Source organism: Pyrus communis, chromosome 5 (genome assembly GCF_041283825.1).
Source record: "Pyrus communis isolate YQ-2024b chromosome 5, ASM4128382v1, whole genome shotgun sequence".
NCBI classification, from domain to species: domain Eukaryota; kingdom Viridiplantae; phylum Streptophyta; class Magnoliopsida; order Rosales; family Rosaceae; genus Pyrus; species Pyrus communis.
In genome coordinates this window covers 4,720,969-4,862,452 of record NC_142569.1, presented here as the reverse complement: position 1 = coordinate 4,862,452, position 141,484 = coordinate 4,720,969, and the positions used below count along the sequence as shown (strand labels likewise).

The window sequence follows — 141,484 nt, the reverse complement described above, 5'->3', positions numbered from 1 at the left end:
TAGGGATTGAAATATAGATTTAAGGATCACTCCCCTGGGCGATGTGGGATGTTACAATCCACCCCCCTAGGGGCCCGACATCCTCGTCGGCACATTTCCGGCCAGGGATTGGCTCTGATACCAATTTGTCACATCCCGGCCCGGGGCGGATCACTTCCCGGGCCCGCTCCACCACCGTAGCACGATATTGTCCGCTTTGGGCTTACCATTCCCTCACGGTTTTGTTTTTGGGAACTCACGAGCAACTTCCCAGTGGGTCACCCATCATGGGATTGCTCTAGCCTCCTTCTCGCTTAACTTCGGAGTTCCTACGGAACCCGAAGCCAGTGAGCTCCCAAAAGGCCTCGTGCTAGGTAGGGATTGAAATATAGATTTAAGGATCACTCCCCTGGGCGATGTGAGATGTTACAATAAGTGTGGGTGTTATAGTGGGGTCTACCCTGAGTTTGGCCAACTATCATCTATGTATACATGAGTTACATCTATCAGTTTTTAATTTTAGCTACATATGATGTATATCTCGATATTTTAAAAAGTTTGACAATATTCAATAGATTGTCAACAACATATTAATAGATTTGATCTTAATTATGTAGTTCAAACTCCTCATTCCTTCAAATGAAGAAAAATACACAACATAATTTTAACCGTTCATTTTTATAGTTTTATTTCTTGTTGGAATTTATAATTAGACAAAAAAAAACAGAAATAATAATAAAACTAACAAACGAAAATAAATGGCAATAGAGGTAAAAAGGAAAGAGAAGAGGGGCAAAAGGGAGAGAAAGAGTATATCTATAAAGTGGAGAGAACGGCGGTGTGTGCTGTCCTTTACCGATAAGGCCGGTGATTTGCTCAAATGGGGAAGATGCAAACAACTCTCTCTCTCCTCCTCCATCTCTCTCATCTTCTTCCAGTGTTTAGTTCAACTACTACTTAATCCTCTCAAACCCCAGTTTCCATTTTTCTGTATTGAAACCTCTCCCTCTACTTTTCATCAATTTCTCACATTTTCTCTGGTTATTTTCTTACCCGCCAATCACCACCATCAGCAACCCTAACTCGCTTCCACCTCCCAACCCATCTCCAGTTCTCAGCTCACAAACACATATGCAGCGTCTGTGAGTCTTTTTCTCGCTCAAAATTTCAACTTTCTGCGGATAAAGCTCAAATCTGTTTACTTTTTGTTTCTGGGTTATTCAGTTAATGGTGATTTTCTGAACTTTTCAGGCAGTCTGGATTTGTGTGCGAAGTGTAACTCTTGCATCTTGGGAGGAGTTTAGGTCATCTCATCAGTCTAATCTTGATTTAGCTTAAATTTAGCATCTTTAATTGTAATTAGTGTTAATTAGGTTGTCATTAATATGGGGTTTTGAGTTTGGAGGTGGAGGAGAAATTGGGAAGGATAAAGTTTAGAGATTTTGTTCTGATTGGATGGGTTTTTTGCAGCAAAGGAACTGATCCCATCAAGTTTGAATGCGCAGATCTGAGAGCTTTGGATGCCAAAATCTCAAACTGCTTATGAATCTGCAGACAGAATCACACTGCTCCATTTCTGCTGTCTGTACGTTTGTTTAAGTTGCAACAATCAGTGATACCTTGACACCTGTCTCTACCAAATCAAAACCCACAACACTGTTCAAGGTTTGAAATTTCTCATATTTTATTTGAGCTGCCAATTATCTTTTCTTTTATTTTAATTTTTTTATTGTTTAATGTGTTTTATTGAGCTTAATATACAGGAGAGCACGAATACGTCTCGCATTTTTAGGGCAACAAAAATAAAATTGTTTCAGATTTACTGCTTCTGCTTGAATCTGAAGCAGAAAAGGGATTACATATTAATTCTGCTTTTTTTGGTTTCTAACTTAGGTTATATTCAAAAGCTCATCTTCTTTAAAAACCCTTTTGTTAGGTTTAGGCATTTAGTTTTTATTAGCTTGAGATCTCTGAAAGCTGGGTTTTTTGTGTGTAAATGTGTAGTGTATTTAGGCATCTGATCAACTGCTTTTACTTGCTTCTGTATTGTGATGTATTTTGGGTAAATTTTCTTACTTTTTCTTTACATTTATGGAATTAAAAATGGAAATGAAATATGAAAATTTACTGTTGATTTTTTATTTTTTTTTGGCAGAGCTGATAGACTGTGAAGGGTAAAACTGTGCAGGCTTTGGTTTGCTGCTTTTGAAAGCACACTGCAGGAACTGCAAAAAGCTTTCGAGAGAGAGAGAGTCTCTCGCCTGACTTTGACCGTGATATATCAGCACCGTAAAAAAGGCCTTTTTAGTACTACACAGTCAAAGTACCCTCTCTGAATTATCGTCATCAATGCATAGTACACTGCAACCCCACCTCCTCCTCCAGTCCTCCCCCTCTTTCTCTCTCTAAAACCACTCCCTCCGTCCCCCAAATTCAACCCCTTTCTTTCTCTAGAGAGAGCTAGTGGTGCAGAAGGATAAGAACGAACCAGAGCAAGAGAAAAGAACGTCCCAAAATTGAATGAGTCTTTGTTTGAGAAAGGCATGAAACTACTGCTATGGAGGTGGAGGAGATACAAGCCAGCAACAAGTTCCCAAGAATCGGAAACGGCAGCAGCAGAGATCACAAGCCATCACCCGAAGACGACGACAATCAAGACCCATCATGCCTAGAACTCAAGAGGGACGCCGCCACCACAGCCGCAGCCGATGCGGGCAACCGTCTCCGCGGTTGGCACCACTCCCGCATCATCCGCGTTTCCAGAGCCTCCGGCGGCAAAGATCGGCACAGCAAGGTCTGGACTTCAAAAGGGTTGAGAGACCGGAGGGTCCGGTTGTCTGTAGCCACCGCCATTCAGTTCTACGATCTCCAAGATCGGTTAAATTACGACCAGCCCAGCAAAGCAATTGAGTGGCTGATCAAAGCCGCCGCCGATGCCATCGCTGAGCTCCCTTCTCTGAACAATTCTTCGTTCCCTGACACGCCTAAGCAGCTCAGCGACGAGAAGAGGGCGAGCTGCGAGCGTGGAGGGTTTGATTCGGCAGAGATTGAGTTCGATCAGAACTACAACCAGAATCAGAACCAGACCGGGAACCAAAGTCAGCACCTTTCCTTGTCGAAATCCGCTTGCTCCAGTACTTCCGAGACCAGCAAGGGATCCGGGCTGTCCCTTTCGCGGTCGGAGGTTCGGGTGAACCGGTCCAAGGCCCGGGAGCGGGCAAGAGAAAGAGCCGCCAAGGACAAGGATAAAGAAAGTAAAGAAAGCATTGAGTCAGCTTGCCAGCACAACATAAACAACAACATTTCCCAACAAAATGCTTCTTTCACTGAACTTCTCACCGCGGGCATCGGCACTGCTCACAACAACAACGATTCTCCGACCGCATCTGCTCATCATCATCAGCAGAATCATGGCGGCGGCGGCGGTGAGCCCATTTTGTTCCACAAGGCACCAGCACCAATGGATTACTTCAGTCCCGGGCTTCTTGGGTTGTCCTCGGCCCGGACTCATCAATCGGCCGGATTCTCCAGACAAATCCATTTGGGGATGAACTCTATTCCGCAGACAATGTCGCTTGTCTCCCCGTTCAATGTGTCCGGGGAACATCATCACGGACATCACAGTTCGGAGCTTCAGCACTTCTCGTTTGTTCCCGACCTCATCCCGGTCACGACCTCGACGGAACCGGGCAATGGCGGTGACTACAACCTGAACTTTTCGATCTCTTCTTCCGGCGGCCTTGCTGGTTTCAATAGGGGGACCCTTCAGTCCAATTCTTCCTCTTCACCGTCTCTTATGCCTCATCACCTTCAGAGGTTTTCTCCCATAGACGGATCGACCAATGTACCCTTCTTCATCGGAGCTGCTGCGGCCGCAGCCGCGCCAACCATGGAGAATCACCACCACCACCACCACCATGAGCAGCACCACCAGCAATTCCCAGGTGGATTTGATCGCGGCTTGCAGCAACTCTACGGCGACGGAACCCGGCATTCAGACCACAAGGGCAAAGCAAAGAACTGATTTGTCTCAACGATCAGTCAACCTATCAAAGCTTCTTTCTGGTAAACCTTCACCAATCTGATTTTCTTTTTCTTTTTTTTTTTTCCCTCCAAATATAATATACATTTTATGCTTCTTACTTTTGCATTGGTTGGTTGCTTCTCTATTTCTGTGCTTTTTTTTGCCTCACATATGAGTAGCTAGCCTAGCTAAAAACCTAGCTTATACATATGTGTGTGTATATCTACATATATAATTGTTAATTTCGCACAGAAGTAGGGTTTGCTTGCTTTTCTTGGTAATCATAAACAAGTAAGGCATTGGGCCAAAGGTTTGATGGAGATATATGTTTTTAATTGCAATGTTTTCTGTCTGCTTTTGAATCCTGCATGGATTGGAGTGAATGGGGGGGATCGGCTGGTTGTCTCCTCGTTTGTTCTCTTGTTTTGGTTTCCTTCTCTCTTAGCATATGAGGTCGTCCATGGATGGCTGACAGGTGTTGGCATTCACCTGGCTCAGTCCATGTGGTTTGTCACTCGGAGGAGGCTTTTGCTGTTCTCGTTAGCTTTAGGATTGTTTAATTGTTCTTTTCTGCCCTTCCGTGCTGCGCCACACTGCTCGGCGGACTGTCGGCCTTTACTTGTATATAATTTGCATGGAGTTGTTTTTGCGAATTAATTAGCATGGTGAATAATATTGGAGAGCTAACTTTCAACTTTGTTTGCTTAGCATTTTAGCAATTAGCATGAGCCCTAACTAGCTAACATTTTGGTTAAGGGATCCCAGGCCCGTAGGCGGGCATTTGCATTAATAAATTAAGTTGCTTCGATCTGTTTTCTCTCAAATGTTGAAACATTAGAGTACATGTATATGTGGAAAAAAAAAAAAAAAATCCTATTTGTACAAACGTTGTAGCGGTTTTTGACACTCATTTTATCCGTTTCCAGTCCTATTTTTATGCTTTAATTTTACTGTACTCAATTACTAAAAACAAGGAACCACGAGCTGGTGGCTCAATGGTAAATGGTGGATTACGAGGCTTCCTTATAACTAAAAACTGGAGGTCTCGGGTTCGAAACCCGCTACTAGTGTGGAAGCGAGCCTTGTGGCCGGGGGAGGCTAAAATGCCTTTGTGAGTCTTCCCGACCCCTGGAATAGGTGGATAATTGTGGCTTGCCACTCGTCCCACTTAAAAAAAAAATTACTAAAAACATGGTGGATTGACATGGAGAAGAAATATGATAGAGGTTAAAGGGAAAGGAGCAAAATATTTATAAATTTCAAACTAAAATATGTTTTGAATAGGTTTTTGTTTCGTTTAGTTTTATTAGTTCTCACTCATTTCCTCCTCGACTTTCTTCTCTACTCTCTTTCTTTAGTGATTGCATAAGAGTTAAACATGAATTAATAGTTGGTACGTCTGTTGTAGTTTGTTTCCGGCTCAAAAGTGTATACCTTTTTAGCTGTGAGATTTTATCACACAAGACCTTAGTTTTTAATCTTAGTGGAACATAAACTCTTAATTTATAGGTTGTTGAGATATTTCTCCGATGTGAGACCTCAGTTGCTCATCCCTGGCTTGCATTGAGCTACACCACCACAACTTCAACTTCAATATAGTTGAAGCTCCTCTATTGCCATACATATATTGTTGAGTAAAAATATACTTTTTCTTCTTTTGAAATAAAAATTATTCAATCAAACATTTCCCATAAATCTGTGTTAAAGTGGGTCATTTGGGGATGGGAGACATGGATACAAAATTAACATTCATTCTTGTTTATATATAGTTTTTTGTTTGGTTGATTCCAACTTAAAATCTTTTAAAATACTATTAAGCAAGGGTAGTTGATTATTTTGAAATATTTCTTACTAATATGTTTACTTTCCAAGGGATTCCATATTTGACAAAGAAAGTGCTATTCACACACCCATTTTAACCTCACACATCCTTTTTGACCATTAATCTTCAATTCATTCAATCCGACGGTCGAAAAGTGAGAGGAGTATGTGAGAAGTAAAAATAGGTGCGTGGATGGCGCTATCCATTTGACAAATATGGTGACAGAATCAAATAACTGCCATTAATAACAAAACTAATGCAATAACAAGTAAGCTTCACGTAATCAAATTTGTTTTTTTTCCTCTGTTTTGTTTTGTTTTGTATTGGTTAGTGTTGCAAATTCTTGTTTTAAGATTTTCTCCGTCTCGTTCTACGTTTTGCTGAAACATGTACTGAAACAGAAAAGAATTTCATGAGATGCATGCTTAGTCAAAGGAATATTTTCAAAGTCCTTAGATGTTCTTGTATATATTCCAAGAATTCCTGTTCTGGATAACTTTTTATCTTTGTTAGCAACACATACCACACACCACGCACCTTAAACCTCAAACCACAAAACCACCATTAAACATAAGAACATAAATGACAATAGTATTTCCCAGGAAACAAAACCTCTCACAGTAGCGTCGTCAAAGCCTCGTAAGATGGCCGTTGGAAGAAAGATACGAACGTGTCGTCTTCTTCTTCATCTTTCCTGCATTCCTTGCTTTAATACTTGTACTGATGTTGCTAGTTGAGTAACTACTTAGTCGGATAAAATTAAGCCTCATGGTTTCTAGAATTTCTTAGTCGGATCGAATTATCCTTGTAGTATTTCAAACCCTAGTCCATTTCAGCAGTGATCAATCCTTGGTAGTGTTTCTATTGCTTCATAGTCTGCCTTTAAAAGTGCGGTCGAGATTTGAACTTTGAGTTTATTACAAAGTTGCATTTTCCCTTGAGTTTATTGCAGGCTTTGTCTTATTTCAAAGTTGGATTTTTTAATTCATGCATGGTAATTGCAGTGATAATGTTTAATGCAGGAAACTGAAGCTAAACAAGTAGTGGTGGAAAGCTGTGGGGGGAATAGCATGTAGTTTTCTGCATCGGATGATTGCTAATATTTTTATCCTTCTGAAATTGTTGCTATTTCTGCTTTTAACCATTTTCCAGTTCTATATTTTCGGCTATATATATATATATATATATTTATCCGTCTCTGTGTGCGCAATAGCAATAGCATTGTCTGTGTTGAAGAAGATGTAACTGACAATTCGATTGAAGTTATATATTCTTTTTCTCATTTTCTTGCTCTGCAAGTCATCTTCACTGTATTTGGTTATTGAAACATGCATGCTAAGTTGGCAATCTTCAAATCTTTTATGTTGAGTTAGGCTAGTTAGTTGACTAAGGAAGTGTGCTCGCTTTTTCTCAAGGAAGTGTGCTCGCTTTTTCTCAGGCCAGTCAAATCCTTCTTTCATTTGACTAGTTCAGGCTTTACATTATATGTTTTGGTAATCGTCAAATCTTTAATGTTACGTTAGGCTAGTTAGGTGACTAAGGAAGTGTGCTCGCCTTTTCGCAGGGCAGTCAAATCCTCATCATTTGACTAGTTTAAGCTTTACATTATATGTTATATATATATATATATATATATATATATATATATATATATATATAGACATATATATTTCGTCTTTTAAAAAGAAAATCTTTGCAAGTCAACTACATTGAGGGCTGAAATATTTTATTTTGACCTCTCATTTTCACCCAATTTGTACGCATATGATTTATATGCATATCAAATGTGAAATAATGTAACTTGAAAATTAGAGCAAATAGTGGAATTAAGATTATCTCTAGTTCTCAAACTTCGGCGCTGATAGACTTAGTTGTCTGGACAATTTAAGAGAGATGTATGAGGGAGAGAGAGATGAGGGCGTAGTGTTGTGTGTTTGGGGGGTCTAGTGAGCTAATAGAAGCTGCATGATTTAAATTGAATGGTCTGTAGTGCTCAATTCGTCATCTCCTGAATTTGAGATCAAGGGATGATCTAACTCTAGTAGATATGACATTCATCTTTAAATTTGTTTAGCGATATTACTAGTTTGAAATTGAAACACAAATTTTCCCAATAAAGTTTGATGTTGGAAATCAATTGAGAGCAGGCCCAAAAATCCCTTAAGTCTATTACTTAGTCCCAAAAGTTCCTTAGGTGTACGAAGTAGGCCCAAAAGTAATAAGGCTTAAGCAACAATAAGTAAGTGGACCCTTGTGGGACGGACATACTTTCTTGACTAGCTAGCCTCGCTTACATCTTTTAAGTGAAAAATTATTGTTATTAGTTGATACATCCATATATTGGATTATATTCTAGATAGGGCATTTTTTTCATTTTTCAACTTAGGATGTCGAAATGCATTTTTAGTTTGTAGCAGATGCCTCACCAAGTTTTGGAGGCAACTGAAACTAAAAATAAGAACTAGAATCGAAATAAATAAACTCAAACCCTTAATTAAGGAGGTTGATGATCTTCTAAACTCCAGAAATCCGTGGGATTCGTGTTACCAATCTTACTCTTGCTATAGTACGTCTATCTATTTATTAATAGTTTTTTCTATTAGTATGTATTATTTAGACACGCTTCGATTCTAGTGTCCGGCGGATATCGGGATGAGCATGTGCTGACCGACACTCGAGGGGTGTCACAAGTCATCCTACCGTGCTTATGATAAGAATATGAGAACATGAGAATGCATGAACATGTTCAGAGCATATGCATGATAAGCTAGCTTGCGTAACAACACCCCCCGACACTCGGGGGTGACACAAGTCATCCTACCGTGCTTATGATAAGAATATGAGAACATGAGAATGCATGAACATGTTCAAAGCATACACATGATAAGCTAGCTTGCGTCACCCCCCCTCCCTCTTAGACATGTTCAGAGCAAACACATGATAAGCTAGCTTGTGTCACAACCCCACCACCCCGCCCCCCCCCCCCCCCCCCCCCCCAACAAAAAAAAAAAAAATCCCCCCTCCCTCTCGGGTGTCAGCCAACACACGGCCATTCCAATGTCCTACAGACACTGAGATCAAGATGTGTCATTTACTATGCATGTAAATTGCATGTCACGATCGATGCGCCCTAAAATGACGAAACTATGAACCAGGCCCAACATATGGTTACATGAATTAAGCCCAAAGAAGTAGAGTTATTAGTTGAAAGTACTTTTTTCAGAAAAACAAAAGCAGCATGTGTCGAAATGCTACACTTCTTAAGCACTTTTCAGAAAGCTTGTTGAAAGTAGTTTCATTCGTTTGAGAGCATCCAATGAAAGTAAGTTTTGCTTTTGCACATATTAAAGCACATATTAGCATCAACCGGAACATTTGCACTTGTTCAATTAGAGAAATTGATTATTGGGCTTCATATTTTTATTTTCCAAATGCACACTTGTTACAACAACGGTATTATTAGTAACAATGTGCGAAAGCGTGAACATTAAAAAAATTTCGGATGAAAAGTATTTTAGTAAGCGTCAAATTGTGATGTGGTATTACTAACTACTCATGTTATAATGCATTGATAAGTTCATTACATATCATCTATATCATTCACCTGTTATATAACTTATGATTAACGATGTTATGCAGTGGTGTGGTTGCAATGTTGAAGTAAAATAATAGTAATGAATAACGTAGAAGAGAAATAGAAATGAAAGATGTACATCATGGCCCTAAGTGAATAGGGTTGTTTGGAGTGCAGGTTTTAGTTCACGTGGATTGTGAATTTGTGGGTGTACAAAGCAAAGAAATTTCACATGATAATAAACAGATAAAGGTGGGAGGACAACCAGCTCGGATATCAAAATTAAATTGAATTGAATTAAGTAACTAATCATTCTCCACCCAAAATTCATCTTTCTTTCTTTCAAAGGAAAATAATGAAAATTAAAATAAATAAACGTGGCTGAGGAACGTTACCCTAATTTTTCCGATTTAAGATATATGCAGAGAAATCTCTAGATCTTATTGTCCAAAGCCAAACAACAAGAAATTCAAATCGTTCAAAGGGGAAAAATTCGGACCTTTGTTTTGTATGAGATGGGTCCAAAAAATGGTTAACGAGGACCACAAATAGGCATTTTTTTTCATGCTTTATTTAGCGCCTAATCTAATCGCACAAAATTCAACCCACTTGAGCAGAATATTTTTTGTATAATTATTTTATAAACCACCTGTTTATCTATCGGGAGACAAAGCATTTGTTAACAGATCAAGAGAATAAATAATTCCCTCTTTATTTTGGAGCCACAAAAGTGATGTTTTATTCCAAAATTAGTTTGTAATTATTTTTCTATAAATTAAGCTTTCGTGATTGCATAAAAAGAAAACTTATAAAAAGAGTTTGAAAACTTTAAGTTTTAACGATAAGGACAAAATAAAGAGTAAAGTGAATAGCTCAATTATTGGTTTTTTAGTATAAAAATGTTGTTTTTTGTTAAAATAAACAGTACCGAAAACTTTTTGTTAAAATTCCCTCCACATAAATGGCAAAAATAATTTTTGTGATGAAAAAACGAGTTTCCTCTCCTCGCCGAAGCAAATTCTTGTGAGACCCAGAAGCAGGATCAATCGCTCAGAACCCGTCCTACTTTGCGGGTCTCACAAACATGAATGACCGAGATCAGTCCGTACGGGCAAAACGGATCCTAGCCTAAAATGGGAGAAGAAAAGGGGACAATTACTTCATAATCTCCATTGAAGTTATCTCACAAACATTCAATCGTTGGATCAATCGGAACTTCCTGCTACCGATCCTTAAACGACAGTCATGTGAACCAAGCACGTTTCTGTTACTTACTGTAAGGATGGGAACTTTGAATGGAAGTTGCTGCGGAAACGAACTTTTGACATACATCACATAACCAGAGAGAGAGTGTCATGATACCTACAATATTCACATACATTTGGAAGAAAGAAAGGTAAAAGTTGATCACTGCAGTCCCAAAATCTTTAGAACATCAATCTCAGTTGCATGTGAGCACTCACTCTTGCAAAGCATCCAGCAGATGAAGCATTTTCAACTCTCGGCTCAAGCATACAAGAGTGGAGGATCTGCAGTGCGTGTTCCAACGGAGTATCTCTTCTTTCTGCGTCGTTCCAATCCAGATTCATTGCACAATTGAGAGGCACCGCGGTTAACTTAAGTCTTCCGATGAGGCAAAATTGTTCTCCCCTTCTCCACTTTCAACTTAATGCTGCTCCCCCATTTTCCCCCGAAGGACACTGTTTTCCCTGATAAAATCCCAAGTTGAACTAGATCAGTACCAAACCACAACCAAAAGCGGAATCAGAAATCCCAAAACATACTAGTACCATATCGCTACCTAACATTATGCATTTGATTGTTCATCCAAACTCTCGTTCGCTTATTTATCAAATGACATACTTTTAAGCTACTTTATAGATCATATTCTTGGCAATCCAATACAATTTTGGAACTTTGGATTCTGAGGAACACGCAGATCACCTTAATTACCTGTAATGCCATTAAATTTTGGAACTTTGGATTGCCAGTAAGAACAAGAACGAAATGACTGACTTCTGGTTCTAATGTACAAGAAATATTTCCCAACGTTTAAAGTCAATTAGTCATTGAATTGCAGCCGAAAGGCATTAAAACCCAAGCAACCATCCAATTCAATCCGAATCATAGGTATACGAATGCATTAACAGCAAATGTACCTGAGACACTCGAAATCGATTCAGAAGGAGTTCATCTCAAGAGAGTAAGTGCGCCTCTTGACCAGCATCTTGGCCGCCGTCCCGTACGGCTCTTCGAAGGCGGTCGAAACCCAGGACATATCAGAGGAAACCTCCTTCTTGGCGGTCAGAGATTGCTCGCTGGGCCTTATAGCAACCAAAGTCGCACCCTTTAGCACAACCCCATCAGGCAATTCCAGCTGGGGAGCATACCAGAGCCGCATGTTCAGGGCCGGCACGAGCGTCCTCTTCGAGGCCAAGGAGGCCGACAATGGCTTCACCCGCAGCTCCTCGAGCTGGTCCCTGTTCATGTGCAACACCCCCTGCCCGTCGGCATCCGTCAGAACCAAGCTGTCTAGCGTATTGTGCTCGGAAATGATGGGCTGAAGCAGGTAGTGCCGGGCGGAGGCGGCGATCAACGAGCTGATCGTCCAGACAACCCTCAGCTTCAGGCCGCCGTTGGTGTAAAACGAGTCGGGTATGCTTCCGTTATCTTCCGCCACGGCTGCGTTGTTGGTGGCGCACAACCCATCGGACCAAGTGTCCGGATAGAGCGATGTTTTGGTGGGTCCCGGGTGAATGACGGAGGAGGCGCCAAGGATGACGCAGTTGTCTAAGGTGGAGCCGAAATCGGCCTTCCACCTGAGCAAAACGCCGTCGTCGATGCCTAGCTCGCCGCTGGGAAGATCGATCCGGAGGAATCGAATCTCGTTGAAGTTCTTCAAGACTTGGGTCGGGGAGTGGTGGGTGACGCCGGATTGGTCGAGGCTGTTGCTGTCGGCGGCGGAGGAATCTGGGTCATCGACGGAGAGAACGGAGTGGGACCCATTCGGGGATCGCCGGTTGGGTCCCAGGAACTGGCCGAGCGCCTGCAGAGGCTTGACAATGCCGCTGAGGACGAGGCGGAAGAGGGCAGAAAAGGGGGTCCGGGACTTGTCGGAGGAGGAAGACGAGGAGGCGGAGGGGGAGGAATCATCGTCGGAGATGACGCAGTCGACGCGGACGACAACGTTTTCGACCTGGGGGACGAGGGAGTGGAAGCGGCGGGAAACAACGCAGCAGCGGCCGAGGGCCTTGACGTCGCCGATCTTGTTGAAGACGAGGAGGAGAAGGGAGTCCGGGAGGCGATCGAAGAGGTCGTCGTCGTCGATGGAGGAGTAGGGTTCCGGGTAGACTCTGGAGGAGAAGGTCAGATCTGAGCGCAGAGACGACATCGTTTCGGTTGGGGATTACGGGTGGGATTGGGACGGAGAGAGAAGGAGAAAGAGATCAGATTGGGGTGGAGGTGGGTAGATCTGAGGAGGGAAACGGCATGGCAGATTGCAGGTTGCAGAGAGGGATTAGAGAGAGAGAGAGAAAGAAAGACGTGGATGGGGGAAGAAATGGTGGGAGGAGGAGAAATATCCAAGCTGCTGGGTTAGGCTTCTTGTTCTGTCATATTACGATGCCCGGAGGAAAGAGAGAGCGAGAGAAATGATATAAATTAGAGGATTGACAGAGAGAGACACAATATATCATGTTTGTAAAATGCGATGGGACAAAATTTTTAGATTATATTTTGTAGGTCGATATTAATTGAATTCTTTTTTAATAATTCATAGGAAGAGTTTAATTATTGAATGTCGATCGTGTGATTTATAAAAGATAGTTTACAAATTTAATCTATTTACTGTTGCTCTGTTTGTTTTCTTGTAAAATTTATTCTTGGTTTTAGCTTCTCTACTTTTGCTGGCTTTACCCTCCTTTTTCATCCTTAACTTTGATTCCTTTTCTTGTTGGGTAAATTATATTTAAGCTTTTTTATACTTTCAATTAATCCCTTTAAATACATTTAACATGATTAAATTTTTTATAGACATGAGTATTAGACATCAAATTTTTTATAGACATGAATATTAGACATCAACTTTTTCGGTATTAGTATTATGTTTGACTATATTAATTTTTTTCGTTAGATTTAGTATAAATATGGACATAACTATAAATTATTTGACAATATAATTTTTCTAATATAATAATTTTTTTTCCATAAAAAAAGTAGAGACATTCGAACTCAATGACACGGACACTATGAACCCAACTATAACTTAAGCTATGACCCAAAAAAGGAGAAGGGCAAATTATAATGTTTTGTATTATTTTGACATAAAATGATTTTAAAAATGAAAATTCTTGTCTTAATCATGTTTATTTATTTCTAATCAAGTCTTAATATTGTTTAAAGAGGTGTGACACGAAAAAGTAAGTATATAAAGAGTGCTGGTTGTGCCCCAATATTCCCTTTTCTGATGATGAATGCTAAAATAAACAATAGTTTGCAAAGCATACTAGATGGCTCTCAAGCAAAACAAGATTTTCATTTAGATTAAAAGAAATCGCAATTTTAAAACATAATTGGTGAGGGATAATAATAATAATAATCAATCCAATATCTAATTTTACTTTATTTTATGTTATAATATTCTAAACTATTCTAATTTAGACTGTATGAGAGATCGAACTGAAAGCATGAGACTTCTGAGAGCCATCCACGATGATAAATGCGTGGATATTATAGGCTATTTGGTAAATTAATTGTTCCAAGTTAAAAATAGAATGGGACATGGAGAAAGAATCAAGGCATTTTCGTCGATTCACTGTTTATAAATAGTGGCTTTTAACTCAGTTTTAGTATAGTTATAATTACATTATACTATCTTATAATATTTTTAATAAAACATCTAATATTCTGACCAAAAAAAAATCTTTAATTTACAAGAACGAAAGACAAACTTAAGTGTGAATAACAAACACTAATCTTTGACCAACTCGAATATCAAATAAATTTCAAATTTACAAAAACGAAAGACAAACTTAAGTGCGAAGAACAAAACCTAATCTCTGACCAACTTGAATAAAAAATAAATCTCTAATTTACAAAAACGAAAGATAAACTCAAGTGCGAAGAACAAACACTAATCTCTGACCAACTCAAATAACATGTAAATCTCTAATTAAAAAAAAAAAAAAAAAAAAAAAAACAGAAAACAAACTCAAGTGCAAAGAACAAACACTAATCTCTGACCAACTCGAATAACAAATAAATCTCTAATTTACAAAAACGGAAGACAAACTCAAGTGCGAAGAACAAACACTAATATTTGACCAACTCAGATAACAAATAAATCAATTATTTACAAGAATGAAAAACAAACTTAAATATGAAGAACAAACATTAACTTCTGACCAACTCGGATAACCCACGTGGGTCCAATTTCAAGAATAATTAGTAAGTATTAGAATAATTTTAAGGTGATGAAAGTAAGAAGATGGTGGGTGGATAGGTAGGGCCGTAGGTGCTTGTGACCTAATGAAATGAAAGATGATGATTATATGGTTGGGTAAAGACAGTAAAAAGCCGCAACAAAAGGGCGCAATGGAGGTCAAGTTGGGTTGGTTCAAGGCTTTGGTCTGGCCCAATTTCATTTTTTACCATTTTTTTAATTGTGTTCTATCGTTTGGTATGCAGACGGGACGGGACGGAACGGGACGGGACGGAACGGGACGGAACGGAACGGAACGGAACGGGACGGGACGGAACGGAACGGAATGGGACGGGACGGAACAGGACGGAACACAGAGAGATTATAATTTTGTGTTCCACAGATGTGGAACGAGTCGTTTCAGGGGGTGAGGTGGAACGAAAATTCACCCAAAATTCGTCCCGTGAAACAGCTCGTTCCACCCGTTTTAGGCGCACCAAACGTGGGACGGAACGCCTTATCCCACTCTATTCCGTCCCGTCCCACGTACCAAACGGTACCTTACTAATCTATAGGTGAAATGACGTTTAGGGATGTGCTTACAACATAACCCAGCAAATAATGGCAACTTTGATTCGGATGAAAGCAAAATATGGAACCTGTTCTTTCCCATTAAATTGGGCCCACGTCAAAGGGAATAGACACGTAAGACTACACACCAGAGCTCAATCATCGGTCATTATTCTTGTAAAGTAAATTGGAGCAATGTCCCTCAACTAAAAATCCATTTCATTACCATTGGTCTCTCAACTCATCAAAATGTGTAGTTATGGTTATTTTCGTCAAATTCGTCAGAATTTTGTCAAAATGAGTTATGTTAGAAGAATCATTGCTACAATTGGGGTTCCTTAACTTATCACAACGTGTAGCTATGGTCATTTTCGTCAATTTTGTCAGAATTTTGTTAAAATGAGTTATGTTGGAAGGACTATTGCTATAATTGGGTTCAGAGTTGAGGGACCATTGCTATAATTGGGTTAAGAGTTGAGGGACCATTGCTATAATTGGGTTAAAGTAAGGGAACATTTATCTAGTCGAATTAAAGTTGAGGACCAATGGTAATGGATTTTTAGTTGAGGGATTATAGTTGTACGTTTTGATGAGTTGATGGACTAATGGTAATGGATTTTTAGTTGAATGATTATTGCTCCAATTAAATCAAAATTAAAGGATTATTGCTACAATTTACTCTTCTTTCAAATAACCTACTTATCGTTATTTTAGAGCATTGAAAAGAACCAAACCCTAAGTTGAAAAGCCCTCGTTACCAACAAATCATGAGGAAGGTCAGGATGACGACCATTCATCAACACACGTGCTACAGGCTCAAACAAAGGGCCACGATCCTGCAAGCAGACTCTAAAAATTCGCCCTCAATTCAAATTGCAACTCACCTACGCTTAAGCAATAATAGCTAATAACCATTACTCAGCCATATGATGGTGAATTTGTTTCGAACTTTGTAACACTGGCTTTCAATGATATAATTCAAACTATTCAAGAAGGATCAACAATTATGCAACTCTAATAATGTAGTCCTCTATAACAGGCAAATTGACCCAGCTTTGTTGAGTGATAGATTGCATCATAACTTATGATCGAGATGGTAGTCTTGCAATTTTCGCTAAACAATATATAGGCGTGTATATGCATTCACGAATTTAGGAATTTTTCCTCTTAAAAGACAAGATGAAGTCGCATGACACTTTAACTAGTTGCCCTTGGCTACATACCTTCACTTAGTCTCTTTAGGACATTTTGTCAATCATCTTATTCAATAATAGTTATATTCATTTAGACGTGCAGCAACTCGCAGAGGAGCGAGAGAATGTGTTCTGACAAAATGGAGATCAAGCTAAACAAAAATGAATAAAATCCATATCAATATATATTTTTTCAGATGAATAAAATCCAATAAAATTAATTCAAAACTCCAAAGTTTTCACACGTAACACTAAATACCATATAATTAATTACTTGATAATTGGCCTTGGAAGCCCGAATAAAATGCAGATTGTATCCCATCCAGGTATCACATAAGCATGTGCAATTAATTAAACTTAAGCATAATAATTAATTAATTAATTAAAACAGATCCAAGAAAAATAAAATTCACGCACGCGCACGCGCACGTTGTGGGCTCTCGCAGTATGTGTGCGTGCATCCGTACTGATGTGATAGTATCACGGTACAAACTACAAACACGAAATCACCTATTTCATTTCATTTACCACGGTTGATGTCAATACTAATATTTTTGGTCAACTTTGAGGATCACTAAAATTGAATTTAACGATCTTTATTAGTTTATTTTGTTGATGCAAGTCACACAAATTAAGAACTCATCTCTTTTTCACACAAACCAAAGGCTCATATTATATGGTCCTTAGGTTCCAAATAGTAAGATCCAGAGAGGATCTAAATTAGTGAACGTTGATCATTTAATTTGATGTAAACCACAACACGAATCAGATCATTTAACAACTTGATAGGTGTAAACTATAAAATAATAATCTTCATATTTAACATCTTAACATGCGTAAAATAAAAATAAAATTTTTGAAGTTGAGACGTATAATTCATAAAAGTCATATAAAATCCATAAATTGTAAGTGATCATTTACTATAATGGTGAAAATGAGTTGAACCATTGCATAACTTAAGTGCGAAGAACAAACATTAACTTCTGACCAACTCGGGTAATGCACGTGGGTCATTTCATGAATAATTAGTAAGTATTAGAATAATTTTAAGGTGATGAAAGTAAGAAGATGGTGGGTAGATAGGCAGGGCCGTAGGTGCATGACCGCAACTTGTGACCTAATGAAATGAAAGATGATGATTTTATGGTCGGGTAAAGACGGTAAAAGCCGCAACAAAAGGCCGCAAACTAGGTCAAGTTGGGTTGGTTCAAGGCTTTGGTCTGGCCCAATTTCATTTTTTACCATTTTTTTAATTGTGTTTTATTACTAATTTATAGGTGAAATGACGTTTAGGGATGTGCTTAAAGCATAACCCAGCAAATAATGGTAACTTTGATTCGGATGAAAGCAAAATATGGAACCTGTTCTTTCCCATTAAATTGGGCCCACGTCAAAGGGCTTAGGCACGTAAGACTACACACCAAAGCTCAATCATCGGTCATTAATCTTGTAAAGTAAATCGTAGTAATGGTTTCTCAATTAAAATCAAATTAAAGCAATGTCTCTCAATTAAAAATCCATTATCATTGGTCCCTCAACTCATTAAAATGTGTAGTTATGACCATTTTCGTCAAGTTCATATGAATGTTGTCAAAATGAGTTATGTTGGAAGGACCATTGCTACGATTGGGGTCCCTTAACTCATCACAACGTGTATCTATGGTCATTTTCGTCAACTTCGTCAGAATTTTGTTAAAATGAGTTATGTTAGAAGGACCATTGCTACAATTGGGTTAAGAGTTGAGAGACCATTGCTCCAATTGTATATAAGTTAAGTGATCATTTATCTAGTCGGATTAAAGTTGAGGACTGATGGTAATGGATTTTTAGTTGAGGGACTATAGTTGCACGTTTTGATGAGTTGATAGACTAATGGTAATGAATTTTTATAGTTGAGGGACCATAGTTACGCATTTTGATGAGTTGAGTGACTAATGGTAATGAATTTTTAGTTGAGAGACCATTACTCAAATTAAGTTAAAGTTAAATAATTATTACTACAATTTACTCTTCTTTCAAATAACCTACTTATCGTTATTTGAGATCATTGAAAGGAACCAAACCCTAAGTTGAAAAGCCCTCGTTACCAACAAATCATGTGGAAGGTGAAGATGACGACCATTCATCAACACACGTGCTACTGGCTCAAACAAATGGCTATGATCCTACAAGCAGACTCTAAAAATTCGCCCTCAATTCAAATTGCAACTCACCTACGTGAAGCAATAATAGCTAATAATCGTTGCTCAACCATATGATGGTGAATTTGTTTCGAACTTTGTAACACCGGCTTTCAATGATATAATTCAGACTATTCAAGAAGGATCAACAATTCCACAACTCTAACAATGTAGTCCTCTATAATTGGCAGATTGACCCAACTTTGTTGAGTGATAGATTGCACCATGACTTATAATCGAGATGGTAATCGTGTAATTTTCACTAAACAATATATAGGCGTGTATATGCATTCATGGATTTAGGAATTTTTCCTCCTAAAAGGCAAGATGAAGTCGCATGACCCTTTAACTAGTTGCCCTTTGCTACATACCTTCACTTAGTCGCATGACACCTTGTAATCATTTTTTTGGGTACTATAGAACATTAATTATGATTAGTGATTACCTTAAATGAACCTGGCTTCTCTGCCCTCCCAATTCCCATACACTCTCATTCCCTTCTATTTGTGCGGTCACGGTTAAGTCACGTCAACATTTTATATCACTATTATTTTTTGTCTTATTATCTCTATAAAAAAAATCAATATAAAATGTTGACATGGCTTAACCGTGACCGCACAAAATAGGAAGGGATGAGAGTGTATGAGAACTGAAAGGGCAGAGAAGCCGGGTCCACCTTAAATTGTGGTGATGGAGCATCCCATTGAGTGTAATTTTCCATTCCAACCTCATAATTATTAGGTGAATGATGCTCAATTATAATCACATATTAAAGCGTGACAATCTAGTGGTAGCGACAATAGAGGAAATATGCATAATTTGCCCCACACAAACAAGATAAGGTGCACATTATGTTCCCACTTAACCTCTTGTGCAATTCTTGAAGTTGCGTGGAGGCAGCTTCAGAAGGAGATGTGAGACAACCTGACGATTAACGTGCATCACCAATCGCTCAGTTATCTCTTACTGTATAAATTCCATACCCATTCTCAAATTTTTGTTGTTAGTTGATTGTTAAACATGTTGTGTATTCATCATTTTTAGTAAAAAATGAACTATTCGGATCAGAATCGCATGGCATCGTTGTGTATATCTGTTTAAAGAAATACTAGACGTTTAGGAAAAGTTCTTCCTCATTTTGTTCCTCTTTATCTCAAATCCCATATCATCATTTTCATATACTTGTTGGTTGTGTGTTTCTCTCTAGTTCATATTAGTTTTGTGTTTGAATTCATTTGAAAGTTATTGAGATCTACAACGAAAAAGATTTACATTAAGCGTCATGGTTGATCTTCATTTCGATGTCTCCTGCGATTAAATTGAAGAACTTTTTGTCGTTTGAAGTTGAGCATTGTAATTATTTTCATACCTTTGACACTAATTTAGAGCTTAATAACATCACATATTGAATAACTATATTCCTTTCTATCATTCGATTCATTCCTCGATGCCAGTTACTGCCATAGAGAGCAGGACCATTACCACATAGGCAGCCATTTCTTTTGGAATTGGATCCAATCTGGATTCACTTTTGTGAAGATCTTAAAAATTCTCCCATTTTAGCCATTTATCGTGTATCGTATAACTAGAAATTATTTGATTTTTTTTATTTAAAATTAAACATAAATAGTATATGACAAAAAATAACAGCATAATGTATAATGAACGATTAAAATATGAGGATATCTAGAATCCCCACAAAATAAATCCGTAGAGGATCCTCTTTCATTTCTTTTGTTGCAGCCTTTGACCAAAAATGTCTTTTTCTCGTGTCAATTTTGTTGACCTAAGGGTATCTCCACCCATCCCTCAATTGCCCTTGCAATCGATTTGAATCGCCCCTAACCCATAAAAAATTGCTCCAATTGTGGAAAAACGAGAGGGCGATTGGGCCTAGCGCTGCTGCCCTTTCAGCAAACTTAAAATTAATTACATATCTTTGTGAATTAGAAATTATTTTGGTGAATAGTAAGCATCATTATCCTTTCTCTTCTTAAACTGGTAGACTTGCCTCCTATTTAGAATGAATAGTAAATGTAATTTCATTGCTCTTACCTCCTAAAACGGGTGAAGATGCTCTAAGAAAACAAAAAATGCAGGCTTTTTTATACTGCTGCGCACCCTAATTTGTGCACTTATGACTACTTAGCTTTATTATAGCATGTAGGCACTAATTAATTATAACGTATTTTTCAGGATTTTCTAGTATACTCTAAAATATTTTATATCAAGCGGTGTTTAATGGTTAGATCCTTAGTTAAATATGTACAATGACTAGTATTAACGTTAAAAATACTCGATAATATAAGATACTCGAGAGCACCATCGAATTTTTCTGCTTTTCCCTTCTCATTCCTTGTTTGTTGTTTCTTGTGATGTGATTTTGAAATTCATACGATACAAATAGTTGGAAAACAGAGTCAGTTCACCTTCAGCATAATTTTTTCTGAAGGAGTCAGTATGCATGCTGAAACTTCCACATCAGGAATGGACAGGACCTAGGTAAAACACACCTAACTTTTTTTCCCCATTTTTGTGTGTACAAGTTTTATGAATTAAAATTTAAAGCTAGTGGGGCCTGCTTTTATGAAGTAGAGGACTACTTGATCTCTCTACCAAAAGACTTTTAAGTAAAGGTGCATGAAATTTGAACTGTATTAAGGGGGAAAGGAGTGAGATCCACACTGAATTTTTATGGATTAGACACTGTAATATTCAATGATTGTATCTTGGAGTTGTAGATAACCGTTATAACCGGCGCGTAAAGAGACGTCTACGACTTTAGGACAGTGACAACATGCCTCTCTTGATATCATAAGCCAAATCATTCTTTCTTTTCTTTTTTACTGCTTTATTTCTTGATATATGTGTTTGATAGATTTGAGTATTATCTAATTGATTGAATTTACATGTGTATTATGATCATAATAATTTATATTATCCTACACATAGTTGGAAAACAGAGTCAGTTCACCTTCAGCATCATTTTTTTTTTTTGAAAGAGGCAGCATGTATGCTGAAACTTCCACATCAGGAATGGACAGGACTTAAGTCAAACAGACCTAACTTTTTTTTCCTCATTTTTCTGTGAACAAGTTTTATGATTTAAAACCAGTGGGGCCTGCTTTTATGAAGTAGAGGACTACTTGATCTCTCTACCAAAAGATTTCAAGTAAAGGTGTATGAAATTTGCACTGTATTAAGGGGGGAAAGGAGTGAGATCCACACTGAATTTTTGTGTCCCGAGCCGACGAACAGAGTGATTCAGAGTACCTAATTTTTATACGGCCACCATTAGCCAATTTCACTGTTTCACTTCATAAAAATTCAAAAACTTGAATGGTCTGTATCTCTTTCTCTCTTTTGAACGGTCTAGATCTTTCAGTTCGGACTATGAATCTCTCAGTCCGGACTCTGAATACAGAGATCTGGAATAGATCTCATTCTAGGAGGAAATACTTAGGTATCAACGAGAGCATACTTTATGAGCACTTGGTATTTTGGGACACATCTAATTTTTAATTGGAGAAATGCTACAAGGACTCTTTCAAAACGAAGAAATTTTTTACTATGCTCGGAACACTAGATAGTACACCATAAATATGTGGTGTACCACACTGTAGTTCAGGCATATAGAACATCTCTTCTCAAAATAGGATGCTCTATTAACTCTCTACCACCTCATGTTTTTGGCACAGTATTTTGAAGTGTTGACACGAGAATTAACGTTAAACTGTGAAGTGGCTGAGAATCCAAGAAGAGTCCAAAGAGAATCTCCGTAGAGTTTCTCCTTTAATGAATGTGCAAAAACAAATAGTGCTTACATCAATAATATGATAAATGAATTCCAAACAGCTAAGCTTGTATCCCAACAACTAATTCACAATGAAGTAGTGTAATGAAATCCAGCTAAGCTTCACTATGTATGTCTACATAGCAAATAGATTAGACTAACTTTATTATTAATTAATAATAATAATTAAATTATTTAGTTAATTATGTCCAATTAAAATAAGCTTCCTAGGGCTCTCTTATGGGTTAACATGATCTGTTTACATTATTTGATTTAATAAAATTATTAAGAAGCTGTCTCTTGCCTTATAATTACGTAACAACCAAAAGTATTTCATTATTGTGTCTCCACTATGTCCCCTCCAATCGATCAAATATCAATAAAACAAATTAAAAAAAATAGAAACAAAATAAACAAAATAAAACAAATAAACTTTTAAGCTTGAAATATTCCCATCTAAATAAAAGAAAACTACAAATTTCGACAAAAGAAATAAAAATAAAAATAAAAGAAAACTACAAAAATAAAGCAAAAGGGTAAATAAAATATTGAAAGGACAATTTGTTTTATGCGGCTAATCGGGCCGATTCACTCGCCTTTTACTTTTGAGTCGTAGGACGAGAAACTGAGAGCACCGTCCTAAAAGCTGTTTAGGCGGTGTCTAGACGCTAGAAGGAAGTGAAGTGCTCCAATTAGGGTTTAAGCGTTTTAAAAATCCACGAAGTGTTTAGGCAGTAATTAGAAGGCGTCTAGACGGTTTTAGGCGATTTTATTTTATTATTTTTTTTAAATTAAGAGTTTAAAGATAATTTTCTTGTAAAATAACTCCGAACTTTCTTGTAAAATAACTTTTAATACATGTTTCATTTTATGTATTCAATATATTGTTGACTTATTTATATGTTTTTATTGTTTATAAAAATTTAATTACAATTTAAAATTCGCCTAGGTCTCTGCCGATCACTTTATCACATTTTAGAACCTTGACTATGAGATGTATATTTACTTGGAATGAGGAAGTCTTGAATCGTTACGAGATAAACTAACACCATACTCTGATATGGTTCTTAATTTTTTTAGCTATTTGATACCAATTTTAAGAGTAATGTTAGGGAGACTAGATTTATAAACAAAATTTTGTAAACTAAATGACATGGAAGTTGATGATTGGTTATTACTTAAACGTGCTTATTTCCTATTGCTGACACATCATTTGATTTGTAAATTTTATCTACAAATTTAGTCCGCCTAGCATCATTTGCAACACAACATTTGTAATGTGGACATCAATAATAGGTGTCGAACTCGCTGTTTATAACACTTTGAATCTAAGACCATCCACTTATAAATAAAGATAAATACTACTAGATTGTAGTACTAATAGTCTAATCCAATGAGGATGCGACTAACTTACTTACATTGGGGATATATTCCGACTCTCTCAATCACATGTGTCACGTAATTCCGACTCTCTCAATGCCTGAGGGATAAGGATTGTCTGCCATCCCACTTCTAATGCCCTCCCGTGTCCTCCTGTTTTGTGTGGTCACGGTTAAGTCACGTCAACATTTTATATTGTTTTTTTTAATAGAGATAATAAGACAAAAATGAATAGTAATATAAAATGTTGATGTAGCTTAACCGCAACCATACAAACAAGAGGGTAGGGGAGGGCAGACAATCCTTGTCCATGCCTGAGCCAGAACGCGAGAATATATCCACGTGACATGGAAGTTTTTGTCGGGCGAGGAGATGTTTGTCACACCAGTTGTATCACCTACTTGAGATTAATTTTCACACCAACTATCCAAGTCACATTTATATCTTTAGGACATCTCAACTCCAGAACAAAGTACGTTCCCCAGAAAGGGAGAAGACAAGATGTTCATTCAAACAAGCTGAGTTATGAGAAAAGACAAACTTGACAAAGAAATTCTAGCTAATGCTCTTAAAATGCAACCTTGACAAATTGACATTAACAACTATGCACAATAACGATACCACCAAAGCTATGTTCCTGTCTGCTTCAAAGTACAAAATCAGAAAATTACAGAGAAAAACATTACACTGTAGGAAATGTCCCCAAAATAATACGACACTAAAGCCCGTAAAGTCGTCGAAAGATCGAAAATCTGCTATTTCTACCCATCCAAACAATCCAAATAATGGTCACCGTTCTACAAATTCTTGCCTAGCGCAGCCTAGGCCCTGTCTAGGTGCTAGGTAGTTGCCCACCGCCCTGATTAATCCCTAGGGGTTTCAAAATTAAGAAAGGGTGTCTAGAGCTGCTAGGTGTCCGCTTAGGTCGTGACTCTCCCATAGACAGAACATAGATAACTTTCATTTTGCATTTTATTTTTTTAATAAATTGTAAAAGACTTGCTGAATGCTCAGATTAACAATCATTATACTATGGTTCCCCATATCTTCAATATGTTGTAATACTTTCTAATCTATCATTCAATTTTTCAATGTATGTATCCCAAGTCAATTATGTATTTTTTAAGTATAAACATATACTTATTTATACGATATATAATAAGTTTACTTTAGACCCTCGCCTAGCCGTCTAGGCGCTAGGCCCCACTTCGCCCGACTAGCGCCTAACATCTTTTAGAACATTGGTCATGGTACTGTGAAAAACTGCAGGTATAAAAATAAAAAAATAAAAAATAAAGAAAATAAAGAAAAAAAAATCCAAGAGCTTTGACAGTACATGTCCATACACACTGTTGGTGATCGAAATCTAAATAAACCGAAGTTACTTATCATCCAAGTCAGGTTAGATATTTGGACAGATGATACTTTATTGAGAAAGGATGTTGTTTGAAAGGAAAAAGGTAAATTCTCAGGACTCACAAGGACATATGATTCAGTGATTGTTGTGTGTAGAATCATACAGGTTTCGCCCACAACGGTCACATATGTTAGAAGCAGTCGACGACGAGTTCTCGGGCTTTTCCTTCTGCATCTTTGGTAGATCATGTTCCAGAACATCAGAAAGTGCTTTTGATCCTTCTTGGACTTCCTCCAAACTGAAAACAGGCATTAAAGTTATACGGTTAGAACATAGAAGATATCCAGAAAACTTTGAAACATGCTGTCATTTCCGTTGATCCCACCCGATCATAGTTATGCTTGTCAGGCATTTAGTTTCAATGAGATTAAAACATAATTGATCAGTGATCACCAACACCTGTATTTACCTTATGGAGAGCGGAGGAGTCAATCGGATAATAGTATCGTGTGTTGGCTTGGCAAGAACTCCTCTCTCCTTCAACTGTAGGCAGATATCGTAAGCAGAAACAGGGGACAGATTCTTGCTATTGAGCTCCACAGCGTTGAACAAACCTCTTCCTCGAACTTCCTTTATGCAGTTTGGGAATTGCTGCTGAATCTTGACAAGCTGATTCCTAAGCTCCTGTCCCATTTTGGCTGATCTGTTGGTATTTGAACATCACGAAACATAATTTCTACAATGATTTTATAGTGATGTCATAAGAGAGGAGAATGAAAGGGTTTATGTTAGACACCTTTCAGCAAGCTTCTCATCTCTGATAACATCTAGTGCGGCAACAGCGACTGCACTGGCCAACGGATTACCCCCGAAGGTGCTGCAAGTGATCCCAAATTAATAGTATGGTCAGCCCTATTATATACGCCCGAAACCAAGGCAAACAAGCGGCATAAAGACTAACAAGAAATTATAAATATGTGTAGTAATGGTAACCATTAAACAACTCTTGAAAATCAGAAATCATGTTTCTCCGGCATGGCCACGCAGGATCACAAACAGAAATTGCTTATGTTTCAACCTTTTTCTGAAAAAGCTACTGATAGAATTATGGTGACAAGAGCTCTCAATGTACTAGAAGAGACCATAAATGGAAAGCTCTCAATGTACTAGAAGAGACTATAAATGGAAGCAGTTGTAAGAGCAAACCTTCCATGCTCTCCGGGTCGGATACAAAGCATTACATCTTTGTCCGCAAGCACCGCACTTACGGGTATCACTCCACCACCCAATGCTTTTCCTAGTATCTGAATAAAACCCATAAAGTCTTAGGTAAGCATCTGGTATGGTTATAAACAAAACTGCACTGCATGAAAAAGAACTCAGCCAAAAAAGAAAAAAGAGGTACGGTTATGTCTCATGAAGGCTAAATAAACAGCTTCCGCATTTTAACGCCACTGTCAAAGTTATCACTACTCACTCACCACTACATCTGGGCGAACTTCTTCCCAATCAACAGCAAGCATTTTCCCTGACCGTGCTAAACCAGATTGTATTTCATCAGCGATCATCAAAATATTATATTTCGAGCATAGATCTCTAACAGTTTTCAAATAACCGACTGGAGGAATTATAACCTGTGATCACAACAGACGATTGTTCTCAAAAGAACTGATAGAATATGGAAATAAGTTTAGATTCTAGAACACGTGATAGAATCTAGCATCCAACAACTCTATACACGTTGGTCCATTTCTACGGAACACCATAAATCAATCAAGTATTTAATTCCAAAAACACACATACCCCAGCCTCTCCTTGAATGGGTTCAAAGAGAAATCCAGCTATGCGGTCTCCATTCTCTGCACCCCATAACAGAAAAATTTGTCAGTTCAATTAATACACAAATCTGGTAGACAAATACAAAAAAGAGCGAACTATATGATGATTTAAACAGATATGATCTTTTAAGTCGAAGGGTATAATCACTACAAATTCTTAAACAGAAAAAAAATGTATTCAAACCTTTGAAAACTTTTTCAAGGCCAGCTGCATCACCAAAATCAACTTTAAGATGTCCAGGCAACAAGGGTCCAAAACCACGGGTTGCTTCATTGTCACAGCTCATGGAGATGACTGCCAAAGTACGACCATGGAAGCAGCCACAACACGAGACAATAATAGCCTGTGTATGACTCAGTTGAGTTAGGGACATATCTGACACAATAACCTTGCCATTGTCCTTCTAATGTTCAAGTCACCAAACTAGAATGGCATAATTCTAAAAGAAGCAATAACACGTGCATACAAATTAGGCTTCTAAGTCAGTCAGAGTTTTGGCGTTCAAACTTGTTTTGAGGCATGAGCTAGTTCCCTAAATTAAGCGATTTGATTTCTTGGTTATTTTTCTATGGTGATTAGGGTTGTATCTCGTTTTTCCCCATTCTTTTCTCAAGAAGAAAACAATAATCATAAATCTCTACACAAGAACTTATATTAACATGCAAAAATCCTTAAGGGGGACAAATACAGCAGGTGCGGAAAGTGAAAAACTTGGGATTTATAAGATACATATATCATGGATATATATATATTCAGGTAAGTGCTCCAGTCAGTGAACCGACTTAAGAAAACATTTATATATGACCCCATATGAAATAACTTGAAAGATAGAAATGCAAACTAAAACTAGTAAGATCTATGTCAAAAAGTAGATACGTCTCCTTGAATTGTACCTCATCTTTTGGAATTTTTTTCTTCTCGTGACCCCATTTCCTTGCCACCTTTAAAGCTGTTTCCACAGCTTCAGCACCAGTGTTCATAGGCAGCACCATGTCATAGCCAAACATGCTTGTTAGATACTCAGCAAATATTGGAAATCTATCATTGTAGAAAGCCCGAGAACTAAGAGTTAGCCTTTCTGCCTGTTCTTGTAATGCCTTCATGATTTTTGGATGGCAATGTCCCTGCAGCAGGAAATTCCGTTGAATAAGGAGAAAGTGTGTTATTCTCTATATATCTGCTTCAAGAATTGGCATTTCTTATGTGAACAAGCTTCTTCACTTCACATTTACTCGGATTCAAGGAAAAAAGCCAGTTCCACATTAGTAATTGATTAAGAACGAGAACATTCGAATGCAAAAAAGGAATACTATTGTCATGGATTTCCATTTTGTAATTCGAATGGGACAATAAAGTTCATGTCATCTGGTGCAGAAAAGAGATAAGGCAGTTTCGATTATCGGGTAGTTACAAATATGTATGCATATTGTATGTGCAAGCGTGTGCGCACGTTCATGCTCGTCTACCTGATTAACAGCAGAGTAAGCTGAAAGAAAGTCCAGATATCTGTTTCCCTCTGGGTCCTGTATACATGATCCCTTTCCTTGAGAGAACACAACGGGAATTGGGTGGTAACTGAAATTTGCACCAAGCAAATTTTGTCAAAACTTCGTCACAAAACCCTTTCCAGCAAAGAATTTAACACGTTTACACCATCCAGGCAAAAACTTAGAACAAGGGGGAGACTTTACAATTGTGATCAATTATTTAACACAGTTAGCTTTTCCGGAGGCTCGTTACAGGCGAAAAGCACTTCCTAAACACAGAATTAGTTGAAATTAAGTATGCAGACAATCCCAGTATTCCTTAACGTTTATATGCTCATAATATCCTAATTGAGAAAATGGAAAGTCGGCTCGGATCAATCAAAGCCGCCTAACAAAGTGCAGGAAATCCAAAGGATTCAATCAAAGTTATCAAACTAAACTCAAAACAATAAGAAATTATAAACAAAACCGAATACATATAATTACAAGTGCATTTAGAACCCGCAGATAAGGAATTAGATGGAAACAAACAGAACCCAGATGGCAGAACATGAAGAAGAACGGAAAAAGTAGCAGAGATGAGAAATTTTTGGATGAGACATGAAGAGTTTAGAGAGAGAGAGAGAGAGAGAGAGAGAGAGAGAGAGAGAGAGAGAGAGGTGACTTGTGGGCGCTGTATTGATATTCCGAGTTGATGAGCTCCTGAGAAGATGAAGGGGTGGTGGCTTGAGGGACAGCACCGAAGCTCCTCCAAATCAAACCGTTCTTCAAGCTCGTTGTGCTCAGCGCACGCTGCAAACATCTCCTGCTAGCCATTGATGGATGACGACGATGGGTTCTTCTCCTTACTTGTTTGGTGCTATCAAAATACCAACTTTCCAAATCGTTTCGGATGAAATTATGGAAGAATGGGATTGTTTATTTATTTTTGTTAAGTGTTTTGATACTTGTCATACGATGATTGTTTGGTTTGGATTTTGGGATGATTGTCGTTATACGACGCAGTGTTGCACCTTCCAAAGCATATCTTTGATCCAAAAATAATAATAGTACTACTCATTTTGCGGCATGGTTATGACTGTTTAATTTTTTTTAGAATAGGAAAGATTTACAGAAACATTTTAAACTCTTCTTACAATTATCGTATAATTTAATAGCATTAGAGAAACAAACCCAAACGTGCTATGTGAAAACGGGCCTGAAATTTGTTTTCAATCACTTAAGCACCTCGTGATGGTTGTTATTGTATCCAATTTACATTTCGCTCATTTGGTTGTTTCGATTGTGATGGATTGAATAAGTTGTTATCTAGACTCTTCTTAGACATTTTAGACTCTTCGTACAATTATCGTATGATTCAATAGTATCAGAGAAACAAACCCAGACGTGCTACGTGAAATACGGACTTGAAATTCGTCTTCAACCACTTAAGCACCTTGTGATGGTTGTCATTGTATCCAATTTACATTTCGCTCATTTGGTTGTTTGGATTGTGTTGGATTGAACAAGTTGCTATCTATATTGAAGTAATGAATAGATGTTAAATAAATTTTTATATCTCCGCGATGATTAGAAATGAGAAGTTTTATTAATCTCTAATTTGTCTCTTGTCTATAACTCATATAAGATTGAAAGTTGTTGATTGTCACTCGTCCACGAGCCATTAACCACCATAAAAAATTTTAAAAACAGTTAACAAATTTTTAAGAACAGTTAAGCGAGAATCAAAGTCTGATCGTGTCTACTTGGTGTTTTGCATGATTTGACATATCATATGAAAATTAATCGGGTGATTTTAATAAGTTATCTAATCATTTTGAGTGGGCAAAATAAGTTGAGTACACGTATGAACCCATAAGATAAACGAGCCATTGATGAGTCGACCAGATTATCGAGAAATGTTTTAACATGCCAAAAATACAGCTGAGTGCACTATGTGTAATAATAAAATTGATTCAAAAATAAAAAAAGAAAATAATTTCAACTAATTATATTATAATATTTGATATACCTGTATTTTCAACATCCTTAAAAATTTCTCCCGATCATGCCTTTTAAAATTATTGGTCTCAAACTCCATAAGAAACCACCAAATATGAAAGTCACAACACAAACCATTAAATACATTTGTTTTTCCACTCATTTTCCATTTCTTTTTCCAAATTTCACCTCTTCCCTGTATTGTTGTTGAAAGTTTCCTAATTTCTCTGCGTCTTTGATTTCTAAGACACAATTAACGAAATTGTTATTAACACTCCAAAAAACCACCCTACACTCTAGTGAAAAAAGAAAAAGAAAACAAAAGTGTGTATGATCACTTTTTTCTCGTGTCAGTATCAACTCTCCATCTTTTATCGTATCGTGTTAGGTTCGGATAAACTAGCTCCAAAACAAAGAAAGCATGAATTTCCCATATCAACTCCGCTCATAAATTCATAACCAACAAAACAAACATCAAACAAGCACTTGTCAAATCGTTTTTGTGGTACATTACTAACAAAATCTTCTTTTACATTACAGAGAAATGTAAGTTATGCTCAGTTTTAGCACATTTGACATCCCCCTTCCCAAGCGATCACACCGCTCCTCCTCCACCTTCCGAATTTGAATCTCAATCTCGCAGCATCGCATGTCAGTTTCAGTACACAAGCAACCAATAGCCTGTAAAATGCGGCCACAGCCATGCTATACCACTGATTCAACGCATGCCCCCAGCAACGGTGAAATACCAGTCTTAATTCGATTTCTCAAGTCTAAACTAACACTACTTGAAATATACTTCAGAGAGAGAGAGAGAGAGAGAGAGAGAGAGAGAGAGAGAGAGAGAGAGAGAGGGTAGAATGTCTCGTATAAGTCTTCGGAGAGGAGTGGCTTAACAAAAATCTAGAGTAGAAATGGAGCTGAAGTAACTAGACCCTGAAAAAAATTCGGGTCCTTAGTACGCACCTAAGAGCTTTTTGATGTGATCAATATTTAGCAAACACCTACACGAATGCTCCATTGTAATCCAAAGGAAGGGACGAAGTTGAAATTCAAGTGGCTTGCTGGGATATCGTCTTATTGATAAGTGTAATCTACAAGTGGTTTAGAGTTCAGTGTGAAGTAAGTCATCTAAATTCTATATTTCTGTGCACCATATCTCTCTCTACATGAAACTGAAGTTTCAGAATCGTAAGCAATTAAAGCTACACCACTAAAACAAACAATTTACACATCAAAATGGCGTTAAGGTGGTGAGAGTATGTGGGTTCTAGGGAAGCATCATTTAAACTGCAAACTACCACACAATCAGGCCATGTTTGCAGACAAGAATTCGACGACAAAATGGATAATCAGAAGTAGAAGATGATTAAATAAATCTGCACCAGAACCAGAAGATGTTATCTGAACATGCGAGCAGTTTGATATACGAGGGGCAAATATTGACTCGGATAATCTACTAATAAGCCTAATATTATTAACGAAGATAATCCGTTTCTGTTATTTACTAACATTGAATACCTAGATTAGTTAAAATTGAGAAAAGAGACTAAGCTGTGCTAGAAGCACAGTGGCTCACTCATGGATTAGATTAAAATGGGAAAACCAAGATCCTATAGCTGTTCGAAACCACTGCAATCAAGAGGATATAATGAAGTCAGTCCCATAAGAGAGCCCCATAGTCGTGAATTTTGACATTTATCCAACGATCTTTGGAAGCAAAAAACGCAAGTAATAGGGAGTCCCAGGAGGTCTGTTTACACAATACCTCCCTGAGAGATTTTCATGTGTGGAGCACACAAATTACTATTAGAGAAATGTTGTGAATTTACTATAAAAAGGTCAAGGATGGCACCAAAAACCAGCCAAAAGATCAATTAGTATTTAATAAATGCAGTGATTTCAAAAAACCAAGATGAGGACAGAAGATAGAGAATAAAGAAGCAAAAAAGATTCCCTGTGGTTTATCTAGTTGCAGAAAGTGATTCCTCTCAGTCTGCAGTACGCATGTAAGTTAAAGAACAGCACAAAGAAGAGATCATTACGAATAGCATTTCACTAACACAATTGATTAGAAGATGCTTCGGGCAAGAAGCTGAGAGCATGAGTTGAATGGCCAGAGAAATAACAAGCATATACTATAAGATCGAAAATTATGGTCATTACCGAATAATCTTCTGGCAAGAACATCAATTCATAGAATATAGAGTGACAGTACCGAAAATTAGACGAACTCTATACTAGTGAAGATAAGACCAGATGAAGCGACGCAACAAGAAAGAAAGGAACTAATATTGTAGATAAGAATAGATTTGGCGACAAAGATGGGGCTACATGCCTAATCATAAACCCCGCAGTGAATCCTCTGGCAGAGTCTCAATACCGGCTTGAGTGGGAGAATCAGGAAGGGTCGAGTTCAATAAGCCTAGGAAAGAAGCCTTCTCCAGAACCGAATCTAAAGAACTAGGAGAGGAAACATGAGGGAGAAATGTTCAAAATTCCCTGCTGTACGCACCAGACATATATTAACTTAAAGGACTATTCACCTTTGAACAGCAAGAAGCAGCCTGAAAAGTTAGGGGGCCATTATAAATGCCTGAATCAAGTTCTCTGCCGTACGCTTCTGTTCAGGTGTGCCAGATATATGTGCAACACGATCACCCCGGGAAGATTTGGACTCAGAGATCTCTACCATTGCTCCCGATATCTGGAAAAGACACAAATATGAATGAGAATGACATTCAAACACACAAAGCCTACATGTTCAGGCAAAAACTAGCTAGACTTTTCATGTTGATCCATCTCTACACAATAATCAAGCAGTAGATACAGATACAAAAGGAAAGATCCTCCCACCTTCCGAATATTGGCTATATTTGCCCCGCCTTTGCCCATCACTTTACCCACTGCATTCGCAGGAACTAGCATCTCAAGTGTTGAAGGGGGTGGCAACCTGCATAATGTTATTGAAAGCAATCTAAGGATGAATAGAAACCGAAAAAGACAAGCTTCACAGCAAGATAGGCAAAACTACATACGCTGACCCTCCATATAGCTTGGATGGATACGAAGACATGGATCCATAGCCATTTTCTCCCATCTAAAGGAAAAGAAAACATATATAACAAGTAGAATCAGAGGTTTATTTAAAGTTTATTCATCTCCAAAATAACTTGGTTAAATGGACATACCGACACAGATCCATATCCATAGAGGCTACCAGAAGAAAGCAGGCCCAAGCCACTTCCACTTTCAGCCCTCTGATCATAACCCATCGAAGTAACTGGGGGAACAGAAGGCAGGACAGGTGGCATTGAGAGACCAGTGCCACCCGAGTACAGAGATTCAGCACCACCAGAGGTATTAAGACCATCATCTCTATCTTTCAAGACATCGTCTCGGAGTCTTAGAACAATCTGAATAAGCGCATCCCTCAAACTACTGGGATCTCCTGCCACCTATATAAGGAAAAAAGAAATGAGAAAGATGTGATCAACAAGAAAAAATTGGATCGCAATGGTTAAATATTTATGTAGAACCAACCTCAACAAGTTCATCATTAGCATCAGCACCCCTAGGCTTATCAGCTTTTGAAATACGGACATCAGCTTTTGTTCTCTTTCGGATTTCATTTATAATGGAACCACTTTTTCCAATAATGCAACCAATAACTTTAGATGGAACAAGAAGTCGAATGGAAACAGAGTCATCATCTTCATCATTTATCTTCCCTTGCAGCAAAAGAACAGCTTCCACTGCCATAGATTTTAGATCATCGGGTGACTGCCAAAAAAGAAACCCAACGTCATCAACATGTTCAAGGAGATGAATGCCGAGTGCTGTTGTGAGACCCATAGAAAAATACTAGTCAAGATTATACACAATTTAATCACCAACACAATGTCGACATTTAAGTTTAAAAGTTGAGGATGGATTATAATAAGTCTTTCTTGTAATGAAATCTATATTTTTTACATTGTAATGGTTAATAAACATGAGCTCATGCCCAGAGAAGGATCCTGGAATGGCTGACATCGGCATAAACCAGCAACAGAAGCAGAATACTGGATTTGATAGAATATTCTAGGTTATTTTAGCCTATAAAATACTATGCAGACGCATAACAAAACATAAAGAAATACTGAACCCTTAGTGGAAATAGCATTTATACCGAGCTCTTCCTAAATTTTGTTCTTGATAAGTCTACCAAAACATAAAGAGTCAGTATACCATCGCGGTCATACTTCTATTGCAGTAATAGTAATAGTAGACTATCATGGTCATACCTCTGTTGCAGTAACACTAATTATACACTCATCACGGTCCTTGGTATCATCAACCTCAATACGAGCACCACTCCCCTGCCTTATGCTTTTAATGGTGCCCCCACCCTTGCCAATGACACGACCAATCTTGTCAAAGGGACAGAGTACTCGCACAATTAACTCCTCAGATCGGGAGGCAACGCCAAAACCAGAAACTAAAGGAAGGGCAGATGAATACAGGGGCCATGTGTTCCCTGTATCCGTGTAACCCTGAAGATCCTGTAAATGTGTAGCACCTATGATTGGAGGTACAGATCTAGAAGAGACAATAGGATCTCCACTTTGATATAGTCCACCTGATTGATAAATAGGGACATCTGATGGGATAATAATACTTGGTGGGGCCACTGGTACCGATGTCTCAAGAGAAATCTCTTCCTTCGGAGCAAACTTGTACATAATTGCAGAAACTGCAAATAATGCTCTTTTAACTGCTTCTGATTCTCCGTTTATCTGTTTGCAAAGGGAAATGAACTCTTAACAGAAAATATTACCGGTTAAGAAGTTAACCAAACAGAAAAGTTAAACATTTGTAGCAAAATTTGCAAGCATGTAAACATATTACATTTTATGCACAAAGAAGGTCCATTTAACACAATTCAGGCACTTCATACTAACATTTTCTAACGGTGTAGAGTGTCTAGCCTGTTCATTCCCGACTATTGTATGGCTACAATGAGAGTGTAAACATACCCAAAAAACTTCATATACAAGAAAAATGAAAACGATTCTGAACCAAGGCAAGGCATCAAATATGAACTATCGAGCTACTGTACTGATAACCCAACCTTTGAAAACAAGAACGAAAATGCCTACTTGGAAAAGCAAAACTGAAACATTGAGTAATTATTCTTATTTAATAACAAATACTAACCATGAGAAAATTGTCAAAGTCCATGGCGCACGAATGTGTTGGGTCAGTGGCATCTTTTGCAACAACCTTGATGTTGGTCCTCGTCTTGCTCCTCAGTTTCTTTATAGTCGACCCCGCCTTACCAATAATATTTGCAGACTGGCTAGAAGGAACAAGAATTTGGCAGTCTTCCCTACTATCCCTCCGTCTCTTATCCGAATCCCCAACACTAGCCAATGCATTTGAAATCGCAGAATGAACTCTGAGAAGAGCATCCTGGGCAGCACACAAAGGTTCCCTATCACTGAACTCATCATCAACCTCAACCTCTTCCTTATCCTTAACATAGCTATAAATAATTATAACCCTATCTTTCGCACCCGGGAATGGATCCACAACCTTGATTTTCGCTCTAGTATCTTGCCGGATCAAGTTGATCACTTTCCCACTCTTGCCAATAACACTCCCAATAACCCCATCAGGGCATAGAATCCTATAAACCACCAATTCATCACTACCCCTTTCGTCTCGGTCATTGAATCGTCTCTTTTGGTTCTTGTTTCCCCCATCGTGGTCTCTCTGCGACCGATACCGCTTACCCGTCTCCCCCATTCTTCCTCTGGATTGGTTTTCCTCCTAAAACCACACCAAAATAAAAAAATTCAAAAACTAGGCACTCCCCAAAATTACAACAGAAAAGCAATAAGCAGATAAAAGAAAGAACAAAATTTGATTCAAATAACATTGGATTGCCTTCCCTTTGGCAATCTTTGTACCAAAAGAAACAGAAAAAAAAGGGGTTTTCTTCAATTAACAAAGTAGGGTTTATTTGCAGCGGAAAGGAAAAACCTTTGGAGAAAATCAGAGAATCAAAGCCTCTGAGGCGAATGGGTAAAAACCCTTGTCGAAAACTCACCTGTTGTAATCAGTCGAATACGGAGAGCTCCGAAAACTATTGGGTTTGTGAAGCAGTCGAGTTCCTAGGTTTTTTTACCTTATTGTCGTACTTGCAGTCGGATATATGACGCAGGAAGGAAAGGTTAGTTTTTTTTTATTGTTAGTTTTTGAGAAAATTATGGCAATGGTCATCACCTTTAATTCAGTTAGTATAATGGTTTATAAATTAAAAATCTATTATTATTAGTTTTTTAACTTATTAGGAGGTGCAGTTACGATTATTTTTATCAATTTCACTAGGATTTTTATTAAAAAAAAAGTCACGTGTCACGTACGTGAAGCTGAATCAATGGTCAAATATGAAAAAATTGTACCAATTGGAGAGGTGATTCATTATCTTTAGCCCAATTAGATCAATGATCCTTAATTTTAACTCAATTATGGTAATAATCCTTCAAACATAACTCATTTTAACGGAATTCTGATGGAATTGATGAAAATGATCATAGCTATACGTTTTGACGAATTAAAAAACCAACCGTCATAAATTTTCAATTAAAAGATAATTGTTCTAATTAGATTAAAGTTGAGATATTATTTTTACAAATTTCTATGGTTTTCTAAATCTAAGTGGGCCCGGAGCCCAAATAAATAAATAGTGAGAACAATGAAGCCATTGGACCCATTGCTTTTCCCCAGCAGCGGTGGCCGATTCGAATTCGATCATATTCAGACCGAATAGGGAGAACATGGAACAAGAAGCGGCGGAAACGCTGATTCAGGCGGCGAGCTCGGATGGGTCGGAGCCGGCGTCAGTGAACCGCGCCAGGAAGCTGCTGTTCCGGCGAATGCTAGTTGGGATAAGAGACGGCCGGTTTTTCTTGGGCACCTTTCACTGCATCGACAAGCAAGGCAACATTATACTCCAGGACGCAGTGGAGTATCGGAGCACGCGGCGGTCCTCCCCGTCTCCGATGGAGCAGCGGTGCCTCGGTCTGATTCTAATCCCTTCTTCTTGCCGTGCTTCTTGTCACGTTGGTTGCTCTGTCGAAGAACAATTGTCTCTGCTTTCCTTCTAGAACCAAACATCTTTTACAAAATATGGTTTTGTACTATGATGTTTGTATTCACGTCTTTGACAAGACGGTATTCAAAACTACTCTGCTGTGCGGTGTGCGAAGACGGGTTTGATTTTATAAATGATAGAAACTGTTTTGCTTAGAACTTGCATTGTATGTGTGGCTAGGCAATCCATGTATGAATTCGATTTTCTTCGAAGATCGATGTTTTCGTGGAGAATTTCTTGAACAGATTGGCATGAAGCATTCTAATGTCTGGTGATGTATGCTTTTTGAATAATCATGAACAAATTTACACAAAAATTAATATTCGTATAGATGTTCGATTTGTTTTGTGAAATCTTATACATATTGTTAGGTACAACGGTAAGGTTTGATCAAAATCTGTCGCGGTATGGTGTTCCATATACAATAAGATACGGCACAGTTCGCACGACAGTGTCAATCGGTATTGCAAAGTTAACTCCGGACGATGCTCCTGTCCCTGCAATATAAACAGAGATAATATAAGCATTTGGAAGTCTTAACGAAGTCCGAGTTCCAGCTTCCGGGCAACACAACTTGGTTTCTAGATCTCTTCCTAGTTTGGTGCTGCGGAACAAGCTTAACGATTACCTTTGCGAGTGAAAGTTGCTGTGTTAACTCCGATAATATGGCCATGCGAATCAATTAACGGCCCTCCTGAATTCCCTGCAAAAATTCCACCATTGAAGGTTGAAAACCTCGAATTTACATGTGCAAACACTTCAAGAGCATATTCAACCAAGGGTTTCAAGCAAAAGGAACCGAAAATAAAAGAGAAACATAAGTCGTCAATGATCATCTATTGTCCGTGGACGAAAATGAGCAGGTTTGCAAGGTTTGGAAAGCTTCGGCTGTGTTTTCGGATGAAAACAGGAAAGACGTTTTCTTTACCCTACAGTAAAACATAACTTGCAGGCAATGAACTTCAGCAGTCTGATGCATTATCAACTAACTAAATCAAATCGGTGGTTGCATTACTGGAATTAAGTACACAGTGAAACCGCAATTCGTTTGTACTCATACATAACACGATTATGTTAAGAAGGGTGAAAGCTGTATGAAAGCTTTTGGAAAACGAAAATTATTACCAGAGTTAATGGCAGCGTCCGTTTGAATAGCTCCTCTGATGGCCTTTCCATCTGGTGAGGGTATCTCCCTCCCTAAGCCACTGACCACCTGTGATATCCAAAGAACCCATCAGGCCATAAGACAGTTGGCAGAAATTGATGAAAAACATTAAACAGACCGAAAAATCTAAGTGTGGAGTAGTGACAGTGGAAAAGTTACCCCTATTGTTAGTGTGTTCTCGTATCCATAAGGATTTCCAATGGCGAAGCAGCTCTGACCGACATGTAAATCGTTAGATGTACCAAGAACAACAGGTTTTAACTCATGTCCTTGAACATCAACCTGCACATGGTATTAAGCTAAAAATCATCAACACTTCACATGTACTCGATAGTTTATACACAAAATGAATGCGTATGGTGCATTAGTTTACATGATTTTATGAAACGAGATTGAGATCGATAACAAGCTTTATCGTTATCACATGCATCATACCATACCATCCTCATGGAAATTTCTTAAACATGACTTTGGTTGCAAAAGAGTGGCTGAACGCTTAGTATGCATATTACAATAAGGAAGTAAGACAAACGCCAAGAGAATAAAATTGGTGAGTTTTGCTGAATACCTTAAGAACAGCTAAATCATAGGTTGGATCGACACCAACAATCTTTCCTTCACTGTAAAAACCATTGCCTCTCGCGTCCACAAGGTAAACCTATAAAGAAGGGTGCCAAAGAAACTTTGAAATTCAAACGAATGACTTGAACTCCAAAATAAACATTCAATTACGTTCGGAACAAGAACTTGAAAATATGACAAAGATTTTAAATCGAATAAAAGGACAAAACCTTACAACGCTGTAATCCGCTTTGATCCGTCGCCAATTTAGCTATAACATGGTAATTTGTGACCTGGAGCCACAAAGGATTGACTGGCTTTAGTACCAGGAAAGTAAACATCGATAAACTAAAAAGATAATACCTAATTATCTGGGAGAAGATGCAAACCACTAGGTACTAGAAAACTACAAACTTACAAGTTACAACAAAATCTGTCTTTTAGGTCCGAAAATAAAGCACAGCTGCATATGTATATAAAACCTGCTAAAATGTTGCTGGAACGACCTTAGAAAAACTAAGCTAACAAATTTAGATCTTTAGTTTTCTTCCCGAGTGCAATTGACAGATGAAAATACAAGCATTATGACTGCAAACTGAGGCAAGTTGTTAAACAAATATTATGAATACCCGTCAGATTGTAAGAGAAATGATGAAAAAGAACTCGCCCAGTCATAGCATCTAAAGTTAAGTTCACACAGAGAAGCAGAAAACAGGTAAGCTTACAATGTGACCAAACTTATCCCAAATGAAGCCTGAACCTGTTCCTTCAACTTTGGAATTTTCATCTCCGCTTTGCGAGACAACATCAAAAGAGGCCTTGAGGCTTTTGTCTAGTTCAAGGTCTTTAATAAAAACAACTGATGGAGAAGCTTCCTGAAATCACATTTCACAATTGGTGAAGAATGAGAATAAAGAAACCATATGTTTTAAATCGCCCGTTCATTAAGACGAGGTTAGTAATAGATTCACCTACAAGTTCTCTGAAAATCTTACCATGACAAAATAACAATTCACTGAGGTGAGGTGAATAACATGTGCACCTAGAAGCATAACATAGAGTTTGGTTTACGTGGAAGCAATTTTGATAAGGAATGACTATAAACCATAGAGCTCGATTCGTTTGGAAGGAACGGGTTTTCGAACCCATCCAAATTTTATTCATAGGTATTTCATAAGTGTGAATTTCTAGTTTATATACACATCATTCGCTCCACCGTTTGAATAAACTTTTCTGAGCAGCAAACTGATACACAAACAACCATAAGACCCACCTTAAGAAAATCCCAGAGATTCGAGCAAAAAATTCTGGGGCTTTCGGACTGATTTCAGAAAATCTACCAATATTGATGATATGATAACACTTCCAATTAATCACATCAGAAAGAGATATGGGTCACAGAAAAATGAAGGTTCAACGATTGCACGACAGTGCCATTGCTATTCGACCGCGATAAAACTAAAATCTATAGGAATTTTGAGCAGCAGATGGATGCAGAAATGAACATAAAAGAAAAAAAGGTAACAATTCAGCGACTTAATTCCAATTTCTGCATACTTTCAACAGTTCTTCCATTCAAGTTTTCATCTTTTTTCAACAAACCACATAAACAACCAAAAGGTCAAACAAAATTAGCAAAAATTACAGAATCAAGCTTAATTCCACGACCTACATTCAAATCAAGGGGCAAAAAAAGTGACACAAAAGTCAAAACATTACAAAAAATTGTCAATTGAGTGAAAGAGTGAGACCTGGAAGAGATTGACGGCGCGGTCTTCGTCTTGCTGAAGCTCATCCTGCAGAGCGAGTGCAAGGCGAGATGAAGGTTGTGGGGAAATGGGGTTACAGAAATGGAGCAAGGAAGCCGCCACAAGGCTTGGGGCAAGCACCATAGCTCTTCTCCTGGTGAGAATTTTGTTCTTCTGTGAATTGCGTGAGGGGTTTGAGGAAGAAGAAGAAGAAGAAGAGTTGGTTGGTATTGGAGAGGGCTTGATTTGGCTAAGAGAACCCAACACCACCACCATTTTTGCTGTTCTTTCCCGGGAATTTTAACTGAATTTTGAGCTTTATTTACCTCTAGCAATGGAGATTGAATCAATGTGCTTTTCTTTTTCAATGGGCCGTATTGGTATTTGTACTTAATTTGGGCCGACTCTTAATTGGGCCTTTTTGTGATAAAAATAACTAGCTTCTTATGACAATTTGCTTATTTGTATGTTATTTTCGTTGTTTTCATTTAAGATATGTTTTTATGTTAGGAAAACTAATGAAAAGAGTTTGAAAACTTTGAGTTTTAACTATAAGGATAAAATAGAGGGTAAAGCGAATAGTACGACGATTGACATTTTAGTGTAAAAATGTGGTTTTTTATTAAAGTGAATAGTATCAGAAGCTTTTCGTAAAACTTTCCTTTCATATTTTGTTGTTTAAAAAAAATTAAAGAAATAGACCAAACGATGTCATTTTATGATTTTATTCTTATGAGTTAAATTGTTTTATATTGAAAATTCTAATTAGGGAGGAGCAGTTTTTGGTAGATTGAATGATTCACCAAAATTTGCCACTTTCTTTGTATATACAGATTAAGAGGTTGGGGAGGGTTTGACCGGACGTATAATAGATCGTAGATGAATATCTTAACAATCAAGGCAATCCACCACTAACATAGATTTTTCTTTTAAACAAATTAGTTTTGATCAGTTTCATACTCAAATTGGCCACAAGCCACTATTCTATAACGGATCGGGTTAGGTTTCTACTAGACCATATTTTGTTCATTTATAATTCAAATTATGGTTGAGTCAAAGTACTACGTTCTAGTGATATTCTTCTTCACTAGTTGCCCATTGTGAGGCTTATCCCACTCTCAACCCTTTAGTGTAGATAATATCGTTTGTTTAAAAAAAATTCAAATCATGGTTGAAACTTGACAAAATCAAACCAAACTTATTGTGTGGGTTAGCACATGGCATACATATCCGGGCCAAAAGTTGATAGAGATACGAACATTTAGGAATATTTGAACTCCGACACACATACAAACATACAAAGTAGGTGCAGAAAATTTGAACTCCTATTTTAACAGTCCAATAATTTACTTGAAAATTACAGGAGCTGATGCGACTCAAACCCTTTAGTTACTTGATTGCTTCGTCCACTAACACCACCTAAAATTTTGTATAATAATTATCACCCTTGTTTGCGGCATGTCTTTGTATATCTTTAATTTAAAAAACATAAAAAAAGTTATTTCATTAACTTCATTTACAGTCACTAATACATACTTAACTTTAGTAACGTGATTTCCATGGTATAAAAGCTACTTTAGCAAATTTAATATTTTATTTTTTTCCACTACGCTTAAAAAAGTATTTCCAAATGAAAAATAATTCGTCGCTCAACTAACTGCCGGAGACTGCATGACTTGATTTCTTTTCTTCCATTGATGGGAATCTTCGTCGCTAAACACTTTGAACGACAAAATATTCGTCACGGATAATTTGGAAGTGGTTGTAACCAAAGCTAAATGAAAATTACATCAGAAAAGGGAGTTAGATTGTGAAAAACTTGTGGAATGTTGCAAAAGGAAGAGATCCTTTGTGCGACAAAATCAATCTTCTTAAAGGCAAATATGTTCAGTTCATCCAATTTTTTTCTCACTCAACAATTGTCAATAATGAAATTAAACTCTTGTGGTACAGTTGACTCTAAAAAAGTAGCAAGCTTACGTGGTGCGCAAACCAAGTAATTAATAAGCTAACTACGTCCTTCAATTGTGTGTGTGGCGTGCCAACTCATCGCCCAAGTTCGGCCGGTGAGTAAAATATGTTGATGTGGCATTGGGCGCGTTGCTGACTTATTGATCTTGCGACTGCAGCCGAGGAAGAACCACGTTTCGGCCTTCGGGTTCTAGAGTTTGAAGACAAGGCTACTAGTTCTGCGAGGTTCAATATCAAATTCGGCTTTCAATGTGCCGAATGTAGTAACATGTAACACCTCACTTCGCCGAGAAGGCTAATGAGATGACTTCTGCCAATAAGGATTCAAAAATCTTTCTCGACCGAGACTTGGATAGATAACCAGTCGGCCTCGACGCAGTGCTGTTTATCCAAACTGAAGGTGCTCCACTGTCGGCTGATTCTATGGCAATAATGATGTTTATCCAAATTGAAGATGTCACCAGTTGCCTTCACAGTGTTGTTTATCCAAAATGAAGATGTGTTGGCAGAAAAAGAAAATAAAAATCTCAAGGTTGTTGAGAGGTTTTGCGTAGAGCGAGAGTTTATGCAGGGCAGTTTGTGTGTTGAATTGGAGGGGGCTTAGATGTTGCATGCGACTCTGTATTTATAGGCTTATAGCATCCATACTTTTTGCTTGGCACAGCATGATATTTCGTAGAGTCCAACTGCAACTCTAACTCGCAGGCCTTAAATTGAGCCGTGTCAGAAGCCAAAGCATATCCTTCAGATTACTGGTTGTGACTTTTCAAACAAGATAAAAACCTATCTAGGCTTATCACATCACATCAGAAGCCTAGCCCACCTAGGCTTCTTATCTCATCATCAAAACTCCATCAGTAGCCTTACTTTATCCCATTAAGCTGTCATTCATAGCCAAGACTCCTAATGCAAACTATAAAGCTTTCTTTCCCACGACACATGTGCAACCATGCATGCAATTTAATTGCAATATCAACTAATCACTTGAGATGCCATCTACCATCAAATACCACTTTGCATAGGAGTCCTAATTATGCATGTGTTACGTGGCCAAAGCAATACCACATATGCAAAACGTATCCCCAATATCTTTGCATGTTGTTATCTGATACCATGCCTTAATGCATATCCCCATATTCCATCATCATTCAAATCAATTTGGATTTAGACAAATATTAGGTTCAAATAATTTAATATATTACTAAGAGATAACATTATGATTAAAATCACAATATTATTTCTCAATAATAATTGAAAATTATTTCAACCATTTTGTCCTTCAACAGTCTAAAATTCTGCTCATTCAACGGCTTCGATTGCTGTAGCCAATAGTGTAAAATTGGGTCCAAACATGTACTCAAATGGAACACATACTAAGTGTAAGTAGACCAAAAATGAACATGAGTCTATGATGTCCAATCAACAGAATTTTTTATAGAAAAAGTTATAAATGGGAAAGGCTAAATGGTTACCACAAACTTAATTTTCTTCCCTGAACTCTACTAATAATATCTCACGTCCTCAAATTATGTCATTTGTTGCACTAGTAGTAATTTTTGTTAACTCCGTTAACTTTTCCGTTAAGGTGAGGGATAAAATAGTAATTTCATTCAAAAAATAAGAAAATAAATTTTTTAACAGAAAGACTTGGCTCCTCAAGGATTGAGGAGGAACTCTTTAAAATATCTCTTGACTTATTCCGATCATAAGCATGAAATTTTATAAATAGGCCACAAAGTGTTTTGAGAAAGAACTTAATCTTAAGGAGCTAAGCTCTTCTTTTTAAAAAAAAATAAGTTGGATTTTTTTTTCTTTTCTGTATAAAAATATCACTTTATCCTTAAATTTGACAAAAAAAAGGCAAATTTGACGAAATGACCATTTATACAATGCTAAGTTAAGTTGGTAGAGGAAAGAAACCAATATAAGAATTTAAAGATGAAAACTAAACATAATGTAAATTTCAGTGACCTTTACTATCATGCACCTAGTAAGAAAAGTACACATATATTTGTTGATTTGCTTTGTCTTTTCTTGTCTTTCCGTTGGTGGTCGGACAGAAAATTAGTGGGAGCGGCGCCACACGCATATAACTGAGTAAAGATGAGATCTTATTTGATTTGGTGCTTTATGTCACTGTAAAGTTATAAAGTCAAAAACAATATGGATTTAGAAGGAGGAAATATTATAAAATTCTAACCGACAAACTCAGTTTATTATGATCTTATCATGGCAGAAGTTCATGAAGTTAACTTAAGATCAGTAAATCATATCATGTCTTAGTCTTTCTCGATTAACAATGTGCTCTGATGAGTAAGAATCATGCCAATCTCAATTCTCAAAGGTGTGAAATACTAATTCGATAGATTCTTCAGTGTTTACAGCTTGAGAAGAGATCTTTCATATTTGTGGGATTGTATTCAATGAAAGTCGTATGTACGGTTTGGAAGGAGTTCTTTCATATCTTTCGAGATCCATCTGTAACACGGAGTGCTACACCACATGTAATTGTAAAATTGGAGGGACACTTGAAAAAAAAATTCTACCAATTATATGATAGCATGTGGTATACCACTTCGTATTTTGAGCATCCTTAAAAATCTCTTTACTGATCGAGAAACAATTGTTGCAATTTTTTCCCTCGTCCCTCGCGCTGATATTCCAAAACAAAAAATTACTGTTGCAATTGGTTATGTTTTTACTACCAACACAGTGATTAGTTGATGAGTGTTATATAACAAGTGATGTAATCTCAATTGATGAGTGGTATAAAAACAAGTGATTTATTTATATAAGTCCGTTGTTTCATACCAGTTTTTTAATTTATCTCATTAGAAGATTACATAGATATAATCATGTGATGAGAGAAACAAAAATAAAAACGTATGAAGCAAGAGATATGAGACCAAAAGTAAATACATATATATTCATACTAAAGTCCAAAGCATTTGCATATTATTGACAGACGAACGAAAGAGAAAAAAAAGAGTTGAAGAAAGAAGGCAGCAAAATTATGGAAGATCTACTTATACTCTCTTTGATATTCCATATATGCATGGAACAATTTCTAGACTTAGGGGAAGGTTGTAGCTGCTGATTGAAGCCTAATTTGTCTATTAAACCTCTGAATAAACTCTTCAACTCTTCTGTTCAGTTCTTCATCCGACATGGTCGAAAATTCATTGTCTTCATCAGCAGTTCGTTTGCGCTTCTGATCAGTTGTCTCTGACCTCCTTAAAGTGTTCTTGCTCTCATTGATCATCCCTCCTTTCGCTTTTGCAGACTTACTTCGCTGACAAGTTTTTGCCTGAACATTTTCTCTGCCAGTTCCACAACCTTTATTCTGATCATCGCCTTTTGATACGTGGATTACCCTCTTTTCTTGGATAACTTCTGTATTTTGACCAACGAGGATTACTTCTTCAATCTTTGTTTTCATATTGTTTCCCGCCTCTAATTGCCTTGGACTGCTTTTGTTGACAATTTGAGGGTATTGAGAAACAAATGAGGAAGCACTTCGAGCTTGGCTATGCATCATGTACTCTTGGTAAAGATGGTCTTGTTGGTCTTTGGAGGCCGAAGAGAATGCGCCGTAGTCGGCGGCGATGATGAGGATGAGGGTGTTGGATATGGCAAACCAAAACTTGGAGTTCTTAAAGAGAGTTGAAAGGGAGAGGTTAAAAAAATAGAAGATGCAAATATAAATAAATATAGAGAAGAAAAAGGCTAATAAGGATATCCCTTTGGCTTTGTGAGGATAATATCCTCTGGAATTGAAGGGTTTCACTACATCATGCTGCAGATTTGTTTGAAGTTTGGCCATCTTATGTGGAGAAGAGAAGAAGTGGTAATGCTTGAGATGCTTGTGGGGTTTATAAAGAAGTGTGGGATTTTATATGGGAGCTTTTAGTCTGCATCCAGTCAATGACATGGTATTTTAATAAAACCCACCCTAAAATATAATCCATCTAGATAGGAGAAATTTTTCAGTGTATTTAGAATATGGGGTTGTACATCACATATCATTATATGATTAGAGGAGAGATTTTTTATTTTTTATTTTTTATTTTATTTATTTTTATTTTTTCAAATGTCCCTCTAATTTTATAAGTACATATAACTTACTGTCATGTGTTATGCGCACACTGAAAAACTCTACCGCATGTTGTAAGTTACGTATACTATTACGGAAGTAACCCTAGCTAGCTTGTGGTCTCCTGTACTTATGAGCAATTGATTGGAAATGCTCTCTATCTCTCCTTGTTATATATATTTTTAAACGGGGTTTTTGTACTTTAATCATTCAAGAAGATCAAAGTTCAATAAAAATTTATTGTTAGATTGAATATTGATTTTAGTTCTCTAATGTGTACTTAATTCAAATTCATATTATATTTATATTTTAATATTTAATAGATATCTTATTTAATGTCATTGTATTAAAATTAAAATTTATTATTAGGCCAAATTGGATGCATGGTTCCCGTGGTGATAAGGTATTCAGAAAATTGCCCTTGTGGTAAAAAAAATTAGAATTTAAACCCTTACGGTGAAGGTTATTAGCAAATTTAACCCAAATGTGAGATTTCTGTTAAACCTCAATTAAATGTAAGAATAAAAGTGTCCAACCACTCTTTCTTTTTAGCCTTCTTTTATCTTCCCTCTTTCTGTCTTTTGTTGTGCCTTCTTCGCTCTATACTGCTGAGAGTCACTAGTCCATCGTAAGCTCTGTAAAACTCATAAATATATGGAGGGCATTATGACGTTTGTTTTTCTTTTGTATTGTATAAGAGTAAACCAGAGTAACAAACAAAATATAAAAAAGTTAGGATAAAGTACAAAAAATTACCTCAACTATTAGGGTCACGACAGTTTCATACCTCATCTTTTAAAATTAACAATATCATACCACATCTTACGAATTGGTGACAATGTCATACATCCGTCAATTTTTCTGTTAAGTGTTGACGTGGCAAGAGACATGGACCACTTTCTATTAAAAAATTAATAAAAAATTATTAAAAACTAAAAAAATATATTTAATATTTTTTAAATATTAAAATAATAAATAAAAGTAAAAAAAAAAAAACCCTTAATCGTCCCTTCCCTCCCTCTCTCTCTCTTCCCCATCTTCATTTTCTTCCTGCTTAATCTTTAACACACACAAAAAAAAAAAAAAAAAAAAAAAAAATTGAAAACCCAACCCCCCCAGGAGAAGGAGGGAGAACCGAAGAAGAAGAAGAAGGAGGAAGAAGAGGAGGAGGAAAGAAAAAAAAACCCCAGAAGAAGAAGAAGAAGAAGGAGGAAGAAGGAGAAGGAGGAAAAAAAAAAAACCCCAGAAGAAGAAGAAGAAGAAGGAGGAAGAAGGAGAAGGAGGAAGAGGAAGAAGAAAACCCATCAACTCAACCCCCCCTCCCGGGCCGCCCGTGGAAGAAGAAGAAGGAGGCGAAGAGGAGGAAGGGGAGGAGGAGGAGGAAAAAAAAAAACAAAACAAAAAAAAACCCAAACTACAACCCAGAAGAAGGAAGAAGGAAGAAGAAGAAGCAAAAAAAATTAAAACACCCCCTCATGCGGAAGAATAAGAAGAAGGAGAAAAGAAAAAAAAAAAAAAAACCCCAATCCAACCCAATTCGTCCCCCCCAACCCAACATGCACTTATCTCTCCTCCCCTATCTTCATCTTCTTCCCCTTCTTCCTTTACCTGCAACCCAGAAACAAAAAAAAAAAATAATAATAATAATCGAACCCAGTTTCGGCCCAAGAAGAAGAACCCTCTCTGTCTCCTCCCCATCTTCATCTTCGTCCCCTTTTCCCTCTACCTGCAACCAAGAAACAACAACAACAAAAAATTCATACCCAGTTTCGTCTCAAGAAGAAGAAGAAGAAAAAGGGGAAAAAAAAAGAAGTGACAAATCTAATTTCAGCCCAGGAGAAGAAGAAGAAGCTGCAACCTAGAAACAACAACAAAAAAAAAAAAAAAAACAAAAAAAATTCATACCCAGTTTCGTCTCAAGAAGAAGAAGAAGAAAAAGTAAAAAAAAAAAAATGACAAATCTAGTTTCGGCCCAGAATTGAAATTGGTGCAGGTGAAGGAAAGGGGAAGAAGAATTGAACTTGGTGCGGGTGAAGGAAAGGGGATGCCGCACCCCTAGGAATTTTTTTTGTTTTGTTTTTTTATTCTTAATTTTTTAAAATTTAATTATTTTTTAATCTAGCTGGATTAGTGAGTGGTAACTGTCTCTTACTACGTCAGCACTTAATAGAAAAACTAACAAAAAAATTAATAGAAGTATGATATTGTCGCAAATTTATAAGATACGATATGACATTGTCAATTTTAAAAGATGAGGTAGGAAACTGTCGTGACCCCAATAGTTGAGGTAGTTTTTTGTATTTATCCAAAAAATAAACCACGACTTAAGCTGCTGCTGCTGAATCGGTGAATCTCTCTCATCTCATCTCATGCTCCGGTTTGGTAATTGCATCCGCTGAGACGAAGAAGAAGAAGAAAAGCAGTCAGCCAGCCACTGCCACTGCCTGCAAGCAATTTTTCATAAACTTGTAATTCTTCTGTCGTCATTTGTCGTCACTCTCTTCTTCTTCTTCCTTCCGGGCTGCCGGTGGTGCCGATGCAGAGGGCGGTGCTGCTGAGGCACTCGAGGGCGAGCTAGCGCTTGCAGACGAGGGAGCAGGCATCACGGCTAGGCTTGGAGTCAAGCCGCCGGAAGACCTCGACGATCAGCTCACGAGGAGACACGTGTTGATCCGATCGTGGCCTTGCATTGCACCGTGGAGGTATAATTACAGACACAGAGAGAGGAAGAGAAGGCTAGCAGAAATAAAGAGTGTGGTTGGACATTTTTATCCTTATACTTAACTGAGTTTAACAGAAGTTTGTTTTTTGGGTTAATTTTGTTAATAATCTTCATCATAAGGGTTTAAATCATAATTTTATTATCACATGGGCAATCTTCCGAATACCCTATCACCACGGGAACTATTAATCCGATTTGTCCTTTATTATTATACACATTTTAATTCATTAATTTTATTTTACTTCCCTAATTAGTGTACCTACTAAATGTCTGTAACACAATATATTTTACTAAATTAGTTTACTGAAATGTATGTACCTAAATATATTATAGTGAATTAGTGACACATAAGACAATATGCAAAAACAGAAATGTACCGAAAAATTCAGTACCTATATATATGAAACCGACATGTTGGTACCTAAATATATTATACTAAACTAATGTACCGAAATGTTCGTACCAAAACATTGTATACTAACATAAGTGTACCGAAAAATCTCTACAAAAATATTTTCTTATATAAAATACTTACCGTATCAAGAATTCAAATTCATAATATTTTCATAAAATTTAATTTATGAACACCATAAATTATAAATAAAAAAGAGAGACATTCAATACATATGTTAGCATTAAATAGAGTCTAGAGACTAAAATCAAATTTTAATCTTGTATAATACATTTTACTAAATTTCATCTTATTTAAAAATTAAAATTTAGTTTTCTAATTTTTAAACTCTCAAAGTGTTTCCATTCACAGTAGTTGGATACTGAAATCAAGAACAAGAAGTTCGGATTACTCATCTTTTCCGAAAGTCTACAAATTCTTCGTATCTTAGGCATGCTATGGTGGGTGTGGGCCAATGCTTGACACTTGATAAATCATGGTCCTGAGTTAATTACTTGGCATTTTAAGTTTTGAACTAATCCAAATGTTAAGCATGATTAATCATAGTATCACAATGACAATATAGATCTCACCAACAATGATTACGTTAGATAACTCGCATTTCATATACGAGTCCTATTTTGTTTAGAAATATGTATAACTTTGTTTATGATAAATTTAATGTGGTGCCCGTAATTCCTCTAATATTAAAAATAGTAATATCCTAACATATCTTACTTGAGCTTGCATTGCACTTTTCTGCCCACAAAATTTTCTGGTCTTTGTGACTTGCTTTATTTTAATTAAAATCTGGGGAACAAACACTCATGGAGACCCCAGCATGTCATTTGCCGATTGGTTACTTCAACATCTCTCTCTCTCTTTCGTAATCGAATCATGGAAGATATTATTAACCATATAATCATACTTTATGTACGTAATTAGATTTTGTAGTGACGAGAGGAACACTCCAAGAACAGAAAAACAAAACGAGTTCGGTGTTGTTTAGTTAAAATATACACTGCGTTCATCATACGAAAAAAAAATATTTATATACTGCTTCGATCACGGAACGAAGACCATGATTTGCGGTGCATGCATCCTGTGGAGTTTAACTAGTCAATTTTAAGGGGCTTGCTGATGTTCTCTATGATCGAAGAACGATACGACGAACTCATGATTTGTGTTGACATGCATACAGAAAATTTACTTAATTTTCATAATTTTTTCTTGAAATTAATACGACCAATTAAACCAGTATGATTGGCTTTGAAACTCTTTTTTTTTTTTCTTCTCTAATTTGTTCAAATCTACAGCCAGCCCTAGCTCACCCCTCTTGAATGCACCCAGGTTTACATTTTTTTTTAATTCTCCAGGTTTTTTCAAGAAAAAGAAAATCAAGCATAAATAGAGAAACAATGAGTGGACTTGAATGGCTGAGATTTCATTAGAATCCATATTTTACTCCACACTCAACGACTAAGTATGAATAATACAATGATTAATTGTCAAATCTCTCTCTCTCTCTCTCTCTCTCTCTCTCTCTCTCTATATATATATATATATATATAGACACATACATACATACATGCATACATACATACATACATACATCAATGATTATCGATTTTTTTTTTTTTTTGAAACATTGATTACCGAATTTGCCATCTGGACTTGTATAGAGATGCCAATTTTTCCTGAACTTTAATTTTAGCCGATTACCCTCCTTAACTTTTATAGTTATCCAATTTTTGTGATATCCCACATTGTCCAGGGGAGTGATCCTTATATGTATATTCTCATCTCTACCTAACACGAGGCCTTTTGGGAGCTCACTGACTTCGGGTTCCATTGGAACTCCGAAGTTAAGCGAGTAGCGCGCGAGAGCATTCCCAGGATGGGTGACCCATCGGGAAGTTCTCGTGTGAGTTCCCAGAAACAAAATCGTGAGGGCGTGGTCGGGGCCCAAAGCGGACAATATCGTGCTACGGTGGTGGAGCGGGCCCGGGAAATGATCCACCCCGAGCCGGGATGTGACAATTTGGTATCAGAGCCTAACCCTGGTCGTGGTGTGTCGATGAGGGCGTCGGGCCCTTAAGGGGGGTGGATTGTGACATCCCACATCGCCCAGAGGAGTGATCCTTATATGTATATTCTCATCCCTACCTAGCACGAGGCCTTTTGGGAGCTCACTGGCTTCAGGTTCCATCGGAACTCTGAAGTTAAGCGAGTAGCACGCGAGAGCATTCCCAGGATGGGTGACCCATCGGGAAGTTCTCGTGTGAGTTCCCATAAACAAAACCGTGAGGGCGTGGTCGGGGCCAAAAGCGGACAATATTGTGCTACGATGGTGGAGCGGGCCTAGGAAGTGATCCAGCTCGGGCCGGGATGTGACAATTTGACCCATCCTGGGAAGTTTTTGTGTGAGTTCCCAGAAACAAAACCGTGAGGGTGTGCTGGGGGCCCAAAGAGAATAATATCGTGCTACGATGGAGTCGGGCCCGAGAAGTTGTCCCCCCCGGCTGGGTTATGACAATTTTCCCCTTGAACTTTAATATTAGCCGATTACCCCTGAACTTTTATAAATATCCAATTTTCCCCCTGGCGTTAGATTTTAAAAAATTTCATCCATCCAATTTTTTTATCTATTTTGATCACGCAGACAACACATGACGATGTATTGGGGCAAAAAAAAAAAAGGAAAATTAGATGGATGAAAAATTTTAAATCTAACGCTGGGGTAAATTGGCTATTTATAATATTTTAAGGGGGTAATCGGCAAAAATTAAAGTTTATGGGGGAAATTGGCTAATTATAAAAGTTCAGGGGGTCAATTGGCTAAAATTAAAGTTGAGGGAACAAATCAACAAATACCTTTTTAATTTAAGGAAAATAATTTATTGGCTTCGTGAATCCCTGTCCTGTTACCTAATGATTGATGGTTATAGTCCACCCACAATTTATACAAAGGGAAATTTTATTTGAACTCATCTAACCTCTTTCTACACCCAACTTAAATTATAAATGTGAATTGTCTATTTTATCCTATTGCATACTTACTATCAAGTACAAGATGAAATTAAGAATAAAACTAAAATTTATCAATAAACCCATACTCAATAATCAAGTTCTACCATCACACAATTTTTATCCTACGTTCATTCTGACTAAATTCCTAAGAGCTTCCATAAAACCCTACGATCACCTAATAATCAAATATGGTTGCTTTTCGTTTCCTCTTTAGCTTCATGTTAACTCGTTCAGGAAAAACGATAATTACAAGCACTATCACCACAAGAAACAAAAGAGTTAGAAAGCTTTCAACACATCAAAATGTTTTCCAAGTCATTACGAGTGCATGTTTAAAGTGTGAGTTCTCTTCTCGTTATTTGTTCAGTTCTGCTTCATTCAACTATGTATGCCTGTAAAAGCTGCATATATTGCTCAAATGAAAATTATTGCCATGATCCTTCAAGAAAACGTGATGAGAAGTTCTACCGAAATTTACTATCACTAAGGTGTCCACATAATTTTACATAAATTCCAAAAGTACTAGTTCAACTGCTTACCTAGCAGCTACTGAACTGTTTAATCTTGAATTACAAATTCATCACTCAATTCCACGAATCACATACAGGCTAGCTAGTTGGACTACTCCATTAAGAGCTTGGCAAAGATCATTTCCTAACAACCTTGCACTCAACCGACGTAAAAAAAGTTTAAAAAACAAATTGATGGTCTGATCAATTCATCTATAGCAATTGGTTGCCATGACAAAATCTTAATTCTTCATTCACTCATTTGGGATTTTATTTTCTAAATGGGTGTAAAGATGAATTTTTATATATTGAATTGAGTTTGTGAGGATAGTTTAGATAGTAAATTTGGGTTTAAAGAGAGATTGATTCTTTAATTAAAAGTAATATGAGTGTAAAGAGTAAGTTGAGTGAATAAAGAGGTTATATGAGTTCAAATAAAATTTCTCTTTATACAAAGATGCGGTCCAAATATAGTAAAGCAGTTGTCATGTAGATTACGGAAGGGGGTTTAGGGTTGTTGATATTTACCCAACACGCCACTACTCCCAAACTGCAAGCACCAAAACCCGGACAAACGTTACAATTTCGCATATATATATATATATATATATATATATATTTTTTTTTTTTTTTTTTTAATTTATTATTATTAATGAGAGAGAGAGGGTTCAAAACTATTACAATAATTTTGCATCACCGTTTGTCAATCTTGAGCTGTTGTTGTTTGAACTATTGCAGTTTTCTTGATTTTTGGGACTTGTCATGCATGAACTGATTTTATAAGCTATGATATATACACTGGGATTTGCAAATTAAGTCTATGGATTCGTATGTTAATCACTGATCATACAGACCTTTTGTATATTTCTCTTATTAGTGAAACTAGGCTTCTGGTTTGGTATATCAGATGAATGAATCTGATATGTAGGTTCAACGTTCAAGCGAACCTGATGAGATAGTGAGCCATCAAATACTGGACTCTTCATGAGGAGTTTATCAGTCGACCAATGCTTTTGTAGCTGAAATGATTGCTTGATGCAAAGCTCCGACTCCGAGCACTAGAACGGCGTAACAAAAATGGTGTGAGTTCTAATTTCTAATGACAATGTAATGCGTGTATAATATTTGATGCAAAGATATGTGATTACTTGATGGAAAGGTGAGAAGAACCAGAACGAAAGCAATCAACGTGAAACTCAAAAGGCCATAAACAGGTAACTGCAGCAACAAAGCAGGTCATTAAATCAGATAACGGTATGTTGAATCATTTATTTCAAAAATATACTCTTAAAATTAGGTGGACTCATCGTCACAAAATAGAAATGTTGCTTAGTTGGATTAAAAGTCAATGGACCTAAATTGAGGCTACATATTGATCTTATATCTAATTATCTCTGGATTAAACCTAATAATCGGCTACCTATTTTGATAATAAAGATCTTTAGGATCAATAACTAATTGATGTTGAAGGAGTTTTTATATCACATCGATGGAGTTTTATATATGTAGGGTGTATTGAATTTTAAAGAAATTGACACTGATGGAGTTTTAAGAAATTGGCGATCGATGTCATGCCCCAGGTTGTTTAAGCTAATTCTACTCTTTTTCTTTACTACTTTATGTCTTTTTACCAATTACTTTGTATCCATATTCTTGTTTCCGTAGGCGATTCCACAACTAACTCGTATTTCAACTTCATGCTTTCCTAACTCGAAACCTTGGCAACAAAGGATTTAATAAAAATTTGATCGGTCGATTAGTCAATCCTTCGTTTCGGGTCTTTGGCTGTGACAACTGACAACTGAGAAATCTGCTTGGCTGATTAACTATTCTCAAGCTTCAAATATTTCACCAAAATACCTTTCCAATTCCAAATACAATGCCAACACACACACACACACACACATATATATAATTACCCACCGGCATGAGTTACCTGTCTTCAAGCAACATTTCTAGCATTTTCAAGTTCTAAACACACCAACACTTTACACTTGACAGTCCTTAGCTTTCCTCTTTGTATAATCATGTACGCACATCTTCTAGGTTTAACCTTCCTATTGAGTTGAGCTAGACCCTAAAGTCTATACTGTGTCACAAAAATGACGTTTGTGACCAGTTGACCAAAATATATGAGCTTTTGCGTGTGCAAACAGATGGCTATGTGTTCCAAAAGGACGGACCTAAAATTTTCTACATATATATAACCGCACAAGGATCACTTTTGCATTCATATCCCCTTCTATGTCTCTCACACAGTCACCTAGTGTGAGAGGGAGAGAGAGAAAGGAATAAATCACCAATTGGCGGATCTGCTAATTTAGTACACTCATGTGAAATATGAATTTGGTTGTCCACAGAAAATGAAAGACAAAGGAAGAATAATGATGGTGTGATGGTCGGTACGTAAAGAAAGAATCAAGCGTTTAGGATTGTGGTACGTTTGGTAACCAAATTGAAAATGCCAAACTAAAAATCGAACCGAAATTTCTGTTAACCAAAATTTTAAACAAAAATAACAAATATGCTTTTGTTCGGTTTTTGGTTTCGGTGAAACCAAACCTACCAGTTTTGCTGACGAAAACTGAAACGAAAACCTTGGTACTTTTCAATTTCGGTAAATTTCAGCTTGGTCATTCTCGGTTCGATTTCGGTATAGGATTCAGAAAATGTCAGCCCTAGTAAGAGTAGTACTTTTAAATATGAAATCAACATATTAGCTTGGATGCGAATCCGAAAATGACAATTTGTTCAAACGAATGTTAAAAAAGTACTAGATGTACATTTTTATCGTTTAATTTTGTGCTCTTTGGGGTTACATTAAAGCAAATTAAACTCTTAACCTTCAATTTGCCTCGCGGGGTCAGGTGTTCCCATGACCCTAGCTAGTTGTGTTCCATTTCTTGTATATTTTCTTCTTAGCTCACTTGCATATCTGTGTGAATTCGATATTTGACCCTTTTTTAATGTATAGGTTCATTGGACTTCTATACTTATTGTATCCTAAAACTAAGACGAAAATATCACTCTTATTCGATTATTGAAGTGCACTCAGCCAATACCCCACCATTAACATTTGACTTAAATTTGTATATTCTTTATACTAGTACATGAATTTTAACGAACCAGTTTACTTTGGTGCACTAGGAGTTTTGTGCATCTTAGAGCATTTGCAATGGAACTCTCTATTTAGGGACTTCCACCACCAACTTTTGAGACTCATTTATGGACTTTAAAGGGATTATTCGGGTCTCTAAAGGAATATTATCTGCAATAGGAGGTTCTTATAGTATAGTCCCTAAATGTAGGGACTAAAATACTAAAAAAATATTGTTTATTTTGTTGGAGTATTGTGGTTGTTGATAAAAACCGAAACGCTATCTCTACCTTTAGAAGAGAAAGTCCAAAGAAAAAACAAAGAGAAGTTGTTGTGTAGCATTCCTAAGAAGAGAAGGCATTTCCACATGAGTGAGATTGTTCCTTACTCAAAATCAGCAGTGAGCCCATTCTTTGAGTCCTTATATACAGTCCTAACATTTGGGGATCTCTTTGAGGTATCAGGTAAATCCCTATATATTGAGATACTTTGAGAATTTATATTCCGACCCATTGAAAACCTTTTCTGCCTATATTTAGAGATTATATAGTTGTAGAAACTTCATTTAGGTCCCCATTAAAGATACTCTAATAGTCTATTGTACTTTGTAGATTCGTAACGTTTTCGGGCAATTGTCCAGTACCAATCGGTATTTAAGTCTCTTATTCAGCAAACATACACAATTAATCACTAACTAGAATCTTTCCTAGAACAACAGTTCTTGTCCAACACACACAAATCGATTCAGACGCATGGATTCCCAATCGTATCAAAAGAAGAGAGGGAGACCATTCACCTGTAAAAGCATGAGAGCCTTTGATCTGTCGGCTTCCTACTGAGATGGATAGACAGATTATAGAAAGAAAGAGCTTAAGTCCCATCGTGTAATTACAATTCTTCTTTTGAGATTCATCAGCTCGTCTCACATCTTCTTCTACTTCCAGTAACTGTTTTCCCTTCGCCCATCGCACTCTCACTTTTCCATGCAAAGACCAACACTGTCAGCCTCAAACTTGCGCAATGCGGGAAGCAAAGGTGACAACCTTTTTTTTATTTTTTTATTTTTAAATTTCTCAGCAGGCCTCTGCAAGTCCTGCCACTAAAGATCATGACTTTGAATTTTGATAAATTTTTGGGAAAGTATTTTCTTTACTTTCTCTATCCTTTTTGTCATCAATGCAATTCCAGAAAAAGGTGAAATAAAAAGCAAAGAAAAAACCTTGAGCCAGTACTTTTTTGTTCTAATTAAAAAGCCACATTTCCCTCTGTTTTTCTTCATTTTTCACTTGTGGGTTTTCTCTCATTTACTTCCAATTGCTCTCCTCTGAACTTTCATGGCTTTTTTGCCTCTTTTCCTTGTTGGGTTTCTTGTTTTGGGAGGGGGCTTGATTTCAGGGCAGCAAAACTCAGATGGGATTATGGAAAGGGAGGAGCTTTTGGGACTTTTTGAAGCTTTGGGTGGCCTTCTGGAGGACCCCAGCTGGGCCCAAGAGCACCCACAGCCCTGTGATGAGACTCCATGGCCTGGTATTCAATGTGAAATTGGTGATGAAAATCCTCCAACTTTTCATGTCACAAAGATTCACATTGGCCCTGACATTCTCACCCCTCCTTGCAAATCCTCTGCTTCCCTTTCAAGTTCCCTCCTCAAATTACCCTACTTGAAAACCCTCTCAATTTTCAATTGCTTTTTAACTACACCAGTCACTCTCTCTCCATCACTATTTGGTGCATTGTCTTCCTTGGAAACCCTAGCCCTTGTTTCCAATCCAGCTCTCTCAGGAGAAATCCCCCCAAACTTGTCAAAACTTACAAACTTAAGGGTCCTCAGCCTCTCACAGAACAACCTACAAGGAAACATCCCTAGGGAAATTGGTGGGTTGGTGAGACTAGAGCAGCTTGACCTAAGTTACAACAACCTAAGTGGTGAAATCCCACAAGAAATTGGAGGGTTGGGGAGTTTGACAATCTTGGATTTGAGCTGGAATGTTCTAGAAGGTCAGGTGCCTAACTCTGTAGGGCAGCTTCAAGTCCTCCAAAAGATTGATATGAGCTCCAACAGGCTGAGAGGATTGATCCCTCCAAATGTAGGGCAGCTCAAGAGGTTGGTGTTGTTTGATCTGAGTCATAACTTGATCAATGGGCCAATCCCAGAAACCCTTTCAGGTTTGGAGAATTTGGAGTATTTGGTAGCTGATAAAAACCCAATCAATTCAGAAATTCCTCAGTTTGTAGGGAAACTTAAGAATCTCAAATCTCTGAGTTTTTCAGGATGTGGGTTGATTGGCAAATTACCTAACTCCCTATCTTCCTTGAAAAATCTCAGTTCCCTCTCTCTAGACAACAACAGTCTCAATGGGACAGTGCCTACAAGTTTAGGGACACTCCCAAGTTTGGATCAGCTGAATCTGAGCAACAACAAGCTGAGTGGGGCCCTGTCACTTCCAGAGGATTTCATTGAGAGGCTTGGGAAGAGGTTGGATGTGAGAGGAAATAATGGGCTGTGTGCAATCAATCCATTGTACAAGAAGAAGAAGGGCATCTCTGCAAATCTGATAAGTACCCCTGTTTGTTTGAATGCAAGTGGAGCAACAAATGACACGGCCTTGGCTGGTGAAGAAGAACCAAATGTGTCTGAGAGAATGAAGCCATTTGGTCAGTACCCTGTTGAGAACAATAGTTCTGGTTCTCCATCGAATTCAAATGCAAAGACGGTTTCTTTTGGTTTTGTTGTGTGTTTCTTGTGCCTCTTGTTGTAAAAACCCACTTCGTTTTTGTTCAATTTTAAGGCAACTTGATGAACTTGTTTTGATTTGAATTAGCTCATTGATAAAACTAGCCAAAATTTGCATACTGCGTAATTAGTCCGCATCAAATACATCTCCTCTTAAATTAATGTAATTTAAAGTAGAATATCGCATTTCAATAAAAACAAAAGATCAAAATAAAGTTTGTAACACACGACTTTTTGCAGCCTATTTTCTTTTTGGATTTTACTGGACTCATGGTATTTACTATCAAAAGCTGATCAGTCTTGTCTGGATGAGAAAAGAAAAGAAGAAAAGCCGATCAGTGTTTGTCAACTTTGTCTAGTCTCAGGTCTCATCACCGAGAGCTGCCTATAATCTGTATATTCTGCAGGCTTTTGCTAAGGAAGCAAAGAGATGCCTTGATCATTTACAACATTCCGACTTTAATCGTCATAAACGTTAGTAAATGACATTTTTTCCAGTGAATGAATTATACCTGTAAGGAATATACGTACGGGGAGAGAGAGAGAAAAACGCGAAACAATATAGAGGAAGATTATTTCTCCTTTTAATCTCTCTTCTTTTTCCTCTTCTTATACTTGAATAGTTACAGTTAAATCAAATCAACGTCTTATATTAATTTATTTTATAAAAATAATAAGATAAAAAGTACAGTGTAAGAAAATGGGAGGAAAGATGATGAAAATACGAGGTCCTGCTCCAAATAATATACATCGGGTTACACTGGAATTTGGTAATGCAGTTGGGCCTGAATCTGAAAGTTATAAGCAATTAAGAAGGGCTTCCCTTTTCTTTTGATAAATTTTGATTGAACATCCAAATCCAAAATCCAAATGTTTAAAATTGTCCAAAAGCTGCAGATACATTCCCTTTCTTATGCAGCTCCTTGTTTCTCATACATGCATCAAAGAAATTAATTAAGAACAAGTGGAAAAAGGAAACAAAAATAGTTCAGTACGTGAACTTAATGTGGGCCCACAAAAGAAAAAGAAAATTAGTGGTAATTAGAATCAATGATCATCAATGAAATCAATGCAAACTCAAATTCTGATAGTGCTGCTGCACAATCATCTGAAATCAATGCAAACTCAAATTCTGACAGTACTGCTGCACAATCATCATCCTAATTAGCAATACTTTTCTTTTAATTAAGGAATAATAATATTATTAGACATGTTTAATCCCACATCCAAAAAATAATAATTTGCCAATGTACTTCTCCACCCCTTAATTTTGTAAAGAAAAATTCTTTTTAGTTACTAATCACATCGTTACGCTACCTTGTGATCAAAATTTGCACAAAATAGAAAACGAAGTTCGCTTGATTTAAAAATTTATTTAGGAGGGTGTTGTTGAATATTAATCCATGATATTATTATTTTGACATTAAATGGGATGAGCATGAAGGAACGATAGATTTGACAATTCCTCGCGCCTTGAGAAACCAATCCACTCACGTTTCTTTATTTTCTTATACGGATGCTTACCTCTTTTGTCTTCACCCCTTCCCCATCATTGTTTAATACTTTTTTTCTCGAATCACTCCTGTCACTCTGATCACTCTCTTTGTTTGTTCACTGAAAAATAGTATATAAGGATCCAAGTGGGATTTTGAGTTTTGATTTTTCTCTCTTTTCTCCTTAGCCACCCTCTTCTGCAGCTCCTCTTTGTTCCTGCAATCACACAAGGTGTGTTCTTTGCACTCTTTGATTATTTGTTTAGATTATTTCATTGAATTTCGACATGGGTTTTGATCAAAATCATGTATGATGTATTGAAAATGAAATCTTTTCTGATTGTTGTATCGAAATCAATGTTCTTCTTTCTTTTTTGCCTATCATATGTTTGATTTTTTTCTTTTTCTTCTGAAGTGATGTAGTAGAATTTGAGACATGAGTGCAACAAAGTATGATTTTTTGAATCCGATATGTGTTTGGATTGTTGAGTTATTGTTAGATTTGTTCAAGCTTAATCCTGATTTTTTTTTATTAGTGGGACTAATCAGAAGTTTAAGGAACATAACAAGCCACATCAGTCTAGTCTCAGGATATGGATCACTAGTCATAGCTTATGAGTTTGATCGTTCATAGCCCTACTGCTTTACATCTGTTATTGTAAATGCTTGGGCTACCGTCACCCTTCTCCGTTGCATGTAAGTTCTTCTCCAATTTAAGATGTCCTAAGAATGTGTTCAACTTGGGGATCACATCCCCTGCAGTTAAAATTTGAGACTTGGAAACTTGGAGGCCACCGGTTTCTGGTTGGACTGGTGTAGGTTTAGGGTTTAAGGGAAATAATGAATGTCGATGGTTCATAGTTTCTATAACTTAAAAATTAGGATTGCTTTTTCGGTCAATTGCTTGATTCTCTGAATTTGAAAGAATCCGACATAACATGATATTCAAGTGATTTTCATTCACTATAGCATAAACAAATTGCAGAGATGGAGATAACCAATGTTTCTGAGTATGAAGCAATTGCGAAGGAGAAATTGCCAAAGATGGTTTATGACTACTATGCATCAGGTGCAGAAGATGAATGGACTCTCAAGGAGAACAAACACGCATTTTCGCGGATTTTGTAAGCCTTATCTTGCTTTTGGGTTTGGCCAATCATCTCGAAAGTAGTTCCTTTTGTTTTTTGATTTTTTCTGGGTAGATTTCATTCATCATAAGAAAATTTTCAATTGAAGCTATTTACTGAACTTGTGTATTTCTTGTCAGATTTCGACCTCGTATTCTTGTAGATGTAAGCAAGATAGACTTGAGAACAACTGTTTTGGGCTTCAATATTTCGATGCCAATTATGATTGCGCCCACAGCCATGCAGAAGATGGCTCATCCTGAAGGTACAAACCCCTTTTGTAAAAGGGTACTTTCTTGTTTATTTATACTCTTCTGTGACATACAACTATATAAGTTGCAACATTTATAACTCAAACAGCAATTGGAATTACCATCAATGCCTTTCAGTTGTTGAATCGGCTCAAAGCTCGTTAAAGTTTCTCTTTGTCAAGTTTTTCTTATTAAGCAGAGATTGGCTAAATTTAATTTGTAATTCTCAATCAGGAGAGTTTGCAACGGCAAGAGCAGCATCTGCAGCTGACACAATTATGGTATGGCTTAGAACCATCCAGTTATTTTTCTAAAACTGAATTCTGTTTTCCCATAACAGTTTCTTTAACATTAGATTGTATCAACAATTTCAACTTATGTACGCAATTTTGGTTGTTGTAGACACTGTCGTCTTGGTCCACTTCCAGTATCGAAGAGGTTGCGTCAACAGGACCTGGCATTCGCTTTTTCCAACTCTATGTGAGTTTAAAATTTATCCCTCTATTTTTTTCTGCTACTTTCTTTCTTATTCTTTTATTTTCTATTTGGCTAAATTCACTCATTTAACATGCGGTGTTAGATAAATGCTCTAGTGCTGAGAGAAATTTGTTTCAGGGAGAAATTTCATTCACGTAACGTTTTTGTTGAAAGCTTGGTTACAATTTAACGAACTAAACTTGTTCCCTCAAACAGACTTCCTTATAATTTCAAGGTGACTTTAAAAGTTGAAGTGAGTTCTTTGTCCTCCAATTAAGTGACCTCTGTCTCTAATTCGCTATATAGAAGTTAATTAAGGCCTGAAACAAATATTTACTTTCAAGGTTCTCATTTGTCATGTGTTGTTAACCTTATCAGTGATTGATGTGCTTCTTTTTAGGTGTACAAAGACAGAAATATGGTTGCACAGCTTGTAAAAAGAGCCGAGAGGGCCGGTTTTAAGGCAATAGCTCTTACTGTGGACACTCCGAGGCTTGGACGCCGAGAGGCTGATATTAAGAACAGGTGGGCATTGATTCAAGAATGGTATTTGTAAAGGAAAGTGTTATTGACACTCCAAAAATTTCATTCTACACTCCTCACAAGTGTATTTTTCTTTCCAAATATAGAAAGTTTGGAGTGTAGAATGAGATTTTTGGAGTGCCAATAACAAGTCCCTCTGTAAAACTAAGAAAGATAGTTACTAGAAACATTTTAGGTTGTTTCATTACGAATTGAAATCTCATTTAAGGTCTTCAACAGATTTGTATTGCCACCAAACTTAACATTGAAGAACTTTGAGGATTTGGTTCGTGGAAAGATCGATAAGGTGGGTGACTAACCTGTATGACTTTCAATATCAGACAAGTATAGGTAACTTAATTTTAACGCATACATTTCTTAACTTTTTGGTGATCAAATTTTAGACCAATGATTCTGGACTTGCATCATATGTTGCTGGACAAACTGACCAGTCTCTCAGCTGGAAGGTAAGATGGTTGCTTCAATATATGATTATTCAAACAATAAATCTGAAGTAAGATTTCACGCGGTATTTTTCGCCACATTCACAGGATATACAGTGGCTTCAGACAATCACCAAATTACCAATTCTGGTTAAGGGTGTAATTACTGCCGAGGATGGTAAGCAACCATATCCCTTACTCCACATTCCAATAGAAATCCAACTCCCCAGCTTGGTCTATTATTGAAAGTTTATGACAAATTAACTATATATGTGCTGAAAAATGTAGCACGACTAGCCATACAGTATGGAGCTGCAGGAATTATCGTCTCCAACCATGGAGCTCGTCAACTTGATTATCTCCCTGCAACTATTATGGCTCTGGAAGAGGTACATTCGCTTCATATATTCTGCTTTTATCAATTTGTTAAATGCTTAGTGTTCTGAAATTGTTGAGTATTCTCTCAACAATTCATATTCTTGAAACTTTAGTCATTCTAAATTCCAAGTCACTTTCTTTGCTGTATAGAGCTGTAACTAGTAATTTTCTGAAATTATGGTTTTGTTGTAACGGCTTATAGGTCGTTAAAGCTGCACGAGGCCAAATTCCTGTGTTTTTGGATGGTGGAGTAAGGCGCGGAACGGATGTTTTTAAAGCTCTGGCTCTTGGTGCATCCGGCATATTTGTGAGTAAAGCTTATGTTACTTGACACTAAATAAGATACTGCAACTGTAATTCATTCAGTTGCCTGCAGCCTTTAATATCTGTTTATATTAAAGCAACGAATCTAAAACAATGCCCTTAACCTACAAGTTCTAATCTGATACTTAAGAACCTCAATTTTGCTTATAAGTATTTATTCATTTTGTATTCCCTCTGTTCAAATTTCAGATTGGTAGACCGGTGGTGTTCGCACTAGCGGCAGATGGCGAGGCTGGTGTAAGGAAAGTTCTTCAAATGCTTCGTGACGAATTTGAACTAACCATGGCATTAAGTGGTTGCCGTTCGCTGAAGGAGATCACACGCAACCACATTGTAACTGAATGGGATCGTCCTCGTGTTGCACCTAGATTATAAGAAGGCCACGATTCTTTTTCGTGGATTGATACGATGAACTACTAAAAGTTTCCTGTCTTGAACGTTTAGGAAAACAATATTTGAGAACTCAAACTTCTGTATTGGTTCAGAAAAATATATCTGAGAACTCAACTTCTGTATTGGGGATCAAATGGTAGTCAATAAAGAGCTTCTACTTGGTTATCTTCAAACCAATATTAATTGGTTTAAATTCTGCTTCTGAACCGAATCTATCATGCTTGGTCATGTGTTTTATTTCTCTGCTTCCACATGACACCGTGTGATTAGTTTCAGTTCTTTGCTTCCACATGACATTGCATGGTTGATTTGAGATTTCCCGTCATTAGCATGAAATACCCCGTCATTAACATTTGAGTTGCATGTAAGTTCGTCTACTTTCCTCTTCTTTTTGCCGTGATGATATTATAAGCCAAAAGGGAGAGACATATAGTATGAATTCCTTATTTGAATGCTAGTGGTGGGAAGCTGAAAATCCCCATTACCATGTGACTTAACAAAAACTGCCAGGAAACTACCCAAGCAATTTCGTGCGAAAGACACCCATTTCCATCTTTTCTTTAGCTCCAATACCATTTGACCATTTTTATTTTTTTTCATTTAGCTTATAAGGAAAGATTTTTCAATGTTTGGCTAAAATTGACATGATGTTGTTCAAGACCATAGGTCAATTTACAACTACATATATGCAACATCCATCTTTGATTGTTAAAAAAAGCGTTGGAGGGTGTAAAGTCCCCACACAAAAAAAACTGTTGAATATAAGTTTCACATCCGGAATTTGAAAAAATAAAATACTATATATAAGTGTATGATTTTTATTTTATTGACACCGAGCTATTTTGTGATAAAATTCAACACCTAGTAATAAGTGGCTAAATTGGAACAATGTTAATGTAGTTAGGGGTGACAAAATAAAATCTAACTTATATTCATCGTTACATTACTACTTACGTCAAGGCCTTTATATAAAAACATGTTAATTGTGCTTATTTTCTTATTTGGTTATCATCCAACGAAATTAGTGAACCATTTGAAATTGGTATAGTTTTTGAATTTTTCAAAACATGTACTCCAATAGTTGATTTATTTGTATCAACGAAAAAAGGTGTATTTGCCATAATGTATGTAATCTTCTCTCCCGCATCAACAAAAGAACAAAAAAAGTCATGTCATAATTCGATAGCAAAATAACACCATATGACAACAAAGACCTAAATCAACAAAAAAACAACAAACATATGATGTCTCCCACATGATGATTTGAAGTGCTTAAAATTAACCAATTTACAAAATGCTCTCATAAATCGATGATCAACCTCTAAGCAAAAACAAAAAAAATACCAATCAGATTAATTAAGTGGCCATAAATAATACATTCTAGTGCCATTCCTAGTGATGGAATGGAGATGTTGCTTGAGTCCGATGCTTTCTCTTCTGCAAAAACCTTTGGAGTGATTTCTTCATAGACATAGCAGCAACGGGGCTACACAGCGGAGACATCACATTTGGTGAAGGTGGTTCTGCTGATCCACTTTGAGGAGTAAATAGACTATTTACCCTTTCCTCCATTTCTTTGTTTGCAAGAAAAAGGATGAATCTGGCCTGCAAAACGCCAACAAATGAATTTAATAATTTATTAGTAATTATTTCTTTATATGATTAATATCTATTTGGTTGGTAGATTATCTTAAACTTCAAAAGAAGGAGAACGTGGATCCAATTGGAATGTTATATATATTCGGAAAAACAAGCTTGTGTCATTTGTGGTGTAACTATTCATTCCATATTAGGATTTTTCTTTATAGGCTTTCAGATTAGGGTTAGAGGTATTAGTTGATTTGCCCTTAAACTTGTACAGAGATGAAAATTTTCCCTTAGAACTTTACAATGAGTTCAAATCTATGAACAACAGTTGAATATAAAAAAATGTTAAACGGAGAAATCTTTATATGAGCAGCGAGCCATAATAATTAAGAATCTAAGAAAAAGTAGAGTACTTAATAAACAAACACACGACGTACCTGAAGCTCTGTAACATCACGAACGCACACCATTCCGTTGTAGAAAATGGTCAGCCGCTGCTGTTGTTCTTGGTGCTGGGTTTCATTAGGGTTGGGGAAGCGTGAATCAGCAGAAGGATGATGAAGCTCCAGACTGCAGTTTCTCATGGTAATTTAGGGTTTGGAACTCAAATTACCAAAAAACCAAGAAAAACCAAGAGACTGAAGGATGATGATGAAGATTGAAGAGAGAAAAAACGAAGATTTGGAGTGGGTTTTAGAATGATGTCATGGCTTTATATATGAAACTGTCATATGCATGTCGACTGAGAAGGTCCCCACATAAATGTGACTAGAAACGCTCCTAACACGAAACGCACGCACTTTTTACACCAAGATAGTGATTAGCGGCGAAAAAGATTCCCTTTTCATTTAATCACGTGTATCATGATTTTTAAACTTGGTTTTTTTCTCTCTTTTCTTATTTTTTGAATTAAACTGTATTTTACATCACAGGATTTGGGGCAATTTATAAATAAGCCACAAAATTTCAAATTTCACATATTGATCGAGTAATTTTTGAATTGTATCAATCTAACTTCTTTGTCAATTTTAGAGTCTCTTAGACATGAAGTGCTGATATTGCATAAATTGAGTTTGACCATCAATTTATATAGGGATTAAAAGAGTAAAGTACTAAACAGTAAATCAATGGACAACGTGTGTTTCAAATGTGACACATACTATGCCACATCAACATTTAACTCTAATTAGATGATGAAATTGATGAAGAGGTCAAATTGGTGCAATTTAGAAATTACGAGTGTAATATCTGGAAATAGAAATCCAATAGATCTGAAATCAATCAAACAATGGATATAAATGAATATATGATATGTCTCTCCCACACGATGATTTGAAGCGCTTAGAATTAACTAATTTACAAAAAGCTCACCTCGATCGATCAATCACCCTCTAACCGAAAACAAAAATACCAATCAAATTAATTAATTGGCCACAAATAATAAATTCAAGTGCCTTAATTCCTAGTGATGGTATGGAGATGTTGCTTGAGTCCGATACTTTCTCTTCTGCAAAAACCGTTGGAGTGATCTCTTCATTGACACACCAGCTACGGTGCTACACAGCGGAGACACCACATTCGGTGAAGGTGGTTCTGATGATCCACTTGGAGGAGTAAATGGACTCTTTACCCTTTCTTCCATTTCTTTGTTCGCAAGAAAAAGGATGGATCTGGCCTGCAAAATCCCAACAAATCAATTTAATAATTTGTTAGAGGTTAATTATTTCATTATAATATGACTAATAGTTATTAGGGTTGGTAAATCATCTCAAACATTAAAAGAAGGAGAACGTTGAACAAAATGGTTATATATATTTGGAAAAAAGAGCATGTGTCATGTGCGGTCTTAGAACTTTTAAATCATATTTGGATTAATTAGGTCAAACATATAGTTTCTGTTCTTTATTCGTACTAATGGGGGAGGGCGGAATGCATCTTTAATTAAAAATGTGAAAATTTGTGACCAAAGGCATGGAACGAAATCAAAGTGTTGTAAAAATTACATAATTCAAATCATGAACAGTTTTCTGGGAAATGGAGAGTCAACACTGGCATGAGCCATAACACAACAGACACAGCTCACTACAGCACTTTTATCTCTGCAATTCTAAACCTACTTTGAGCTATATCTATATTTCATTTGCAATAAACTCCTAGATTATGAACGACAGTTGTTGAATAAAATTGAACCTTAATCGGAGAAATCTAAATGCACGAAACTGATCTTCTTGTGTTTTTAGGTTACAGATTAAGAAACAAAGAATTAAACAAACTCATGACATACCTGAAGCTCTGTAACATCTCGAACGCACATCATCCCGTTGTAAAATATGGTGAGCCGCCGCCGCTGCAGCTGGTGTTCTTGTTGCTGGGTTTCATTAGAACCTGGAGAATATAACTGAAGCTCCAAATTGCAGTTCCTCCTCATGTTGATTTAGGGTTTAGACTCAAAATTATCAAAAAACCAAGAGACTGAAGAAGGATGAAAAATGAAGATCCAAGAGAATTGATGATGAATTGTGAGTTCTGGAGAATGATATGAATATATGGCTTTATATATACCTTACACTTTGAACCAATATAGTATACGTATTTTAAACGTGCTTTTAAAAATTGCTCTGCTGCTGCCACCGTTTATTTTCCGTGTGCAGTTTTTTCTTTTAAAACTCTTTGTTCGTTTTTTCTGAATTTTACACCGCTTTCTTTTTTACTCACGTGCTCGGAGTCGGCACCACCTTTTCTGCAAGATTACAAGAAATTAACTTGGCCCATCAATGATTGATTTGAGAGGAGCTTTTCCTTAATTTACTTCGTCATCAATTCACGGAATTTCAAACTTATGATCGGAATCATTAATAATATAAATTATATTAAAAGAAATTAAATTATCATCCCTCTTTCTTTTATTACATTGATTAAAACATTATTTCTTTTTAATTTTTTATCAAGATCCCTAACTTTTAATAAATGTTATTATTTCAGTTATAAATTATTTACATATCAATATAATTAAATTTTATTTCTAAAATATAGTGTTAGAAACATTACATTTGGTATATTTATATTTATGATTAAACTTTCTATCATATATTTCTATTTTTTGTTTGTACCATTTTTAACTGGCAACCCTTTTTTAATTTGTACCAATTTTCTTTTTAGTTTTAATTTGTACCCATATATTAATTTCATTTTGTGCCCATATTTTCTAAATTTTTATTTATACTCATAATTTATTTATAATGTACCCAGTTTTCTTTATAAATGTTCCGCTTGGTTATATGTAAAATGTACCCTTTTTTTTTTTTTTGTAAATGCACCATTTTTTTTATGTAAAATTTACCCACTTTTTAATGTAAAATCTATTTATTTTTTATTTCTAATGTACACATATTTATAATAAAATGTACCCTTTTTCAATTTTTTTGAACACTATGGGTACATTCGTCTGACATTTATTATTTCAAAGTTATATAGTTACATGTTTTTATCTATTTATTCAATCAAAATTTTTGAGTATTTTCTTTTTTATTGTAATCATTTTTAATTTATATGCCATATAATATGGAATTTTAAATCCCATAACATGTCAAGTAATTAATATCAAACATATGGAAATATATATTAACAGCAATAATGAGGTGTACAAAGTCAAGGAACTTTGACAAAAAATTAAATACCATTAAGATTTTAGTCAAAGAATTTTAATGGTTAGGGACCGGATCTAAAGTTTCCCCTTGTATTTCGTCAAATATGAAGAAGTTAATGTCATGCCGTAGCGTGACATGGTAAAGACAAAAGTTTATGTGCAAGTTCTACATGATAAGAACTATTGACTACACTATACAATAATTGTGGAACGCATTGGTCTTCAATTATCTTTCTCATTTTATGCCTATCAAATTGTTTATGCTTTTTCTTCAATCCTAGCAATATCATACAAAAATATTTAAAATAAAAATAGAAATTTTGTGTCACATCCCAATTTCGACTATGCTGTAACATGATATTGTCAGCTTTGGGCCCCGGTCACACCCTCATGATTTTGTTTCTGGGAACTCACACGAGAACTTCCCAGTGGATCACCCATCCTGGGAATGCTCTCACCCGAACTCGCTTAACTTCGGAGTTCCGATGGAACCCGAAGCCAGTGAGTTCCCAAAAGGCCTCGTATTATATGGAGGTGGGCATGTACATATAAGCCACATCACCCCCTTTCCGTTGGTCGATGTGGGATGTTACAATCCACCCCTCTTAGGGGCCCGACGTCATCGTCGGCACACTCGCACCACACGGCAAAGTGGCTTTGATACTATTCTATCACATCCCAATCTCAATTCCGCTGTAGCACAATATTGTCCACTTTAGGCCTTGGCCACGCCCTCACGGTTTTGTTTATGGGAACTCACACGAGAACTTCTCAGTGGGTCACCCATCCTGGGAATGCTCTCGCCTGAACTCGCTTAACTTCGAAGTTCCGATGGAACTCAAAGCCAGTGAGTTCCCAAAAGGCCTCGTGCTATATGGAGGTGGGCATGTACATATAAGGCACATCACCCCCTTTTTGTTGGACTGTAATATCGATAGCTTAATTGTTGGATTCGCTAAGCAAGTGAGCAAGTCAGCTCATCTACGACATCAGTTATTCAATACAAATTATTTTCCTACTACATAATTTTTATAGGTATTTTGCTATTACAAATTTTTGGGTGAGTTACTTTCATTTTCGATTTTAAACTCAATACAAATATTTGAATCGTATGTTATATATATATATATATATATATATATATATATATATATATATATATATATATCTATTTTTGATATTTTATTATATATATACTTTTTCCTTATGTTTTACGTAATAATTGGTGTTTTCAACCTTACGGTTTATAGGGGTATTATACTACGATATTATCAAGGAAGGAAGAAGGTATGAGCTTGGAGGCGTGAAAAAGAAATAATTGCAATCCGATCGCGATAGAATGATATTCTTTTTTATGTAGCCGCTAACTTGATTTCTTCCTTATAAATTATATAAATATTTTCTTCCCTATTTTTGAGTATCTTACTTATAACAAGTTATTTTAAATTTCGGGGACAAAATTTTCTTAAGGGATGTAGATTGTAACGACCCATCCCCAAATTTTGAGGTTTTAATAATTTTAATTTCTGAATTTATGAAAATGCCCTTCGAAACAAATACATTGACTTTTGTTGACTGCCTTGTTGTGTCATGTAAGATTCGTTTTCTTGGCGTATCCTTGTAGTACTCATCGTTACGAGCACATGAGCGCAAATGGAACGTAATTTGGAGTTATAACAAAGGAGTTATTAACAAATGAAGTTGGGGACAAAATAGTAAATTGATTAAATTTTAGAAGGCTCCAGATTTTTGGAGAAAAATTTGCAAAGCCACGTGTGTGGCCCAGATTGAATAAAATAAGAAACAAACAGTTAGGAGAAGAGATAAAAGAAAGAAAGCAGGGGCGGGATGCCCATTCAGAAGAGGAGAGAGAAGATAGTGACTAATGGGAGAGGAGAGAAAGGAGAGAAGGGGAGAAGGAGAAGAACCCGCCGGGTTCCCCTTGACCCGTACCCGACCTAGAGACATCCATGCTTTCCAATGTTATTCAGGCGATTTTTCTGGTGAATCACGTCCTACCACCACTACCAAACATCTACCCGACCCCCCTCGTTCATTTCCACCCAAAATCCACCTAGATTGACCCCGTTTTGAGGAAGAACGGAACTTGTGGGTTCCGAAGATGTCACAACGGAGATCCGCCCATCGTGAAAGCATCATCAACCATTACCACCATCAAACATTCACTTGAACCCAGGAATAAACCCCAAGTAAGTTTGGGGGCGTCGGAGTTCGAATCGAGGTCGAATCAAAGCACACATTTTATAGGGTTTCTGGCGGTTCGAGGACAATTTGGGGAATTTCTCGGCCAAATTGGACTTAGCCACAAGTATAAAACTTGCTCTACTTAATGAGATCTTCATTTCTATGAAGTTTGATAATTTTTAGAAATAGTTGATTTTTCCGGTAAGTCGGGGCGGCCGATCGCCGTGTACGACGGCGCGTAGGCCGAGGTATTCCATGACTTTCCTAGGCTAAATTTGATTCTCCAATTCTATATGTGATGTCCGATTGATGAATTTCCATCATTACCAAACTTTAATACGTTATAGTATGTAATTTATGAAGATCATAAGAACTTACGAATCAGGAATTCGACTACGGATCTTCCCGAATTGGATTTGTTAGTTCATAAGATTAAACGTTGACCGCCACTTGAATTTGCAATTGGCGAATATCTAATCGTTGGATCGTAATGAAACTTTAGTATGATGTTTTAGAAGCATAATGTGGATCTTTGGAAGTTACGGATCGAAAATATGAGGTGCGGATCTTCTGAATCGAGTTACATAGGGTTGTGGACCCTACCATCGACCTTTGATTGACGGTTGACTTTTGGTCAATGGGTTTCAAATCATTCTAGACCATCCTTGGGGATGTGTTGTGCGTAAGTTACGTGTTCTATCGAAAAGAATTTTGAGTTGTGAATTGATATTTGTTCTAGGCGACGATCATTCGTGACGCCTTGATGTTTGTGTTAGGGAGTTGTAGCGTGGACCTCAGGTGAGTGGGTCTTTTTTCTTTTTATAGTGTGTGTGTGTGTGTGTGTGTGTGTGTGTGTAAGCTTTACGGTTTCTAGAAACGTTTTTTTTTTTTTTTTTTTTTTTTTAATATGGAACTATGCTTTGCTTGCCATGTCGTAAATAAGTTACATTTTAATTATTGCATTGTTACACTTGTGATTTGTATTGTATGATGCTGCAGAGACTCAAGTAAGCTTATGTGATTGAATGGATTGTATTGCATTTGTATGCACACATTTATTTAGAGTTCATTATGGCTGCACCCTGGTATTAGTGCTCCCGCCTGGGGTTAAGGCCAACCTTCATGTGATTGTTCACTTCCCGCATCGCACGCTCACCTTGGATCCAAGTCTGGTGCCAGCCTGTCGTGCAGACCATAATAGGTGGTTCCGACTCGTAGGTGACCTGCGATTTATCGCACAACTTTCACATGATCATAGCACTTGAGCGTACATATTTATACCTAGCATGTCGTACAGGTCACACTAAGTGACTCCGACTCGTGTGCTAACCTAGATTGATGAGCTACAGGTCCAGTCATACAAGTCACGTTAGGGAAGACTTCGACTGGCATACTATTTTATATTGGTTTCATATCTGGCTTACATTTATTATTGCCGAGATATTATGACATGGCATACCTCATTTTTCACTGCTCTTGGGCATTGGTTTTTATACCTACGTAGTAGTATTATTTTCTGGAAATTATATGGGTTTTACGGCGAGGGGTTATAACGCTTTCAAAAGGTTTTTATTAAAACTTTATTTTTAGGCCCACTCACCCTTATTTATCGCCCTTCTAGGTGTTAGTAGCAAAGTTTTCGTACCGATGAGGATTATTGGCAAATCTTGGTGTAGGCAATTATCATCGATGGTATAATTCTCATCCTATTTTACTATATTGTACTTATGCTCTGTCATCACGTGTGAATTGGGTTCATTCCTACTCACAGCGCACTCTTGTATTTAGGCACTTTTAGGTTTAAATTTATTCACATTTTCCACATCACTACACTTTATGGCTTCGTCACCTTCTTGGTGTCGGCCAGCACAGCTCGATTCGGATCCTAATTGACATTCCAGGTCGGGGTGTGTCATTATGTAAGTTACACTTGGCGCACGTGATTTAAAAATCGTAACTAGCACATAATGTGCCTACTTAAAAGGTCTTTGAGAAGGTCTTTGCACCTATGTAAGTAACGCGTAGTGTGCCAGATTAAAAAAAGTCTTGATATCATATGACACGAGGTTTCAATTTATATAAAATATTTTAAGGTCACGTAGTGCTCATGATAATAAAAATGCTTATCACATCCGAGTAAACATGTGCGGAAATGCTAGTATAATTATATAACCATTGACCCTACTATGACTGACCCACACTTATGATATCTGGTGATTATGTCTCCAAATTTTCGATGTACAAAATCAAGCTCATGATTCTAAATAAGGGCACGTTTTTCTCTTTCTTGAATACTATATTTATTAAATAGTTTCTATGTTTTGAGATTTTCTAATATATTTATTCAAGGTTCAATTATTGTTATGGAGTACGTTAGGGCATGTTTGGTACTCTACTTGAATCTAACTTTTTAAACTCAAAAACAATTTTCAAGTTTTAGGCCTTAAAAACTTGTTTGGTATGACTATTTTCAAAAACTGAACTCAAGACTAACTCAAAAATATAGTTTATTATCTAAAAACATAAAAAGTGAGTTTTTAGAGTTGTTAAACTTAAACTCGCTCCTTTCTTTTCTCTCACTCCTCCCCTCTCACTCTAAATCTATTTCTCTCTTTTCTTCTATCTCTCTCTTTTTCTTATTTTTACCTTTTTCGTCTCTCCTCCAATCCGCTATCTTCATTTTCTCGGTTCTTTTTCTCACTCCTCTTCCTCTTTATCTTGTCCAATCCACTCTCTTCTTTCTCTTTCCTCCAATCATCTCTTATTTTCTTTCCTCCTCTCTCCTCTTTCTCCCTCTCATGCGACCCCCTCTTTTTAGATCTCTTTGTCTAGTTTAAGTCGTAAGATTTAAAAATTTTAAATTGCAAACCAATCAAGTTTTTTAGTCTTAAAGAAAATTGTTTTCAAGAAATGTTCTTAAGAACTGTTTTTAAGAAATGATAAAAAATTTCAAATAGGATACCAAACAAATCCTTATATACCAAGATATTTTATCATTAGATTCTTCCTTTATTCAAGGTACGATTATTAAATCTAACGATTAAACTTACACTTATATAGAATACATCCGAGCATAGAATTATCGTTATTTTTAATATACTTTTGTCCGCCGCAACTTTAAGATACCAAAAAGTTAATATTAGTCATAAGATAAAAATGAAAAAAAAAAGATTCTACCCGTGATCATGTTGATGAGGAGAAGTAGTTGTGTTTACTAAAGTGTTGACGTTACATATATTCTCACATGAATTACATATTAAAATTTGGAATGCAATTTCTAGAAGAGGGTTTTAGGTTTAGGGTTTAGGGCAGGTACGGTATCATAAGACGACCAAGCTTTCAAGGGATCAAGTTTTAGGGTTTCACATAAGATTTTGAGTTTGTGGAGACACAAATTAACCACATTTAATGGTAGAAGGACATTCTTACCCTTGATGTCGTGAGCATACCACAAAGTACTCCAAGGAACGTGGCATCTGTCTACCTTTCCAAAGGAAACGTGGCATATGTCTACCCCGTGGGTACAAGGCCTTTAGGTCATTAACGTATCAAAGGTTCTTCGAGCCTACGATATGTCCTGCCATTCGGCCATACCTGTCAATGGTGGCAGGAAGTCAACTCTAAGGAGTCTCCTCTTGGGTGTCTAGCATGCGTTCCTACCAAGAGGGACCTCTGGGACTACTAGTAGGCAAGACTACGGAGACTGCTCACCATCACTAGCAAAACACTAAAGTCTGCCTAGTATGGTCTACAATCTCCCATCTCGACTGCCTGTTAGGATTCATGTCTATAATTAAATAACTAAGTCAAATGGGCAAAAACAAAAATCTTCACTTACTACTCAGAACTCCCTCAATTACATAGTTTCTCCTAAACTATCTATCTGACTTAGGAATTAGAAGCCCTTTGGCGGACAACCTCCCATTTTTCTTGGGCATTTATCGTTTAAGCTAATGAGGTTTGTTATTTTGTAGGTTTGATTTCGTCTATCTAGCCTTGTATGAAATCTGCATTCACATGGCCAATGCCCTCAAGGTTAGGCACCGAGGGAGAATAAAATGGGTAAATAAGTTACATGGATGAAGGTTGTGTGAAGAAATAAGAAGAAGAAGAAGACTATTACCTAGCTAGGTCTTATATTTTTCTTTGGAATCTCTAATGGGCTAGAGCCCACCCAAGCCATGTCTAGATTCATTCCTGAAACTATGTTAATAAATGACAAACACATATGACATTTTATCAACAGTAAATGTTGTAGACACAATGATATATTACGGGTTGTTACCTTTGTATCTACAGTCATGGGTTGTAGCCTTCGTAACTAACTATACTTGAAATTGTCCAATATTATCGATTTTCTCTTTGAGAATGGATACTATACCGGGGTAATCTTACTTGATAGAATGGCGTTAGACTAAGCCAAGGTAGGTAGCCAAAAGAGAGAGAGATATATATGTGTTTATATATATAATATATATTAATGTTGAATATAAGTCTCACATTGAAGAATTAAGGAAAAATAAGTGATTAAATTGGGACAATATTATAGCAGTAAGAAGCAGTGTTCTAAAAATCGGCCTAGGTGCTGGGCGGTGGCCAAACGCTGGGATTAATGCAAAATCGGGAGCAAATTTGAGACAGGGATTAGGCGGGCGCCAAGGCGGCCTAGGCGGTCTGGGAATTTCAATTTTTTCTGTGTTCGAACTTGAGAAAGGATGAATGCAGATTAGCTGTGTTCTGGTTTTTCTGGACTTCATGAGCTTCTGGTATGTGTTCTTGCGAAGAGGAAGAAGATGAAAGAAAATTAGTTTCTCTCTTCCTTCCACACCCATGTGATCACTTTCAAACTATTTATTTATTTATTTTTGTTTCCGTCCATTCAAGTTTGGACAACTAGCATCTTGACTTTTCTGAAAGAAAAAAGGCTGTTAGTCCATCCATAGCATCAAGTGCTGTTAATTTTTTTCTCATTAAAAAAACATAGATTGTTAGGCTGTCAATTCATAGCATCAAGTGCTATTGATTTTTTTTGGACTTATTAGATATGCATTTTATTATTCTTTTACTATTTTATTCAAGGATTTCATACAAGTATCATTTTTTGGGAGTGTCAGTATACACTTATTTACAAGATACATAAGAAATTTACCTAAATCCGCCTAAGCAGCCTAGGCGCTAGGCACCAGCCCGCCACCCGACTAGCGCCTAGCGTTTTTTAGAACCTTGGTAAGAAGTGAGTTAGTGGTCTGTCTATTTGAATATCTAACTTTAAAAGCTTCAACCTTAAGCCAAACTACAAGTTTAATAGAGAAAATAAAGAAAGTTGATGCTAACGGTTCCGTTAATAACACTTATACAATGAAAAATATTTTTTTAACCGTTATTGGGTGCATATTGAATGTTATATTTGAGGGTTTTTATCACAAATGATCCTTGAAATTGACCCTCACCATTAAGATGATCCCTGAAATTGAAAATCAATCAATATAGTTCCTTAAAATAGGTGTCACAAATCAATGTGGTCATTCCATCACAATTCTGTTAACAATTTTGTTAAGTGCTGATGTGACACATAAATAGGCCCCATGAGTCATTTCCTTGAAATTGACCCACGACATTAAAATGATCCCTGAAATTAACCTGCGACATCAAAATGATCCTTGAAATTGATCAATGTAGTCTCGCAAGTAAGTGTCTCAAATCAATATAGTCATTCCGTCATAATTCTGTCAAAAATTCTATTATGTGCTGATGTGACACATAAATAGGTTACACAAGTCTAATTAAATTTTAAAAAAAATTACAAATAGACTTAATAATTTAATAGTTAATAAAAAAAATTGTCAACTCAAAAACCCAATCTTGCAATCACCTCCGATCCTAGTCCACATTTCTCAACTTCATTCGCTCTCTATTCTCTAAAAAGAATCTCAATACATCCATCTTTACACACTTCGACACCCTTCACCTAATTGAACCTGAATCGAGATCACCTTTGGTGACGACTTTGCCCATTGGCAACGATTACTGGAACATTACCGTTAACATTTAGGCGATCAACATTCTCACAATCTTAATTTTGGAGAGCTTGTTCGGCGCTTCCTTAGTGGTATGGCGATGCAAAGAGCGACGAGGTATGCCTTGAGATAATGAGGTTATAATCGTGGTGCATCCATTGTTGGTTGAAAACTATTTCACACCGCCTCTTAGGCCTTGGTTAAGTATCACATCCCGGCTCAGGGCGGATCATTTCCCGGGCTTGCTCTACCACCATAGCACAATATTGTCCGCTTTGGGCCCCGACCACGCCCTCACGGTTTTGTTTTTGGGAACTCACGAGCAACTTCCCAGTGGGTCACCAATCATGGGATTACTCTAGCCCCCTTCTCGCTTAACTTCGGAGTTCCTATGGAACCCGAAGCCAGTGAGCTCCCAAAAGGCCTCGTGCTAGGTAGAGATGAGAATATACATTTAAGGATCACTCCCCTGGGCGATGTGGGATGTTACAATCCACCCCTCTTAGGGGTCCGACGTCCTCGTCGACACACCACGGCCAGGGGTTAGGCTCTGATACCAAATTGTCGTATCCCGGCCCGGGCGGGACCACTTCCGGGGCCCGACTCCACCGTAGCACGATATTGTCCATTTTGAGCCCCAACCACGCCCTCACGGTTTTGTTTTTGGGAACTCACACGAGAACTTCCCAGTGGGTCAACCATCATGGGATTGCTCTCGTGCGCTACTCGCTTAACTTCGGAGTTCCCATGGAACCCGAAGCCAGTAAGTTCCCAAAAGGCCTCGTGCTAGGTAGAGATGGGAATAAACATTTAAGGATCACTCCCATGGGCGATGTGGGATGTTACATTAAGCCTTGTGCCTTTGAGAATTTATGGAAGGGATCTCTCTTCGGAGTAGGCCCTACTATAAGAAAAAAAAATTCATTGTTCAAATTGGTATTTAGACAACTTTTTTCAATTAATTATTAAACCCACATCAACACATAACAATTTTTTTTTTTGCAAAATTATGGCGGAATGATCATATTGATTTGCGACACCTATTTTTAAGGATTATATTGATTGATTTTCAATTTCAAGGATCATATTGATGATGTGGGTCAATTTCAGGGACCATCTTGATGGTGTGAGTAAATTTCAAAGACCATTTGTGATAAAAATTCGTAAATCTTGTGGAACCCATTTATATGCCACATTAGCACTTAATGAAATTTTTAATATAATTGTGACAGAAGGACCATATTGATTTGCGACACTTATTTTCGGGACTATATTTATTGATTTTTAATTTCAAGGACCATCTTGATGGTGGTGGTCAAATTCAAAGACTATTTGTGATAAAAACCCTATATTTGACGAATAAATTTAACGAGTCTGATTTGTTACATGATTCCGAATTCTTACAACTTTGTATGGTTGGTAGAGTGTAACAACTCTTGGTAAAGTCTAACAATTATTTTCTACAAATGTTATTCAAATATTTATGTTCTCTCATATCTAAAAAAATGAAAAGGTTGTGGGTATATTTTCCGGTCAACCTTTTGGGCATGTGGGTATGGACCATGGTGTCGGCGGGGGTGCAAGTTTTCCAGCGTTGGTGACCAATCATGGCGGTTCGGGTTTCTGGCCACCTAAGAAAAGGGCAACTTCCATTTTTTATTTTCATGCACGTGATCAATGCCTCGATGAAATGAGCATGGTGCGCGCGGCCGGAACTCCTCGGCGGATATTTTTTTTCTTCACTGCATCCGTTTACACACCAAAAAATTGGGGCTCCATACAAATGTGGGAGCTATTTTTTTAAGAAGAGTTTAACGACAACCTCTCGGTACTGTTCATTTTAACGAAAAATTATATTTTTACACTAAAAAAATCAATTCTGGTACTATTCACTTTACCCTTTATTTTGTCCTTATCTTTAAAACTCAAAGTTTCAAGCTTTTTTTATTAGTTTTTTTTTAATGGCTTTTTAGCCAAATGGTCCACTAGATTGACATAATTCCTCATTTTGGTCCTTAAGTATATAATTAGTCACTGAGTTTGTCCACTGTCGATCATTTTGGTCATTCCGTGAAAAATATCCATTGAATAAGGAAAAATGACAAAAATACCCTCTATTTTTGTCAAATCATTTTGGCTCATTGTTATTAAATTGAGGGTGTTTTTGTTATTTTGGTCTTTATTAACAGAGATTTCATAGAATGACCAAAATGATTGACGATGGTCAAACTCAGAGGTCTGTAATATCGATTGCAAATCTTAGGAATCAAAGTAAAAAATTATGTCAATCTCATAAACCATTATAACTAAAATGTCTTTTTCAATTTCCATCAATTAAAATGACAGAAAAGAGAATATTTTTGTGGTGGGATTTAAAATTGGCATGGTTTGGCAAATGTTTATAGGGCATGGCCGCAATGGGACACGATATTAAAAATTACAATTATTTTTTTGGTACTACTTAATTTAATGAATCAAAGGGCCTTTTGCTTAAACTCCCACGATATTAAAAATTACAATTATTTTTTGGTATGACTTAATTTAATGAATTAAAGGGCCTTTTGCTTAAACTTTAATTAATAATCTGCAGAAACCTTTTAATTTGTTTAATATATAAGATTAGAATATTTGACAACCATATTGTGTAACTAGAACGAGAAGTACGTGTATGGAATTGTAACTAGAACGAGGAGTACGTATAAGTAGCCGATGCCTTCGGAAGATAAATTTATGAATCAACCACCATGTATTCTACTCATGCTATTACGTGATGAGTGCTAAAGGCGGAACACTAAGTAGTACACATGAATGCATGCATGTTAAGTCTCCAATTCATATTTTACTTGTATTATTTTCTTCATTTGTGCACTAACTCGCACCACGAAGAATATAATTTATTTGTTAAAAGCAGCCCGCCTGAAAAAGCAGAGGATCCGAATGCAATGTTTCTTTCTATTAACAATTGATAGACGTTTCAAGCAAAGAAAAAAACAAATTGACAGATATATTTATTTTAATTTTCATTAAACCTCACGGTTTCCTTCAGTAATTATAAGTGGAAATAATGATTATTTGAAGCCAAAAACACAACTGACATTCTTGTAGGACTCTTGAACTAAATATTAAACATAAAGAGCATCATAAAAAAGAGAAAGGGTGTGATCCTCGTGGCACTGTGTGATTCTTAATTTATGTGTTATTATATAAGCAAATGTTAAAATTTAGGGTTCGTTTGAAAGTGTTTTTAAAATGATTGAAATCGTTTTTTATGAATATATTTTTGAAATCAATCCATAGTAAAAATCCAATTAGATTCTGTAAAAACACTTAAAGTGCTTCTTGTAAGAAATACATATATGATGGTTCTTCCAAAAATAACTTCATATGCTTTTGAAATCAAAATCAATTTCACCAAAACACTTTCAGTCATTTTAAAGATACTTCCAAACGTGCCCTTATATTTTATAAAATATCACTTAATAGCTGCATATATTATGATTTTAGTACATTTGTAACACAATGTAGCCGTGTGGTAGGTATACTGAAAATTTTCTAAATGCTAAATACTATATGGCTCCTTTACATGAGCCATTCATCGTTGCATGTCAACCACAATTTGACACCTTTAGAAAATGAATCAGTAACAATACAAAATGATAACTTTATGAACACATGTTAAACCGTAGTTTGCATATAAAGAGAAATAAACTCCGCATGTACGAGCAACCAAATATTTTTGTCACGGGAATAAACTCTTCTGCTTGAGTATTTCTTTTTTTTTGTTTGTTGCTCTCAAGAATTAAGCCCTTGATTTCTAAGGCATTTTAGGCTGCCCATAGCATATGAAGTGGATTGGCTTTGATTTGATATCCCACAACTTGAATATCACTCAAAACTAAAGGTTCTTACCATTCCATCACATATGGACACAAAATTACATGAAAAAATAAAAAGAAAAAAGAAAGACGAATCCGACGTTTTCGACAAATAGTGTGAGTATGAAGCAGCTCATGTTCAGGAGGGAGCTGAACTAATCCAAAAAGCTAGGCAGATACAGAGAAACCAAACTTCTTTGCCACGATTTGTGTCCCAAACCGAGACAAACAAGATTGCAGCCTAAGCTTTGAGCTTAACCTAAAACCTAACTGCAACCTAAGAACATGCATTATTATGTCCCTTCCAAGGCCTTGCCTACCGGACCTACGTAGTTCCCATGAATCCAAACTTCAGGAAGAACAAAAACAAACAAGAATGACCGAATTCCGCCGCTTGCTTTCCATGTTAACATAGAGGACAAAGCTAGTCCTACCTTTTGGAGTCAACACCAAGGCCACTTAGCATCTCTCCATGTACAAAAACGATCCCCGCTGTTAGCTATACATCCTTGACCATTTCCTTCAAGTTGCAGATGCCGTTTATCTTCACCAAATCCAACAGCCGGACAGCATTGAAGTTTTTCATCACGTACCAATGCTTCCTCCCTATATGCAGGGTTGGAGTACCTTGGATGTTGGACAAATTAAACATTTTTCCACCACAGTTTGAAGGCCTGAGATACAAATGGTAATAGGAAAACATCAGTTGATTCAATGTTTGACGGATACGCATCCTGCTGACACAATCTCAACTTGGAAGAGTCCATTAAATCTTAAATTAGTTCCTAAGTTTAGCAACTGCATTTAGTAACCGAGCTTGCTGCAAGTAGTTACTCATGAGGGTTTTTTCTTTTAGTTAGATTACCAAGACCAAATAAAGCAGTATCTAACTATACTTACATGCCAATAAATCCACACTGCAACTTTATGCGGCATCAACCAGAAAAAACAGTGCGTGATCAGATGCCGAAGTTGAGGATACCCTTTTGGCTTTTAGGGTAGCTGTGAAATAATTGCCAAGGTTTGGGTGTTGAACTGAAATTGAAACAAATAGATCATCTTCGGGAGCATTTGCCCTGATACTCCAATTCCCCAACATATCCTGCAAATGTCATAAGCGGTTTCTCAAAAGAGTCAAATTCTTTTTGCTTATTAGATTTTCGATTAAGTTAATATCTGCAGAATGCGCAAAGCATACAAACCATAAAAAAATGCATTACTTTTCAGTAAAACTCAGTTAAAATGGTTGATCACCACAGTTTGTCAATTCAATTAACCAGAGTTTTTAGAACACTTTTTTCCTATTGATGAGAATGGAATGTGTGAAATTCCTAAATTTCAACCAAGTACCAGCAAGAAAACATCTATCAGAGGCCAGGAATTACATTATTACTATAATATAAAATTTTCAACACTAGTTCAATTATATTCTCTTTGGGCACGATTATTATGAGAGCAAGACGTTTGGCCAAATGCCACAAAAAGACTGAGGTGTGGTATAACCGTACAAGTAGCCGATGACTACAAGTCAAAGTAGTGTTCCGGACTTCATCTTGCCTTTCGGAAGATAAATTTATGAATCGACCACTATGTATTCTACTTAATTATGCTATTACGTGATGAGTGCTAGAGGCGGAAAACTGAGTAGTACACACTTGGTATATGACAAAACATTGACAAGAGTCGAGAGAATATTATAGTTTACTTGTTTCTAGAGAAAGCCTAATTAGTTAATCATGCGGTGGTAGGAAGTTCCTTAGCTCAACTGAAACGACAGCAATTTATGGGAGCCGCAATTTATGGAAGCCCGTATCGGCCGGGAGCTAGAACCGCAACAACACGATGGTCGACGTTGGATACAATTAACTTCAAAATCTGGTGCTTAATTATGTTAATTCTAAATTTCTTTGACCTTCGCCTCATCGTTAGCCAACTAATACATTGGTGAATGCATGCATGTTAAGTGGTGCATGCATGTTAATTCTAAATTTCTTTGACCTTCGCCTCATCGTTAGCCAACTAAGACATTGGTGAATGCATGCATGTTAAGTCTCCAATTCATATTTTACTTGTATTATTTTCTTCATTTGTGTACTAACTCGCACCACGAAGAATATAATAATGGAAGTTTTAACGAAAAGCCCACGATACTGTTCACTTTAACGAAAAATCACATTTTTACACTAAAAAGTCAAATCTGGTACTACTCACTTTACCCTTTATTTTGTCCTTATCGTTAAAACTCAAAGTTTTCAAGCCATTTTCATTAGTTTTCTTTATAATTTATTAGTTAAAAGCAACATGCCTGAAAAAGCAGAGGATCCGAATACAATGTTTCTTTGTCACATCTCGGCCCAGGTGGGACCACTCTCTGGGCCCGCTCCACCACCGTAGCATGACATTGTCCGCTTTGGGCCCCGACCACGCCCTCACGGTTTTGTTTTTGGGAACTCACACGAGAACTTCCCGATGAGTCACCCATCCTGGGAATGCTCTCGCGCGCTACTCCCTTAACTTCGGAGTTCCTACGAAACCCGAAGCTAGTGAGCTCCCAAAAGGCCTCGTGCTAGGTAGGGATGAGAATATACATATAAGGATCACTCCCCTGGGCGATGTGGGATGTCACAATCTACCCCCTTAGGGGCCCAACGTCATCGTTGGCACACCACGGCCAGGGTTAGGCTCTGATACCAAATTATCACATCCCAGCCCGGGGGGGACCACTTCCCGGGCCCACTCCACCACCGTAGCACGATATTGTCCACTTTGGGCCCCGACCGCGCCTTCATGGTTTTGTTTTTGGGAACTCACACGAGAACTTCCCGATGGGTCACCCATCCTGGGAATGCTCTCGCACGCTACTCGCTTAACTTCGGAGTTCCTACGGAACCCAAAGCCAGTGAGCTTCCAAAAGGCCTCGTGCTAGGTAGGGATGAGAATATACATATAAGGATCACTCCCCTAAACGATGTGGGATGTCACATTCTTTCTATTAACCATTGATACACATTTCAAGCAAAGAAAAAAACAAATTGACAGATATATTTATTTTAATTTTCATTAAACCTCAAGGTTTCCTTCAATAATTATAAATGGAAATAATGATTATTTTAAACCAAAAACACCACTAACATTCTTGTAGGACTCTTAAACTAAATATTAAACATAAATGAGCATCATAAAAAAGAGAAAGGGTGTGATCCTCGTTGCACCATGTGATTCTTAATTTATGTGTTATTATATAAGCATATGTTAAAATTTAGAGCTCGTTTGAAAATATTTTTAAAATAACTGAAATCGCTTTTGAAGAAAATATTTTTGAAATCAGTCCTTAGTAAAAATCCAATTAGATTATGTAAAAACACTTGAAGTGCTTCTTGTAAGAAGTAGATATATGATGCTTCTTCCAAAAATCACTTGATATGCTTTTGAAACCAAAATCAATTTCAGTAAAGCACTTTCAGTCATTTTAAAAATACTTTCCAACGAGCCCTTATATTTTATAAAATATTACTTAATAGTTGCATGTATTATGATTTTAGTACATAACTAGTAATTGTGCCCGCGCGTTGCTGCGGGTTTTAAAAGTGTATAAAATTTGTAAAAATTTTTACAGATGTATATGTATTCATGATATTTATAGCAAGGAACGAACATATAGGTATAACAGATGGTTGAGTTTGGACTTGATAATGAAGCAATTGTAAGAAACAGTGCAGCTGTAATTCAAAGGTCAAAGTTGGTGTAGTGCGTGAAAGAATGTTGGTTGAAGCGAGAGTTCGCAAATGGTTCTTTAGTCTATAAATTAATAGTTAAGATGCAGGGAAGTATTAAGGCAATTAGTATTAAACTAAGGCAAGAAATAATATTGTTATTGTTAATAACTAAATAGGCGAGAAATAATTTGAACAAAACACACAAAAGATAGTGTTAGAATGGTGTACCTTGTGATGAACGATGATTGGAGACAATGTTGTACACAGAAATTGGTTAGTGTGTCCACTAAAGAGTAAATATGTGAAAAATATGCTAGAAAAGAACAGTAAATCAAGACTAAGTCGAAATACAAAGTTACATTCAAATGGTGAACAATCTGGAAAACACATGACCATGAATAAAATTTTATGTATCTAAGTGATCTCAGAATTGGAAAAGTTAGGAACGCTGGTAGTTAAGCATTTGCTAGAAAAAAATTTTTGGTGTTTTTGTTTAAAAGTGATTCCAATGCTGTAAAAACACAATTTAAATGTGCTTTCATGTGTAGTGTGGTCCTATAAAATTGGAAATAAAAATTTATCTAATTTCCAACTGATTAATCATCTAAGGAACCGAGTATGTGTCATTGGTTGTATTCATATGGAATATGTTAGATAAAAATAAGCACAAAGGAAGTTGAGAGATTGCATTGTTGAATCAAAGTGAAAACATAGCTAATTAAAGAATGTTGCGGACAAATGTAGGGGGAAATCAGTAGAAAAGGATAAGAAAAAATGCAATCAATATATTAAAGATGTTAATGCAAGACTTTACAAAACGGAATAATCGGATTGAAACAAACTGATTCACTGTTTAGTTAGAACGTTGGTGTTACGAATACAATAGTAAAAAAGGCAATAAATAAATTTAACCTCTAACCAAAGCATTCCTCGATCAAATTGAAAAGTACTATTGTTAATTAACAGATAATTTTGTTATCAATTGTTTTGTAAAAATGTAATAAGATATTGTACAAAGATGGATCAGATACGTTTGGTTTGGTGTTTTGGTGTAAAACAGAGGTATAAGCTGCTAAGTTATTTCAACTTGCATAATTTAGAGAAAAGATCATCATTTCCATCTTTCGTCCTCAGAGGAATCAGTTGTTATCAATTTGTAGATAAAGACTTTCTTCTATTGACTTGGTCTTAATACATGGTTAATGATTGGCCTGATCACTGAGGGGTTTACAATGGATGTCTAAAAGTATAGACAAAGATGTTCCTACCAAAGATGTAGTTGTTCCAAATGTTCTGTGGTTGAACTAAGGCATGTGGAAAGGGTATATCTCAAGCGGGAACGTCTTGAGTAATACTTTTAGATATTGAAGTAAACTCTTGAGTGATCAGGGGAGGGATTAGTTGTGTATTATAGACTAAGTTAAAAAAAGATAGTGATTATCTACATTGATAACAGCGAATTCCCCTGAGGAAAAATGTTAGTAAAGATTGAATGTAAAAGCAAAATGTTAATTAAAAAAAAAGGTAATAAAGCTTGAATTCTTGATACATACCGATGAAGCCTTGAACTGTAATTTAGGATATAGAGCAGAGAAAGGATGAATTGAAGATGTTAAGTAAACGCAAGGATTTATACCTTAATTGAATTTCCAGATTAATTTTCTTTTGGAAAAATGTGAACCTACAAAAGAAAATTGAATTTATGATTAAGGAGAAATGAATGTTGAGGAACTGAATAGAACACAGAAAAACATTGATTTTATTTAGGCAAAATTTTTTGAGTGAAAAACTTGAAACCCAGAGATTTCTAATTTTTAACCAAAGATTAAAATATTGGATGAATACATGAAACAGTTTTTGGTGTTTACTATAGTTAAGATATTATTTTATTGCATTCTAAGCATTACTGACACATTATTGGTAAAAAAATGAAAGCTCATATTGTATTTAATTAAACTACGGAAACAACATAGTGATAGAATGGAAATGGAGATAGATATATTATTTGACAATACCAAATCACGGTCTGTAAAAATCAATAATGTATGGTTTGCTAGAAAGCAGAAACATTATCTCATATGGATTAAAATAATTAACAAATTCTCAACGAATGAACATGAAAAGGGTATGAAAAAGTAACCCCATTTTTTAATTAGAAAAATGGCAAAGATTAAAAACAGGTTATAAGTTGTCAGTTCTAACCATTACCAAAACGATCATATCGTTTATATTCGCTGTTAGTTCTATTTTTGTCATTAGATTTTGCAGAAGCAGTAAGTTCAGCCAGCAACATATCTTAATTAAACTTTAATCGATATTTTATTCATTAATTAAAACAGTGTTTCGATTTAAATGAAACACATGAAATTTAATAAACAATTAATTGCAAGCCACGATTGAAAATATAAACTTTATATCCAATTTAAAAAAAAAAAAAATTTTTTGCTCACCAGTTTCCAGTTTTTGGTGCCTGTTCTTCGATTTAATGTCAAAAGTGGGAGCCGAATGTATCTGTTTGTAGTTGTTGCCATCCATGTACCTGAGGACAGATATAAAAAGAAAGAAGAAACTGTAAATTTGGTCAAAATGAGTAATTGGGTAGCAAAAAAAAAAAAAGATGGTTTAGTTTTTTAAGAAGCTGAAAGCTTGTAATTAATCGGAAGTTGATACTCACACTTATCAATTTCCACCTAATTTGAATGTGAATGATTTAGGCTTGAAAAAATTGTACAAAATTTTTGAAGAAGATGAAAATTTAAGCAAAGGATAAGGATTGGGCAATTTGGACTCACCCAATCATAAGAAATAATTGCACAAAAGTATTAACACATTAAGCAAAAATTAAAATCATATTAGTGTGAAACTGATATCATGTTTATCATAAAAAAAACATAAACAAATAATTTAATTGAAAATTTGAAATTCAGAACAACTAAGATAAACATAAGCAATTTATCATGGAAGATGATAAAAAATGTTTTTATTTACAGTTAATGAATGCATGGATTGTTCAATATGTAAAAACGATGGTAAAAATTCTATTGCAAATTTTGAAGCACATCTTTAAATACTATATTTGTTGTATAATTGTTTGCACTGTTTTCTCCGTTTGTTATCAAAATTTTTAAACCTTCTCTTGATGTAACTCTAGATAATGCAACATATAATTGACCATGCGTAAAAACAGGTTCAGGAAGATATAATCCAACTTGTTTCAAAGATTGGCCTTGACTTTTATTAATAGTCATTGCATAACACGGCCTAACTGGAAATTGACGTCTTTTAAAAATAAAAGGCCATTTGCTTTCAGTTGCTGCAAGAGTGATTCTTGGTATAAAAACTTTGTAACCAATATTAGTTCCAGTAAGTATTTTAGCTTCGATGATTCTATCAAACATTTGTGTAATAACTAATCTAGTTCCATTACATAAACCAAAAGACTGATTTAAATTTCTTAATAACATAATTGGCATTCCTATTTTTAAAATTAGGTTGTGTGGTGGTAAACCATTGAAATCAAGTTTGTTTAAAAATTCTACAGGATACATTGTTTCAAGATTTTCAATATTTCCATTTGAAGAACACAAAGAATCATAACTTAAAAATGCATGTTGTTCTCCAGGTAATAAATTAATTATATAATCATTTATATCTGATACGGTTGCATTTCGAGGTGTCACAATAGCTCGTTCTCTTAGATAATCAAAACTGTGAAAAGAATTTTGAAAATCAGGGTAAGTTGCCAAAAAGATTGAAGAAATTGGATTTGTAGAATAATGTATTATGAAATCTTTAGGTATTTGAATCAAAGATGTGTCTGCATCATTTGAATCAGTTGGGTTATGTATGCTATCAACCTTTCCATCACCTACTTTTAAAATCCAATCTGCAAAATCTTTGATTTTTTTCTTTTCATCAATGCTTATATCGCTTCTTGATAATCTCATATTTTCTTTTAAAACAAAAATTTTAAAATGTGACCATAGATAAGAAGTGTTTAAACTCGCATTTATTATATCTTCTTTGTTTGCTCCAGGAATAACAGGTAATATTTGTCGAAAATCACCACCTAACAAAAGAGGTTTCCCACCAAATGGAAAATTTTTATTTGAAACATGTACATGTGATAAAATGTCAGAAAGCGATCTATCCAATGCTTCAAAACAATATTTATGATTCATAGGTGCTTCATCCCATATAATCAAATCTGTTTTTTCAATTAATGTAGCAAGATGAGTTTTTTTCTTTATCGGACAAACTGAGTTATCTGTAACAACCAATGGAATTTTAAATCTAGAATGAGCTGTTCTACCACTGGGTAGTAATAATGATGCTATTCCTGAGGATGCCACAGCCAAAACAATTTTTCCTTCAGATCTAAGCTTACTTATAATTGTATCCCATAAAAAAGTTTTTCCAGTACCTCCATGACCATAAACAAAAAATAATCCTTGTTTTTTTCTATTTACAACATCTATAACACAATCATACACATATTTTTGATCTTTATTAAGCTGTGATTTTAAGATTTGATGTTTTTTAGATAATTCTTCACAATTGTAATTTAATTCTTCTCTCAGAAGTTTATTTTTTATTTCCAACATTTTTTGTTCATCAGGCATTGGCAAATGATGTTTTTCCAATGAGGTAGATGCATTGTTAAAAAGCAACTCTAACTCAAATAAAACATAATTTTTTAATTCATTCTCTGGTACAATCATATCAGGTATTGCAAGAGTTTTTCTCAGTTTGTATAAAATATCATCATACATATTTTTCCAATGAGCATTAAAAAGAACTTCAGGATTTGCTACATCACAAAACAAAATTATTGTAACAAACAATTGCCTTAATTGAGAAGATGACGCAACATGGGTAGCAGTTGATAAAGCATCTAACCATTCTTTATCATCACCTAATAATCCTAATGATTTACATGCAGCTTGATACGAAGAGTGCACCACACCATTAACAGTTTTGATATCATCAAAATTTAAAGCACCTTTTTTCAAGTTTAAAAGCATTCTTAAATAATATAACTCACCAGATGCAGGGTGCACATATGCTATTCTGCCAATTGATCCTTTGCGTTTTCTCGGTTTCCAACATTTCTTTCGCACATCATATAAGAATTTGGATGGCATCTGTGCATAAGTCAATAAACGTGCTTCATTATAAATTTTATTTGTCTCAAACCAACTTGTCAACATTGTGTGTTCAAAAGCTCTTTGATTGATAATTGATATGAGCGATTGATCACCACTGAAAACAATGTTTTGTTCTAATGGTAAGTGCACTGGTAATCGTTCAACAGAAGGTTCTCTATGGTGTATCGAATATTGAAACAATCGCCAAACAGCCTCATAAGGTGATATGTATCTACAATTGAGATATGTTAATATTTCATCATTTATATCTTGCTGAAGAACTAACCGTGCTCTATCTGAACCTTTGTTAACATATTTGAACAAATATTTTATAAGCATAGATTGACAACATGATTCAACATTTATATGTGCATTATATCTCAAAAGTAGCTCTGCATTATAAGGAACAACAAAACTGTTATCAATTTTTATTCCATTTTTTATGAAAAATTTTGTATCATCATCACGACGTTTATAAATTGGAAACCCATTTGATTCAAGAAAAGTCTCATTTCTATAAGGTTTTGGAAAATTTTTAGAACACCTATTTTCTCGCATGCAAGGAGATTTTAAATTAATGTGACCACATGGACCATGAATCATAAATTGATTAACAATATCATAAAGCTTTGGATTAAGAATTTTATCTGGTATTTCAGCTGAAATAATAGAATCAATATCAGACGGAGAAACACATTTGAAGTTTGACTTGAGCCATATTAATATATGAGAATGAGGTAAACCTCTTTTCTGAAATTCGATCGTGCAAACATCTGTTTATAAAAAGAATAAAAATAAGACAAACAAAGAAAAAACAAATGAGGTCAATTTGATTTTAAAAAAAAAAAATTGCAAATTAATATAAGCAACAAAATAAATTTTTAAAACTTACTTGCTTCGACTTCCCCAAAAGGCTTTCCAGATTTTATAAAGTCAAGCATATCATCAAGTTTCATTTTAAACATGCGGGAAATTATATCAGGCCTATCCTCAGGTTTGAATCCTGGTTTTTTCTCAAATTCTCTAACAATTTCTGGCCATTTTATATTGCAAGTAAATGTTATGAACAAATCAGGAAGTCCATTTTCTCGACAAATAGCCATTGCATCATGATAATTATTAATCATATATCTAGGACTTCCTGTATATGAAGCTGGCAACACAACTTTTTGGCCCAAATTACTTGCATCGTTATCACCCTTTGCCACCGCATCATAAATCCCTTTGTAAACCTCACTTCTTAAATTTTTTTGGTTTTGTCTAATGTAATCCAACCTATCTTCTTCAAGTGTTGCATAAGAATCTACCAAATATTGTTGAAAAAGCCTTCCTCCTTTTAACAATGTTGTTAAACATGGGTCTCGTTCTTGAATTTGGTAAGCTATAAAAGCTCTCATGGGTATTCTTTGCCTTTTAGTTTTTGGACCTTTATAATTTTCACTCCACTTTAAATCTGGTCTATACCCATCTTCACCATATGGAAAAAGAATAGGATATTGCAAAGACATAAATTTTGGATTTAATTTTGTGACACGCTTTAACCCTTCACTTTTAGACTCTATAATAATATCTCTATTAGAATCAGCAAGTCCTATATCACCAACTATTAAACCACTTAATTCATCACTTGTTGGTTGGTCATATTGCTTGCTATCCGTTAGTTCTCTTGCTAATATTCTCATTTTTAAAGAAATTAGTCCATCAGTTTCATATTTATCCCTTGCTGTTCGAAATAGCTTAACTAACTTATTTGATGCATCAAACATTTTAATCAAACCTTCAACAATTTTTGGATCAAGTTTTTTATTATTTCCATCAGATTCAAAAGCTCTAAGACGATTCTGAACTTCATTATATGTATCATAAATATACAATTGAGCAAACTTTGGAGACTCATTGTCAGCTGGTAAAAGAGATCCCATCAGATGACAAACTTGCCCACTAATTTTGAAAATATAAGGGCTTGACCCATCATTAATTGAGTGATCAACTTTGGCACCCATTGAAGTAAATGAGAACATTGAATTGTACGCTCTAATGTTTTCTCGAAATGCTAAACTTTTTTGGCCTCCATTTGGATCAAGCAAAGATTCTAAAAAAGGTGGTGTCGCTTTTGGAGTTGGAAAAGCAATTTTTCCTTGTTGACAACAAAGAGTAAAAACGGGTTCATTTTTTTTGGATGCTTGTTTAAGAGATTCTTTTAACCAAAAGTAAGCACCACAGTGGATACATTTATAAGTTTTATCCCCAAAGTCCACATAACCTATTCCAACTCCTGCATAAAAAAACACACACATGAAAAAAAAACAAAGAAAAGAGGACTTAAAATCAATACACCAATAACTAAATATCCAATTAGTACAATAAGGAATAATTTTTTATGTTAAAAAACATACCAGTTTTACTTTTCTGGAAAAATGCTTGACCCTTGCTCATAGAAGAGTGATTCTCAACATGAAACGTTTTTTCAAATGTGTTATCAAGATTACTCAAGAAATTAACAACTTTTTTTCCCTTTTGATCAGAAACGCAGACAATTTTTTCAGCATATGTGACATGTTGTCCTTCATCACTATTAACATCTTTAATACCACATTGGATAACATCAGATGTGCTAGCACTACAATCATGTCTAAAATGTGAAGTTTCACATAGAAATCCATCAGTCTTGGAGAAAACAGCATTTTGACAATTTTCCATATAACTGGCTCTACACACTTTTCTTAGACGGCGGCTATATTCAACTGAGAGATTATATTCATCATCACTACTGTTTTCATTTTGGTCCACAACATCATTTGCCAATGCATTTATAGGTCTTTTAGACATAATGGAAAACAACTGTTATAACCAATTTAAATACAAAGAATTGCAAAGAAGGAAAAAAAAAAAAGGACAAAACAAAAGAGAAAAAAAATTAATAGATATATAAGACAAACAATAAAAGAACATAATAAATATTAAATATAAGCAAACCAACCACATTGAAATTTCAATTCATAAAAAATTTTACCTCTTTTCTTTTGCCTCTGTATCAAGCGTGAAAAAAAATTATTTGTCTTCCGCCAGGGTGCAGGTTGGAATTTTTTAAACACCTATGCACCAGAGAAATTTGTCACATTACACTGACAAAGTAAATAACCATTAACAAATCTGTACCCATGATTTCAATTCAAACATACACTAATCGGTGAGGAAACTCAAAATTCAATCCATCAACTTCAGCTCAGAAGTCCCATCTACGCATTTTTTTACAACAATAACAAAATTATTTCTTTTATCAAATCCCCAGAACAAAATGAAACATAACCCACAAAATTCCATTGATTTCTCACTTCTACTAAGTTTTCACAGCCAATCCAAGTATAGAAGCAAAAGGCAAACATTAAGCATAAGAAGAAAAAAAAACCAAAATTACCAATTTTTCTGGATTCTTAATTATCTTATATCAACACATAGTGGGCATCCCCAATAACCCAAATCAGCAAAAGTTTCAAACTTTAGCAAAAATTATCAAAATTAAACAAAATGGACATTGACTCAGAAACATATACACATAGGTGATGAATATATTCATATTCCCTCCAGAATAACCTGACCTACATCAAAAAGAGTAAGCAACAATGAATAATGAGACCTACACTTATCAATTTACACATAAATTCCAATTCTGAATCATTTAGGCTTCCAAAAAATTGCTCAGAAATGTTAAAGAAAATAAACAAACTGAAACAAAGTAACATGTACTGGATAATGAAGACTCACCCCAAATTCCTATGAAGGTCTGCTACACACGCGATGACACGTTTACAAAGCCTTTCAAAGGTTGAGATTCAACTTTCAAATACGAAGACTTCAAGCCACAATTGTTCTTTCTAGCTACTTCAGCTACATAACCAGAAAAAAAAAATTACTTTAATCATAGTTAACCAATTTGGCTTAAGATTAATCAAAAAGCTTGGAAGTTTCATATGTAAAATCACACTTCAGGCTGCAAGTAGAATCAAAACCATGGAATTTCAAAACCACTCACCCTAAAAACAGTGCACTGTTCGCTCATCCCTCTCTATTTCTATCTTTGCAATCCGTACTGCTCCCTCCCTCTTTTTCTCTCTGTAACACTTACAGAATTATAGATCTCGTATGAACAGGTCTTACTTGCCCTTGTTCACGCCTCCCTCTCTCTTTCTCTCTATGTAACACTTCCTCACCAAATCTAAACACCGGGCCCTCGATCTCACCAACTATAACCCTCACCCCTCCCAAGTCTAAAATGATAATACTGCCTACCCAACCCAATCTAAAACATCGAATCACACACTGAGATGCACAAAAAGAAATTAACAAATCCCAAACGGAATACAAAAATTAACAACCAGCAAGCAAAAAAATCAGAAAACTCACCGGAAAAAAGACATGAGCATCGACGAAAAAATCGCCCAACAAATGTGATCCAGAAGACTTCCTCTCTAATGATTCAAAGAAAACGCTCTGTTTTTGCGATAACGGTATCGCACAATACCAATTTCAACTTTTTTTTTTTTTCCAGCAAACGCCAAAAAACGTGAGACAAAAATGATATTTCTAGGAATCCAATCCTTTTGAACCACAAAAAGCACACTTGCTAATTCACAGGGGCAAAAGAAAGATGGGAAAATCAGAAGCAGTGCAAGAGGAAAATTTAAGGCACAAAGAAAAGCAAGGCAAGAGTAGGTATGAACGGCAAGACAACCAAAGAAAACCCTAAAGAAAGAACCAACAAAATCGAAGCAGGAGAACCGGCGATGATAGACGCGTGGCATAGGAGGGCATTTCCGTCATTTAACTGTGCAACCAAGAGTAAAGACGCATGGTGGAAAACCAAACAGAGGTCATTTTTGCCACTTTACTGTCCGTGAACAGTACACCCGAGTTTGGGTTTTAGTATAGGATAATGTAGCCGTGTGGTAGGTATACTGAAAATTTTCTAAATGCTAAATACTATTTGGCTTCTTTACATGAGCCATTCATCGTTGCATGTATTGTCAACCACAATTTGACACTCATAGAAAATGAATCAGTAAAAATACAAAATGATAAGTGTATGAATACATATTAAACTGTGATTTGCATATACAAAAAAATAAACTCCATACGTACAAGCAACCAAATATTTTCGTCACGGGAATAAACTCATCTCCTTGAGTATTTCTTTTTCTAGTTTGTTGCTCTGAAGAATTAAGGCCCTTGATTTCTAAGGCATTTTAGGCTGCCCATAGCATATGAAGTGGGTTGGCTTTGATTTGATATCCCACAACTTGAATATCACTCAAAACTAAAGGTAGTTACCATTCCATCAAATATAGAAACAAAATTACATGAAACAATAAAAAGAAAAAAGAAAGACGAATCCGACGTTTTCGACAAATAGTGTGAGTATGAAGCAGCTCATGTTCAGGACAGGAGGGTGCTGAACTAATCCAAAAAGCTAGGCAGATACAGAGAAACCAAACTTCTTTGCCACGATTTGTGTCCCAAACCGAGACATAAACACGATTGCAGCCTAAGCTTTGAGCTTAACCTAAAATCTAACTGCAACCTAAGATAGAACATGCATTATTACGTCCTTTCCAAGGCCTTGCCTACCGGACCTACGTAGTTCCCATGAATCCAAACTTCAGGAAGAACAAAAACAAACAAGAATAACTGAATTCCGCCGCTTGCTTCCCATGTTAACATAGAGGACAAAGCTAGTCCTACCTTTTGGAATCAACACCAAGGCCACTTAGCATCTCTCCATGTACAAAAACGATCCCCACTGTTAGCCATACATCCTTGACCATTTCCTTCAAGTTGCAGATGCCGTTTATCTTCACCAAATCCAACAGCCGGACAGCATTGAAGTTTTTCATCACGTACCAAAGCTTCCACCCTATATGCAGGGTTGGAGTACCTTGGATGTTGGACAAATGACACGTTTTTCCACCACAGTTTGAAGGCCTGAGATACAAATGGTAATAGAAAAACATCAGTTGATTCAATGTTTGACGGATACGCATCCTGCTGACATAATCTCAACTTGGAAGAGTCCATTAAATCTTGAATTAGTTCCTAAGTTTAGCAACTGCATTTAGTAACCGAGCTTGCTGCAAGTAGTTACTCATGAAGGTTTTTTCTTTTAGTTAGATTACAAAGACCAAATAAAGCAGTATCTAACTATACTTACATGCCAATAAATCCACACTGCAACTTTATGCGGCATCAACCAGAAGAACAGTGCGTGATCAGATGCCGAAGTTGAGGATACCCTTTTGGCTTTTAGGGTAGCTGTGAAATAATTGCCAAGGTTTGGGTGTTGAACTGAAATTGAAACAAATAGATCATCTTCGGGAGCATTTGCTCTGATACTCCAATTCCCCAACATATCCTGCAAATGTCATAAGCGGTTTCTCAAAAGAGTCAAATTCTTTTTGCTTATTAGATTTTCGATTAAGTTAATATCTGCAGAATGCGCAAAGCATACAAACCATAAAAAATGCATTACTTTTCAGTAAAACTCAGTTAAAATGGTTGATCACAACAGTTTGTCAATTCAATTAACCAGAGTTTTTAGAACACTTTTTTCCTATTGATGAGAATGGAATGTGTGAAATTCCTAAATTTCGACCAAGTACCAGCAAGAAAACATCTATTAGAAGCCAGGAATTACAACCCCATTTATTCGGGGATTCCAAAAACCGCTCCTATCTTCCCTTATCCATCTGGCTTCAAAATGCATAACACGTTCCCTCTCCAGTCACAACACGGGAAGATCTTACTTCAATGTACCCTCAAAGATTCATTTTCTTTATTGTTTGCTACACTACATAACAATATGGTATGACATTTCCCAATACCAATGTTTCTTTCTGAAACCTCATATGCTTCCTTTTCGTCTATCGGGCATCTAACCATCTGAATCAGGACGCTGTCTTTCCAATCAATAAACGCCACCACCAAACGAATGATGTTACATTTTAACAAGGATATAGACGAATTCATCCATTTCAAAACAGAATCAGTTCAAATTAATCCCACTAAGGCACATCAAATTACTACTAAAAAACAGTAACATACCATGAAGGGGCTGACATGTAATGGTTTTGCCACTAAATCAGAATTTGGGTTGAACACAAATGTCACTCTTTCTCCCCATGGTGTGTTGGTTACCTAAATTCAGATATATATCAGCATTCAACGGTAGGGTCAGCAGCGAATACATAAATCCGCACGCGTGTTAAACTGAGATTCGCACGTAAGTTTTCCAATGTTTAATTAAACATAATCAAGCAGCAAAGTAAAAAAGCAAACCTCAGCAATGCACTTTTTCAAAAGCTGCTCACCAACATCATAACAGTAGTACAAGCTCAGTGGGTTCTGCTCATATCCCACGCTTTGCGGAATTGTCAAAAGCAAGCTGTTCATCAAACACCAAATTAATCAGCAAACGCAGAAATTATGATCCTGTTTAATTAACCAAAAGCAAAACCCAAGTGATAGTTAAGCTAATAATTACGTTCGGCCACCGGTGCCGGCAATTCGGCGAGCTTCGTCGGCGGAGAGGTGGTTGGGGAGGGGTTGCGGCGTGTGGTCGAGGTCAATGAGCGCGTAGCGGACGGCATAGCGAAAAGAGTGGTGAACAGGACGGCGGCGCTCGTGCCAGACGGTGCCTTCGTAGAGGGAGGTGGAAGAGGAAGAGGCGGCGCGTGAAGAGAAGCGGTGGAGGAGGGTGTGGAATGGGAGGAGGAGGGAGAGAGTGAGAGAAGTGAGGAAGGTGGAGAGGATTGAGCATAACAGATAGAATACCTCCATTGTCCACGCGCCTTTTTTCTCTGGATTTCTCCTTTATTTCCATTCCAGTGGACTAATTTGTCTGAAAATAATTATTTTTTTATTGGACAAAGGTCAAGAGACTACTAACAATGGAATTGGATTCCATCCGAATCCATTTTGTGGAAATTATAGTGATATCCAAATCTTAACTATTTCATTGTATATCGTGCCATTATAAATCATTGGATTTTTTTTATTTTAAATTAAACACAAATAATATCTTATGAAAACTGACTGCACAATGTATGATGAATGACTAAGATGTGGGTGTAGAATTATCAGAGAAACGGGCCATAAGGCCCACTTCCAACAACACCGATATTGTCCTCAACTTGGTAATTACCACCTGCACAATTCGTCAGGTGTGAGGTTTCATCATAAAAGACCTCGGTTTTAGTTGGAGTGCGGTTAAGATATTTAAACTCTTCTTTTCTCATTGATACGGTCGACGTGAAACATTTCAACACGCCCCCTCATGTGGGACCCAATTAGTGTGTCACATGTAGGAGATCCACACATCAACAACCACATGGAGTCAAGAGGACTCACCCTCTAAGCAGGGCCATGGGACTCACCATCATCGCGTGGGGCCAATGGGATCCACCCATGACGTGGTTGTACAGTACGGGGCCCACTCCCTAGCTTTGATACCATGTACAATTATCAGAGAGATGGGTCATATGACCCACTTCCAACAACACCGATATTGTCCTCTAGCTCTGATACCATGTAGAATTATCAGAGAGACGAGCCATATGACCCACTTCCAACAACACTGATATTGTCTCCAACTTGGTAATTACCACATGCACAGTCCGTCAGGTGTGGAGTTTTATCACAAAAGACCTCGGTTTTAGTTGAAGTGAAACTCTTCTTTTCTCATTGATACGATTAATATGGAACATTGCAACAATAGAAATTTCTAGAATCATCACAAAATGAATTCGAAGAGGATTCTCTTCCATTAACAAGAACCACCACATGTAACATGGGTTGACTTATGGGCCCATATATGAATAATTTGATTTATTCATTTTTTTCTAATTACAAACATACATTTTAAGTCGACCGTTTAGGGATGTTTAGCTTAATAACATATTTAAATAAGATTTTGTAAAACAAGTAAAGTTCGGTTTGCTTAGGTCGACTCATTTGGTGATCCGGCCCTGCACGACTCATGTCCTAATAATTAGGGTTGCGAGCAGGGCTGGAGTTAATGTTTTATTAAGTGGATGGGCCCAAGCACAATTAATCTATTAAGTGGGCCGACCGAAACACTGCCCAAATCCAAAAGTCCAGTACCAAGGTGGGCCGGCCCATTTAAACCCAATAAATTTTGAGCCGTCCGATTCCTTCAAGAAACATATCTTCAGTTGGTTAACCAACAAGTGCCTCACACAGCAACACCTTCAACGGCAACTTTAATTCACACCATCCAACAACCTCCCCCGACATCCCGCACACCCACTCACAACCATCCACGTCATCACATTGCTCTAATATCGTAATTTCAGTGACCTTTTCCGATTACGTGGCTGATTCTCTACAACCCTACTCCAACACCCGCATGCAGGGGATCATAAACCTAGATGGAGGCGATGAAAACTAAGCGGGACACACTGAGTGCACGAGTCTCTCTCAGTTAAATCGCCGAACCCATTTCTCAATCCCTCCGCCCAAATCCTTATATAAGCTTCCTCTCCCGCTCCGGTTCCACTTCATTCGCTCCAATTTCCCCAATCGGTTCGGGATTTCTCGGAATTGCAGTGTCGAATTTCGAGAACGAATTCCGAATTTTCCCGATGGCCGCCGTCTCTCAGTGCTTCGGAGCTGCTGCCGCTCTCTCGGTCTCCTCCGTCAATTCCAGGAAGCTCCACCTACCTTCCCGCAGATCCCTCCCAGGTCGGCCGCCGTACTCCGCTTTCTTTGCCTTTCCGTCTCCGGCGCCGTTGATTTTCTTTTTAAAATTTTGCTAATTTTTGTGTTTTGATTTGATTCAGGGAGGAAAGCGAGCTTCTTTGTTGTCAGATCTGACGCCGGGGTCAGCTCGGGTTCGAATTCGAAGCCTCGCCGGGCTGATCAGCTGATTACCAATGCTGTTGCAGTTAATCATCTTCTTTCCTTTCTCTCTTTAACTTTTGGAATTGATTTCGGATTTTGTTATTATCTGTAATGCCTGGAGTTCTGAATTTAGTTGTTGGGTGTTTATCTTTTTTAGACCAAAGCTGATGGCGCTGCAGCTTCGACCACATCGAAACCTGGGTATGTTTTTGTATTTGCTAATTTTTGAGCTCTAGTTTTAGCTAAACTCGATACTCATACATAAATAGTTCACATTTTACTACTATTAATTTGTGGGTTATGCGTGTAATTCAATGTTGAGGAATGTTAGGATAGGATTCGACCTTGAGTGACTCTTGTTCCGATTCATCATCTGAACATTTTCGAGTATATTTGGATGAATTGTGTGATTAATTTGTGTTTTGTATGCAATAATTTTTTTTTTTTTTTGGGAGTAAAATAGAAGCTATTGTGGAAACAGGGTTTGTAGATATAAGATGTGAATCGCATTTATACTGCATGCAATCGTGAAAATTTGAATTTTTTACAACAAGGCTTTGCATGTCAACTGTAATTGCAAGGTTCAGAATGAAACCATGAATTTATATTTAGAATTCACGATATTGTTTAGTTTGTGCAGCTTTTAATTTCCTTGATTAGATGAAAAAGATGGGTAGATACACGTCATACTGGATGTTTCTTGTCCGTTGATATCCTTTGAATTGGAATGTATTGAATTTGTTGATAAAAAAGAAATGTATTGAATTTACTTTTAGTTTTTCTCTTTCCCCTGCATATTGTCCTATTCATTACTCGCTCTAACAGTTTCTTGTGAGTTGTCACCGTATAGTACTTACATATTCTCTGCAGTTTTCTTTGCTTGAAATTGATAAGTGGTTTATTGGTGAAGTGATATACTTGGACAAGAGAATCACTTAGGATCGTAGTATAGTTTTGATAGTTATATAGTTCCTCTTATACTCGTTGAGGTGTGAATTAACAAGACAAACATTCTTTCCTCAGCCATGAACTTCTGCTTTTCGAAGCCTTGCGAGAAGGATTGGAAGAAGAGATGGCCAGGGATCCCACTGTATGTGTAATGGGTGAAGATGTGGGCCACTATGGAGGATCGTACAAGGTGACCAAGGGCCTGGCCGATAAGTATGGGGATCTCAGGGTTCTTGATACTCCTATCGCTGAGAACTCCTTTACAGGTATGGGTATTGGAGCTGCCATGACTGGTCTAAGACCAATTATTGAGGGCATGAACATGGGATTTCTTCTGCTGGCTTTTAACCAGATCTCCAACAACTGTGGTATGCTCCACTACACTTCTGGTGGTCAGTTTAAAATCCCAGTGGTTATCCGAGGTCCTGGTGGAGTAGGAAGGCAACTTGGGGCTGAGCACTCGCAACGTCTTGAGTCCTATTTTCAATCTATTCCCGGAATTCAAATGGTTGCATGCTCAACCCCTTACAATGCCAAGGGTTTGATGAAAGCTGCCATTCGAAGTGATAACCCAGTGATTCTGTTTGAGCATGTGTTGCTGTACAATCTCAAGGAGAGAATTCCAGACGAAGAGTATGTGTGCAATCTTGAAGAAGCTGAGATGGTCAGGCCTGGGGAGCATGTCACTATCTTGACATATTCTCGGATGAGGTATCATGTGATGCAGGCTGCCAAAACTTTGGTGAACAAGGGTTATGATCCCGAAGTGATTGATATTAGGTCGTTGAAGCCATTTGATCTTCACACCATTGGGAACTCAGTGAAGAAAACACACCGCGTGCTGATTGTGGAGGAGTGCATGAGGACAGGTGGAATTGGTGCTAGTTTGACAGCCGCAATCACCGAGAACTTCCATGATTATTTAGATGCCCCTATCATGTGCCTGTCTTCACAGGATGTGCCCACTCCATATGCTGCAACGTTGGAGGAAGTGACTGTTGTTCAACCTGCCCAGATTGTGACGGCGGTTGAGAAACTCTGCCAGTAAGTAATTGCAGCAGCATTAACTTACCTCTCTTTCTGAGCAGCTTTTCTAGCAATCTCCAGTTAATTTCAGATTTCTTTAGCAGTTTTGTGTTGCCCGAAAATTTGCAACTGTTCAAAGCGGTACAAGCTTGTTTGTTTTTATTAATCATAATCGCATGTAAGATCACGTTTATCCTGTAGAACGGTGCGAATAAGGATTATTGATTTAAATTTACCCATGTAATAGATAGGTCCAATTGCTAAATTGAGTGTGAGGTTCCATTCGTTTGTCTTTTTTTCATGACTTCTTGGTTTTATCCTTTTTACTTTGCTGTTTGGAATAATTGGTAAATCTCAGGGACGGTTTTATTCAAGCACTTGGAAATATTTCCTGAAAAAAACACCATTCAGAAAGCGCTCATAGAAGCGCTTTTGATTTTTTCTGCTCGAGTAAACATTCTTTATCCTTGAGTTTTTGAACTTAATGGGCTTTCTGATAATTTGGTTGATAATATGGCAGCCCAAACTAGCTGTAAGATCTACTGGTCCCAATTGTAGATGGGCCAAGGAAAGGCCTACCATGGCCTGCTGTGTCCAATTTGACTTGCCCATTAGGTCAGCTGAGTCCCCAAGAAGTGAGAATGGTTCAGACTTTTAGGCCCCGTTTGTTAGGCCTCCTTAGGGGGACTGGCTACGCTGGGATCGCAATCGCTATTATTATTTTTTTTTATTTTTTATTTTTTTTGGGAAAAATTGATAGCAATCGCATGTTTGGCGTGAGACAAGACTAGCAAACATGACGCGAAGTCTGACTCGTGTCGACTAAACGCCTCGCTAAGTTGTGTTATCTAATCTAATCCTCGCTTACAACTTCATCCTTTCGCAAATAGCGTAGTTTGTTGTAGCCTCCTGTTGCTGACTTATACATCATCGTTTCGTCGATCTCCTCCAGAACCAGGTTAGACTAAAAGCCGACACCCCAAATCTAAAACCCACCATCAACTATCTACATTTTTTATTGTTCATATACTGGTTAGTTCATGCTAAGCAAATTCAGCTTAGTCTTTGAAGCCAGTCTAATCCGAAATAGTCCAGTACAACAAATGAACCTTTAGAGACTAAAAACCTAAGAGCCACTTTGAGAAGTTGAATCCCCAATAAGTAACATAACAATATTGTAGATATTATGTTATGAGTGTGGTTTGGATTTCGTTCTACAAATAAAGCGTACAAAATATCTTTTGGTAAAGTTCTAAATGTAAGAAGTGTTCTCCTGGTCACCAAGGGATCAAATAACGCACAATTCTTCACTCTCGATTTTGATCTTAACAGTTAACAGTTGAAATTAAATCATAAAAAAAAATTCATTTATAACATAGGATGTCAATTCCAAACATAAATGACCAAGAGAACAAGACTCTTGTAAGTTGTCACAGTTTAAACTAGTTTGAACCGAAAGAACTACATAAGGATGTTCATGTTGATGATGAAAAGTTTAGGGGAGGAGAGATTACCCCATCTCAGGCTAAGGCATATCACAAGTCTCTTTGAGGACTTACAGAGGGGGTCTTAGTTCTTTTTTGGTTTTTACAGATTGCCCACAAAGAAGGATTGCTCACTTGCCGGTAGTGGGACTCGAATCTAGACCTTGGTCTAGTGAAGAAAACGATCAGTACTAACTCAACCAACCATTGTTGGCTACACAAGAATATTCTCTTACTTTTTATTTGGGATTTGTATTAAAGTTGTCAGTGATACCATACATGTATGTGATTTTGTTTCTTAATTAACATACCAAATTGACAACTGGGGATTATGCTTCTCATGTGGATTTTCATACCCAAAATCCGGGAAATGAATCCTTCGACAAAAATGTTGTTAATTAATTGTATTATAATTTATAAATCCGCAACAAGATCCACCCATGTGGAATGGTTGGAACAAAATCAAACTCGCCTAGATTTCTATCAGTATTATTATTCATAACAATGCCATATTGTAATGCCTAACCAATGGGGATTACATTAATGGTATTGCTAGCTATTCAATTTGTTTGTTTCTATATTCCACTTATCTCAACTAATCTCCAACATACTCATATAAATAGAGAAGAAAAAATATATATATAATCTACGGACGTGAAGATAAAATAGTCAGTTTAATTTCCAAACTAATGAAAATCAATTTTAAAATTGCCACTAGCACTACAATTTAGTTATATTTATTCTTCACTTGTAACTAGCTAACACTACATTTTAGTGATGTTATTCTCCATTTATAAGTGACAGATCTCAAGTTAATTCACTTGTTATTGATACGCCAAAATAGTACTCACATGTTCCTTTATTATTTTTTCATTTAAAAAAGTGAAAGATGACTGTGTTAGTGTGCTAATAACAATTCATCAAATCTAATACAGTGAGAATATATTAGTGGAACTGAGAGTGGAGAGTGATTGGCTTTCCTACAGAACAATTGACAGACATTTCAGCCAACTTGTATATGATGACTTTGATCCATATAAAAACATGCTTAAACATGTCCTCGTGGAACTTGTCACACATGAACATGGGCATGCTGTGTTATCTGCTAACATGTAAATCCCATGCCTAGCCAGTAGTGTGATTAATCTTTGCATATTAGTTTCCTGCATAGGCGTCAAGGAAACAAAAGAGCAAAGACCTTTAAGTTGAACCATATGCATGCATGAACATATCGATCAGATATACATAAATATATATATATATATATATATATATATATATATATATATATATCAATATGTATATGGTGGGTGCATGGCATGCAATTTGTTGGGATCAAATGTTTTACTTTGTCTTCGAGTACACAAAATGGCTGTTCTTTCAGACATGGCGCCGTCTAAATTTTCATTTATAATTACAACCATGTGGAGGAGGAATCGAAGTTGGAATGTGGGGTGAGATTGCATTAGATTTTTGGATATATGATATGTTCGTTGTGCCAACTTTTGGCATTAATCTGTAGATATTATCATAATTATTGGATATGATTTGTTCTTTGGCATAACTTTTGACATTTTTCAGCCGTTCATCTCTTAGTAAACGTGTTTCTTTTTCTGCCTTAATTTTGGGATCTGCTTATATATATGCTCGTTAAAGAACCCTAGTTTTCAGACATCATGCACAGTGGCGGATCCAGGATTTTAAACTCGGGGGGTCCCAATAATAAAGGTTAAAAAATTTATAGACAAAAATAACATTGAAAAGTTAAATATAATACATTTTATTCAAAAATCATTTGCATAACAATATTACAAGCTATAAAATCCTAATTCAAGCGTCCACGACGAGGTTTCATGGTCTGAAAATGTTCCATGATAGCTTCATTACCAATACATGAAAAAACATCTTTCTCAATGTAAACAACTAAGTTGTCACTCAACCATGATCTCCCATTTTGTTGCGAAGTGGACCCTTAATGATATTTATAGCGGAAAATGTCCTCTCCACTGAAGCAGTTGCAACCGGTAAAACCTAAGCCAACTGAACAAGCAAATATACATATGCAAATGTTCGATGCAACCCTTTCTCCACCATTTTCTTAGCAAGCTCATTAATTCCCCGCAATTGAGAAAAATCATTATCAGAACGCACAAAATGAATGTAAATATCAAGTTGATCTTGAAGTGCCGATCTATCTCGATCCGTGAAATCTTTAGGATACATATGAGCAAGGTGAACAAGCTTCTCTTTATCAAAAGCTACAAATGAATCATTCGGACTCAAGCATGCCAAGCAAATAAGCAATTCGGTATTACCTTCAGCGAAGCGATCATCTAATTCTGTAAGTTGGAAATCAATGACCTCGAAAAAGAGCTCCACTTTGTAATGATGATGATTGGTCTTTCTTGGAGCCTTACGTAATGACTTCCCTTGAATGACATATAAATCATTCATATTAGGCACCTCAATTTCATGTTCAACACAAAAAGATGATACTTTATCAACCAAAAGATCAAAATTTTCATCATTCCTCATGCAACATAGTTGTTCTTTACATGTCTTGACTAAAGCCATTGCATTCACAATCTCTTGATCTTTTTTTTGCAATGCTTGTGACAAATCGTTTGTAACTCCTAATATGGATTTCATCAAAAAGAGGAGGAGCACAAACTCAAAAGATTGTAAATCTTTTAATAACCTTTTTGCTTCACCAGCACTATCATTGTAGCAATCTTCAACAATCATGTCAAGCACATCCACCACAGATGAGAACATTGTAATCAAACTAATCAAAGCACCATAATGTGAATTCCACCGTGTATCCCCAACACGTTTGAGACTAGTTTCTTGATTTAACCCTTGCCCCGTTTCAAGATAGTCATTTTCAATAGCTTTCAAGAGATTTTCTTGTTGTTTCTCTCTAAGTGCATCACGACGCTTACATGAGCATCCAACAACATTTGCCAAACTATTAGTCAATGTGAAAAAAGCGGCAACATCGGAGTTTTTCTTTGCTACGGCAACAAGAGCTAATTGTAGTTGATGAGCAAAACAATGAACATAGAATGCACAACTTTCTTCATCCAAATTTTTTTTTTTAAGGCCATTGAACTCACCTCTCATATTACTCGCACCATCATAACCTTGACCTCGTAGGTTGGAGTAGCTCAAGTCATGTAGTTTCAAGAACTCATCAATGGACTCCTTTAGTTTACTTGAAGTTGTTTCGGTAACATGTTGGACTCCCACGAACCTTTCAATTACTTGACCTTTGTTGTCCACATAACGCAAAATCACCGCCATTTGCTCCTTTGTTGAAATATCACGTGATTCATCTACCATTATAGAAAAGAATTTACTCTCTTTCACTTCTTTCATAATAGCCTTAATAGTTTCGAAGGCACATGAATTGACAATATCTTTTTGAATTGAAGGAGCTATTAGCTTGAGATTTCCCGGAGCATTTTCCAACACAACTTCCTTTATTTTCTCATCATGATCTGCAAGGAATTGCAAGAGCTCTAAATAATTCCCCCTATTATTCGAAGTGTCACTTTCATCACGGCCACGAAAAGGAAGGCCTTGTCGCAACAAGAACTTAGTGCAATCTATTGATGCATTCAAGCAAAGACGATATTTCATACACTCTTCTTCTGATTGTTTGATCACAACTACTTCAATATGTGTCTTTTGGTTCATTAGATAACTAGCCGCTTCTCTAGCTTTATTGTGGAAACTACCAATAGGACCAACATGTTTGTCAAAACATTCTCTTGCATTCTTCCATTTCTTAAAGCCTACCCCAGTGAAGGCATCGCTTCCTAATTGTGAAAAGTTGATTTTAAAGAGATAGCAATGAAGACAAAATGCCACATCTTTAGATATACTATACTCCAACCAATCATATTCTTCAAACCACGAAACAACAAATCATCGCTTTTTCTTTGCATGCAAAGTGTATGGGAACTCATACTTTGTAGGCCTACAAGGTCCCATTTGCAAATATGCTCTGCGGACCTCATCTTGAATATTAAAAGTATAGTCCTTCATTCGAATTCTTTTTCCCGGGTCTCTCTCAAGATTATTAAAATCAATATCACACTCATTTTGTCTTGAGCTCGAACTACCCGAACAAGTAGATGGTGCTATTGGCTTTGGCTTGAAAAATCTTTCCATATTTCTTATTTCTAAACTACACATTTAACCAAAAACACAAAACATATACCAATCAACCAATAAACAAAAATTCCATCTAAATTTCAATTATAAAATGAGTATACAAACATAAAACACATCAACAATCATATCAATAATAGACTAAAAATCTCCACCAATATCTAATATAATTTAATTGAGATTATATTAGAATACCAAAAAACTTACTTGAATTTGGAACCAAATAGTGGTGGCTTGGAGAATTGAAACAAGTGGAGGTATAATATTGGAGTAATGTAATTATAATATGGGATTGGGTGGGATTAGAAATTTAGGGTTTTGGGTGAATATAAGAAAGATGGGGGGATTAGGGGGAAAAGCAGTGGAACGGGGAAAGGAGAAGTGAAAGGGAGACGGGAAAGATGGCCCATGTGGGGCTAGACTTTCAAAAAGAATATGTAATCATGTTGCAAATGGTGGACCAATTGCAAACGTTTGTCTCATTGGTTTAACAAAAAAAAAAAAAAAAAAAAAAAGGCCAAAACACTGCGTTTTGGACCAATTTTTTTAAATGCCCTGTTTTCTTTCTTCTCCCCTGTTTTCTTCTTCTCCGTTGCAACCTGCAAGCTGCTGCTGCAGCAACACAGACAGTCTGCACAGGCCTCGTGTTCAAGTACGAGGGGTCCTCCGGAAAATTTCTAGCAACATTTTAGGATGGCCGAGGGGTCCTGGGACCTCCCAGGACCCTCTGTAGATCCGTCCCTTCATGCATGCATGCTTGCTTTCCACACCTTGTAAATGTCCTGCAACCTGCATTATTAGATCTTTCACTTTGCCCTGCTGCCCGTAATGATCAACATATGCGCACCAATTAGTTTTGTCAATAATTGAAACCTGACTTGTTATTTGAACTGAATATACATATGAAAATTAATATTCTATCTTCTTTATCAAGCAACTGTCGTCCCTTGTAAAGACTCTGCAGCACTACATCAAAGTCACTAATATTCTATCTGTGTAGGGGTATATATGAGGACTTTTGATAGTTGTAGTGAATGTTGGATGCATGTGGCTCTACGTGGAGGAGTACATATAGTGCATTACGCAGTAGGGCAATGTCACATTGTGGATCTGGGGAACCAGTTGGAGCGTAACACCTTGACCCTTCATGAAAACGACTCTAAATATCCATATCGTCCCTCTTTCTGTATGTAGTCTCGCATTATTCTCTTGTAGTTGAGAATAGTGGCCCCGCAGATAGCAATCGGGATATAGATGGAGTCACTCACTTGGCCGGAAAGCAACGTGATCAATTATTCTTTTGTAAGTTTCGAATAAATTTTCTGGGGATTATACATTGAATTGATAAATGAGTGGCCCTGGTATGTGACAAGTGATACACACGTTTGTGGATGTGAGAGAAATTGGGACTTGGTAGCATTTCCAAATGATGATTGTCCTTTACAACATATGTACCAACTGATTAAGTATTGGTTTGGTACTGAGATGCTTTTATAAAAAGTGGATATAAAAAAAAGCTGAGCTCAAAAATGTGTTTGGTAAATACTTAAAAACAGTTTATTTTCACAGTTTTGGGTGAAAAAAAAGCTGAAAACATGAAGTATAAAAAATGAGCTTATTCTCACAGCACAGCAGAAACAGTTTTTTTTCAAAGCACATCAATACCAAACTAGCCCTAAGCTTGTTACTGTTTGTTTTCTGGCTCTGTTGTGGATGCTTCGATGAATGATCATGGTAGAATCTATTTTAGACCATGTAGATGCCAAGTACATGATAATTTCTCCGAAACCCTAGACAAATATTTAGGGGTGTGCTATCCATACACCCCTTTTTACTTCTCACACACCCTTGTTAATTTATGTCCGTTGATCTTCTTTAATTCATCCGATCCGACGGTTAAAAACCAAAAGGGTGTGGGATGAGTAAAAAGGGATGTGTGGATATCAGACCCCAATATTTATTCTAGCTTGTTCAACACGTCACCCCGAAAAAATATTCGCTTAGTCTTAGCTAGTAAGAGGCAATAGTTAATGTTAGGACATGCATGTCGAGTGCTCATGCCTAGCCTGGCAACAGAAATCCCACTTGTGCACAAGATCTGTTAACTCCTCAGATCATGGAGATGACTATATATATAACACAAATTCATCTTATCATATGCTCAGTGATCCTGTTGGAAAAAAGGGAAAAAAAAAAACCTCTTATGCGCTTGAAGGGGCCAACTACCTAAGACTATCATGTTTGCTTGGCTCTCCAAGGTACTAGGAGACATCTGAAATTGTTTATGTTTTCGCTCTTCCATATTTATTAGTCCTTTTTTTTCCTCTTTCTTGTGTGTGTGTGTCTAAGATACAGACACGTACACAAGTCCGGATGTGTATATATAAAGCTTGTGGAAATCCGCATTGCTAGGATCTGCAATCACTTTTCCAACAAAACATGCATGTTTTCATAGTTGTAACTAATGACAATGATGATGATGCTGGTTGTGACCAGGATAAAAACATCCACCCTAGCTCATGTTTAGAATTGAACTGACTTTGAACTAGAACTATATAGTGTAACATATATATGCCCCTTTGATGTAATCTGGAGCTAATGCCAAAGTTTTCAACGACGTAAATTATATATGACTGTAGAACCTGATGCGTTAATTGTTTACTTTGATAACAGCTTGAGACATCTAACTCAAAATCAATTAGTACTAAAAAAAGAGATTGGGTGGTTTATATAATGTTAAAGAAGACTTAATTTTTTTTTTTTTTATGTGAAATATATGACTCAATCTCAATATGACGCATGCATGCAGACCATGCAAGAAGGTTTATAAATAATTGAATACTAGACTTAACAAAAACATTTTGAAGAGGCCTCTACTGCGAACACATGTCTCTGGCTGATCATGAGTCATCGAGCCATTGAGTCATGACTTATATATAATCACCAATTAATTTCCCAGATCCTTAGGTTTTTTGGTGACATGCAAGGGGTTTCATTTTCCTGGACCTTCTGGTTTGATCTTATTATATTATTCGGTGAAGGTATTTGGTCTACAAGAGAGAACCGATGCCAAATATGTTGATGATGAAATAATGATGGACGTATACCTCAACACTATATATATATATATATATATATATATATATATATATGTATGTATGTATGTATAGTGATGGTCAATCTGTTATGTCTCACGCTGGAAAACTGGAAATGGATGGCCATCCAGCAGCCGTCTTCGATTTCAGACAAGAATTAAAATACACATGGCTGAATGTTTGCTTCACACGTAGATTTCATGTTAGTATTCTCCATATATACCAATGGGACTGATTTCATTGAAGATTGAAGATAATGTGCGTCATGTATATATCTTCTCTTTGTCACCTAATTATCAATAATTCACGCTCATTCATCTTTAGATTGATATGAAGAATTAAGAGTAAAACATAAAAAACACATCTATTTATTGTTTACCCTTAATATATACATATATGTATAATAGCGAGTGATCATATATTTTCCGATCACCTAGGACCATATATATACCATTTATGCATCTATTTATTATATACACACAAACATGAAACATTGATACAGCTTAGGAGGAAGCAGGTGCGATGGAGTTGAATTATACATATTATTAGTTCAATGTTGACCATACAAAATAATTAAATTGTTGTGTGGACCTGTGGTGGTGAGCGATCGATGGATGATGATTGTGGTGACAATACTGCTCGTACGTATGCAATTAATCATGCAATATAATATATATATATATATATATATATATATATATATATATATGATGCCTCTTGTTATCTCATCAGAGGCTTTTGTTTGTGGAGGCTAAGAACCCTATGATACAAAAATCAAAGTTGAATGAATACAACGTTTCATTAAATCTTGGAAAGGATCCCAATCAAGTTGAATGGTGGGACGTTTTTGTTTTCTGATTGAATCGGAACTTGGGAAGTTCCGATGTTAATCGAATCCTGTGGCCTAGACCTAGCTGCCAGACTTGGCTAGGAAAACAGAAGGGAATATAAATAAAGATTTATATGACCACCGCCCAGAAACGATAAAAAAATATGAGGTTGAGTGTTTCGTATCTTATTATTTTTGTAATGTGTATATACAGTATAGCCAGTGATCACTACGCGCAAGTTTTTTTGTGTATGAGGGTAATTACATTAGTATTTGACCGACCGCAAGAAGGGGACACTTTGTTAATACTTTTGGGTTTTATAATCGTTTCGTGTTTTTTGTCAATGGTCATTACTTGATAAGGATATGAGGGGGTCCATGGAATTAAGGTTTCTTTTTTATCCTTATTTTTGCTTATCCTTTGAAACACATCAGAAAAGTTGGATAATGGAAGTGACGAAGTAGAGAGTGGCCATTTCCCCACTTCTCTCGATCAGGTCCCATCCCCTGCTCCAATTATCTTCAAAAATGCCACATGCAACAAAACACTCATGTCTAGTCGATATACCAAACGTGAAAAACACATACCTGTACTGTATCAGATAATCAAAATAATTTCTCAAACCATTCAAATTTAAAATTTAAAACAACAATGCTCATTCACACTAAATTAGTAATTAACAAAAGAGATAGAGCTAGTTATAGTTGAACATGACATAGGAAAGGGGGTTGCGCTTGTTAACTCTATATATAATTGAACATGACACTGGAAAGATCGATCATTATAACACCATATAGATATATGTATAAATAATGATCACGATTAAGACATATTTACCTATAAAATATGTGTCTATATATATAATGCTAATGAAATGATAATAATATACATTGCTTTTAGCTTTTCACACATTTTAGTTTGATTTTAACTATTACTTCTGTTTAATTTATTTTATCCGATAACCAAAAATAAAAAATGATATATGAGAAACTAATTAAAATGGTGCGCAAAAATCAGGGCCCTAACACTATCATAGAAGTATACATCACAGTAATCACACAGTTCGTCATAGTCCACCCAACCCTCATACCACTCATGACTAATTGGCTCTTTGTTTCTACTCCCACTTGAATCCTTGACCTTTTGAGTTCTCACTCTACACTTTTTTACGTACATATATAGGAAAGCAGGGACGTGTATGCTGCAGCTACACATGTAGGAGGGTTGTGAGTTGAGAGAGAGAGGGATAGAGATTACTATCACTGAGATTTCGGCCTTTGTCACGGCCAAGCAGCACCTGCCTACCAATGGCGGCCATTGTCGGACTCATACGCGACCACAAGCTTACGGTCTTCTTCTTCTTTATTTATGTTTATTTTACTTATTTTCAGTGAGCTTTTTCGATTTTCTTCTTTCTTTATAATTTTATTTATTTGTTTGCTAAGTTTGACCCATTTTTATTCATCTGGATGACTCCTTCTCCTTGGATGTTTGCTCACTGGTATTCGGCTTCTAGTCTTTGTATCACGTGGTTTCACATGTTCTGCATGTGTGCACACAGGGAAGAAAACGTTCCGAATTTGGTCATTTTACTAAAATTGTAACTTGAGTTGTCGTTTCTGTCTTTTCTTATCAGAATTTTGTTAGTATTTTCTGTCCAAATGTGGGCCATGTAGCCTTTTCATTAGCTAGGGCATGGAGGGTCTCAAGTTCGCCACGCCACATAAATTCATAAATTATCGTACAATCAATTAGACTATAAGGTGTAAATTGAGAGAATCTCAATACTTTATGACTAACATGAAAAAATAAAATTTCGTGACCTGAAGCATGATCAGTGTAAAATGTTTAATGACGCTATATTCTAATTAAACTACAAAAATATTCTCTTTTTTTTTTATCAATGGGGTGTGAGGTTTGAACTATAAACTTCTTTGGCATTAATGCAATTGATGGGACTGTTTTTACCCTTGGCATCTCTCTATTTGGTGTTTAAGATTCAATGTATTGCTCTCAAATTTTAGAATATTTTCTTTCACCATATTTATCGGGAAACTAATTTTGTAGCTAAGGCCTAAGGCATTAGATTTGTGGAAGAGGATCCTCTCCTGAGCTCATAATGAGAATTCTCTTGATCTATTCTAAATTTAATCCAACAGCTCCAAACAGAAGAACTCTCTAAAATTTATAATAATTACAACCGTTGGATTAAATTTGAACGGTCCGGATAGATTGATCAAGAAGATCCTCATCCTGAACTTAGAAGTGGATCCTCTTCCTAGATTTGGTTATCTGTCTTACGATTGTCAGTCTTGGTGATTCACTATTCCTTCTGAGGCCCGTGCTGCTTGGTCTCGAGACTTCTGTTTTGCGTCCAGAGGCTTTCTTTGTAATCGTTTCTTTCCTACAGAAAAAACATTCTTTCAATGTTAAAATGTAATTAAGTACCACCGAATCAATGATTAGTAGGTTCTAGACACTAGCCTTGTCACTTTGTTAACAAATTTGAGTTTTTGATTCCACCTTTCACCTTTTAAAAAGGAAAATAGTTTTGTTTTATCTCTTGATTAACTATCTTTAGACATTAGGAGATAATAATTCGGACTTTACCCCTGTACTTTAATTTTTTTTCAAGAAATATGCTAAAATATCTCCTTTTTGGAAAGTTCCATTTGTTGTGGATACAGGGGGCCGGGGGATCCAAGATGTCAAAATGTTCTGAAAAGTATCCAATATAAAAAAGAAAAGGGAAAACCCCAACCTAATGGCCAGTATTTTGTACTACGTACATAGTTGCATGTATTATGTAATTTAAGTTAGGTTCCTGTTGGAAGTGGCACACATATCCCGTCCACCTTTACAGTCCACCAGCAAAATCACACAGCAACCAGGCTGGAGTTTTATCTCTTGATCAACTAACTTCCATACGACTACTGGCTAAAGCTAGCAAAAGGATTATAATGCAACGTAATTTTTTTGGTGTCAATAATATATTATAAGTGCAAGTTCCTTTTACTCGGTGTTGTAAATTTTCTTTTTTACTTAGTGTTCTAAATTAGGAGAAAAGAGATTCGTACATGGAATCTCGAGTGCAGGGAAAAAAATTCTTAATCAAATGAGCTCTAAACCACTTGTATTTATTTAGTACTCTGCATCAATGACCGGTAACATATAAGCTGCTATCCAAAACTAAGGATTACTAGACAACCAACATGTGTCTAAGACTAACGTGAAGCTGGTCATCTTTTTGAAAGTTCGTAAGTTCATGCATACGACAACAAATGAAACTAAGTTATTGCACGATCAAGATTTTGACATTAGCATGAGATCTTGTAGTTTTGCTTGGGTATGTCCACAGCCAATAAAATTGTTCCCTGGTGTGCGATTATTATTGCCTCAATTATTTTCCCTTGATAGACGTTGATTAATACCTATAATCGACTAATAATACAGGTAGTGGAATTGGATAGAATCAAAGTAGCTAATATAAAGGTCGGCTATCTGCCAAGCTTTTAATTAAGCAGAGGGGTCAATTATATAATGTTTAATCATAGCCTTTTGATTTTTCTCCTAGGCCATACATAGCTTTATATAGAACATAATTTCCTAATCAGAACTTGTCAACAAAAAAGAAAAATCTAATTAGAAAAGAAAAATAAGAAAAGTAGAACGAAAAATCATATGGTTAATACCAGGTCCACAGCCCCACATCAAAAATACAAAAACAAAACACCCTTGATATAAAACGGCCCTAGAGCTGTCCGCTACAAAACGTGACATTTTAATAATTGCTACCTACCCCGTGGTGTTCTCGTGCAGAGAGATATTTTGAAGGAAAACTAATGAAAATGATTTGAAAACTTTGAGTTTTAACGATAAAGATAAAATAAAGGGTAAAGTGAATAGTACCATAATTGACTTTTTAGTATAAAAATTTGATTTTTCGTTAAAATGAACAGTAATGTGAGCTTTTCGTTAAAGTTCTCATATTTCGATGCTCATAATACATGTACATAAGTTATATGTTAATATAAAAATAGAAAACACTTAAAAAATAATTTTTCTTTACTTGCATAATAACAGATGACGTCTGGACTCGCCAATCTTCTTTCTTTCATTCTTTTTTTTCAAGAGCGGGTGTGGTAGAGTGGCTCATGTTTTTTGTGGGGATTATAATCGCGTGCTGTGGTCGGTCGAGTTTTCTTTGTTAGGTGACAAGTCTTCTCTCTGCAACATCCACTTTCCATCTATATTCACCATATTTATTCATCTTACACGTGTCCTGAAGTTGTATGGGACAATTGCCAAAGTATTGTGATATAAGTGATTGAGTTAGTTAGTGGATTGCTTAACTTATAATCTAGTACTTATAGTTAATGGTTAGCATAGTGGACAATACGTCCCAACATGTTTCGCTAGTTGTTAGTCTACACACACCAGAAATCGGAGTAATGTTTCTTTTTTACTTGTTACTACACTTGTTCGACTTTCGCAAGAATCAACCTAATCGGTGTTTCAAATGATTACATTTTCATATAATTAAAGACAGATTTTAATAAAGAGAATATATCAACAATAACTTGTACAATAAATTAGAATTTATTAGAAAATATAAATAAATAAAAAAACCTCAAGTTTATTAATTAAAAGATATGAAAGATTACAAACTCTAGCATCCTGAAGGTTGTTTATATAATGCCTCTTAGCCCTAGACTTTAGATCAAATAGGAAACGAATTAGAGAAACAAAAAACTTAACAATATTCTAAAAACTTAAAATGTTAATAAAACATAGTAAACGATGGCTTTTGGCCTAAAAAGCCATAATTCACAACAACGTGTTGAGTTGCACTTCTGATAATATTCACTTTCAAGTAGTGGCTCATTGCTCAAATCAAACACTAAAATCCCAATCTACAAAGCTTGGATTTTGTTGCCAAACTTGAGCATTTCAATTTGATCTTCGATCCATTACGCTATAGATGTAATCTGCCTTTGTTAATCCATCAAGAAAACATTTCTTTATAATTCAAATTTAACATGAAACTTAATTCATGATGTTAAAATTCTCATTGCAGTTCAAATAACTGTATAATAATCCCATGGAACCAAATATATGTGATGAATAATGAATAATTTTCCATACACACACACACACACACACATATTTGGAGAGTAATGCTAGTGAGACCCAACTATTTAGACCAAATATTGTAAATCACATGACGTGATTGTTGGTAATTAGATTATTACTTAAATATTGATTAATGTGCTTATTTTTTGTTACTGACACATCACATAACTTGTAAATTTAATCTAAAAATTGATTTACCTAACATTACTCATATTTGTCACTCAAACCCTAGCTAGCCATTGTCTATTGCCTTCCCCAACATTACAATAGTCACCTCCCCCGACACCTACTTTTAGTATTTGGACGTTGGTGCGTCATAACATCACTAACTAGTTACACTATATTTGAAGTTAATTAATCGTAAGGAGGACTCACCATTGCACGAAGTTTGCTACATTAATCGATCATATGGAGCACGCTAGGGGCATTTCGAAGAACTACGTACATTTATCTAGAAAATAAAGTGGCCATTGTATTTTAAACCTGGATCAAGATCATGAGATGATATCATGGTCATTAATTTTAAAAAATAAAGTAGGCTTCACACTTTTATCAGTTATAATTTTTGAAGTTGTACTATATTTCAAGTTAATTATTCATTTAATGATACTGCCAATTATAATGGGTAATTGTCACATCCCGGTCCGGGACGGATCATTTCCCGGGCCCGCTCCACCACCGTAGCACGATATTGTCCGCTTTGGGCTTACCATTCCCTCACGGTTTTGTTTTTGGGAACTCACGAGCAACTTCCCAGTAGGTCACCCATCATGGGATTGCTCTAGCTCCCTTCTCGCTTAACTTCGGAGTTCCTACGGAACCCAAAGCCAGTGAGCTCCCAAAAGGCCTCGTGCTAAGAAGGGATTGGAATATACATTTAAGGATCACTCCCCTGGGCGATGTGGGATGTCACAATCCACCCCCCTTAGGGGCCCAACGTCCTCGTCGGCACACACGAGACCAAGGTTAGGCTCTGATACCAATTTGTCACATCCCGGCCCGGGACAGATCACTTCCCCGGCCCGCTCCACTACCGTAGCACGATATTGTCCGCTTTGGGCTTACCATTCCCTCACGGTTTTGTTTTTGAGAACTCACGAGCAACTTCCCAGTGGGTCACCCATCATGGGATTGCTCTAGCTCTCTTCTCGCTTAACTTCAGAGTTCCTACAGAACCCGAAGCCAGTGAGCTCCCAAAAGGCCTCGTGCTAAGTAGGGATTGGAATATACATTTAAGGATCACTCCCCTGGGCGATGTGGGATGTCACAGTAATGTTAGAGAAACTAAATTTATAGACAAAATTTGCAAACTACATGATTTTTTCCAATATGAATGAGCACGTTTATCAACGCTTAAGTAATAATCAAATCATCAATTTTCATATCATTTAGTTTACAAAATTTTATCTACAAATTTAATCTCCTTAGCCTTACCTAGTTATAATTATTGGCTTCCTATAAAGGTACTATATATTTTTTATAGTGTATCTCTCCATCCATTGCAAATAATTAAGAGTTCGTTTTCAAGCAATTAGAAGAAGTGCAACCATGCATATATATAGAAAAGTAAAAGGTGACCTTTGCTAGTCCATTTCCAACTGACATAAGAAGGTAAATACTAAGAAGATTCTCAAATTTTGAACTGTGGATTTTCTATTACCTTATATTTTTTTTGCATAATATTTTATAATATTAATACATAAAATGATGTTAAAATAAATATGACATATCATCCATGAAAAATTTCACTTTCAAATTTGAGAAGAAAAGCCTGGACCCCTTAGCCTTTAAATCTCATCATCATTTGAGAAGAAAAGCCTGGACCCCTGAGAAGAAAAGCCTGGACCCCTTAGCCTTTAAATCTCATCATCATTTGAGAAGAAAAGCCTGGACCCCTTAGCCTTTTAGACAAACCTCTCTACGATAAAGTCAAGTGGGATTTTTTGTATCCCCACCTCACTTTGCTGTAACTGTCACTGCCCATAAACATGTTTTTGCAAAGTTATGGCCACCATTGATTCTGCGGCAAATAAGAATAAAATGTCTTAATTTTAAAAAATCTGAACACATATATGCATATGTACTGTATTGAAATAATTAGGGACTTAGAGCTGCATGTGGGGTTTCACTATCATCATCACTACTTCTCATATGGTAAGCAACATATGTGCAAATACAGAAACCATATGTTCAATAAATACCCATGGAGGATCATGTCATCAACATCTTGTGGTCATCATCTTTATAATATAACAGTACCGTTAAGTTGTTTTAACTTGGTAATTTGACACATTATATGGCTTATCAAATGTATTGTTCTTATTTATCGTGTACGTATGTGTTGCTAGCGATAATTCATGTTACACGTAATCTTATCAAATAAGATATTTTCTATACTTTGTCATTATGTGATGAAGACAACGCTCATACAGTATTGCTAACATAATTGTCTTGTAAATTGGATAATCGTTCATCCATATTAGTCATATAATCCATCTTTGATATGGTTTTTAGCCTTTTCTGTATGGCCTAGGCCGCAAGAATGCTTCCATGAAAGGAAAGTTGTATACCGACATGATATTCAAGAAATTGGGAATCTTTAGCAGTATAAGACTAGAAAATGTGATGAACATTCCGATATTTTTTAGTACAAATGATATTTTATACTAATTTATGCTATAAAAAAAAATTTCTGAACTCGTGGCACAGTTGGACTTCTTTCTCGGATCCTAAATCTATCACCCACTTACTAAAGGTTAGGCGTTAATGTTGGCTTTGACCATGGTTAATTGGTCAGAGAGGAAAATGCTTTGCAACCGACCGTTGGTGGGTATTTAGGGTTATGCGCCGACAATGATTCAAAAAGTTTCTGAGTTGGCCCATTCAACAGAGAAAAATCCAGTAGAGTAGATAATTTTAATTGCAACCACGGTCCCCAATCTTTTTTAATATTGTTAGTTTAGCTAATTGAATTCCAACCTCACAGATTTACGCTCTGAATTTTCCTTTTGTCAAGGGAAACACTCGTACTATTGCACAAGTAATGTAATGAAAATGTCAGATTAATGAACCATTCTTCGTGGGTGCAAAATAAAGCACGCATGTCGCTTTACCTAGTTCGCACCGACTCCAAAATTTACCTCAGTTCGTGAGAGACCTTTTACTGTGTTAGGGAGAGCTGAAGAAGTAGTTCTCATCTCGTTATAGAGGTTGTACAATACGGTTTATCAAAATGTAGTCTCCAAATTAACCCTTTACTAAATATTGTACGAACTTTGAATAACAACAATAAAAAATGAGGGGTAACGGATTCATATGGCTTGAGTGATGCTATTCGGACACATAAAATTGACATATTTGTTTCTTAATAGCCTTTTTGAAAAAAAGTTTTAGTTCTTGAATTTCCTTAATTTTTATGTATCACGTTTTTCTTAATTCACGAAAACATTCGCGCTTCAACCTTTTTGATAAAAAGTTTTAGTTCTTGAATTTCCTTAATTTTAATGTATCACGTTTTTCTTAATTCTTGAAAACATTCGTGCTTCAGATTCTTAATTCACGTTTTCCCTAATTTTTGCTAGTGCTGGAAACAATTGCGAAAACAATAATTGCATATGGTGCAAATTCATAAAATAAAATTCTCAGATGTGTAAAGGTAAAACTGTACATATATATATTTATCTCATCATTTACAACAGAGAAAAGACAGAGGTAAAACAGAGATCGATCTTCTGCATTAAACTATGGGAATTTTAATGAAAAATTCCCTGTATTATTCACCTTAACGAAAAAAATCACATTTTTACTCTAAAAAATCAATACTGGTACTATTCACTTACAACATTTTTTTGTCATTTTCGCTAAAACTCAGAGTTTTCAAGCATTTTTCATTATTTTTCTTTTAAAATACATCACAGAAAGAAGAAAGAAGCAACATAAACCAGCTGAGCTCGAAAGGCAACCTACAATCCAAAAGCTACAAGCTGGTCTCCGATCATCATCGTCGAAACCTAATTACAGTACCCAAAAGATGACTGTAAAAAATACTGTCTGCCTGCCTAACAAAACCAAAAAAGTTGGTAGGGTTACAAAATATTCCAGGATAAAATCCGGGGACCTTGTCTGCTTCTCTGCAAATCCCTCTGGTAATTTCTCCCTTCCGTATTTTAACCCACCACCAACAACAACAGTAACAACATCTCTCTTTTTTTTTTTTTTTTTTTTTACCGTTCTCTTTATGCTTGATTTACCAAGTCCTTCGATTCTATAAACGTCCCATGAAACCCGTAGGGCACCCTTGAAGGTAATTTTACCGTAGCCTCCAACTTCATATTGACCGCGTTAACAATCTGAAGCTCCGACTTCCAGTTCTTCTCGTCGTGAACGAACGTCAGAATGTAACCGTCGTCCTCCGACGCGCCCTCTTCCGTGCTCGGCACGAAAAAGGGCTCACCGCCGTACATTTTCTCGCCGTAAAAAAACTCTTTCACCTCCCCGGTAAAAAGATCAACTTTAGCAAAACCCGAAACTTTAGGCCAGGGTTCGGCAATTGCGAGGTAAGCGAACCGCGTTTTCCTCCCGAGTAAGTTCCGATTTACCATTCCCGCCTCCAAATTCACATCATCCGATTCAGACAAAATAGCCCGCCGATTCGACTCGCCGGTTTTCAAATTGAGCCTGATTTCGGACAGCACGCTCTTTAAGTTCTCGTCGCACTCGTTGAAGATCGAGTCCGGCGGCGTCATGCAGGAGCCGATCACGACGACCTCATCGGACTCGGGCTCCTCCCAGGCGTTCCAGAGGTGGAAGCAGAACGTGTCGGGAGAGTCGACCCAGATGATGTCGTCGGCGTTGTCGGCATTCTTCTTAAGAATTCCGAACCGCGACATCTTGCTCTTGTCGTAGATCACGGGGGACCCACCCGTGATCATGTCTCCGAGCTTGAACACGACCTGCTGGTCCGGGATCACCACGTAGTTCTCGGTGATCGCAAAGTCATGCATCATGGTGGGCCCTGCCAATGGGATCTCCACGTCCGGGGATTTCGCGCCGTTGGGGCTGAAGTGGAAGTATTTTAAATACGGCTTCTGAACAACATCGTAGCTGAGCGCGTGGAGGAAGCCGGATTCCGGGTCGACCTTCGGGTGTGCGATCATTGTGGACCCCAGCTGGCTGTCGAAATCGTAACGACCCACCGTTTCGAGGTCCCCGGATTTAGTGACCCGGACATGGTACGGCAAGTCGTCTTCCGACATGGCCAAGAGGCGGCCGTTGTGGTAGACGAGGCCAGCGTTTGCGACGCCAGTGCCGTGGTTTTTGTCGAGGAGGCCTAAGGCCCCACGTGCGAAAAATAAGAGGAGGCGAGCGATGCCGGAGTGGCCGTGGAGCTCGCCGATGGCTTTGGGGAAAACGGGTCGCCCCATTTCCCTTTCTTGGACGAGCCTCTGGGTCTCCGTGAACCGGCAGGCGTAGCTGGCCGATCCGGAATCGATGCTGACGGCGTGAACCATGCCGTCGCCGTCGAAAAGGTGGTGTCCGGCCACGGGCTCGTGTAAAGGGTTGGCGCCGTTGCGGAGGTAGACGCCGTTAATGCAGTCAGGTATGGTGCCGGTAATTGGTAAGCAGTGGCGGACGGCTTGTTCCGGCACCGGAGCGTAGTTTCCGGCGATTTGGACACGTGGGTCTGAGGTTTTGGGAAGTGGGTTTTGGCGCTCGCGTGAGACTAACGCTCCTTCGACCATGTCGATCGCCATGGCAGCTGCTTTCTGTAGTAAGTTCCACTGTGGAAGCTGATGTGTTCTGGGTTTTGCAGGAGTGGCTTCCTTGGTAACTACTGGTGTGTTGTAGGGTTGTTTTGGGAAGTGAAGAACCGAGGGAGATTGCAAAGCACAGTGAATGCTACTAGAACTTCTGCGGTTTTTGCTGCTCTTCAAGAAGATGGACCTTTTTGGGAAGCCCATAGGATCCACTACTGATGAGGAAGAAGAAGAAGAGAAAGAGTGATGCATTTTTGCCCAACTATTAGAGTTGGGTGCTTTTGGAAGAGTTGCCATAGTTTTGTGTATGTTCGCAGTGGTTTTTGCGTTTTTGCTTCTGTTAAAACCTCTGGATGGTTTTGATTATGAAAGCAAAGAGAAGAGAGGGAGTGAGAGGTTTGGGGAGAAAGTGGGAAATGTGGAGTATAAATAGAGTTGGGAGGAGATGAAAAGAGTAGCTTGTGAGGAAGGGAGGTCCAGTCCGCCTCAGACATCTTGAGGAAAGACCACGTATTGTGTTGGATTGGTGGAAAGGGCATTTGGGGATGGACATTCGAATGAGAGGGTCCAATTCCAATTTTTCTTCCTCAAACAAAACGAAAATGAAAAGAAAATGGTAATGTTAGGAAGATTAAAACTTTTAAATTAAATTTGTAAATCAAATAATATGGTGATTGATCATTGAATTATTACTTAAGTGTTGATTAACATGCTTATTTCTTATTGATGATACATTATTTAGTTTGCAAATTTGGTTTAAAGATTTGATCGTAGGACATAATCATAACTATACCTAAATTAGAGGAGAGTAACTTACATAATTTAAGACGCTAAAGTAATTGTGCACTTAAGTCGTGTTGCTCATGTGAAAAAAAAAAGATCGAACGCAAAATAACAATGAATATTAATTTTAACTAACTGAACTATAAATTTTTTATACGTTTGTAATTTGAAACAAAAGGGAATTGAATAATTGGGTTATTATTCAATTGGGATTGTAGAATTAGGGACCAATAAAATAAGAGTAAGAAAGAAGGAACACAATGACACATGCATGCCCACAAAAGGGGAATATCAAGTACAGAGGATTTTTTTTTAAATTTGTAAACTAAATAATGTGTCATTATTAGAAATGTAATTCAATTTATCAACGTTTAAGTAATCAACTAATCATCAATTTCTATGTCATTCAATTTTATTAATGTTTAAATAATCAACTAATCATCAACTTCTATATCATTTAATTTTTAAAATTTTATCTCCAAATACTATCTTCTTAGCATTATCCTTAGTGATGATACCCTTTTTTTATGCAACTCCGCGTCCCGCCCTCTTCAGGCCCTCATGGTCAGGTCACCCCACCCCACGTGGCCGTTTTCTACTTTCTTGCCACCACTAAAATCGTGGTTAAATCACTTGCCGCCACACCTCCCCCTCATCCCTCCCACATCAGACATACGTATATTATACCAAAGTAAAGTAGGAGTAATCACTTTTTTATATTACATTGGTTAGGAGCTCCATTAGTTAATCGCATGGCATGATATAAAGTTGATATATATATATTTATTTATAGTAATCTTTTAACAAGAGGATTCCCATTTTTCTAAAAAAATAGGGACACTCCCTTGACCGTTGGATTTAACTTTAATGAAATTATGTGGTTGAGATTGTGTGGCTTAGAATGATAGTGAAAATGCTTATGCTTTAGTTTTATGAAGGTGGGAGAAAAGATAAAACTGATTATTAAGAAAAATTTGAGTTTGAAATTTATGATTTAATCTCAACCACATAATTTCATTAAAGTCAATTCAACAATCAAGTGGATGTCCCCTTTTTTTTTTAGAAAAATGAGAATCCCTCTTGTTAAAGGGTCTGTATGTGTGTATATATATATTGCATAGTGTTTAGTTTATATAACACGAGCTTTTTCAAAATGCACTACTCACTACAAAGATATTTATGTACCTTATAAACTCTTTTAGTTATTTGAAAATCGTTTTTAATCATTTTAAAAACATTATCAAATAGAATTTTAGTAGGATAAGGTAGTATAGAATATAGTTGAAGGTCAAATGAAGCAAAAATATATGATTTGTTTAGCCATTTTCACTATCCATTTGGTTGTGTTTCCTTGTGTTTGATTTGTTCTTGTTGCACATAACACTATGAATATGATGCCCCCTGTCATGAACTCTATCAACATCCATGGTCCCTCTATGTGACTAGCTAGCACGTTCCCACCCTTTTTTTTTATTGTAAATGTTGTGCCCCATCGATTTAATTCAAAACTTTCTTTTTGTCTGGCTAGAGTAATTGTTGCGACCACATTGTTGTCCTTATTATTGTCATATTTATATCATGTAGTTTGTTTTTCTTTATATTTAAAAATCCCAACCGAAATTCTCCATCATATCTCAACCGCTATCATAGAAAACAATAAAATAAAATAAATGAAAATTATTCTTGACCTCTTATCTGTATAATCAAGGTTACAATGTTAATTAAATCATACATGCACTTTTAATGTTTAGAATTCTATGTATTGTTCACATCATATATGTACCTTGACAAGATTGAAGAATGAATGCTTAATTATTAATTTTCTGTATTTATTTGCCTTTTTCTGGTTGGACTGTATTTATTTGATAAAAACGTATATTGAAAGAGAGGTGCATGCTTAATTAGCATATATATATAATTATAAATTATTAAAGAACTTGCAACTCAAGTAGTTAAGATGATTTATCGTTCCATATGGGGTCCTGCATCCCCAAAATGCCAATGGTTACCTTCTTAGTTTGGGATGTCCCTAGTGATTTTAATTAATGATGGGATCGAAAGTCGGTAATTTGGTGTGTGATTTGTAGTTTAGTGAACATATCCAGGACCCCAAGATGGGCTTCGGGTTGCTGTCGAATATCAAAGCCACCGGAGGCACTTTCGAGGGCCACCGGACAAAGAAGGTTGATAAAGATGGCTGATGGTGCATTATCTTCACCTCTCCATATATATCTTCACCTTATATAAGCAACTATTGTTGTATGTTTCCTGTTGGAGAAGACTTACATATCAAACTTCAAACCTAGACAAGTAGGGACTGCCTTCTTTAATTATAATTAACAGGATAACCTAACCCTAGACAACATTTTCAAAGTACCATAATTTAACTCCATGGTTTGATAGAGTCAAACAATTTAAAAAGTTGAAAAGAATACATGGATGATGCATCCAGCAAGCAGCAGATACTCAAAGCCACTTTCATTTTACACACGGTAAATGCTCAAATGAAATAAAACAAGGAATGAACCACATTTAACTGCTTCATTTGCTGGCTTGTTATAGAACCTATTTCTTAACAATAGTTGTTAACTTAACAAAATAGTAGAGCCCTATCAAGCTTAACCAAAATGTTCTAATAGTAGTGTACCTAATTTTAATTGAATATTTCATTGCATAAGTAACCAATACTATATTTTATACAACTGCTAATATGTATAAAATATCCTTCCTATAATATGACCCAAAAATCAATTTTCTTTTGGTAACTTAAATGTGCAATTTCTTCATTATATTTTGAAATAGAAGAGTGAAATATGTTATTATTATTATTTTTTTTTTTATTTTATTTTATTATGAATCTCAAGTAAGTGTTATGAAATCTCAAGGACTTCTCTTCCGTTTGAGCTACTGTGGCAGGAAATACTCACTCCATTTCCAGCCTTACCACTGTGGACTTGATAGTATTTTTCTCATGGGCCTTCCTTTGCCCATGCACTGGACTTAGAGAATATTGTTATTCATTCTGTTAAGGTTAGAGAGGATAAGATTTAGACCTGGTTTGGTACTGAGGTGATTCTGAAAAAAGCTGGTATAAAAAAAAGCTGGGAGCTGTTTTTGTGTTTGGTAAACATTCAGCTTCAGCTTTTTTTCACAGTTTTTGGTGAAAAAAAGCCAAAAACAAGAAGATGCAAAACCCAGCTTTGAAAAATCGGTTTTTTTTCACATCTGTTTTACATAAAAGTTTACCAAACACTATAATACGGTTTTTTTTTTTTCAAAAGCACTTTTACAAAAAAGTTTACCAAACACTCTGCTGCTTTATTTCACAGCCGCTTATTCTCACAGCACAGCAGAATCAGCTTTTTTTCAAAACACAGCAATACCAAACCAGCCCTTAGTTTTAGGTTAATTCTGTTCAATTGTGAGTGTGAAATGATCTCGCTGTCCCTCTCTTCTTTACGAAACCTTTCTCCAAATATTCATCAATAAAAGTCGTACTTCTTCGTCTTTTTGCTATTTTAACACTCGTGGAACCTGCAGGTTTAATTACTCTACAACGACCGTCCAAGCAAAATATATATCAAAGTGACTCGGAAAATTTTGAAGGCGACAACATCGGATGGGGTCATCGACACCATTAGGGATTGGTGAAATGATGAAAACTTTCTAGTACAAGATAACTATTATAACAGAGATCTAAAGTCTTCCAGTTTAATATTGTTAAATGTTGGCCAATCCTTTTTGTTATGCATCTACATATGTGTTACAAATGAATCTCACGTTAATGGAAAAATGATCTTACATATGCTTATAAGAAGTTTGACTGCTCACCATATTGCTAATTAGTTTTATGGTAGAATCTCAATTTTCTTCATAGTATCAGAGCATGTTGTCTCACGTGTGAAGCTAACGGTCACACATGAGGCCACGTGTTGAGAATAAATTTCACGTTGATGAAAAAATGAACATTGCATGGACTTATAAGAAATTAAACTACTTCTTATTTTGCCAATAAATTTTATAATGAATCTTAACTTTGTTCAATGTGAATGACTGCTACTCGTTAAAAGAACAATCCAAGCCTATTAAGGAACAATGTTGCAGTCTAAGCTACTAGTGAAAAGCCATGCATGACGCTTTGTTGTCCTAGCTAGCTCATAGGATCTGATTGGCTTTGAAAATGACAAACCACCCAATTACTTGGTTCGCAATTCCGGGACAAATAGTATCACAACACAGCGTTGGATAAAAATGAAAATTGTGCCATTAATTTGGGGGTCACACCTCATTATCTATTAGTTAAATGAAACTGGCGTTTCAGGACAACCCTAGCTAGCCAACTCCCCGACCCAAGTTGCTTAGTTTAGTCATTATCATTTCTTAGTTATAATGTAGAATGATTGGATGTAAAACGTTTGTAGATGGCTTTTTTAATATACCGTCAATTCCCAGGAATTGGACATTGTTTTTTTTATTACTTAAGCCAATTTTAATCGTTCAGACAATCGAACTAATGAAGAAAAATGTTGCTGTCCATTACTAAAGAGATATGACATTTAGGCCATCCACGGCTCATCTGACTGGCCTTGACATCGACAAACCACACAAATCGCTTCACAATACGGGGACAAAAGTACTTTTACTACATCATATAGTGACAGACACAACTAGCTTGAAGGAAATGAATGGTTTGTGCTCAACTCAAACGTTATGCTTCCTGTTTACAGTTATGTTTTCATAACATTCTGTTTCCTCACACAAAAAGTAGGTTTGTAATATATATACACGCACGCACACACACGCATATATGTGTGTGTGTTATACAGTAGAGCTTCTATTATTATTTTTTTTATTGTCTATTTTAGAAACTTGAGTGCCGCCTTTTGTGCGTTAAATTTGAACTCATGGCATCTCCAAACAAAGTGATATTCTTCTTTTGTCCCTCTAATTCTAAAAAGAATATTAATCAAACTCTTCGTGAGTGTCGGTTTTGGTTTCTCTGTGTTACTTGTATATAATATTTACTTTTTCCCGTATGTTCTTCCCTTTATTCAGCAGCAGTAGTAGTATGGATCAATATATTATTAATCTGGAAAAGCACCACCTTGGATAAGGCTTTAAACGCGTAGGTATAAAGATTATTATTAGTTGAGTGGATTACCCATAATCATCAAAAACTTAGGATAACCAAGTTTCCGATCCATGAAGCCGGACAAATCACATGTTAGCACTTAAAAGTTTAATTAGTTAAACCCTATAAATTAAGGGAACTATTATTAGCACTCCATAAATCTCATTTTACATTTCTAACAAGTGTATTTTATTTCTAATTATAGAAAGTTTGAAGTGCAAAATAAAAATTTTAGAGTGCCAATACCAATTCCTTAAATTAAACCACATTATAATAATTATAACATGAACCAATAATGAGTTAATGGATGGGTTAAAGCTCAGAAACCGGATTTTTTCAAATGGAGAAGTTGATTATTGTGGTAGTTAGCAGTTGGCACATGAAATACACAAGAAAATATATTTTGAAGAACTATAATTTAGAGCAATAATAGTTGATTAGTGCAATCGTTAATTGAGATTTTAGAAAGTGGTTTCTGACGATGACAAATTTTTAACAATATAAGTCAAGGTGCAATGAATTGGATTCATAGAAGGTACCATCTAACTTTTTTTGAAAAGAGGAGAATGATATTTCATTCATTGAAAAAATGGCTTTACAAATATATATTATGAAGAAATCGTTCAACTTTCAAAAGGGTTTTTACAAAGTAGATCTAAAAATGTTACAATAAAGCATCACTAATCGTAAAGTAATGAATAGACATCAAGCACTCGTCCGAGCTTATTGGAAATTGCAACAGTACATAGGTCAATATAATCATTAACTTATGTTACACGGAAATTATGTGAGAACAAAAATCTCTAATCATATATTGGGGTAGAGAGTACAATGCCCATGAGTCTAATCACACACCTAATCACTGTCACTATCCTATAACACCAAGTGAAGTAGATTCAGCAAATCAAACAACTCCACCCTTCACAGTTCACACATAGATCCAAAAGAGATGTAGCACACCAAAACGAAAAAAATTAAATGAAGCAACTCTCCTGTAAAGAACAATCAAACTAGAAACTCTCCTAAATAAAACAATTCTTGAAAAGTATTAAACAAAAACAAAATAAAAAAAATAAAAATCATTGTCACCACTCCACTTCCCCTGAATACTCAAAAGTTGTATCACAACACCGGCTAAACCATAGCGTCGTACTAGCTAAATCCAATCCCTAGTCAATCCGACAATCTTCCATGATTCTGGATAGTTGAAGTTATGCAAATATGACTAATCCAAAGTAAGTGGAAGGAAGACGATTATTTTAAAAGATAAGAAAAGGAAAGGGTGTAACATCCCATATCGCTCAGGAGAGTGGATCCTGTAAGTCTTATATGTATATTCTCATCCCTACCTACCACGAGACCTTTTGGGGGCTCATTGGTTTCGGGTTCCATGGGAACTCCAAAGTTAAGCGAGTTCGCGTGAGAGCAATCCCAGGATGGGTGACCCACTGGGAAGTTCTCGTGTGAGTTTCCAGAAATAAAACCGTGAAGATGTGGTAGGGGCCCAAAGCGGACAATATAGTGCTACGGTGGAGTCGGGCCCGGGATGTGGTGGGAGCCCGGGGCGGGATGTTACAATTTGGTACCAAAGCCTAACCTTGCCGCGTGTGTGCCGACGAGGATGTCGGGCCCCTAAGGGGGATGGATTGTAACATCCCACATTGCCCAGGGGAGTGGATCATGTAAGTCATATATGTATATTCCCATCCCTACCTAGCACGAGGCATTTTGAGAGCTCACTAGCTTCGGATTCCATGGGAACTCCGAAGTTAAGCGAGTTCGCGAGAGCAATCCCAGGATGGGTGACCCGTTGAGAAGTTCTCGTGTGAGTTTCCAGAAACAAAACCGTGACGGTGTGGTAGGGGCCCAAAACGGATAATATCGTGTTACAGTGGAGTCAGACCCGGGATGTGGTGAGGGCCTGAGCCGGGATGTGACAAAGGATGAGGAATAAATAAGGGATATTTTGATGTTGTCCTCAATTACTAATGTACATTAATTGAAATTTAGATTTTGATCAAAGTCTTTTAACTTTGTACACATCAACATATTAGCATTAATCAATTTCCATGTCAACTATTTTATATTTTAAATTAAACATTATATTAAATATTGTAATATAGACATCCTTTAAAGCAATTTTTTTGTCCGAACATTTAAAGCAATTAAATAAAATAAATTACCACATTTATGGGATATAAAATCCAAACATTAAAGCCCATATGTGACGACAACAAGAAAAACAATGTACCCATATAAATTCTTAATGTAAAAAATGATTAAAGGATAGAAAAATGGAAGCAAACCATAAGACCAAATTACTTAAGGGCACATACTATATAAATCTTATAGGAAAAAGTTATACACGTATGCGTACAAAAAAATTTAGAAGAAAAAGTTACAATGGTAGTATAGAATAAAAGTTGGGTGCGTGGATTAAGGAACAAGAGAATAGAATGTACCCAGTGAAATTAAAATTGCATTCAGAGCAATATAATGTTCATTTGTTATGATTTTGCAATATGATGGTCACGGAGAAAAAAATAAGTTTGAAATTTTTTTGGAGAAATTTAAATTTGAAGAAATACATATTCAATATAATAATGTTGGATTTGAATATAAGCACAAATTTGAGTGAAAGAATTTGAGGATTTTCAATTACAAAAGTGATACTGTGGGAGATTATAAATTAAAATTTGTTGTAAAAAAATAAAAAGATGACATGGAAGTATTTTAATAGTAAAATGTTGAGGTGTACAAAGTCAAGAAGTCAAAGGACTTTGATTAAAAACTGAAAACCAATAAGGTTTTAATCTATGAACATTAGTGACTAGGGACTTGATCCTAATTTATGTTTAAATGTGTCCAAATTTAATCGCAGAAGATATGATGTTCGTTATGAGGCCTGATAACCAAGGAATTTAGTGGTTAAAGATTGGAAAAGATCATATAGGAATCAAGAATTTGGTTGTTGTTGCTGCTGCTGTTACAGAAATTTCCATACGAAGGAGAAATGATCGACACCCATGTTTTATGAGTTAACATAGCCCATAGAATGTTCAACAACCCTAATGACTGAGACAACGTATGTAGTAGTTTATGATAATATATGGCCAAAAACAGAAAACTATATTGATTTATTAGTGATGGAGTATATAGTGAGGATCTTGGACACAAATAAGGAATTTAAATCTAATTATTATAATTCATGATGAACTGTTTGAGATAATAGAGGTTTTATTATTTCATATAAGGGATAGTTCATACTAGTAAATTCAAATTAAGTAGAAATGGATTCAAATTTGAGTATAAAAAAGAACATACATTATTCTAATCAATTTGACTAAACCTAATTAAATCTGTAATATAAAACTATATATATTAGGAAGGCAAGAGATCAAAACCCCCATATCTACGAGGTTACTAGTCAGCGTGTACGACCTCCAAGGAAAGGCTGGCTGAAAAAGCGCATTACGGTAGTGTTCGGTTCCATTCTTCCCACGCACACATGGTTGCACATGTGTGCACACGCAGATTAGATAAACCCTAGTGTTCTTTTTTACAATATTGAAAGAATTAACTATGTCAAGAAACCCTAGTCTTTTTTAGGGGTTTTTTTTAACTTTGATCTTTTAAGAAGATTAAAATTTAAAATAAATTTGGTGTTAGATTACATATTAATTATAATCTCTTGATGTGTCCTTAATTCAAAATAATCAATGTACATTTTATTTAATGTCTCCTATTAAATATTTAAATCTATTAATATACAAATTTTAATTTATTTTTTGACCAAAAAGAGTTTTTTAACTTATTAATTTTATTTAACATTCTTCAAACTTGAAAGACTCAATAAATGTACCTAATATTAGTACCGAAATGTGTGTACCGAAATGTATTATATTGAACTAATGTATTTAAATGTTAATACCAAAATGTATGTACCAAAATCAAGGTTCTAAAAAAGGCTAGGCGCTAGTCGGGCGGCGGGCTAGCGCCAAGCACCTAGGTCGACTGCCTAGGCGGATTTAGGTAAATTTCTTGTAAATAAGTATATATTGACACTTACAAAAAATTATACTTGTATGAAATCTAAGAATAAGATAATAAAAGAACAATAAAATGCAAAAAGAGTATCCAACAAGTCCAAAATTTAAAAACATATTAAGCATATATGCCATATAACCATAATGAGGAGTATTGTAGGATGATTGTCACATCCGGCCCGAGGTCCACCACATCCTGGGCCCGTTCCACCATCGTAGCACGATATTGTTTGCTTTGGGCCCCGACCACGTCCTCATGGTTTTGTTTCTAGGAACTCACACGAGAACTTCCCAGTGGGTCACCCATCATAGGATTGCTCTTGCGCACTACTCGCTTAACTTCGAAGTTCCCATGGAACCCGAAGCCAGTGAGCTCCCAAAAGGCCTTGTGCTAGGTAGAGATGAGAATATACATATAAGGCTTAAAGTATCCACTCCCCTGGGCGATGTGGGATGTTAGAATCCACCCCACTTAGGGGCCCGACGTCCTCGTCGGCACACATCTAGCCAAGGATTGGCTCTGATACCAAATTGTCACATCCCAGCCCGGGCACCCACCACATCCCGGGCTCAACTCCACCGTAGCACGATATTGTCCGCTTTGGGCCCCGGCCACGCCCTCACTGTTTTGTTTCTGGGAACTCACACGAGAACTTCCCAGTGGGTCACCTATCATGGGATTGCTCTCTCGCGCTATTCGCTTAACTTCGGAGTTCCTATAGAACCCAAAGCCAATGAGCTTTCAAAATGCCTCGTGCTAAGTAGAGATGAGAATATACATATAAGGCTTACATTATCCACTCCCCTGGGCGATGTGGGATGTTACAATGACACATGTACAACAAGTTCGCAATTTAAAACCACATAAAATGCAAAATAAGAGGAAAATAAGGAAATATAGTAATTGTCTTTAACATCCAGGAATTTAAGTTGATACACACCTATTCTATAAAATTAACAAAATTTCAAGGTATAAACATAGGCGCATGTAGGGAACGAGAACTTAGAAAGTTAGAATAAAGATAGGATTTTTTTTTCAATTTCAAAAAAAAAAAAAAAAAAAAAAAAAAACCGCCTAGCTCTGCCTAGGGCTACCTAGAGCCCATCCGCTTTTTCCCACCGTTTTGCAAGAAAACGCCTTGGTCACCCTTCGCCCAAGGCCTAGACCCTTTTTTAGAATACTAACCAAAATATATGCACCGAAAAGTATTATATTAAATTAATGTACCTAAATGTGTGTATCGAAATGTATTACATTGAAGTTGTCTCGAAATGTATAAACCGAAATGTGTGTACCTAAATGTATGCACTGAAATGTGTTATAATGATTTTAATGTACTTAAATGAAGAAGGCAAAGTACATCGAAATATGTTGTATAACAAAAATTAATTTATCTAAATCTTTACAATAAAATATATTACGATAAATGAAATAAAATTAATACATTAAAAATTAGGAAGAAAAAGAAAAATAATAAAAAAATTAAAATATAATTAATAAATGAGGTTATTAATGTATCAAGAGGCTAAAATTAGATTTTGATCTTACTCATGGTTTTAATCTAAAAATCATCTTTACCAAGGATTAAAATGAAATTTTCTATCTTTTTTATCTAGACCTCCGACTACCAAATTAGCAATAGCAAAAGTGATGCAAGAAAACGCATGATCAACACTCTCCCTTAGATTAATTAATCAATGTGTGTCATCCTTTTGTTTTAAGCTTTTTCTATTATGACCAACGCAATTAATTGAGGAAGACTTATTCGTCCTTTGATTATAGCATTGGAGAGATTTTTTCAGTACGTTAGGAATACACGACGGAATACTACATATAATTATACAATTGTAAGAATATTTGAAAAAGATTTTCCTCCAATTATATAACTTGTATTTCGTTCCTTATTCTAGTACATTGAAAAATCTTTTATAAAGTTGAATGAAAATGCATGCCTATGTTAGTTAGTTATCTTAGGCAAAAAGTGGGATAATGAAGATTGACTACTTAAAAAAGTATAAAGTAGTATCGTACACCTAACTAGAAAATATTAACACCTAGGAACTCTTAAAAGTCCCCTAACTTTTGACAAAACCCCCAGTTTTTGGAAAGTGATGCTCTTCGGATCACTTCTATCAAATTTATCCAATTAATCAATTTGGATCCTTAAAATTTGATCAAACGGTTAAAGTTATTATAACTTTTAAAGGGGCCTCCTATTTGTCGCCGTTGGATCAAATTTTAAAGACCCAAATTGATTGATTGAGTGGATTTGGTAGAAGAGATCTGGAGATGATCCCTTTCCTTAGTTTTCCTAATATTTCCTTAATATTTTGGTAGGTAGAGATTATGCAAATCAAAATTTAGGTACGTGGAGAATATTACCCCTGCTAAAGCCTCCTTTCCGAGCTTTCTAGTTTTTACACACCAAACACGGCTCAGTGTATGCATATTGGGATGCAAATCATGTGGTCCTCTTGGTCTTTCTAATATTTTTTTTTTTAATAGAATAATCGACTGCAAGGAGGAGTTCCACATGGATAAATTAATAAAACAGATCTCCAACTGATCTGACCGACCTGAATAAACTACCAACTGCCAAAACCTACCTAACTTTATCACTTGATTAATTAACTAATTAGCTCTTAATTAATACTTCATGCCATATAAGTTATCTTCTTTGGTTTTTTATTTTCATGATGGAAAGCTTTATGCTACGTACTATTCCTTAAGGAATTGTATTGGGTACTCTACCTTAATTTCGTTTTCTCTTCTTGCCACTCACTCCCTATCGTAGACTCTCTTATATATGCCTTGCACCCTTTGACCAAGTTCTAATAAGTAATATTGTTTTCTTATAACTTTGGCTTGCGGAATGAAAACACTTCAACAACATACCAAATTCATCTTGGAATCTGTTTTCTAGAAGATTTTGGCTACCTTTTTAGGCAGAACAATATTTACGAGAGAGAGAGAGAGAGAGAGAGAGATTATTGAATAACATGGGATGTATAATCCATGGAATACAAAGGTTGGAAATTTTGAGTTGAGAGCATTGCCAGATCTTTGTATCCAAAGTTGACGGATTCGGAAATCTGAACTGTTCGAGATAGAGAGAAAGAGATCCGGATCGTTCAAGGGCTTAGTTTCGTATGAAGTAGACCGATAAATTAACTAATAATGCCACATAATTTAAATTGAATGGTTTAGATTTTCGGGTCCGAGTTTCAAAAATGAGCGTTGCATGTGTGTCGAAATTGAGTCTCTAGTAAGAAAACTCTGATGGTGTTTTGCAAATGGTCACATTTTCTTTTGAATTACTGGTATTTTTCCAGTTAGGACTGATTGCAATTTGCAACAAAAAATATTCCAATGATATATGTGTCAGATTCTTTTTCCGTAGGTGTACTTTGAGCCAATCCCAGATCAATATCTTCAAGAGTTCCATACGTTATTCTTTAACCATGAATATAGGATATGTTACTTTTCCACACCCTTTTTCTATCCCTCTCTCATAATAATTCCAAGCCTTCTAGATCAGTTTGCTAAACTTCCAATTTAATAAACTTTTCTTTTCTTTTCTTTCTTTCTTGCTTGCTTGTGTGTATTTCTATATAATCATTAGGTTTTTTAGTACTCGTTCAGGTGCATGAACCAGACCAATGATATCTAAAGCATATCTGGGAACAGAAAACTCTAAAGTATCTTAATATTCAAGTTAGGCAAGTGGGGTTGGAAGACATAAATCATGAGTCAAGATACATAGGGCTTACCGCCCCCACACGTTATTCAAGCTAACCTGAAACTAACTTTACTTATTAAAATTAACTTACTTAGTTGTAATGGTGGAGCCAGAAATTTAACCTAGGAGGGGTCCAAAGGTCTCAATCCGAAAAGCTCTCTTGATCGTATAAAAATTACTCTACAGTGTGGTGAGCAACTAACCAATGTTGTTTGGGCTTGGTATGGTGTCGTCTTCATCATCACCTTCCTTAAACCTAAACTCCAAGCCTCTAACTTTCTTCCTCTCTCCCTTCACTGATTGCAGACCAAAGTCCTTCTCAAGCTCACAAGCAACGGATTGCTTGCACTCCATAGGAGCCACCAATATGATAATATCAAATCAAACACAATGAAAGAAATCAAAGTAAAAACGTCATATTGGAGCCTTAAGCCCACGGACAACCTTGAAAATCATAGGCATAACACAAAACTTTCTTGCGTAAAAAAAAAAGTCTCTCCCTTCATTGATTGCAGACCAAAGTCCTTCTCAAGCTCACAAGCAACGGATTGCTTGCACTCCATAGGAGCCACCAATATGATAATATCAAATCAAACACGATGAAAGAAATCAAAGTAAAAACGTCAGATTGGAGCCTTAAGCCCACGGACAACCTTGAAAATCATAGGCATAACACAAAACTTTCTTGCGTAAAAAAAAGTCAGGATGGATATGGGAGCATCTTGGTTCCTTCGTAGCTCCACCTCTAATCATAAGATACCATTTATACTTCTTCATACAGTTCCTACATATATATGCTGATCATTAACTTAAATGTATGTGCAAGTAATATACTCATGCTGACAAACTTAAATTATTGGACAAATGCTTTATATGTGGTCAATGTGTTTTTGAGCCGCCCAATATGCATGCATGTTTTGGGTCGTAGATATGCAAGTGGCGGGCAGAAAAATTTCAGGCGAAAAGTGTGACTATAAGTTGCTTGCGTTATTGCCAAGCTGAGACAAGAAGTGTTGATGATGGTATGTATTTCTAACTGGACCCGAGCATTGTGGAGCAACCAAGTTAGGCGTATAAACGTCGAAGAAATCCCACATCAACATCTGATGTGGCTGCACCATATAATTAATATACAACTGGCAAAAACAGCGATAAACCACACACCCAACAGGCAACATGCTGCCTAGGGCAAGGCAGCCACATATATAATCCTATTAATGAGATCGATAGTCCTCTATGCACTTGAAGAATGGAAAATGATTTATGCACCTTCAATATGTTTCTCTTTTTAATACATTTTTGTTTACAATTGTCTCTTAAAAAGAGAAAGAAAAAAATGTGTGAAAATTATTTTCCATGTCATGTTGTCATCAGACTCACCATCCCCAGATCAATGCGATCGATATAGAGTCCTCTCTCTCTCTCTCTCCACTTGCAGAAACTTCAATTCGTGCAAACTCATCAATATATACTCCATGCCAATTTTCCAATTTTTCCCTAAAGTCCATGCCAATTTTCCACTTATACAACCACTTTCACCAAAGAAATTCTTTTCCTTTACAAAAAGGATGGAATTTTTTACCCACATTTGCTCAGAAATTATAGTTACGTATGTAGTTTGCCAAATCAATGAACTTACTAATTACTATATTTATCAAAAGCACAATCTGATGTGATCATGATCATGGACTGCATTATGAAATTGATTCGTTGAAACCCAAAACCTTAAAACAGTGGATAAATTGGGTCAATGGTCTCCCCATGGTCTGCATTGCAATGACCCTAAACCCTAAACCCAAAGTGTAGATTGCCAGAGAATTGCATCCATAGCTAAGAAGGGAATTGGATCTGGTTTTTCTACGGTTTTGCATACCTATAATAGGTTGTACAATCTACATGCAAGCAATATATATTTTATCGTAATTAAAATTAGGAGAATTTGCATGTGCCTTGGAATTCAGGTTTAGGACTTAGGTTATTGAAAATTATAATTACTGATTTTTTTATACAAATACAATTGCAAAATTTCCATTCTTTTGGAGGGGCTTTTCCAATCCCAAATAGGAGATCTTAGTGATTCAGGACTAGAAGCAACAAAGACACATCATACAAGGTGAAATTGACTTCCACTTTGTAGAGTTCAACGTAAAGTTAGTTCAATTGAACCAAATTTTGATATGTTAATAGAGTAGGTGCGTAATTGAAAAGACTTGTCGTTATTATAAAGTATATTGCGCGTACGCAATGTTACAAATAAATTTGGTGGATTATATTTTTTGAGATGGAAAGAAGAACAAATATGGGGTTGACAGAGTTTCATGCTCGTATTTATCATCACTAGTTTGAAAGGACGTTTTTGAATTAGTTGTAAAAACATGAATTGGATGCAACGTAAATATATAAATATCCAGTGTGGTGTCAGATCACTTCGCAAATCATTTCAACCAGATTTTGATGCCTAAGACACACAAAAACTTGGTAAGTAATTGCCATAGTATCAAGTAATCCAAATTAACTATGGATTGTGAAGAACGAACATGATTAATTGATTAATTATAAAGCTAACACATATGTATCACATTGAATTGATCTTCATTTTGTGAGAGCACTCAACGACTCTGATGGGTTAGCAAGACAGAGCACAATGAGAGATTTTTCAGTGTGATCGAAACACGAAACAATATGTCATACGTCTCTACAATTATATAATACCACATAAGCGTACTGCTCTGTATTCCGATTAATACTGAAATCTAGCACTGCAAGTCTGCAATGGCCTCACTTGGGCCCTGGTTTGGTCTTGGAGTAAAACAAACAATGAAACAAACAAAGAAGCAACTTGTGTTTCCATGGGCCTACCCAATTGAATAAACCTGATGCCACTCTGAACCACGTAAAACAGCAGTTGGTCCTACACCCAAAACCCTTGTCCTTGATATTTCGTCTCTATGCATGTTAAACTTTCTTTATCACCAACAATATAGCCTAATTATTAGAGAGGGCCTACTCTACATTTGGGGTTGTGTTTAGGGATGGGCAACGGTTATGGCGGGCGGGTAGCCGCGGTTATTTACCCATAGCCGTTTAAGCTTTTACCCACATAACCGTTTACCTATTGGGTATTTACATAAATGGGTATACCCATACCCATAACTGTTTATAAACGGTTAACCATACCTATAACCGTATACCCATTTACCCATAACCACGTACCCGTTTACTTTATTGTTTTTACCTGTCTACCTATTTTTTGAACAACTTGAAAATTAAAAAGAAATTTGTCATAATTTTCTTTTTTTTTTTCTAACTATTAAATACCGTTATAAGTACATTTAACATGTATTTTTACATTAATGGCAATATTATTTATGAATATATGCGATGTCTCCCAATTATTTGACGGTCAATCTATTACAAGAATCATGCATGGTTGTAGGTTAATTAATATTCTTGTATACATACATATATATGTAAGTGCACATCAATCTGCTAATAGGCTAATTTGATAAATATTTGGATTTTTATTTAGAAACATATGTTCATAGATCCAAGCCCTTTAATTGATTTCTAATTTTGGGATCAAATATTTATTGAAAACTCGAGGCCAATTAAATATATATATATATATATATATATATATATATATATATATATATATATATATAGAGGTACGCATCATCTAATAATAACATGTTTTTAAATGCTCAAGGTAATCATTATCTTTAATTAGTCAAAGCTCCAAAAGACTCCAAAACAAAAATGTCGAACACTAATGCTTTAACACTAAATAATCACATATATTAAATATTAGTCTGTACTATCAACTATATTTTTCTCTCAAGTGAGGCATAAAAAAAAAAAAAAAAAAAAAAATATATATATATATATATATATATTATATGGCCCTTTATAACCATTTCTCGGGATACTAAACCTAGTTAGAAATTAATTTTTTTTCTTTTTTTGCTTTTTAGTTTTACATATATTAAAATAAATGGTTAAATGGGTACCCGTTTATAACCGCGGGTAATACCCATAATCGTCCATTTAAATTTCACGGATAA

The 141,484-nt window shown here is 36.3% G+C and overlaps 17 protein-coding genes, 2 long non-coding RNA genes and 1 other non-coding gene across 37 annotated transcripts; 5 read left to right on the top strand and 15 right to left on the bottom strand.

Moving 5' to 3' along the window:
- The first annotated feature begins 804 nt into the window (after positions 1-804).
- LOC137725595 (transcription factor TCP2) lies at positions 805-7,107 on the top strand. 9 transcript variants are annotated; one of them, XM_088693884.1, is made up of 6 exons: positions 834-1,121; positions 1,231-1,283; positions 1,485-1,644; positions 1,984-2,041; positions 2,135-4,044; positions 6,848-7,107. In XM_088693884.1, the coding sequence occupies exon 5, from the start codon at positions 2,537-2,539 to the stop codon at positions 4,001-4,003; it is 1,467 nt and encodes a 488-aa protein (XP_088550010.1). In that variant the 5' UTR covers positions 834-1,121; positions 1,231-1,283; positions 1,485-1,644; positions 1,984-2,041; positions 2,135-2,536; the 3' UTR covers positions 4,004-4,044; positions 6,848-7,107. The 9 variants fall into 9 exon arrangements, with proteins under 9 accessions (XP_068320432.2, XP_068320433.2, XP_068320434.2 ...); XM_088693886.1 differs by having other exon boundaries at positions 1,450-1,644; XM_068464331.2 differs by lacking the exon at positions 1,984-2,041 and having other exon boundaries at positions 805-1,121.
- A 3,594-nt stretch (positions 7,108-10,701) lies between these two features.
- On the bottom strand, positions 10,702-13,115 carry LOC137725573 (F-box protein At5g46170). Its single transcript, XM_068464302.2, has 2 exons — positions 11,559-13,115; positions 10,702-11,108 (listed from the first exon to the last, which is right to left on the bottom strand). Exon 1 carries the CDS (start codon positions 12,788-12,790, stop codon positions 11,579-11,581), a length of 1,212 nt encoding a protein of 403 aa, XP_068320403.2. The 5' UTR covers positions 12,791-13,115; the 3' UTR covers positions 10,702-11,108; positions 11,559-11,578.
- Positions 13,116-25,236: 12,121 nt separating this feature from the next.
- Positions 25,237-29,665, bottom strand: LOC137725630 (ornithine aminotransferase, mitochondrial). Its single transcript, XM_068464383.2, has 10 exons — positions 29,282-29,665; positions 28,597-28,705; positions 28,024-28,254; positions 27,314-27,473; positions 27,095-27,150; positions 26,773-26,925; positions 26,498-26,595; positions 26,088-26,168; positions 25,761-25,994; positions 25,237-25,589 (listed from the first exon to the last, which is right to left on the bottom strand). The coding sequence occupies exons 1-10, from the start codon at positions 29,431-29,433 to the stop codon at positions 25,427-25,429; spliced, it is 1,437 nt and encodes a 478-aa protein (XP_068320484.2). The 5' UTR covers positions 29,434-29,665; the 3' UTR covers positions 25,237-25,426.
- A 1,358-nt stretch (positions 29,666-31,023) lies between these two features.
- Positions 31,024-36,826, bottom strand: LOC137725286 (KH domain-containing protein At4g18375-like). Of its 7 annotated transcripts, none has more exons than XM_088693881.1 (9): positions 36,692-36,826; positions 35,797-36,411; positions 34,884-35,375; positions 34,141-34,380; positions 33,789-34,055; positions 33,636-33,697; positions 33,454-33,550; positions 33,144-33,304; positions 31,024-31,310 (listed from the first exon to the last, which is right to left on the bottom strand). In XM_088693881.1, exons 2-8 carry the CDS (start codon positions 36,385-36,387, stop codon positions 33,173-33,175), a joined length of 1,881 nt encoding a protein of 626 aa, XP_088550007.1. In that variant the 5' UTR covers positions 36,388-36,411; positions 36,692-36,826; the 3' UTR covers positions 31,024-31,310; positions 33,144-33,172. The 7 variants fall into 7 exon arrangements, 6 of the variants coding, with proteins under 6 accessions (XP_088550007.1, XP_068320024.2, XP_088550008.1 ...); XM_068463923.2 differs by lacking the exon at positions 31,024-31,310 and adding an exon at positions 32,711-33,060; XM_088693882.1 differs by lacking the exon at positions 31,024-31,310 and adding an exon at positions 32,711-33,060 and having other exon boundaries at positions 36,625-36,736.
- Positions 36,827-37,347: 521 nt separating this feature from the next.
- Positions 37,348-37,971, top strand: LOC137725737 (Small nuclear ribonucleoprotein family protein). The gene has a single exon (XM_068464510.2). It carries the CDS (start codon positions 37,422-37,424, stop codon positions 37,749-37,751), a length of 330 nt encoding a protein of 109 aa, XP_068320611.1. The 5' UTR covers positions 37,348-37,421; the 3' UTR covers positions 37,752-37,971.
- Positions 37,972-38,042: 71 nt separating this feature from the next.
- Positions 38,043-41,549, bottom strand: DEG5 (DEGP protease 5). 2 transcript variants are annotated; one of them, XM_068464509.2, is made up of 8 exons: positions 41,216-41,547; positions 40,190-40,339; positions 39,695-39,757; positions 39,472-39,561; positions 39,063-39,185; positions 38,864-38,951; positions 38,367-38,441; positions 38,043-38,235 (listed from the first exon to the last, which is right to left on the bottom strand). In XM_068464509.2, the coding sequence occupies exons 1-8, from the start codon at positions 41,486-41,488 to the stop codon at positions 38,129-38,131; spliced, it is 969 nt and encodes a 322-aa protein (XP_068320610.2). In that variant the 5' UTR covers positions 41,489-41,547; the 3' UTR covers positions 38,043-38,128. The 2 variants fall into 2 exon arrangements, with proteins under 2 accessions (XP_068320610.2, XP_088550006.1); XM_088693880.1 differs by lacking the exon at positions 40,190-40,339 and having other exon boundaries at positions 41,216-41,549.
- Positions 41,550-46,105: 4,556 nt separating this feature from the next.
- Positions 46,106-47,056, bottom strand: LOC137724594 (uncharacterized). The gene has a single exon (XM_068463355.2). The coding sequence runs from the start codon at positions 47,004-47,006 to the stop codon at positions 46,257-46,259; it is 750 nt and encodes a 249-aa protein (XP_068319456.2). The 5' UTR covers positions 47,007-47,056; the 3' UTR covers positions 46,106-46,256.
- Positions 47,057-57,882: 10,826 nt separating this feature from the next.
- LOC137724593 (uncharacterized) lies at positions 57,883-59,886 on the top strand. Its single transcript, XM_068463354.2, has one exon. The coding sequence runs from the start codon at positions 58,360-58,362 to the stop codon at positions 59,782-59,784; it is 1,425 nt and encodes a 474-aa protein (XP_068319455.2). The 5' UTR covers positions 57,883-58,359; the 3' UTR covers positions 59,785-59,886.
- Positions 59,887-60,830: 944 nt separating this feature from the next.
- On the top strand, positions 60,831-65,332 carry LOC137726044 (glycolate oxidase 1). Of its 3 annotated transcripts, none has more exons than XM_068464901.2 (12): positions 60,831-61,484; positions 62,238-62,376; positions 62,520-62,644; positions 62,865-62,911; positions 63,033-63,110; positions 63,508-63,632; positions 63,870-63,936; positions 64,034-64,096; positions 64,181-64,250; positions 64,361-64,461; positions 64,653-64,757; positions 64,964-65,332. In XM_068464901.2, exons 2-12 carry the CDS (start codon positions 62,240-62,242, stop codon positions 65,147-65,149), a joined length of 1,104 nt encoding a protein of 367 aa, XP_068321002.2. In that variant the 5' UTR covers positions 60,831-61,484; positions 62,238-62,239; the 3' UTR covers positions 65,150-65,332. The 3 variants fall into 3 exon arrangements, with proteins under 3 accessions (XP_068321002.2, XP_068321003.2, XP_088550005.1); XM_068464902.2 differs by having other exon boundaries at positions 61,345-61,484; positions 62,222-62,376; XM_088693879.1 differs by lacking the exon at positions 60,831-61,484 and having other exon boundaries at positions 62,265-62,380; positions 64,964-65,301.
- Positions 65,333-66,322: 990 nt separating this feature from the next.
- LOC137726628 (protein TIFY 5A) lies at positions 66,323-67,704 on the bottom strand. The gene is made up of 2 exons (XM_068465568.2): positions 67,192-67,704; positions 66,323-66,772 (listed from the first exon to the last, which is right to left on the bottom strand). Exons 1-2 carry the CDS (start codon positions 67,336-67,338, stop codon positions 66,560-66,562), a joined length of 360 nt encoding a protein of 119 aa, XP_068321669.2. The 5' UTR covers positions 67,339-67,704; the 3' UTR covers positions 66,323-66,559.
- A 297-nt stretch (positions 67,705-68,001) lies between these two features.
- Positions 68,002-69,292, bottom strand: LOC137726629 (protein TIFY 5A). The gene is made up of 2 exons (XM_068465569.2): positions 69,039-69,292; positions 68,002-68,429 (listed from the first exon to the last, which is right to left on the bottom strand). Exons 1-2 carry the CDS (start codon positions 69,180-69,182, stop codon positions 68,217-68,219), a joined length of 357 nt encoding a protein of 118 aa, XP_068321670.2. The 5' UTR covers positions 69,183-69,292; the 3' UTR covers positions 68,002-68,216.
- Positions 69,293-82,479: 13,187 nt separating this feature from the next.
- On the bottom strand, positions 82,480-84,128 carry LOC148696600 (uncharacterized). The gene is made up of 2 exons (XR_015962322.1): positions 83,398-84,128; positions 82,480-83,171 (listed from the first exon to the last, which is right to left on the bottom strand). It is a non-coding gene; the product is annotated as an uncharacterized LOC148696600 (long non-coding RNA).
- A 1,908-nt stretch (positions 84,129-86,036) lies between these two features.
- Positions 86,037-91,354, bottom strand: LOC148696597 (uncharacterized). Its single transcript, XR_015962321.1, has 3 exons — positions 91,258-91,354; positions 88,664-88,752; positions 86,037-87,894 (listed from the first exon to the last, which is right to left on the bottom strand). It is a non-coding gene; the product is annotated as an uncharacterized LOC148696597 (long non-coding RNA).
- Positions 87,232-87,334, bottom strand: LOC148696599 (small nucleolar RNA Z103). The gene has a single exon (XR_015963236.1). It is a non-coding gene; the product is annotated as a small nucleolar RNA Z103 (small nucleolar RNA).
- On the bottom strand, positions 89,252-89,764 carry LOC148696598 (uncharacterized). The gene has a single exon (XM_088695137.1). It carries the CDS (start codon positions 89,759-89,761, stop codon positions 89,252-89,254), a length of 510 nt encoding a protein of 169 aa, XP_088551263.1. The 5' UTR covers positions 89,762-89,764.
- A 159-nt stretch (positions 91,355-91,513) lies between the features above and the next one.
- Positions 91,514-94,523, bottom strand: LOC148696596 (uncharacterized). Its single transcript, XM_088693271.1, has 3 exons — positions 94,503-94,523; positions 94,374-94,455; positions 91,514-93,635 (listed from the first exon to the last, which is right to left on the bottom strand). Exons 1-3 carry the CDS (start codon positions 94,521-94,523, stop codon positions 92,242-92,244), a joined length of 1,497 nt encoding a protein of 498 aa, XP_088549397.1. The 3' UTR covers positions 91,514-92,241.
- A 1,879-nt stretch (positions 94,524-96,402) lies between these two features.
- On the bottom strand, positions 96,403-99,260 carry LOC137726492 (uncharacterized). The gene is made up of 5 exons (XM_068465425.2): positions 98,895-99,260; positions 98,690-98,795; positions 98,456-98,548; positions 97,566-97,766; positions 96,403-97,339 (listed from the first exon to the last, which is right to left on the bottom strand). The coding sequence occupies exons 1-5, from the start codon at positions 99,188-99,190 to the stop codon at positions 97,109-97,111; spliced, it is 927 nt and encodes a 308-aa protein (XP_068321526.2). The 5' UTR covers positions 99,191-99,260; the 3' UTR covers positions 96,403-97,108.
- Positions 99,261-100,576: 1,316 nt separating this feature from the next.
- LOC137725550 (pyruvate dehydrogenase E1 component subunit beta-3, chloroplastic) lies at positions 100,577-103,541 on the top strand. Its single transcript, XM_068464275.2, has 4 exons — positions 100,577-101,113; positions 101,212-101,315; positions 101,430-101,473; positions 102,296-103,541. Exons 1-4 carry the CDS (start codon positions 101,014-101,016, stop codon positions 103,266-103,268), a joined length of 1,221 nt encoding a protein of 406 aa, XP_068320376.1. The 5' UTR covers positions 100,577-101,013; the 3' UTR covers positions 103,269-103,541.
- A 2,945-nt stretch (positions 103,542-106,486) lies between these two features.
- On the bottom strand, positions 106,487-109,900 carry LOC137728359 (uncharacterized). The gene has a single exon (XM_088693878.1). The coding sequence runs from the start codon at positions 108,427-108,429 to the stop codon at positions 106,762-106,764; it is 1,668 nt and encodes a 555-aa protein (XP_088550004.1). The 5' UTR covers positions 108,430-109,900; the 3' UTR covers positions 106,487-106,761.
- Positions 109,901-121,837: 11,937 nt separating this feature from the next.
- Positions 121,838-124,378, bottom strand: LOC137725790 (9-cis-epoxycarotenoid dioxygenase NCED2, chloroplastic). The gene has a single exon (XM_068464578.2). The coding sequence runs from the start codon at positions 124,015-124,017 to the stop codon at positions 122,200-122,202; it is 1,818 nt and encodes a 605-aa protein (XP_068320679.2). The 5' UTR covers positions 124,018-124,378; the 3' UTR covers positions 121,838-122,199.
- Between the last annotated feature and the right edge of the window lie 17,106 nt (positions 124,379-141,484).

Bases quoted from the DNA above. Each gene is read 5' to 3' on its own strand.
- LOC137724594 (XM_068463355.2), bottom strand. From the start codon at position 47,006: ATGGCCAAACTTCAAACAAATCTGCAGCATGATGTAGTGAAACCCTTC.
- LOC137725630 (XM_068464383.2), bottom strand. From the start codon at position 29,433: ATGGCTAGCAGGAGATGTTTGCAGCGTGCGCTGAGCACAACGAGCTTG. The intron at 27,474-28,023 runs GTACAATTCAAG...AGTCATACACAG, and splicing joins AAAAAATTCCAAAAGATGAG to GCTATTATTGTCTCGTGTTG. The intron at 25,995-26,087 runs GTGTCTAACATA...AAATACCAACAG, and splicing joins GATGAGAAGCTTGCTGAAAG to ATCAGCCAAAATGGGACAGG.
- LOC148696598 (XM_088695137.1), bottom strand. From the start codon at position 89,761: ATGTATCCTGTAGAATTTTTAAACAAACTTGATTTCAATGGTTTACCA.
- LOC137725595 (XM_068464331.2), top strand. From the start codon at position 2,537: ATGGAGGTGGAGGAGATACAAGCCAGCAACAAGTTCCCAAGAATCGGA.
- LOC137726044 (XM_068464901.2), top strand. From the start codon at position 62,240: ATGGAGATAACCAATGTTTCTGAGTATGAAGCAATTGCGAAGGAGAAA. The intron at 63,111-63,507 runs GTGAGTTTAAAA...GCTTCTTTTTAG, and splicing joins TTCGCTTTTTCCAACTCTAT to GTGTACAAAGACAGAAATAT. The intron at 64,462-64,652 runs GTACATTCGCTT...AACGGCTTATAG, and splicing joins CTATTATGGCTCTGGAAGAG to GTCGTTAAAGCTGCACGAGG.
- LOC137725286 (XM_088693881.1), bottom strand. From the start codon at position 36,387: ATGGGGGAGACGGGTAAGCGGTATCGGTCGCAGAGAGACCACGATGGG. The intron at 35,376-35,796 runs GTTAGTATTTGT...CTTTGCAAACAG, and splicing joins ACTTTGACAATTTTCTCATG to ATAAACGGAGAATCAGAAGC. The intron at 33,305-33,453 runs GTGGGAGGATCT...TGTCTTTTCCAG, and splicing joins ATATAGCCAATATTCGGAAG to ATATCGGGAGCAATGGTAGA.
- LOC137725550 (XM_068464275.2), top strand. From the start codon at position 101,014: ATGGCCGCCGTCTCTCAGTGCTTCGGAGCTGCTGCCGCTCTCTCGGTC. The intron at 101,114-101,211 runs GTCGGCCGCCGT...GATTTGATTCAG, and splicing joins TTCCCGCAGATCCCTCCCAG to GGAGGAAAGCGAGCTTCTTT. The intron at 101,316-101,429 runs GTTAATCATCTT...TATCTTTTTTAG, and splicing joins TGATTACCAATGCTGTTGCA to ACCAAAGCTGATGGCGCTGC.
- LOC137726492 (XM_068465425.2), bottom strand. From the start codon at position 99,190: ATGGAGGTATTCTATCTGTTATGCTCAATCCTCTCCACCTTCCTCACT. The intron at 98,796-98,894 runs GTAATTATTAGC...TTTGATGAACAG, and splicing joins GCCGGCACCGGTGGCCGAAC to CTTGCTTTTGACAATTCCGC. The intron at 98,549-98,689 runs GTTTGCTTTTTT...ATCTGAATTTAG, and splicing joins TGAAAAAGTGCATTGCTGAG to GTAACCAACACACCATGGGG.
- LOC137725790 (XM_068464578.2), bottom strand. From the start codon at position 124,017: ATGGCAACTCTTCCAAAAGCACCCAACTCTAATAGTTGGGCAAAAATG.
- DEG5 (XM_068464509.2), bottom strand. From the start codon at position 41,488: ATGGTGGTGGTGTTGGGTTCTCTTAGCCAAATCAAGCCCTCTCCAATA. The intron at 39,186-39,471 runs GTATTCAGCAAA...TACCATGTGCAG, and splicing joins ATGATTTAGCTGTTCTTAAG to GTTGATGTTCAAGGACATGA. The intron at 38,952-39,062 runs GTAACTTTTCCA...TGGATATCACAG, and splicing joins AGAACACACTAACAATAGGG to GTGGTCAGTGGCTTAGGGAG.
- LOC137724593 (XM_068463354.2), top strand. From the start codon at position 58,360: ATGGCTTTTTTGCCTCTTTTCCTTGTTGGGTTTCTTGTTTTGGGAGGG.
- LOC137725737 (XM_068464510.2), top strand. From the start codon at position 37,422: ATGGAACAAGAAGCGGCGGAAACGCTGATTCAGGCGGCGAGCTCGGAT.
- LOC148696596 (XM_088693271.1), bottom strand. From the start codon at position 94,523: ATGGGTACAGATTTGTTAATG. The intron at 94,456-94,502 runs GTTATTTACTTT...TCTGGTGCATAG, and splicing joins TGGGTACAGATTTGTTAATG to GTGTTTAAAAAATTCCAACC. The intron at 93,636-94,373 runs GTAAAATTTTTT...TTTTTTATGCAG, and splicing joins ACAGAGGCAAAAGAAAAGAG to GAGTTGGAATAGGTTATGTG.
- LOC137726628 (XM_068465568.2), bottom strand. From the start codon at position 67,338: ATGAGAAACTGCAGTCTGGAGCTTCATCATCCTTCTGCTGATTCACGC. The intron at 66,773-67,191 runs GTACGTCGTGTG...GGCGTTTTGCAG, and splicing joins GTGATGTTACAGAGCTTCAG to GCCAGATTCATCCTTTTTCT.
- LOC137728359 (XM_088693878.1), bottom strand. From the start codon at position 108,429: ATGAACCAAAAGACACATATTGAAGTAGTTGTGATCAAACAATCAGAA.
- LOC137725573 (XM_068464302.2), bottom strand. From the start codon at position 12,790: ATGTCGTCTCTGCGCTCAGATCTGACCTTCTCCTCCAGAGTCTACCCG.
- LOC137726629 (XM_068465569.2), bottom strand. From the start codon at position 69,182: ATGAGGAGGAACTGCAATTTGGAGCTTCAGTTATATTCTCCAGGTTCT. The intron at 68,430-69,038 runs GTATGTCATGAG...GGGATTTTGCAG, and splicing joins GAGATGTTACAGAGCTTCAG to GCCAGATCCATCCTTTTTCT.